Source organism: Sorex araneus, chromosome 4, assembly GCF_027595985.1.
Source record: "Sorex araneus isolate mSorAra2 chromosome 4, mSorAra2.pri, whole genome shotgun sequence".
NCBI lineage: Eukaryota > Metazoa > Chordata > Mammalia > Eulipotyphla > Soricidae > Sorex > Sorex araneus.
In genome coordinates, this window is record NC_073305.1 from 210863501 (window position 1) to 211005706 (window position 142206).

Consider the following 142206-nt stretch of genomic DNA (forward strand, 5'->3'; position numbering starts at 1 on the left):
CCAGGATTGGTGCCGAGCTGGACTATGGACAAAGCTCTTAGACGCTTCCCCTAAGGGTCAGCAGAGACCCAGGGACAGACACGGCTGTGAGTGGACCCCGGGGCGAGGAGGAGCAGAAGACTCCACAGTGCCCGACTTACATCTCCGAGATGTGGATGCTGTAAACAGACAAGATTCAGGACCGGAGCAATAGTACAGCAGTGAGGGCGTTTGCCTTGACTGCAGCCGGACCAGGTTCGATCCCCGGCGTCCCACAGGGTTCCCCCAGGCACTGCTAGGAGTAATTCCTAAATGCACAGCCAGGAGTAACCCCTGAGCAGCACTGGGTGTGTCCCCAAAACAAAACAAAACAAAAAAAAGTAAAGAAAAGAAACGAGAAATTTCTGGTTTTGTTTTATTTTGTTTTGACCTCACCCAGAGGTGCTCAGGGCTTTCTCCTGGCTCGGGACTCGGGAGTCCACAGTGCTGGGGGACTCACCATAGGAGACACCAGGGAGCAAACCTGGGTCGGCCACGTGCAAGGCAAACGCCCTCCCCACTGTAACATGGCTCCAACCCCAGCCAGGGAAAATTAAGTGTTGAAGGGAGAAGAACCCGACTCTGAATAGGAGTAGCCCCGTACCTAACCCCAGCGGCAACGAGACAGCGATTTCGCCTGCTCCCCTGTGATGTCTCCACGAGGGGCGTGTAGCTCTTGGGGAGATTCTTGCCCACGAAGGCAAAGAGTCCCTCACCTCATATCCGAGGGGGACAGCCCAAACCGAGGGGCAGCCCCTGGAAGAGAGGCTCCAGGTGAAGGGAACAGCCAGGACCAAAGCCCTGAGTTCAAGACACCGGGAGGGGACTTCCGGGGTGAAGTGAAGGACGAATGTCCAGGGCCCGGTGAAGAAGCGGATGAGGTGGGCAGGGGAGAGGAAGCCCAGTGGGCAGACTTGAGGCAATGGTGGCCCGAGAGCAGCGCTGGTTTGCGAGGGGGCACTGCCTGGAAGGACGGGGTGGGGGGAAAGAGCTGGCTTGATTTTGCTTGGTTTGCAAAGTCCAGAACAGAGGCCCAGAGTGGACACCAGGGTGTCCGGACAGGACGCCTGGCTTGAGGGTGGAGCAGAGAGGCAAGACGGCCATGACACCGAGAGAGGCAAGACGCAGACAAGGGCGGCCAAGGGACCCAAAGCAACACTGTGATTACTCACAGCCGAGAAGGCCCAAGTCTGACTCACTAAAAACACAAACTCGGCCCTGCGTCTCCCATAATAAAATTCATAGAAAACAGAGAGGCATCTTCAAGGATTTCGGAAGAAAGCAGCGTCAACGGGACAGCTCTAGGACTAATAAAGACACGATGTGACAGAAGAGCATGGGATGAGGCCAGAAGAAGAGCCACCCAAGGGTTCCACTCCCAGCCCGATCCCCTTGAGATGCAAACCAAGCAAACTCAAAACAGCTCCAAGCAAATGAAAATCAAGAGAATGAAGGGGCTGGGGAGGGAGATAAGACAGGTAGGGCGCTGGCTTCCCATGTGGCTGAGGCTGACCTGGCTTCTATCCCAGCACCCCGTCCGGTCCCCTGAGCCCTGCCAGGAGTGACCCTGAGCGCAGGAGCCAGGAGTAAGCCCTGAGCAGACCCTGAGCACAGAGCCAGGAGTAAGCCCTGAGCACAACCACGTGACCCCCAAACTCAAAACAAAATTAAGAGAATGCACCACTCGAGGAGGCTAGGAAAATAAAGACACTACAGTAATACTTTGGTTAGACAGAAAAATGGCCAGAGACAGAAACACTGACATGCAGGAAGAAAGAGGGAGAATGTGAACACCACAAAATCGAGCATGACTTCTAACAGCAAAGCCATGTCATATGCATTTGGTATCACTTTCCCTTCTGTAATTGCATATAATGTAACTCACAGATAACATTTTACTACATGGACACACATATGATGCACAGATGCATGGATGCATATATACACTGTCACTGTCATTGTCACTGTCATCCCGTTGCTCATCGATTTGCTCGAGCGGGCACCAGTAACATCTCCAATTTTGAGACTTGTTGTTACTGGTTTTGGCATATCGAATACGCCACGGGGAGCTTGCCAGGCTCTGCTGTTCGGGCGAGATACTCTTGGTAGCTTGCCAGGCTCTCCGAGAGGGGTGTACACACAGATAACATTTTATGTATGTATGTACAGGTGCATATATGGATATATATGCACACACAGATAACATTTCACTATATGTACATACATAGGTATGTACAGATGCATGTATGTATATATACATACATATACACACATACACAGAGTTCAAATGCCCCACATTAGCAAATGGGGCAAGGGGATAGAATTGAAGTTTCCTAAGGCCCAGAAAGGGTAACATTTACTCTTTTTTCCTTTAGTTCTTTGTTGTGGGTTTTGCTTTGGTGGCACCAGAAATTGAATCCAGGGCTCCACACATACAACACAAATGCTCTAGCCACTGAGCTACATCCCCAGCCCTTCCTTCCCTTCTCATACATCAAGAAGACACTCTGAAATCCCAAGGACTCTCCATTAACCCTGTCAGTGAACAAACTGCAAGGGTCTGGACTGGGGCTCCGTGAGGAAAAACAACCCAGCTAACATGCCCGGAAAGGCTGGCCTTAGTCAGTGCTTAATTGGTCGAAAAGGAAAGCCAGAAGAGGGAAAAAAAAAAAAAAGAAATAGGAAGCAGGCGGCGTCCATGTCAGAGACGCAGTCGGATGGAGAAGTCAAATGCATGCGTAATTACGCGCAATGTAAATAAACCAGCTGCCCCAATTAGGCGCCCAACTCCCCAGAGAAACGGAGAAACCGGCTCGGAGTAACCGTCTCCTAAGGAGCAGCCTGTCGGAGCCGAGCCCATACGCCCTCAGCCTGCCGCTCCCCAGTGCCCCTCTCCTCTCTGCCCCCAACACGGTCCCAGGTCAGCCCACCCTGCCCAGACAGCCCCCAGGTCCCTGCACCCGCTGTTGCTGTGGAGACCAGGTGAAGCCACAGGCTGCCCGGATGAAACATCCCCTCTGGGGTCCCAGTCACTCTAGGACAAGCCGCATGGGTCACTCACAGAGGATCTTTCTCCATGAGGCCTCTGAGGGCTCTCCCCTCCCCTCCTCTCCCCTCCCCTCCCCTCCCCTCCTCTCCACCCCTGCCTCTGCACCCCAGGAGGGTTCTAGAGAGCAGGGGCTGTCTTCCTGCCTGGGACGCGGGTTCTAGGCTCCGGTAGCCCCTGCTGTCCCCAGGCCCTGTGCATTCTCTGAGCACCAGCTCTGAGCTGGCCCCCACGTGCTGCGGTTCATGTGTTCCCCCCCAACCACCACCACCACCACCACCAACACCCTCCCCGGTCGCCCCTGAAAACTCTGCCGCGCTGCAGCTTCTAGGCAGGAAGGTGGAGCCAGGCCGGTGGCAGGTGACCCAGGTGCCGGGGCGGGGCTGCAGCAGGCAGATGCCCTGCGCTCCTCCGGTCAGCAGCCTGGGTGGAAGCCAAAGCCAGGGGGCGGGAAAGAAGTGGTGAGAGCGTGAGAGTGGACCCACACCACCCTTGGCCCGAGGGTGGGCGGGAAGGTCTCGCAGAGATGGTCTCGGAGTCAACAGGCATGGGCAGCGGCCAGAGCCACAGGACAGCGGGGAGGGCGCTCGCCTTGTAAGGAGCGGACCCTGGTGGATGCCCGGCTCCCGTCTGGTGCCCTGAGCCCGCCAGGACGGCCCCTGAGTGCAGAGCCTCGAGGAAGCCCTGAGCACGGCCAGGTGTGGCCCCCAAACAAAAACAAATTAAAAAAAAAAAAGAGGCATGGCAGGAGGGGTGCGACCACGGGGGCGTCTCAGAGCCAGACCCCCGGGAAGCCCACTGGCAGCGGGGCGCACGGGGGCCTGAGGGAAGGATGTGAGTGAAGGGTGTTGTCTGGGCAGCTCGTGGTGTGTCTACTGGCCTCATTGCGCGTGTCCGGCCACACGCCGGCATTCACACACACACACACACACACACACACACACACACACACACACGCCCATGGGCTTCAGTTCCGGGCGGGCAGGGCCTTCCCTGCCCCATGATAGGGCGTCGTCTCGGGACTGCACTGCACCGTGTTCCCGACTTCCTTTCCTCGTGCCGAGACGTCGAATCCGACACCGTCCCCACATCTCGGGAACCCGACTGGTAGCTCGTGGGCCTCTGGAATCTTCCGGAAGCCAGTGGCCGGCCACAGTACCATGGTCTCACACACACCATCTTCCGCTTCCCCAGAAAGCGGGCGGTTCTAAATCCAGCCCGTGACCGTCCCTCCTGAGTGCACCGAGGATGGCCGTGTCCGGCTGCAGGTCACCAGCGGGCCGTCTGTGTGTGGTAAACATTGGCAGGGGTGCGAGAAACACATGAAGTCCAGATAGAAGCGATACAAACCACTAGAGAATTCTTTTTATTATTTAGGGTTTTTTGGGGGGAGGAGCGATAGCACAGCGGGTAGGGCATTTGCCTTGCATGAGGCTGACTCATGTTCGATTCCTCTGTCCCTCTCGGAGAGCCCGGCAAGCTACCGGGAGTATCTCGCCCGCACGGCAGAGCCTGGCAAGCTCCTCATGATGTATTCAATGTGTCAAATACAGTAACAACAAGTCTCACAATGGAGACATTACTGGTGCCCGTTCGAGCAAATCGATGAGCAACGGGATGACAGTGCTACAGGCTTTTGGGGGATCACAGTTGGCAATGCTCAGGGGTTACCCCTGGCTCTTCTCTCAGGAAACTCTCCTGGCGGTGCTCAGGGATCAAACCCAGGTTGGTCACGGGCAAGGCAAACATCCTCCCCTCTTCTGTACTATTGCTCTGGCCCCTGCCAGGATTTTTTTTTCTTTGCTTTTTTTTGTTCACACCTAGTGATGCTCAGGAATTACTCCTGGTGGTGCTGGGGGACCATATGGGATGCTGGGGATTGAAACCAGGTCAGCCGCGTGCAAAGCCAACACCCTGCCCTCTGTGCTATCACTCTGGCCCCTCGCCAGGGAATTCTTGACGTTGCCGCAGCCCCACCCAAGGTGAAAGCCGTGTGCGGCTTCCCGAATCATAAATAACACAAAAAATGGAAAAGCTGCGCCCGGGCCTGGGAGGGGAGGCTCCATTCACCCGCCGTGTGGACCAGGGTCCCTGAGTCCTTCCTGGGTCAGAACAGGGGACTCACGCTACCTGCGCCCCGCCCAGGATGCCGGCACTGGACCAGTGTTAAAGGCTCCAAGGGGATGGGTGGAATGGCCCGTCGGTGGCTGTGGATCAGCTGTAGGAGAGACGCATTCTCCTTGGCGGCAGACACAAAGTTCTCGTCCGCTTTGGTTAGGGGGAATCCCTGAGTGCCGTCACCCGTGGCACGTGGGTCCCTCCGCCCTCGGTGAGGAAGAATCTCCGTCACCACACCTGGTGCTTTAGGTCTGCTCTGTGACAGGCAGTCACCATCTAGGGTCTCTGCTTTGCACCCACAGCCCCGGTGTTCAGTGGAGGCTGAGGGCATGCACGCCGGGAGCTGACAGTCGGTAATGTGGTCTATAGTGCCCCCCAGTGGCCGTCGTGTGATATGACACCCCCAACAGGAAGCCCTGTCCAGCACCTAGAGAAAAAGTAGCAGGATGGGTTTAAACATACTAGGAAAAAAACGATGGTGGTGGTGGTGGGGGTGTGGGGGGGTGGCCAAAAGGGAGAGGGGGCTATGAAGAATGGCTTCTTCCACAGAAGAGGGAAACGGTGCTGACTACGAGATGCACACTGGGACCAAGTCAGAATCTGAATTTTTGTTTTGGGGCCACACCGAGCGATACTCAGGGCTTACTCCAGGCTCGGCACTCAGGGGTCACTCCTGAGAAGGTGCTGGGGATCAAACCCGGGGTGGCTGCGAGTGTCCTCCTCGCTGTACTGTCTGGCCCAGACAATGAGTTCTTGGCGAGCTCACAGTCCCAGGCAAATTGCTTCTTGAAAGAGAGTCGGGCCCAATCCCTAACTGCGGAAAGTTCGCACTGCTTGACTGCAAATTAAGGATGTGATTTTATCTGTCCTGAAAAGCCACCAATCATGTGTATCTATCTTTCACTGCTTTTTTTGCGGGGTGGGGGTGGGTGGGTATGGGGGGGCTACACCAGATGATGTCCAGGGGTTACTCCCGACTCAGTACTCAGGGATCACTCCTGTAGGGCTTGGGGCTCGAACCCAGATCAGCCACAAGGAAGGCAATCAGTCTACCTGCTTTACTATAGTCCCAGCCCTTCGTAACACCATGATTTAAAGGCATTTTGTATATCACAGCACTTTATGTTACCTAATTTCCAAGGCATCTCTCTCCCTCTCTCCCTCCCTCTTTCCCTCCCTCACCCCCTCCATCTCTCTCTCTCTCTCTCTCTCTCTCTCTCTCTCTCTCTCTCTCTCTCTCTCTCACACACACACACACACACACACACACACTACAGGCCAGTAAGAGGAAGGAGAGGCATGCCTTGAAGAGGGCAGCAAGTAATAAATTTATTATATTTAGTTACATTTTTCCACTTTTCTCTTAATTCCAACTGTAGACTATAATAATCAGCTGCTGTTCCAGAAATAAAATGTTTTCAACATAAAAATATAAATTCTGCTTCTTAAAAGTGCATACACCTGGAATAATAAAACATACAAATAAATAACCAAAAAGTCTGTGACGCGCCTCATGCACTTCTTCTCTGAAACCATTTGACCCCCTTTTCCTCCCAGCCCCGGGAGACACCCAGGTCTCCCCTCACAAAGGAGAGACAATGCAAGCCCGGAGCTCGGCAGCGGGAGTGAGAGGCCCGAGCACTCGGGGGCCCATGGCGGGACGGGCGGCTTTCGAGGCGACAGACATTCCAGTGTGAAACCTCAGGTTTCCAGCAAGGAGTTGTTTTTGTCACGAGGCTCGAGTCCCCTTCCGAACCACTGGTGGGGCACCGTTGGCGAGCAAATGCCCTGGGGTCGGCCGATGGACATCCCAACCCTCCCAAGCCTCAGAAGCGCCGTGACCCCCTTCCCAAACAGGTGCCCCCGCGCACCCCCCCTCCAGCGCCCCCACAACACCCACACCAAGGATAGCACCTAGAAAGTTCATATTGCGTGTTCACGACCACAGGTGGCCCTGGCCCGGGCCGCCCCATCCAGAGCGTTTCCGACTCCGATTTTTCCAACCCCCACTCAGCTTCTCTTGTGTCTGCCCTGGGTACCTGACGCCAGCCCCGGAGCACGGCGGGCTGCTCGGTCCCCGTGCTCTGGGACGACGGGGGCCAGAGCAAGTCTCCCCAGGTGGCCAGGCTCTGCCGACAACGCTCTGGGTCTCACTGAAGTTTTTCGATGACATGATAAAATACTGTTACCCCAAACAAACAGAAACAAACAAAAACCCACAAAAAAAAAAAGTAAAAGACACAAAACCCACAACTCCCAACTGAAATGCTCCCATTCGTGCGGAAACAAAACCACCAATGGTGTCAGCGAAGAATGAGGTGGGGAGGCGGTTCTCCCCGTGGCCCGGGCGCCAGGCGTCCCTACCCGCAGGGGCGGGCTCCTCAGTGGCAGCTGGGAGACACAGTGGCCGGGAGACGACCTCCCCGCCAGCCCGCGGGGCCCTCCCTGAACGCCACTCCTCTGGCAGGCGCTGGGCCAGCCTCCACGACACGGGCCTCCCTAGAGAGAGGGACCCCGATCCCAGAGGCTGACACGGGTGTCTCTCCACAGGGAGGGGGTCGTTTCCTCCCCCGTCGCAGAGGACCGGGGTGCCCCTGAGCACCTGGGTGGCAGGGACTCTGACCGCAGTGCTCAACCAAGTGGGGGGGCGGCCCCGATTCTGACCATGCATCACAATGGCAGGGGGTGCTCCGGAAGGCCCGGCCACCCCGGGAAGTCACCCTTGCCCAGACTGGACCAGAAGCCGAGGAGTGGAGCCCAGAAGTTTCTGGCCCTTCTCCTGATGCGCCTGGAGTGCTCAGTCAGCAGAGGATGAACAGGGTTAAAAAAAAAAAAAAAAAGGTGAGGGCGAGCGGGTGTGTGAGAGCTAGAGAGTTCCCCTCAGACGGGCCTCTGGGTCCCCCCGGGCCCCCAAACTGGAAATGCCCGCCTTCAATGAACATGGGGCGGACCTACGAGCCGGCCACTGCTGCTCCCCCGTGACCCCCCAGCTGAGCCCCCCGACAGGGGCTGGAAGGCTCCCGAGACGTCCCAGACAGCGCGGTAGCTACAAAAGCATCTGAAAATCGCGAGCACTGATTAGAAGCCACATTCTCGTCTTGTGACCACGATAGAACCCTAGGAGGTATAAAAAATTAAAATCTATAGAAAATGGCAGGTTATTTTTAGAACAAAATACTTTTAAGAAAGTCTTCAGGCTAAATACAGTATATAAACCCGTGTGCCCCCACGTACTCCGTTCCACGCCTGCTCGAAAAATACCTATTGTACACGCACTCTTGCCACAAAGGGGGGGAGGGGGGAACGGACAAAGAAATATGTGCCAGGCAAAACAAGAAAGCACATTCATGTTTTTTCTACAGATGATTAAGCCACATTTAAAAAAATTACAAGTTCAAAAATAGAGCTCCGTAATCGAAGTAGCTTTTTTTTTTTTTAAGAAAAACTTGCATTTAGTGTTGTCTATCTCTTTTATTAGTTGCTTGCATAGGTAGTGAGCATGCTTTCTGGGTTAGAGAGAGGCCATGCAAAAAATTGTTTTCATAACTTGGCAGGGAGGAAAAAAAAATATCAGCCACGCTTAAAATGCAGCTGCAAAAACAAATACTTTGGGGGGTTGATCAGAAGGCAGAAGGAGACAGAGCGTTTACTGACATGAAAGTTTAGGATTTCCCCCAAAAAAAAGATGTGGCCTGGTTTGGCTACACGACACCCATGAAGAAATGAAAACCAGTCAGTGGAGGACCTGCCACATTTTTGCGTCTGCTTCTGAGGCAGGCCCAAGGCAGCCAGCAAACAGCCCTGCACGGCCCCAACACAAAGGTCAGCGCACTTCACGACTGGAACTGTGCTTAGGATTTGCATACGAGCTCAAAAATCCAACCCAGAAAGACGAGTTTTTTGTTTTTTCTTTAAACCCAGGAACAACAATCACTTACATGAAGAAGATAAAAAGAAGTTCTACTATGCAGCCAAGTGTCAGAATGGAAGGTCAGGTCAAAAATCCAGCTCCTTTGGAAAACGTTTATTTGAAATGGATGAACTCCTCTCGGAGCGCCTCTCCGCTCCGTCTCCCGTCTCCCGGAGGGCTGCCATCACAGGCTCCTTCACACACACACACGGCTCCTTCCCCCCGAGGTACTCCTCTTAGAGGGATGGCGAGCCTCCTCCCTCCCCTCCCCCAGCTCGCCACCTCCACCTCTGCGGAAAGCAGTGTTGGGATGCAGTGATCTCATCTGTTGGGATGCAGTGATCTCATCTGTTGGGATGCAGTGATCTCATCCGTTGGGATGCAGTGATCTCATCTGTTGGGATGCAGTGATCTCATCCGTTGGGATGCAGTGATCCTATCGTGGGTTCCCTCCCCGCGTGGTGGGCGAGACGGCTCTGTCTGGGAAGGTGGATGCAAGAGCGAGGCGTCTCCGAGGATGAAGAAGGGCACTTTTGGTTTCCAGGGTGGACGCACTCAGGGAGAGCCGCAGGCCTGAGCTGACCCTCCGGCGGCCGGGAGCTCGCGGGCAGGGGCGGCCTCCGGGGCCCCTCGGCGGTTCTCTCGGGGGCGCTGTGGCTGCAGCTGACTCCCAGGGCAGGCGACGGGCCTGGAGTAGCTGCCCCCAGCCAGCCTCGCAGGATGGAGGGGGGGCGGTGGCAGAGTGGTCACCCACATGGGGTGCACGACAGAGGCCAGGGCCATGGCATGACCCCCACACCCCCCCCACACACACTCCAGGGCCCGCGTCCCCGGGGCCGGCACAGCACTGCTCTGGGAGGGTGACGAGGCTGGGGGGGGGGGTGCTGAGGAACACGGTCTCCGGGAGAACAGGCGCTGACAGTTTCTTTGTGCTTCCACCGCCTCAGGGGCGAGGTGTCGGGCTGTCGTGGGGGATGGGAAGGAATGTTCCCGAGGACAGGGAGGGGTCAGGAACGAGACACACATCACCGAGGTGACACGACTGCTCCAAGGACTGCTCCGGTCAGTCCCAGAAAACCCAGGCCTCGCTCGCCTCCCCTTGGCAGGCAGACAGACGGACGGACGGACGGACAAAGGCCAGCAGGAGAGTCTCGAGAGCACACACGCCACGTTTCTGGCTCAACGGGAGGACAGACTCGGCCCAAGAAGCCACTTCGCCCTTAGGTGCTTGACACTCCACTCGCTCGCCCGGCTCAGTGCCGACACAATGCCCGGTGGCGGGGGACAGAGGAACTCCGCGCTGCGTCTTCCCGGCACAGACACGGAAGCGCCTCCAAGTCTGTGACAAGGCTCGCCGTGGGGCCTGATTTCTTCGTCCCATTTACACGTGGAACAAGGACCTTCCCTCTCCGGAGGCAGCTTTACAGACGCTGGAACTTGATGTCTAGATCCCACAGAAAATGGGCGGGATCGGTCAGAGTCAATTTTTAAAAACACCAGACACAATGGGGGAAAAAAATATTCCTGGAGGACTCGTGAATTAAAAAAGAAAAAAATTAACTGCTGCGGAAAGAAAAATCAAACTAGTTTCTCCCGATGCTGAACTGACCACAGGGCCCCTCCCCACCCCTCGAAGTAGCCCCGTGACCCTTTGTAGAGTCAAACTGCAATTCTAAGGATCGCTCCAGAGAGGAGATTTCAAAGGAGATTTACCTATCAAAGAAAGAGAAGTCCAAATGAAATGTTCCCTTCCTGATACTGATGATCCCACACCCGGTCCCACTCCCGCATGCCACCCCCCCTCCGGAAATAAAAGTGACACAGGAGAACTAGCAGTGGCTAAACACTGATGGGGCCCTCAGGAGCCACTGTGACCTCCAGGGCCAGCCCAGCTGGGGGGGGGGGGGCACTGCTTTGGGCCACCAGCGGCTGGAGAGGGGACGAGGACAGACACCCAGTGATCTGAGCACGATCCGGGGGCCAGGGGACAGCGGCTCAGGGTCCATGCGCTCCACAGAGCACTGCAGGAATGCTCGCAAGGCTGAGGACTGAAGTCTCCAATGCTGCGAGGGTCGAAAATTCCAGCTACCCTCAACATTACACGGTCTCCAGGCTTGCGAGTTACCTGCTAAGGCTCCAATTAGCAGCAAAATTATATTAAGTAACTCAAGGACTGAAAACATTTCCCCACAGGTGGGGAGGGAGAGAGATGGGAAGAAGGATGGAAGATGGGAGGGAGCAGGCAGGGACAGAGGGGAGGGGAGGCGGGGAGGGAGAGAAGGAGGGGGCAGGCAGTGCAGAACCCAGAGCAGTGCGCCCTCCCGTGACCCCCCATCCCCCAGCCGGCAACACTGCCAGGGGAGAGGACCCACGGGACTGTGCACCAAGGATTCAGGCAGGACCTGCAGAGTCTCTGGACAAGAAACGCCGCTGTTCACAGACTAACACACTTGACACGCTGCTACCTCCCGGCAGAGTGACAAATGCTATCCCAAGGCAATCAGGACTGTCCTGACATCCAAAAGAAAAGAGAGAAAAATGGAAAAGAAGAAAATGAGAAAGGAAACGAAACCCTACAACTTGTCGGGACACCTGCAACAAGCTCGGGAAACGACGGAGGTTGGCGGGGACGCCCCTGCCCTCCCCGCAGGCCCCCGCTTCTGTCCCTCGCGAGGCAGCTGCAGGGAGACACAGGCGCAGGGACCGCGGGCACCGGCGCCCGGGAGCGAGTTCGGGGTCAGAGTCGCTGCTCAGCACAGGGAAGAGACCCCCAGACTGCCGAGGAGCTGTGAGGAAGGAGGGTCGCGGCAGGGTCGGCTGGGGTCCCCCACGGCCCCCCCACCAGCCTGGGGGGGTGCTCCACGCCCTTCCTCTCTGGGTTACAAGGCGCAAGATCCCCACGGCGCTGCCCACCGGGACGGAGGCCCCGGGAGAGGCGGACGGACGCTTGGAGTCGGCTCCTGCCCGGGGGAGTCTCCCGGGGGTGCCCATCGCACCACGCCCGCCCGGCGGGTCAGGACCCACGCCTGCCCCCCCCCCCGGCGGCCTGCCCGTGAGATCTCCAACCCGCCCCCCTGGGGAAGGCGGCTCAGGGGACGCCGCGCTTCGCTGGAGAGACTCAGACCACCGGGGCCGCCAGGGGTGGCGGGAGGCGGGAGCGGCCCCTGGACCCCCGGCTCCCCGCCCCCACCCCGCCCGAGGCCAGCCGCGTAGATATACCTGAGAAACGTTAGTGTGAAAATATTGCCCTTTGCAAAGACTGGGAGAAGGGGCCAAAGTGCAGGAAGCAGAGAGTCTTTGCCTCGGTTTCTCCCCGTCGCGCGCCACGGGCAAGTCCGGGGCCCTTGGCAGGGGGGTGACGGGCCGCAGCCGGGGGGGGGGGGTGCGGGGGGTGTGGAGGGCAGAGGTGTGCAGCCCGAGTCGGTTCCCGGGTTCCCAGCCCCCCGCGGTGGGCAGAGGGCCACAGGATTCTCCGAGCCAGCTGCTCGGGGCTCCTCCGCCCTGGGGCGCGCGGTCTCCCAGTGACTCCCCTTCGCCAGGCCCCGCAGTGCTCTCGAGAGCCCAGGGCTGTTATTTTGGTTCAGAGACGGAATAAGGCGACGCTCGGACCCATCCGCGCTCAAGACTCCGCTCACACTCTCAACACGCGCGTGCGCACACAGACTCAGGCACGTGACCCCAAAAGAATACAAAAGCGGGGAGTAGGGGTGGGGAGAGGGAGGAGAGGGGGGGCAGGGAGGGGCAGGGAGGGGCTCTAAATAAATAAACCCGCGTCTCCCGCAGAGCGGATCCCGGGGCTGCGGGGGGCTCACTGAGGTTTCTGAGAGGGCCGTGCAGAGGTTGGCATGCTCTTAGAGGGCACCTTGGGGGCCGGCTTCTCGGCCGCCCCCGCCGGCCGGGCCCCGGGGGACGCGGGCGCGCCCGCCTCCAGCTGGGAAGACTTGGCCCTGCGGGTGGACAGCAGGGAGTGTCTGCCGGGCGCGGGGTCCTTGGGGGCGGGCGGCGGCGGCTGGGGCGCGGGGGGCGGGGGGCCCCGCTCGGCCCGGTCGTCCGCGCAGGCGCCCTTGCCCGCCTTCCTGGACAGCAGGGCCGTCTTGCCCAGGTCGGTGGAGCGGCGCGTCTCCTTCTGCCGCAGGGCCGACTTGAAGAAGGACAGCCCCTTGTCCTCCGACTTGCTGTCCCGCTTGAGGCCCGCGCGGGCGCCGGCCCCCGGGGAGCGCAGGCTGGCCATGGAGCTGCTGCGCACGTGCCGCCCGTCCCCGCGGCTCTCGCCGGCCCGCGCCTGGCTCACGCGGGGCGAGCCGGGCTTGGAGCCGGGCGTGAGGCTGCCCCGGTCGGAGGCCAGGCTCTGCCGCGAGCCCTCCCGGCTCAAGGTCCGCTCCGAGGTCCGGCCCTTCCCCGGGGGGAAGGGGCCCCTGGGGGCCGGGCCCGAGGCCTTCTTGGCAGCGGAGGAGGAAGGCGCGTGGGCCAGGGAAGACGCGGACTTGGGCTTCTGCGGGGACGGGGAGGACGCCGAGTCCGCGGCTCTGGCCGAGGGCTCCTTCCGGGCGTGGGCGGGGGCCGGGTGCCGACCCCCGGCCTCCTTCCTGGAGGCGGCGTCCGCTTTGCTCCGGGGGCGGGAGGGCTTCTGGGAGGCCTTCACGGGGACCGGCGAGGACGGGGAGGTGCTCGAGAGGGACGAGTCCTGGCTGGCCAGCACCGGCCGCCCCTTGCGCAGGCCTCTCTCGGGCTCCGAGGCCCGCTTGGTGCCCGGGGACCTCTTGGCGGCACTCTCGGGCTTCCTGGCGGGGGGCCCCGCGCGGCCCGGGGGGGTCGCCTCCTTGACCGGGGAGCTGTCCACCGAGTCGCTCTGGTCCACGTAGGCGATCTGGTTGTTGTTGTCGAAGGGGTCCGAGTCAGCGGGCGAGCAGCCCCCCGGGGCCGGGTGCCCGCTCGGCGCGTCCAGGGCGCCGGGGTGCCCCGGGCGGGGGCCCGTCTCGTCCTTGAACACGCCGTCCATGACCGCCAGGGGGGCCCGGGCCCCCGCCCGCGGCTCCCGCCGGCCGTGGCCCTCGCCCGCGTCCTGGAAGCTGCTGGACAGGTTCCTCAGGCTGCCGAAGCAGGAGATGGACACCTTGTCGTCCGCCGCCTCCCCGATCTTCTCCAGCGTGGAGGCCGACGTGTGCAGCGGCGAGTCCCCGGGGAAGCGGGACGGGGAGTTGGGGCGCATCTGCAGCTTGGCCGACAGCGGCCAGGATGGCCGGACGCAGCTCTCGGCGGCGGCCAGCGGGCTGGTGACCGAGGACCTGGACGACAGGCTCTGACGCTGGACGCTCCTCACGAAGGGCCGCGTGGAGAAGCCGCCTGCACGGAGCGGAGAGAACAGCGTCACGCACACGGGCCCCACGCGAGGGCCGGCGGCAGGACACGGAGGGGGCGGGAGGGAGCGAGTTACGTGCCCGCCCCCGGCGCCGCCCGTGTGCCCTCGAGAGCCCACCCTCACGTGGACGGAGCCACGGAAACCCCCCAAGCGGCAACAGTCCTCTGCCGAGCGGCCCGCAGCACCCACGGGAAAGTGCAGAAAAGCAAAACGTTTCCGGAACGTCCCAGACACGGCTGTAGGTGCAAGTGCAGAGAAGACGCCCTGCAAGGGGCGGGCACAGCAGTGGGGCCTCACCACTGTGTCTCTTCAGCCCTGCTCGGAAGGGGAAAGGCCGCAGCTGACGGGGGCGGGGAAAGCCCCTGGGCACGACCCGCCCCCTGGGGCCCCCGCGAGTACCCACCGTCGTCTTCGCTCCTCTCCCCCGTCATCTCCACGGACTCGGAGAGCGAGGCCAGGGAGGTGCGTCGGGATGAGGCCGCGGAGGTCACGCTGGCCTGCTTGCTGCCCGGGAGCCGGCTCACCCAGTGCTCGCACAGGGAGGAGCTCGTGGAGCCTGCGGAGAGGGGAGCGGCGCGGGGGTGAGGCCGATGGTGCACGCGAGCACACACACACACACACATACACACACAGCACTGCTCCTATTCCCGGTGTGGCTCTTCTCTTAGACTCTTAGACAAACACACACACACACACACACACAGTGCTGTTCCTCTCTTAGTTTCTCACACACACTCATACACACACACACAAAGCAATGCTCCTATTCCCAGGGCAGCTCTTCTTTTAGACTCTTACACACACACACACAAACACACATACACAGTGCTATTCCTCTCTTACCTCTCTTAGCTTCTTACACACACTCACATACTCACACACACACACAGAGCACTGCTCCTATTCCCAGGGTGGCTCTTCTCTTAGACTCTTAGAAACACACACACACACACACACACACACACACACACACACCCTCCCCTCCCCGCTCTCCCCGCTCCTCTTCCCTGAGGTCCGACGGCTTGAAGGGGCGGCCTGTGTGGAGGAGGCCTCACCCCGTGGGGCTCCCCGGCAGGGCTGGGTGCCAGAGGACCCTGAGGTGCCGGGGATGGAACCAGCCCCAAAGTGGGATTCCATGTGTGTGACAGGGATCAAAGGCAGGTCCTGACAGATGGGCGGCCCCCGAGAAGCTCTGTCCAGGAGGGGCCCCTCCAGGGAGCAGCGAGGCAAGGCAGGAGGGCTGGAGCACCCGCTTCCTGCTACCTGGGGGTGTGTCGGCAGAGGCCGCCCACGCCGGGCCGGGCTGCAGCTCCTGGGAGGGGCGACTCGGCGAGGAACCTCTAGATACCCCCGTGCAGACTCCATGGGGAGCAGGGGTGAATACAAGACAGCAGCCAGGGGGCCAGGCTAGACCCATACCCCACCCGGGCTCGAGCTCCGAGCAGCTCATGGTTCTCTGGGCGCTGCCGGGAGCGGCCCGGGAGACCTCCAGCACGACGGGGGCGGTTCTGGCAGGGGCATCGCTGCAGCGCTGAACCCCGGCCACGAGAACTGCTGGTGGGTCCCCGCGTTCCCGGGCGGGGGAAAGGCGCCCGAATCTGGTCCCAGGTTGTCCTGTCCCAAACCCTGGCCCCGAGAAGCACGCGCGCCCTCGTGTGGGCCGTGCGGCCGCCCCCACCGGGGATGGACGCCCGCTCTCACACTGCCCACGCTCGCGCGGCAGGCCCCGTCACCCCCCACCGCACGTCTTTACCCTCCGGGGAAGACGGCGAGGGGCCGTCCTCTCAGCGGAAGCGGAGTGCTCACTCCACCCAGGCCACACAGTGCTCCCCGGGGACACGCTCAGGTCAGCCCACCAAACGCGGCAGCCCAGTCTCCGTCCTGTGTCCACCCCCACAGCCCCCAAGCCCACTGCCTCACGGCTTACACCCCCCTGCCCCCCACCCTCCCACCACTGTCCCCCTCCCCCACTTCCCCGACGGCAATCAATTCTGGCTCTGGGAGAGAGGACAAAGGTGGGGATCGATCGATCGGATCCAACGACCCGACCCCCCCAGACCACCCCTCACGGCCGCCGGCCCCGGGGACTCCCCAGGGCCGCGAGGACCTTACCCGCCACGGAGCTGTTGGCCGACCAGGACGGGATGGCCGTGCGCCTCTGGTAGAAGAGGATGTAGGCCGTCTGCGTGCACACATCGCCCTCCGAGAGCTGCTGCACGTCGCTGTCGTCAAAGCAGTACCACAGCCCGTCCACCGAGTTCTTGCAGTAGGCTGCGGGGGGGGGGAGGGGGCGCGTGAGAGGCGGGCACTCGGCCAGCCGCCCCCACCCGCCAGGCCCCCCTGCGCAGGCTCCCGGGACCAAGCCAGGAGCTTCAGGGACATGTAGTAAATACAGAGGGGGGTTGGGGCGGGGTCCGACTTCCGTAAGACCCAGGCAAGACGTTTCAGGAAATTCCCAACCAGCCCCACGGGTGAAACGCAGGTTAACCTCAGAAAGCACAGTCAGCGCATCCACTCGGGGTCGGGGGGTGGGGGGGTCTCAACTGGGCGTGCTGTGGGCCCGCGGGCAGCTGGGCAGGAATGGAAACATTTCTGATCCTCAGCGTGATGACAGAGACCCCCGACATGCACGGGACAGCCCCCCGGCCCGGCGATCCTGCCACTTCCACACGCCATTTCCACATTAACAGTGCCGTGCGCAGAAACCCTGGCTGGAGCGTGTCCCGACGCATCTGGCAGACAGGACATCACAGGACCAGGAAACAATGTTTTCTGTGCACGTGTGTGGCCAAGCGCCGGACTGAATCCTGGGACTGCTCCGATCAGGATCCCCACTTCACAGGGGCTCACAGAGACGAAGAGACCGGCCCAGGGTGAGAGTGTTTTGAAGGGCGAGGCCTGACTCCGTTCAGGCTGTTGAGTCCCGGCATGTGGCACTGCCCCTGGGAAGCCCCCCCGGGAAGCCCCCCAGACACTGAGAACATGGCGAAGGCTGAGAGGGAAAGAGTGCCCTCGAGCACCGGAATGAACAGACAAGAATCTGGCCCAGAGCTTGGGATGAGACCAGCTGGACACAGCAGGACCCATCGTCCCTTCTAGAAACACTCCCCTACAGGGGCGCGACAACATCAGAGCCAGGGCCCTTCGCTGACTGCTGGGACAGACTCCGGATGACCACAGGGGCAGGGCACATGAGGCGAGAGACCCGGGTGTTACTCCCTCAAAACGCCACCCACCCCTGCCAGTATGGAGCCCCGAGACATAAAAGGCAGACAGAGGCACTACTGAAAAAGAACATTTCAGACTAATTTCCCTGACGTCCACTGACACAACAATCCTCAACAACATCTTAGCACACCAAAAACGAAATTCTATATTAAAAAAAAAAAATGCACCATGACCAGATGAGACACATTCCCGGGATGCCTGGGTGGTTCAACGTATACAAATCAAGTAACGTAATCTACCACATAAATACATGGAAAGACTGAAATCATATCATCGTATCAATCGGTGCAGAGGAAACTACTGACAAGAAGCAAAATCAGGAGGCTGGAGCAATAGTACATACAGCGGGGAGGGAGTTTGCCTTACTCGCAGCAGACCCGGGTTCAATCCCCGGCATCCCATATGGTCCCCTGAGCACTGCCAGGAGTAATTCCTGAGTGCATGAGCCAGGAGTAACTCCTGTGCATTGCCCGGTGTGACCCAAAAATAAAAATAATTTAAAAAAAAATGCAAAATCACTCACGATCAAAACCCTCAACAAAACACAAGTGGAAAGAATCTTCCTCAGGACAGTCAGAGCCATCCATAACAAGCCCACAGCCAGTTTCTGAAAGCACTCCCTCTGAGATTAGTCCCAGGCAAGGATGTACACCGTCTCCACGTTTATTTAGTATAATATTAGAAGTCCTTGCTACAGCAATCAGGCTAGGGAAAAAAAAATTAAAGGAATCCAAATTGGGAAAGAAGTCAAATTATCACTAACTCCAGATGTCACAAAAATATATATGGAAGAGCCTAAAGAGTCCACTAAAAGCTCCTTGGAAACAATCAATACAGCAAAGTGGCCAGCAACAAAGCCAAACACAAAATCTTTTTGTGCTCCTCTATGCAAACAATGAGTCAGAAGAGAAAGCAACCCAAGAGTCTATCCCATTCAAAACAGTGCCCACAAACATCAAGCATCTAGGAATCAACTTAACAAAAAAGAGGTGAGAGATCTACACCATGAAAATTTTAAGTCACTTTGGACAAAGAGAAGGCCTTAGGAAATGGAAACATATTCCATGTTCCTAGAATTCACAGTATCAAAGCGACCATCCTACCTAAATTATTGTACAGAGTTCAACATATCCCCATACAAATTCAGATGGCATTCTTCAAGGGCTTAGAACCGTCAGTAATTGTTTGGTACCACAAAACACCCCCCAAATTCCCAAAGCTACTTTGAGAAATAGGAAAATGAGAAGTATTGCACTACTGAACTTCAAACTATTTCGTAAAGCTATAGTATCAAAACAGCACTGGAATAAGGACAGACTCTCTGGTCAATGGGTTAGAACTGAGTATCCAAAGGCAAACAACCCCCCCCAGATCTATAGTCAACTAATTTTCAAGAAAGGAGTTGGGAGCATGAAGTGAAGACACCTCTTCATCAGATGGCGTTGGGAATACTGGGTAACCACAAGTTAAAAAAATATATAAAGCTAGGTCCATATCTCACATGTTACATAACAGTCAATTCCAAGTGGATCAAAGACTGAGATCAGACCAGAATCCATAAGATACACTGAGGAAAATATAGGCAGAATGCTTCAAGATTCAGACCTCAAAGATGTTTTCAAGGGTATGATCCCATTGGCAGAGGCAATCAAATAAAAAAATATATAAAAATGAGACTATCTTAAAGGGTTTCTACATGGCCAAAGAAACATGGGCTAGGGCTGGAGAGACAGCAGAGTGGGTTGGACATCTGCCTTGCACACAACTGACTGGGTTCAATCCCCAGCATCCCATGTGGTCCCCTGAACACCATCAAGAGTTAATGCCTGAGCACAGAGCCAGGAACTCCTGAGCAATGCCCAGTGTGGCCAAAAAAAAAAAAAAAAGGAGGAAAAAAAGAACAAGGTAAAATTCCAGGACACCCAACTTAATGGGAGAAAATATTCGCACCCAACACACCAGATACAGGGTTGATAACCAAGCTACATAAAGTACTCACAAAGTTCACAGTAATGAAAACCTATCAAAAAACGGAGAGAGAAAATGAACAGAAACTTCTCTGAAGAAGACAAAAAAAAACTAAGAGGCACATGAAGAAGTGCTCATCATCACTTACTATCAGGGAAACGCAAACCAAGACGACAATGAGACGCCATCTCACACAGAATGGCAAATATCCAAAACCCTGAGAACGATCTGTGTTGGCGGAGATGCAGGAACTCTCAACCCACCGCTGGTAGGAATGCTTCTCATTCAACCTAGCATGGAGATTTCTCAAAAAAGTAAGAACTGAGCTGCCATAGGACCTAGCAATTCAATTTCTGGGTGTCTACCCCAGGACAGAAGACGTCCATTCACACCGTTATTCACTGAAGCACGGCAGCTAAGCCAGGGAATCTGCCAAGGTGTCCAAAAATGGCAGAAGGGTGGATTTCGAAGGCACAGGGTGTACACAATGCGATACTCTGCAGCTGCAAAAATATTGAACTCATGCATTTCACTGCAATTGGTATGGAACTGAAACAGAGATTATGTATGTGAAAAAAAAGGACAAACACAGGATAACCTCACGTATCTATGGCATTGAGAATAACAAGTCCAGAGAGAGCAAGGTTATTAAAGAGGGTACACCTAGATCATCCGTGACCCCACAGTTCAGGAAGAAGGACAAGAAAGAGAAACCACGGACGGAAATAATAAGAGGTGGATGGGATGAACAAGGGCAGGGGACTGGGATGGTGTTGAGGCGTAGTACACACATGTGTCTAAAGAACAGCATCAACAACACAGACAGCAGGCCACCAACTACAACCACCAAACTTAAAATGTGCCCGTCAGGGAGGCCTGTGTGTGTGTGTGTGTGTGTGTGTGTGTGTGTGTGTGTGTGTGTGTGTGTGTGTGTGTGTGTGTGTGTGTGTGTGTGTGTGTGTGTGTGTGTGTGTTAGAGGGAACCTGACGTGGGAGGCAGGATCAGCAATATTCAACCGAACACCTAAAACTCAACTATGGATGACTTTGTAAATCACAGTAACTTATGCAAAAAAAAATTTAAATAAAAATGATGAGCTGGAGTGATAGTATAGTGGGTAGGGCGTTTGCCTTGTACGAGGCCGACCCGGGTTCGATCCCCGGCATTCCATATGGTCCCCCGAGCAATGCCAGGAGTGATTCCTGAGTGTAGAGCCAGGAGCATCTCTAAGCATCCCTGGGTGTGACCCAAAAAGCAAAAATAAAATAAAATAAAATAAAATAAAAAATAGTTACTGAAGTTAAAAAAAAATAAAGAAAAGAAAACCTAAGCTGATTGTGCTGGGGGCATGGGGATGGGGGGATGGGTCCCTGGGACACTAGTGAAGGGAAGTGGGCACTGGTGGTGGGTGTGGTGTTGGGACAATGCACACGTGAAAGCGTGGTGATCGGCACATTAATCACAGGAATTCAATAAAGGGCATCAAAGAGTCCCTAGCACCCCGGGGTCCTGCTGATGGGAGGCAGTCCGGGGATCTGCTCGGAGGAAGCCTACAGAAACCACACTGATGCCATTCACCGAAGACGGGGTAAGCAACCAACACCCAGACACCCGCTCCCAAACAGAAGTCCGGGCAAGAAGGCAAAAAATCCACGAGTCTCTCCGATATCCACAAACATTCTGAATCCTACAATTCCGCCTCGGAGACTTGCTGTCTAGTGGGGAGGAGGCAAGCGTGCAGAGAGTGACAGGCAAAGATGAAACCCGGAGGCGGAGGGCAGGAGAGACAGCAGAGCCTCTGAGTGAGGCACTTTTGCAAATGAAAAGGCAGAGTGTGCCTTTAGACAGAAAAGAAAAGCCCTTCAGTTGCTTAGTGGCCCCTTCTCCACCCCAGCTGCCTTTCCCCCAGCAGTGAGACCCAAGCCGGGATGGGAGAGGCAAGCTAAAAGTAGACTATGAACCGAACATGATGGCCGCCGCTTAGTACCTGGGTTGCAAACCACAAAACACCCAAAAGGAGAGAGAGAGGAAAGAGGAAATGTGCCTGCCACAGAGGCAGGGGTGGGGGGGGTGGGGGGGGGTGGGAAGGGGTGGGGGTGGCGGGAGGGATACCGGGATCATTGGTGGTGGAGAATGGGCACTGGTGGAGGGATGGGTACTCGATCATTGTATGACTGAAACGTAATCATTAAAGTCTGTAACTGTATCTCATGGTGATTCATTAAAAGTAAATTTTTTTTTTAAAAAAAGCCCTTTCCAGTCACACTTTGGAGGTGCACTGAAAAAGCAACAACCTCTCCCAGGGTGGGGAGCAGGCCCTGAAATGTGGGGGTGCAGGGAGAGGGCAGAGAATGTGGCACACACCAGCCCCCCACCCCCCACCCCGGTCAGACAACCCACGCGGGGACCCGAAGCAGGGAAGGGGGGCAGAATTCTCCATTCTCGGCTCTTGGCCAGAGGCGCGGGGGTGAGACCTGGCCTGGCGGCCGGCCGGGCAGAGGAAGGAAGCGCCCAGAGCCAGCAGCCTGCCCCCAGCACGGCGGTCAGCGCACACGCGGCCCCGCGCACTGCAGACCTGTGTAGTGCCCCCCTTGCATGGTGCCGTGGTGATTGCACACAGCATACAGGTCATAGACGCAGTCCTCGGGGTCCCTGCCGAGGCCGTAGGGCCGTCTCCACGGAGACCAGTGGGAGGGCAGGCTCCAGCTGCTCTGGCTCCTCTTGACCACGTGAGGGGTCATGTCCAGGCCGGTCAGGGGGAACTTGACCATGTTCTGGAGCTTCAGCCGCCGGTCCCCTTCCTGTCGCGAGAAGAAGGACAGGCGCCCGTGACGTTTTCGTGCGAGCCCAAGGCCGATCGGGGGAAGGTGGGCCCCATGGGCTGAAGTGGCCGGTGTCGCCTTAACGCAAGTCTCCAAGACACTGACTCAGGGGCGGGAACCGCCTGCAGGAAGGAACAGGCCCTCGCGTCCCTGCACCGGGACCCGGAGTCTCGCCTTCCTGGGCAGCTCACACGGACTCGCTAGCACGGCCCTGACTGAGCCCCTTCTGGCCCCCCCAGCCACCCAGCACAGCACAAGGCCTCCGTCTGGAGGGTCATGCCCAGCGATGCTCAGGGGCTACTCCTGGCTGGCCGCAGACACCCCCGCACAGCCGCCCGTGCACGCCACTGCCCCCAGAGTTGCGGGTGGCAGGGACAGCACCACCTCAGTAATCGGCTGCCGTGATTCCAGGCCCTTCCCGGCTCCGGCGCCGCTGGGGACGACGGGGGCCTCCGGGATGCCTGTCCCCGAGCGCCACCCGCCCACCCCTGATCCCCGGGTCGACACACACACACCTGCACACACCTGCACCTGGGGGCTCCCACTGGCCCACTGACCCCGGGGCTGCCGGGAAGCCGCGGCCTTTCCGGAGCACGGCCGGAAGGAGCCCGCCTCTGTGTTTACAACTCATCTACCCCCCACGACACGACAGCAGCCCAGAGAGCGCGGGCCGACACGGGGAGAGAAGGGAATGCTACCCCCCGCAAGCCCTACTTCCCTGCCCGCTTCCCGAGCATGCACGCCAACACCTGAAGGCGTCTTCCCACCCACAGCAAGCCCCGAGAACCGCATCCAGCTTCTGGGCTAAGAACTGCCGCGTGGAGAGTCCCGAAGGCCACGGGAAGCGCCTGTTTCTCTCGGGGCAGGGACAAGAGCTCTCTAAGCACTCGGGTCGGAGGTGGACGGGCCCTGCCAGCCAGCAGGGTGCCCCCCCACCCCCCCTGCGCACACCCACCGCCACGCCCTCCCCCACCACCACCACCCCGGGCGTCCTGACCTGTCGGAAGCGCTTCAGGTGGATGATGAGCACGTCAGGCAGCGTCCAGAGGCTCAGGGTGATGCTGCCCTGCTGCAGCTGCTTGCAGTGCGGGCAGCGCCAGGCGTCATCCGGGGCGAGCTGGAACACGGGCATGCCCTGCTCAGCATCACTCGGGCTGGGACTGCAGTTTCCCGGGGCCCAGGCCCCAGGGCAGCACACGACGCTGGTGCCGGGGGTCTGTCTGTCTGTCTGTCTGTCTGTCTGTCTGTCTCTCTCTCTCTCTCTCTCTCTCTCTCTCTCTCTCTCTCTCTCTCTCTCTCTCTCTCCCCTTCCTTCCTTCCTCCTAGCTCGGTGCTCAGGGACTTCTCCTGGCGGGGCTCTAAGAACCATGTAGTCCTGGGGCTCAGACCCGGGTCTGCCTCATGCAAGGCAAAGCCTTCACCCTTGCACTCTCTCTCCACCCAACCTGGAGAAATCTTAAGCCATGCAGGACTGGAACCCAGAACTTACTCATCTACTTGCTCAAGTATTTCCTAGGTCCCTGCTGCCTGCTGCCGCGTGTGAAGCACAGGGCCTGAGAGAACTTCCACAGCGGCACTATACATGCAAGACCACAAGCCACGCGCAAGGCGGTTACCCAAAACCTGCCTAATGCAACTGAGACACTGATTCTTCCTTGATTTTCGTGAAGTTCAAAGGGTTCCGAGGACCCATACCCTTAGCACCAAAGATCTGGCAATCACTGTTCTAGCTACTAAAGGAAATCATTACAATTTTCTATCTAAAAGAGTCCCGTTAAATAATTAACCATGGAGCTTGAGAGCTAGCACAGCAGGGAGGGCGCCTGCCTTGCACCCCGCTGACCCAGGTTTGGTCCCCGGCATCCCATACGGTCCCCGAGCACCATCAGGAGAAAGTTCTGAGTGCAGAGTCAGGAGCAAGCCCTGAGCATTGTCAGGAGTCGTCCAAAAACACCAAAGGAAATGAACAACCACAAGCGTTCATTTCTTACTCAATCCAGCTTTTCCAGAATTTTCAATGAATTTTTTTTTCTAATTTTTAAAAAAATCTCCACGAAGCTGCTCATTGCCGAGTGCACAGAACATAAATGAAGACGCCGAGACTCGTGGGAGCTTGCCGGCGCTCACGCTGCCTGCACTCACCTGCCCATCCCCCAACCATGCCCCGCCCCCCTCCCCGCGCCCCCAGCCACCTACCCGCTCCTCCTTGGTGTAGAGCTGGAAGCACTGGGACAAGGTGCAGGTCTGTGGCTGGTGGTGGCGCTCCTTCTGCAGCCGCACGCTCTCGGCATCGGGGATGTACTCCTCCTCGGTGCTCGCGAACAAGCTGGGGCGGGGAACGAGAGCACTGATCAGACCGAGGGGACCACGCGGACGCCAGAGTCCCCGAGACGGCCCCACGAGGCAACCGCGTGAGACGACGGTGGCTGGCCAACTTTTCCCAACCCCCGACTCTTCTCGAGACGCTCTCTACGAGGCTGCCTCAGGGAACGGGACGGAGCCGGTGTCCCGGGGGCCAGTTAACCCAGACTGCCCCTTGTTACCCACAGGCACACCTCTGACCACACGGCTTCCTGGGCTGGCCGGCGGGCTTGGGACAAAACTCAAAGCAAGCTCAGCCCCACGGCCGTCAAGCACGGCAACCAATGAATATCCTGGGGTCTCAGGGCGGCCCCCGAGTGCGCAGGAAAGAAACTGTTTAAGTGAGGGGTTAGCAGCTACACACCTAATTATTTAACTGAAAGAAGAGAGAAAAGAGCTGGATTTTTTTCTGGTTTTTTTTTGCTTTTGGGGTCACACCCGGTGATGCTCAGGGGTTACTCCTGGCTCTGCACTCAGGAATACTCAGGAATTACCCCTGGCGGTGTTCAGGGGACCCTATGGGATGCTGGGACTCGAACCCGGGTCGGCCGCGTGCAAGGCAAACGCCCTCCCCGCTGTGCTATCACTCCAGCCCCGAGAGAAGAGCTGTCTCAGCTAGCTGGGAAGATCAAAGGCACGGGGCCAGGAGAGAGAGAGAAGATGGGAGGGTGGGTACGCGACTGGAGAGAATCAGAGCCGCTGCAAACACTCATGAGTACTCACAAATCCTTGGTCTCCTTGTCCCATTCCACCACCAGCTTCACGTGCGCACTGCCACCCGGTCCGCAAGATTTCAGCGCCCTGTGAGGCGGGGAGGGAAGTCACGGATTAGTCTCTATTCCGCCTTCAAGGCCACCGTGTCCTGCCCGGAGCAGTAACCTGGTGGCCTGGAACCCGCATCACTCTGCCCTGCCCCCCCCCCCCCCCCCGACCCCGGGCGGCTTCCTCCTCCCCAGTAACTACGGAGTCACCGTGCCGTACTTAATAACCAGACTCACAGACCCGTAGCCCAAATGCCCCACACAGAGAACAAACGTCCTTGGAGGGGACAGAGCGCCCTGGAGGGCTGCCCGGTCACTCCGGCGTGCCTGAGGACAGCGGGCGATTCTGTCCAGGTTCCTGGACACGGGTGGCAGCCGGCCCGGGGCCTGAGTCTACGCCTGCACCTTGGGACCCTGGCCGTGTCTATAAAAATACATAAAAAAAATCTACGGGGTATTTTTTTTGTTACCTTTCCACGGTTGGGTGGCACAGGGGCTGCTCCTCCTGCGGCAGCAGGTACGTGATGCCCACCACGCTGACCACACGCAGGCTGAAGGGGCACACCTGCGGGGAGCGGGGAGGAGAGTCTGTCCGGAAGGGCACCCGCCTCGCACGTCCCCCACTCGGCAGAAGGTCTGCGTGGCTGCGGCGCGGCCCCGACACACTCCCTGCGAGCCTGAGCAGGCAGCTCCCGGCCTCTCCCCAGAACGGGGGGGGGGGGGGGGGGAGGCCTTAAACACGGGCCCCCTGACGCCCGGGAGCACCTTCCCCGGGCGGATCACGGGGGAAGCAAGGAGGCAGCCGAGGAGGGGGTCGAGGGAGAGCCTCGGGGTGGGGGGAGGGGGCACCCGGCTGCTCCCCCCTCCCCGGGGACCCCGAGCCGGGGCGCCCCGCACCTGGATGCACACTGTGGGCCGCAGGAAGTACTTCATCTTCTCCAGGATCTCCTTCTGCAGCAGGTCCCACGCGATGGTCTTCTCCAGGTGCAGCACGAAGGGCAGCCCGAACCTAGGGCGCAGGCACGGCGCGGTGGCAGGACGGCAGCGCCCCGACACCCAGGTCGTGGCCCCTCGCGGCACCCGGAGTGGGGGGCGGGGGGGAGGGGAGCTGGCACTCGGGATCAAACTGGGACTTCAAGGGCGCGACTCTGACAAGGGGCTGCGACGACGACGTCAGCAGAGAGGCCTGGGGTATCTGGGTGGGATTCCAAGGCCCCAGACCACCCTCCCGGAAAGCCTGGCAGCGGCACGGGGAGGCGGCCGGAGCACTGGGGAGGGGGGATCCGGGAAAGTGGCCCCCAGACCGGCGCTCGGCTCGGGTGCCGGGGGAACAGAGAGCGCGGGCGGGAGGGCAGGCGGGCGGGCGGCCACCTCCTGGCCGGACAGCCGTGGGGAAGGGGTGGCCGCAGGGGACGGCGGGCGTGAGTGCTGGGATGGCAGGAGGGGAGGGGAGGGGAGGGAGAGGTGGGAAGTCCCCTCGTCCTCAGCCCGGGCTGCCCAGCAGCGCTCGCTCCGTGGCCGGGGCACCGAGAGCTGCTTTCTCAGGGCCTTGGAGCCGAGTGGCTCTAGCGGGCAAGACCCGCAGCCCTGCCTGCCGCTGACCTGACCGGCCCCTTGGAGCTCTGCCACGCGCAGGGGGGCCCTGCTCAGAGCTGAGTCTGCGCCATCAGCACCCCCAACCCTGGAAGCCCCTCCCGTCCCCCCGTCCTTCCCCAGCGATGCACTTCCTGTTCGCTTAAAGGAGCTAAACTCGGGAGGGGGGAGGAAGGGAGGTGGAGTGGGGGGGACACAGTGACTTTTTTTCCTGAGTGGGGGGCAGGAGGCCAACCAAGGCAGGGAGCCTCCGTTCTGAGTCACGTGCTATGGGCCCACATCAAGACCCCACGGAGGGTCCTTCCCCGGGGAAGAGGCCGGGGGCTGTCCCCCCCGATGCCTCCAAACAGGTGCCCAGGTCTATGAGTCAGGCATCCCCCAGCCCCAAATATCAGACCCGCAGTGAACCACTGGGAATAAGGATCTGGCACCCCTATTTTTCAGGGCCACTTAGAAAGAGCCAATGCAAACACCTGGGCACCCGCAGCCGGGGAGGGGGTGGTGCTGGCCTTACCGCTTCCCCTGCTGCCCGCTGCAGGCTCGGTTGCACACCAGCAGGACGATCTTGCTGCTGCCCGCTCGGGACGGGGGCGCGTCTGCCTTCCCCTGCTTGGCCGTGGCCGGGCTCGCGGGAGACAGCCTCGGGGGGTCCAGGCCGTACTTCAAGTGGTTCAGGTTGTTGTTTAAGTGGATTCCTGGTGGCGGGACAGAAACCTTCTTTTTACCTCTTTAGTCAAGGTTCTTTTCAACCCATTCATTACAAAGAAACGCATTCGACAGAAACGGGGAGCGGCTGCCCTGCCACGGGCTGCCGTCGGGAGAGGCCACAGATGACGCGCTTCGAGATTTCTCCGCAGCATCTCTCTGGCAGCCGCTATTCCCTCTGCCCTGCCCACCTTAGAGACTGAAAACTGAAATTCTGCACTTGGGTGAGTACTAGACACAGGAGGGAAACCTGCAGAGGGGAGCACCAAGGAAGATGTGAAGTCGGCCCATGCACCCAGCAGCCAAACGCCTATTTTTTTTTTTAAATAAAGACTCACTATTCCTCTAGAAGTTTCTTCTCCTTGATCAAGTGTGTCAGAAACAAAGGAGAAGCAACACTCACTAGACCCAGACGATGACAGGATGTGTCCACTTCATTCCCGCCAGGGAGCCGGGAGCCACCTTCACTTAGGGGACGCAAACCCTACGTGTGACGGGACCGGCCACTGAAAAGTGGGTCCTAACGGGTCACGCAGCACAGCTGCCCGTCGGCCAGAGACACATGACAGCCCAGCAGATGCCTGAGAAATGTCGGGTCTCTCGGAATGGCGCAGAGCTAAGGGCCGAGAAAACGAGAGGACAGAAGACACCCCCCTGCCACCAAGCACGGAGAGAGAGCAAGGCCGGCGGAGGACAGAGAAGCCCGGTACCCAGAAGCATCCTGGGAATTCTGACCATAGCCCGAAACTCCTGAGGGGTGACAGACCTACAAAGGTACAGCCGTGTGACATCAGTTCAAAAGAACCGTGTGGACTCAAGCCCCAAATGAATTCCAGATGAGCTGAGTCTTGAAAAACACACAGCAACTAAAAATTAGGAACAAAATCCTTAGTGAGACAAAAAAAAAAAATTTATTGAAAAATATTTAGAGATGGGGGGGAGGGAGAGAGAGAGAGAGAGAGAGAGAGAGAGAGAGAGAACACAAATTTCTCCAGAGTAGAAAAAGCCATAATAAAGGAGTTCTTTGTTTTGGGGCCACACCCAGTTGTGCTCAGGGATCACTCCTGGTGCCAGGGTTCGAACCTGGGTCCATCACGTTGCGAGGCAAGCACCACAGCCTCTGTACTACCTCTCCACCCTCTCCTCTACCCAGAAACAAATGAGTCTTTGACAAGCTCTTAAAGGAAAAAAAACCTTTTGTGCTTAAACACCTTTAAAAAGAAAACCAAGGGGCTGGAGCGATAGCACAGCGGGTAGGGCGTTTGCCTTGCACGCGGCTGACCCCGGTTCTAATCCCAGCATCCCGTATGGTCCCCTGAGCACCGCAGGGGTAATTCCTGAGTGCAGAGCCAAGAGTAACCCCTGTGCATCGCCGGGTGTGACCCAAAAACCAAAAAAAAAAAAGAAAAAAAAGAAAACCAAAAATCACACACACTCAAAAAAAGCAAAGAACTTCATTTTTGTGACCATTTACGTTTTGGTATGACGAAACCTGAGCTGGAGACATGCACCCGTTTCCCAGGCAGACCTGCTCCCGGGCTGAGCGGGGTCCCTGAGCTGACGCGGGCGCTCTGCACACAGACCACAGGCCCAGCGTGGGGGCCGGCTGGGAGGGCGACTCCACACTGCTAAGGCTTAGCCCCTTTATTTGTAAAGGGGGGTGGGAAGTAATAACCTAGGTGGCACTGTAGCACTATCACCCCATTGCTCATCGATTTGCTCAAGCGGGCACCAGGAACGTCTCCATTGTGAGACTTGTTACTGTTTTTGGCATATCAGAGACGCCACGGGGAGCTTGCCAGGCTCTGCCGTGCAGGTGGAATAACCCATGTACAGAGCAAAACTCTTTACAGAACCGTTTAACAGAAGTCAACACCTCCACCAAGAGAGGCGCTCTCCCCTCCCCTGCCCTCCCTCCCCACGGGGTGGGAAGACGACCTCCGACCTCACCAAATGCACTTACCAGAACAAACTCGGGAGTTTGCCCTGAGCTTTAGCGAGTACGTGGAGGCGGACTGAGTGAAATGTGAACGATTTGTTAGTTGAACAGTACGAACTGGGTCCCTGCAGGGACTCTCCCGAGGAGGGGCCAGATCAGGCCAGCGCCGGGTGTCACAGAAGCTGGGTGGAACACGGAGGAGCAGGAGCCAGCGACTCAGGGAAAGTGGGCAAAGGCTTTCTAGACCAGGCCTTGCTGGGAGTTTTCTTTCTCTCTCTCTCTCTCTCTCTCTTTTTCAATGCAATTAAAGAATTTTAAATAATTTAAATTTTTTTTTTTTTAAAAAAAGTATATGTTGGGCCGGAGCGATAGCACAGCGGGTAGGGCGTTTGCCTTGCAAGCGGCCGACCCGGGTTCGATCCCCGGCATCCCATATGGTCCCCCAAGCACTGCCAGGAGTGATTCCTGAGTGCAAAAGCCAGGAGTAACCCCTGAGCATCGCTGGGTGTGACCCAAAAAGCAAAAAAAAAAAAAAAAAAAAGTATATGCCCGAAAATGCAAGTGGAAAACCAAAAGGCTCTGGGTCAAAGAAGGAGGAGAGGAGAAACAGTCTGAAAAATGATAACTGTGTAGAAAATTGATGAGAGAACTGGTTGAAAAATGCAGAACAGGGGCCAGAGCGATAGCACAGAGGGTAGAGCGTTTGCCTTGTACGCGGCTGACCTGGGTTCGATTCCCCAGCATCCTATATGGTCCCCCAAGCACTGCCAGGAGCAATTCCTGAGCATTGATGGGTGTGATGAAAAAAGCAAAAAAAAAGAAAGAAAAATGCAGAACAGTTTTAACCAGCCCAATATACAGAATAACCAAAAGGTTTAGAAATCAAAGGCACCAAGAATCCCCTGGAAAAGAGGTGCAGAAAAAAAAAAAGATTAAAATAAGGACTTTTGGGCTTGAGTGACAGCACAGCGGGGAGGTCTTTTGCCTTGCACGTGGCCAACTAGGGTTCGATTCCCAGCATCCTATAAGGTCCCCTGAGCACCCCCAGGAGTAATTCCTGAGTGCAGAGCCAGTAGTAACCCCTTCGCATTGCCGGGTGTGACCCAAAAAAAGCAAATAAATAAATAAATGGAATAAGGACTTTGGACAAAGGCACCGAGACCATTCACAGAGGAAAGAGTAGTCGGGTCCACAAAGATGCTCCTGAGCACTGAGTGGGTTGGGCACCTCCCTCAAACTCTAGGCAAACACTTACTCAAACAGTGCAAAGACCTTAGAAACGCCATCACAGGCAGAAGCACCAGGAGGTGTTAAAGACTTCACGTAAGATACCTTCAGGGAGGGAAAGGCAGCCCACAGAAGCAAGTCAAAAGCCTGGTAAGAATCTCGCACCCCAGCCCTCGAGAGAACCTCCACAACTCAAGAGAGAGAACTCAGACAATTAACGAGCAGAGAAAGAGCCCCAGGGACGCGGTGCCCGAGTGCAGGAGAGGCTGGGCTTGATTTGTGGCAACCATCCAGAAGTCAAACTAGAAACGGAGGAAGGATTGAGGTGGACATTCCTCTCTGGGGGTCTGAGAACTGACGGACATCGTTTGTCAGGAGGGAAACATATGGCCAACACAGGACGAACCACTGCACCACACCTGGGTGGCCACAGTCAAGATGGGGGGGGGGGGGCGGAAGGGGGATTGGAGAGGGGGGAAACGGGTGTTGTCAGGGATGTGCCAAAACCAAACTACTAGCTGGTGGGAACAAAAAATACAGCAGCCACTGTGGGAAAATCTGGCGTTTCCTCTCAGAGTTCAACAGCATTGTCCTACCGTCCTGCATTCCAACCCCGAGGACGATATCCCACAGACCTGCCAACGGGAATTACAAGTCACGTGTCCCAAGGCAACGCCAGGGATGGAGAACTCAGGAAAACCCTGGACAGGGTCCCTGTCGCCCTGAAAGCAGGTCAGTCCTATCTGGTCTGACGTGGGAGGACTTTATTGAGTGCACAACTATTTTTTCCAAGTAAATGAATGGCCAGAGGAAGGAACGCCAGGACTCAGAGCTATGAACTTGACTGCCCTAAGTAGCTTCTGTTGTTCCAGCTCCTCCGGCGATTCCGAGATTCCGATGTGCAGTCTCGGCCCGGAGCTGCCCTCCACAGCAGGCTCCCAGCCACCGCGGATGACTGGCCACTCGGAGATTGATTGACTAAGACGGGGCAATTAAAGAACTCCCAAATCCAATCAGCAACTTCCGAGGGCCTGGGTCCTGTCAGCCCTGCCTTCCGCCCCTGACCAACAGTCTGCAGACTGCCCTGAAGCCCTGTTCACTCGTCAGGGCCTCATCTGTTTCATGTCTGAAAATGAGACCGGGGCTGGAGCGATACAGCACAGCGGGGAGGGCATTTGCCTTGCACGCGGCTGACCCGGGTTCGATTCCCAGCATCCCATAGGGTCCCCGGAGCACTGCCAGGAGTAATTCCTGAGTGCAGGAGCCAGGAGTAACCCTCTGTGCATCACTGGGTGTGACCCGAAAAGCAAAAAAAGATTAAAAAATAAATAAATAAATAAATAAATAAATAAGACCCACCTCCCAAGTGCGGGTCTGTGGGGGGAGTCAGGCCTCACTGTCCCCATCACCGCACCCACCAGAACAGCCCCGACAATGTCACACGAAGGGGAACCCATCCGAAGTCTTCCTTTGCAGGCCTGGTTTTTAAGCAACCTTCAGACACACCCTCTGAGTACAGGGACTTACATCTTTATGTAATCTACACTTTCCAGCTCAGGATGTTCTTCGTGTCATATTAAAATATCCTTTATGTGTTCCTTTGGTCACACTGAAAGATCCTGGGGTGTATTTGGGGGGCCACGCTGGCAGTGCTCCGGGCTTTCTCCTGGCCTGGCACAAAGGAATCACCCCCCCTGGGAACCGCATGGGAACCACCTGAGGATTCGGACCCGGGTTGGCCCCATGCGAGGCTGGTGCCCTTCCTGCTGTCTCTCCAGCACACAAGTAGCTTAGACTCTAAGGCGTGGCCTCCCCTCAGGAAAACCATCGTTTTTATCTTCGTGTGCTCCGTAACTTTGGCAGCCTAAACAGCTTTTATCTATTGGACAAATTCAAGTTTTTTTGACTCCCTTAATTGTAGTTTTGTTTCTCCTTCAAAGGACTTTGCCATTTATCCCCTTCTAGTTTTCTTATCTTAAATCCGTTTTGGAATGTCGCACCCATCATGGGCACCTGGAGAGAATCTGGAAACACCAGTTCCTGCTGGAGAGGCGGACGGAGAACAACGTTCTCCAGGCAGGGATGCAAACATCAGAAGGGGCCTAAGTCTTCAGAGACGAGGGGCAACTGAGTCTCTCTCCCTCTCCCTCTCTCTCTCTCTTTCTCCCTCTCTCCCTCTCTCTACCTCTCTCTGGCTCCCTCTCTCTCCCTCTCTCTCTGGCTCCTTCTCTCTCTCCCTCTCTTTCTCTCCCTCTTCCTCTCTCTCTGGCTCCCTCTCTCTCTCCCTCTCTTTCTCTCCCTCTCCCTCTCTCTCTGGCTCCCTCTCTCTCTCTCTCCCTCTCTCCCTCCCTCTCTCTCTCTTGCTCCATCTCTCTCTCTCCCTCTCTCTTCCCCTCTCTCTCTGGCTCTCTCCCTCCCTCCCCCCTCTCTCTCTCCCTCCCTCTCTGTCTCACTCTGGCTCCCTCTATCTGGCTCTCTCTCTGTCTCTCTGGCTCCCTCTACCTCTGGCTCTCTCTCTGTCTCTTTGTCTCTCTCTCACTTGCTCTGTCTCTGTCTCTGTCTCTCTGTCTCTCTGTCTCTCTCTCTCGTGCACGCATTTGCTCTGTCTCTGTCTCTGTCTCTCTCTGTCTCTGTCTCTCTCTGTCTCTCTCTCTCTCTCTCTCTGTCTCTCTCTCTCTCTCTCTCTCTCTCTCTCACACACACACACACACACACACACACACACACACACACACACGGCCCAGGTAAAGGCGAACAGTCACACACCATGAAGGGCCTCTGTGCCACGCATGTCCGGGTGCGAGTACTGTAACGTGGGCAGTGAGGGGTCGCCATCTGGGGTTCGAGACCTCACTCTTCAGCAGTCAGGGCTAAGGAGCTCTGAGTGAAAGCAGGAAGCACAGAAGATGACAACGACCGGAGCCGACAGAGGGGATGGGAAGACAGGAATGAGGACACAGCGGAGTCCCGCCACTGTGACGCGAGGGAAGGAAAGCCCCTCGGGGGCCCGGGGATGCGGCTCAGGGGCCGGGCCTCTGTCTTGCAGGCATAAGGCCCTGCGGCCCATCCCCGGCCACACCTCACAGGCCAGATGCTCTGCTATCTGTGAGCCCTGGTGTCACAACAAAGCATGGGGTCGCCAGTGCCCCACAACCACGTGACAAGGCCACAACCAAGGGTGCCACCAGGGTCCTCAGCACGGCCACAGCTATGGGAGGGGAAAGGAAGGAACCCGCCCCAGGGCCTCTCACTTTCACTCTCTTTCCCTCTTTATCGGAGTCGGAGGCTGCTTTTCTCCCCGTAAAAGGCTTAAATTCTTCTCCCTTTATTAGTTCAATGAAAAAATATGTTTTTGGGGTGTTTGTGGGGGCAGACCTGGCGATGCTCAGGGGTCCATGTGTGATGTTGGGGCTCAAACCCGGGCCAGCTGCATGAAGCCCTGTGCTACCTCTCCAGCCCGAGATACAAATATTTACAGCGCTGCCGTCATCTCAAGCATCAGCCTGGCTGCCAGTCACCGTGAGGATTTTATTATATGCACTCTTAATTTCTCTTATCACCTAAAATAACTTTCTTGGATATTTATTTAGTCTTAGTTTTGGTTTTCTGTGTTTGTTTTTTTTTTTAAGGTTGGGCTTTTTTTTTTAAATTCTGTTTCAAGGTCACACCCAAGCATCGCACAAGGCTGACTCCTGGTTCTGCACTCAGGAATCACTCCTGGCAGGGCTCAAGGGACCATATGGCCATATGGGATGTCGGGATCAAAACCTGGGCTGGCCACAAGCCAGGCAAGCACCCTGCCACTGTACTATCACTCTGGCCCCGCTTAGAATCATTTTAAAATTTTATTTTCATTTGCCTTTATTTGGTCTTTGACCCATTTATCCTAACCTTATTCAAATATTCTTTATTAACTTACCCTAGCCACTAAAACTAGTCACTGTATTGATCTATTTTAATGGTCTCATTCATATCCTGTCTTTAATTTTAATCTAACAGGGAAACAATGGCAAATTTAAGGAAATAAGAACTACTTCCACCAGACCATTCTGTTACAATTTCTCATGTTTTGTTTTCTGAATCATGCATTTTTCTGTTATTAAGTTTAGAAATTATTTTATAACCATTATGAATATATGTCTCATAAACCCCACATCCTCCTTTGGATTCCTAGACATGACAGCAAAAACAAAGCCATGGAAAAACTAGAGAAATTAAAATTTATCCAAATTCAGTCTTTTTGTGTTCAAAAGACATTGCCAAGAAAGAGAAGACCCTGTAGCGAGCACGAAAGACATCCGATAAGGTCAGGTATGCTGCCTGCATGAAGAAATCTTACCACTCAACAGCAAAAAGACAAAAACCACAACTGCAAAATGGGCAAAGGACTTAAGACAGTTCTCCCAAAGAAGATTTACAACAGCCAACACACATATAATAAAATGATTATCATTTCATATTAGCAAATTACAAATCAAAGCCACAATGAGATATCACTCCCCGTTCTCCAGAACAGTTAAAAAAAATTTTTTTAAAGGGGGGTAATAAAAAAGGTTGGCAAGGATGAAGAGAAATCAGAACCCTTGTAAAACTACTGGCAGAGTGGACCAAGAGATATGGCACAGGGGGCTGTTTTTTTAATTTTTCTTAGTTTTAGAGGCCACACACTCCTGGCTCTGCACTCAGGCTCACCCCGGTGGGCTCGGAGGACCCTCTGAGGTGCAGGGATCCAGCCTGAGTGGGATCCAACCACGCCCCAGGCAGACACATTACCCACTGTGTTATCTCTCGGCCCCCAGCCCGGGGTGTAAGTGCTTATCTTGCATCTGGCCAGCCCTGACTCCACCCCCAGCGCCTCGTATCTCCCCTGAGCCCCTCCACAAGTGACCGGAGTGAGAGCAGCCCTGAGCACTGCTGGGCGTGAGTGCCCTAAAAAAAAAAAAAAAAAAAAAAAACCACCACAACAAAACCACTGCTGGCAGAACTAGGAAGTGGGCTGTGTAGACCCTCTGGCGGTCTGCTCGCCCGTCAGACGACTAAATACACTATCACCTGACCCAGCAGCTCCACCTGGAGGTACACACGTGTCCAGGCAGTGAAACATGCTGACACAGAACCCGACCAGGAATGTTCACGGCACGAAACACCTTGGGAGGATGCCCGGGCCCCGGGGCCTCTCGGGGCAGACTTCCTTCCGGCGCTGCCTCATTGCTCCCCGTGCCAGCATCCGCGGGGGACTCGAGAGAGACAGAAGGTGGAGCCTTAGGACTGAGAGGAATGGAAGAACTGAAGGGGGGAGCCAACTCGGGGTGAGCACGAGGAGGGACCTAACGAGACAGGCGCTCGCAAGGCGAATCCTCATCGAAGCAAACACACGGGAAATCTGAGAAAGGAAGAGGAACGAGGAATGGGGTCCGAGGAGAAGAAGCAAAGCGGGAAACTTCTAGAAAGGCACAGATTCCATCCGAGGGGCCACAGCCCCTCCTGAGGGCTTCAGGGTTCATCTCCATCACGGGGAGCCAAGGCTCAAGGCTCAAGGGGCGTGGACAGACCGTGTCAGAACGGGCCTGGCCGTGGGGAAATGGTACACGCGGAGAACAGCAAGACACCAAGGCAGGCGGCGAGAGGCGCCAGCCAAGCCCAGGGGCAGCGGTGGCAAGCGGGGAGACACGCACCGTGCCCGCGCCCTCCGTCAACGCCGAGAAGGGACCCAGAATCTGACGGGGAAGAGCCAGCCCGGGCGGGAAGACGGCTGGCAGTGCTCTCACTCCAGAGAGCACCGGGGGAGGGCAGGGTCTCGGGGGAAAGGCCGAGAGCACAAAGCCCTGGAATCAAAACAAAGCCGTGCCCCCACCCCAAGGCTCTCGCGGGGAGGGGGGCCTCCTAGGACTGGCCTTTCTAGCCAGTTCCCAGGGGCCGGGGGAATTCTGACTATGGCCGAAGAGGCCGCCTGGGACTGTGAGGTCCTCTGAAGCCAGGGGCCCTCTCGGGACGAGACCCAGTCTGCAGAGCACGACCCGGGGGTGGAGTGATGGCTTGGTCCCACGCCGTCACACGACTCAGTCCGACCGTCACATCGCCCAAGCACAAAGAGCGAATTTCAGCAGGAAATTTCCAGAAAATGACAGCGACAATCTCCGGGTCCCAAGATCAAGCGTCAGAGATAATGAGAGGAAGCAGGAAGGCAGAGCGAGGTAAGGCAGCCCGAGGGCCGCCTGCGGACGCCACACAGGCCCCGCGAGGGCGGACACGTCCACCCGCAGCCTCAGGAGGACCAAGTGTGCACTGACGCATTCAGAGGGGAGGAAAGAACCTCGGCTCCAAACCCGCCGGCTTCCGGGCCACGGGTTCCCAGCAAACACGGGCCACTGGCCCGAACGGAAAGGCCCGGTCCTACCCCTGTGCTAGGGTGGACGGCTGTCACTCCACAAACCCGGGCGGGATTCACGGGAACCGATTCCAAAGGCTCCTTTATTACCTCTTTGACTGAGAATTCCTTCGGGCCGAAATATTTCTGGCGTCTCAAAGGCAAAGATGCAGTCACTTTCGTGGACGGTCTCCAGGTCATCCGTGTCACAGAAGGAACGATGGAACCCGTCGTAGTACATTTCCGTTAAGACGATCTAAAAATAGGAAAGACGGAAGGCAGGCAGTTGGATCACCGGAGGGTCGATGCAGATCGATCTCCGGACTCGACCAGGAAGTGCTCCGGGACACAGGGCCTGTGGGGGCCGGAGGGGCGCGCAGACGCCTCTCTGAGGCCTCCTCTGCTTGTGGGGGGACTCACGGGATGCCCACTCTGGCTCCGGAAGCTTACGGCACGGAAGCCAGAGCTCCACTCGGCCCTGGCGAAGCGTCTCAGGCCATTTTAAAACCTAGACCCTTCGGTTCCACTAGGGGAAGAAACTAGGAGAGCCTCGGGGGCTCGGCCTTACACGGCTGCTGGGTCTCCCTGAGGATGAAGTCCTTATCTGGCACCACCGCGAGCCCCTATGGCACTGCCGTTTCTTCTCTCGGGGCTAACGTCGGAGAGCCACAGATACTTCCATTGCAAGAAAATTACATCAGCTCAATGTTCAACATGAAGAACTAAATTATATTATGGCCCTACTGGAATTACAAAGCTATTAACAATATATATGTACAAATATTTGCATTAACAGGAAAAAAACCTGAGTAAATGAAAGACATTATGGGTAACAAATCCCATTTTTATAAAACAATAAATGTAGAGTACGCATGGGAAAAAGTCAATTAATACACAGCCTGGTTCTAAAACTAGTACCCTTCACTACTGAGATATTCCACACAAGTCTTTGTGGGTTTTTGTATGGGGGGGGGGGTTGTTTTGTTTTGTTTTGTTTTTTGGGCCACACTGGCAGTGCTCAGGGCTTACTCCTGGCTCTGTGCTCAGGAATCACTCCTGGCAGGGAACCCTGTGGGGATGGCAGGGACGAAACCTGGGCAGGCTGTGTGCAAGCCAAGCACCCCGCCAGAAGCTATACTCCAAGTTATTTTCATTTTCCAAGTCATGTGGAAACTAGTTGAGTACTTTACAAAGAAAAACAACAAAATGTGGAGAAAAATGGGGACATTCAAAGCCGACAGGCCCCAGGCCCCACCTGCCACCAACCTGTCCTATGCCCTGAACAACCACATGGCTGTGCTGGGCCTCCTCCAGGCTGGGGGGCCGGCCCGGACCCCGGCTACGGCGAACACACAGTGAGTCTGTGAGGCCAAAGGGCACAGTGGCACGTGCATTTCCGGTACAACCTCCCCTCCCCCGCCAAGGAACGGGATGACCACACTTGCATCCTAACCTTGCGATCCGTCGATCGATCTTAGCCTCCGCTTAAACCACAGGAAAAAGAACCCCTGGGGACCAGAGAACGGCCAGGTGGCTTAGACGTGTCTGCCCGCTCTGCACGGCCAGGCCGCAAGCTCAGCCCCTGCACGCACCAGGAGCCGTGTGCTGGCACGGGGGCTGGGAACACAGCCCAGCACGGAGAGCCCGGCAAGCACCACAGCCAGGAGGCGCACGGACACCACGAGGAAGCCACTGGGACCCCCAGGCGACCCGGGTGCCAGCACCACAGCAGAAGTGCAGAGTGTCAGCAAACACCATGGCCCAGTGTGCAAGCACACCCAGATGTGCGCCCCAGGTGTGCAGGAATCCAGTCATCACAGACAGGGGAGGGAAGGGAGGAGGGACCGGGGAAGGGAAGAAGGGAGGGGGGAGGAGGGGAGGAGGAAGGGAGGGGGAGGAGAGGGGAAGAAAGGAGGGGGGGAAAGGAGAAGGGGAGGAGAGAGGGGAAGGGAAGGAGGGAGGGGGAGGAGGGAGGGGAAGGGAAGGAGGGAGGGGGAGGAGGGAGGGAGGGGGGAGGAGAGGGGAGGAGGAAGGAGGGGGAAAGGAGGAGAGGAGAGGGGGAAGGGAAGGAGGGAGGGGGGGAGGGAGGGGGGAGGAGATGGGAGGAGGAAGGAGGGGGGGAAAGGAGGGGAGGAGAGAGGGGAAGGGAAGGAGGGAAGGGAGGGGAGGGGAGGGGGGAGGCAGACCACCCCAGTATCGTGGAACACACAACCAGATGTGCCTCCTCTCCCTGCCCTCGTGTTCTTCCCCTGATCCCAGAGAGGATAAGAAGAATCCCGGCGGTCTTCCGAGTCCGAAAGAATGTGAACATTTCGTGGATGTGCCAGCACTTGGCCTGTGACAATGTGAGATGCCACGGCCGGCTTTTAGGCATCTCTGCTGGCTGCATCTGGCTTGCTCTGGCAGCGTCCCAGACGAGGCCACGTGAGGACAAAGCACAAAACACCTTATTATTCAAGTGATTACACAGCAGCTCCCAGAGTAGAAGACTATCTAGGGACAAGCTACTCAGCCACTGAATCACCCTGCCTCAAGCCTACCCTCACTAGGAAATGCTTGTCCAAACAAAACTGCCATGGTGAGTGGAATGGGAAGTATGTATGTGTACATGTGTGTGTGTGCATACACGCATATGTATATATGTACATACATACAAATACACACATGAACACACACACACTTATATATAGATAGCTCTGTAGCACTGTGGTCCCGCTGTTCATTGATTTGCTCAAGCGGGCTCCAGTAACGTATCCATGGTGAGACTTGTTACTGTTTTTGGCATATCGGATATGCCACGGGTAGCTTGCCAGGCTCTCTGAGAGGGACGGAGAAATCGAACCTGGGTCGGTCATGTGCAAGGCAAACGCCCTACCTTCTGTGCTATTGCTCCAATCCATATATATCAATCTCAGTCAGTCTCATATATACAGATACAACAATATCTATTAAGTCATAAGTAGGCTAAAAGTATTTAATATTTGGAATCAACTGAAATATAACTACTTATCAAAAATGGACTAGAGCGATAGCACAGCAGGTAGGGCATTTGCCTTGCATGCAGCCAAAATGGGTTCGATTCCTCTGTCCCTCTCAGAAAGCCCACCAAGCTACCAAGAGTATCCCGCCCACACGGCAGAGCCTGACAAGCTCCCTGTGGCATATTCGACATGCCAAAAACAGCAACAACAAGTCTCACATCTCACAATGGAGACATTACTGGTGCCCACTCGAGCAAATCGATGAACCGAGACAACAGTGCTACAGTGCAATCAAAAATGTGCCCAAAAAAGAAGGGTGGTGAGATACACACTTTCTTCTCTCATTTCAATAATGTAAGAAACTGTCCAAGGCTGGAGCGATAGCACAGCGGGGAGGGTGTTTGCCTTGCACGTGGCTGACCTGGGTTTGATCCTCAGCATCCCATATGTTCCCCCGAGCATCACCAGGAGTAATGGCTCTAAGCATCTCCTGAGCATCGCCGGCTGTGACCCAAATAGAAAAAAAAGAAAGAAAGAAACTGCCCAAATTTCATCAGAAAAAAGCCCTTTTATTTCTGGGGCAGGCGGTGGTGGTGGTGGTGGGAGTCCCCCGGTGATGTTCAGGGCTTCACTCCCGCCTCTGCACTCAAGAATTACTCCTGGCAGGACCACACGAAGTGTCAGGGATCAAACCTGGGTTGGCAGTTTGCAAGGCAAGCACCCTGCCTGCTGGACGAGTGCTCCGGGCCCGCCTTAGAAAGCAAACTTAATTGTGCATTTATTATGTGCTGTTCTAGCAAGAAGCTCGTCTTTATCACTGTAATGGGACGGGGTTTTCAAAAGCCACTGGCTGAGTTTTCTGAACTTCAAAGCCTCTCTGAACTTCAAATCCTACGGGGCTGTCTTCCTCCTCCTAACACAGGAGGCCACCGGGGTGATTTAACAGACGTAGAGTAATTATACTTCATAAACGAAGCTTACGAGAGAACACTGGTGTCAAGTCATAGCTTCCATTTTTAACTACACATACACAATGAAAGTTAAAAAACATTTTTTTTTCCCCAATGCCAGGAACCAAGACCAGGCCTCATACTCACCCCAGCCCGAGTTTCCTCTTGATACTGGAAGCAGTGGATTGTAAAGGTTTTACCCGCCCACCGTGGGCAGAGAGAGAGCCTGAAACAATTCCAGAGGAGCCCCAAGCAGCCCAGTCACGCACAGGCGTGATGGGCCCTCGCAGGCCTCTCACCTGCTCAGTGGGGATTTTTGTCTCCATGGACACTGCTTCCCGGAGCCTGGCGACGGTCCCCGACAGAGGCACGGCCACCCCGATCCTCATGCAGTGCGAGCATTTCCCTTGATACACTACGGTGACATAGAGAGGCCTGTACAGATCAAAGTCAGATCTTCTCATTAGTCCACGCGTCTCAACTAAGACACAGAAGCCAAACACACACGATCTGAGACCGAGCACAGAACCAAACACAGACCCACACCTGGACCTGGGAGCCAAACGGTAAGCTCTTTCTCTGGCCGGAACCAGAATCAGAACCACCCCCACTATATACTTAAGAGCGGTCTGGAAAGATCGCTTTAGGTCAGATCCTGCTTTAGGTCAGTGTGTTGGCGTACAACATCCCATAATCTCAGGCCTAGCTAGGCTTGGATGTTAAAATTGCTTTTCTGTTACTGTTACTTTAACTGACTATGCTTCTGGCTATGTAACTGACTTTGATACTGTTTCCACTGACTAAGTTCATTTGCATATTCTGCCTATGTGGCTGAATATCATTGGTTAGAACATCAAGCTAGTTAATAAAAGGGGGCTGAACAGGCTGCTGTCCTGCACGCCACAGCAACAACTCTGGAGACAGTTACGTGATCCTCCCAGAAAAGTACTTCTTTTGCCTGCATATGGTAATGCCTCTCTTTAACCAAACCTCACTGCAACATATGTTGCAACATCAGTGCGGCAGGGCTGACTCCCGGCTCTGCACCCAGGAATGACTCCTGGCAGTGCTCAGGGGGACCACATGGGATGCCGAGGAGCGAGCCCAGGCCAGTCACGCGCAAGGCAAACACTGTCCCTGCTGTACTCTCGCGCTGGCCCCAAGATCAGCGGATAACCAACTCTCAAACTACACCCGAACTCACTACACACCTCCCACTCGCCAACGACAGGCGCACACAGTCCCGGGAGGTACTAAGTGCCTGCGGGGCGTGACACCTCCATCACTCCGCTACCCGCCTCACTCGGAAACCCAACAGGAACACAACAGGCTCACGCGGTCGCGGCCTCATGGGCTCTGCTCTTACCTTGTGTGCGGCAGAGGAATTGGCAAGGAAATGCAGAGGAAAGGGTCAAAGGTGTTGCTCTGCTTCTGACAGTGAGGACATGTCAAAGAGGATCTTCAGAAACAAAGATGAAAGGCGCGTTAAGGTCCCCGCGAACTCGGCCGGGCAGAGGGGGGCAGAGGAAACCCGGCGGGCTCGTACCTGTACTGGGCCTGGAAAAGCTCCTGTACGAAAGTGCTACAGACAGGAAAAGACGGTCCTTCCGGCATGAGGTCAGTGTCCGACGGTGGCTAAAAAGGGAGGAAAGAGACGGGTGTGGGGGGGCGAAATATGGATCCATTTCAGATTGGAAGCACAAACTCTGGACCCGAGATAGGCCTGAAGACGCCACGGGGCGGGTGAACAGGTGCCGGGTCCAGCTGCCCACCGGCAGGTCTAGGCTCTGCGGATCCCACATGGTCCAGCTCTCTGCCGCTCAGTCTCCTGCCAGCCTCTCCTGGAAACAACCCCCAAACCTGCGGTACACGCCGACCGCCCCGGGCTCTAGGCCCCAGGGCCTGGTAGCAGCACTGCCCAGAAACACAGTGCCTGATCCTATACTTCAAGCTTCACACCTTCCCAACGATCCACCTACTCGGGGCCGAGGAGCTGCCACCTTGCAAAACAACACTGATGCGGGTGGTACGGCAGAGAGCCTGGCTCTGAGTATGTGTCGGGCTGGCAGGAGTCGCCCAAGCACACAGCCCCACAGCCTGGTGACGGCACGGAGCGCTCGGGCACAGATTGCGCCTTAACTCAGGAGAACTCAACAACTTGCCGAAACCAGACGCGTCAAAGTTAAGTCGGGGCAGAATGACCGACCCACCACGGCTTTAAAAGCGGGAAAGGAAGTGACTCTTCAGTCTGAATTCTTTCCCTGATAAAAATCCTGTTGTCTACGGGTTATTAAGGGCATCTGCAGGAAAACTGAGAATGAATCAGATTCTCAGAAGAAATATTTTCGGGGCGGGGGGGGAGGGAGAGAGAGAGAGTTCTGCAGTCAGGGTGCTTGCCTTGCACGTGGCCCACCCGGACTCCATCCAGGCACCCGAGCTCCGATCATAGAGTGATCCCTGAGCACAGAGCCAGGAGGAAACCCGGAGCCCCTGAGCTCAGTTCCTATATTCAATCTAATCCAAACAGCAGAAACATGCATAGGCTTCCTTTAAAAAAAAAAGTATCAATTTCCAGTGATCAATAATAAACTACTTGTCTCCTTGAAACAGAAAGGAAATTTCTACTTTAGGAACTGCTAGAGAACTACTGTGAACTGGGGGCTGGAGCAATAGCACAGCGGGTAGGGTGTTTGCCTTGCACGCGGCCGACCTGGGTTCGATTCCCAGCATCCCATATGGTCCTCTGAGCACCGCCAGGGGTGATTCCTGAGTGCAGATCCAGGAGTAACCCCTGTGCATTGCCAGGTGTGACCCAAAAAGCAAAATAATTAATTAATTAATTTAAAAAAAAAGAACTACTGTGAACTACTTTTATGAAAATAAAATATATATATACATATATAAAAAAAAAGCTGGAATGAAGCCACTTTGGGGGGGTGGCGGGGGATGGGGATGACTTGGGCCACCCACACCCAGCGGTGCTCAGGACTTACTCCTGGCTCTGTGCTCAAGGATCATTCCTGCTCTGTCCTGGGCGACCCTACAGGACGCCGGGGATGGAACCCAGGTTAGCCGCAAGCAAGACAAGTGCTCTACCCGCTGCACTATGGGCCCCAGAGCCACTCTGTTACAGACATCCCTGTAAAGTACGATCCCTCTTGTTAGCGAGCTCCCTGCATCCCTAGACGCTTACACTCGGCGGGGGACAAACGGCCAGTAAGCATTTAGGGAGCTGATAACACAGTCCCTCGGTCCGGGCGCTTGCCTTGCATGTGGGCACCCAAGTTCCGCTCAAGGGGTGATCCCTGAGCACAGAGCCAGGAGTAAACTCTGCGCACCTACCGAGAACGTCGATTTAGGGGTAGGAACCCACTGTGAACAGTTACATCTCCGGGGGCACGCAAGCCCCTCTCTCCCGGGCGCCCGCACTCACCTTCAGAGGCGGCTGGTCGCTCGGCTGCACTGCATGGTGAAGGTCTTCGTGAACCCGGTCCAAAAGCCACAGCAGAAACTCCTGGGCGTCGTGCTGGGAGTTTCCCCGGTACTGCAGGGCGTTCTTTGACACAATGCTCTGTACGGATAAATAAAGCGGCATTTATAGTCTTGTTCTTGACTCCAAACATGAACCATTCAGGATCTCCGGGGTGTCGAGAAGCTCCCATAAAGCCAGATGCCCAATGTTAAGAAAATAAAATAACACACCAGAAACAGGCGCCAAGAACCGGCACGCACCTGCCAGGCGGTTCTGCTCTTTGGAAAGTATCTCAAGGAAACCAGGGACCCAGCAAGCCGACACACGACCACGTGTTCAATAACAAACACGGCCCTGGCTCCGACACCAAACCGTAAGATGCAGACGTCTAAGCTCATGTAAATACACGAGGAAGTCACCTTCCCTCCAGGGAGAGGCCAGGGAACAGAATGACTGCGGGTGACTGGGGGTGACCCAGCTGAGTTAGGGAAGGAAGGTGGGAGACGCCGGCGTGGTCTGGAGTGACAGAGCAGGGGGATGCCGGCTCAGGGAGGCAGACGAGGGCCCCCTAAGGAGGTAGAGGTTTTGCCTCCAACTGGTAGGAGAAGAGAAGGAAGTGAGACCCCGGGGATCTAGACACATCCAATCACCGTGCCAGGAAGGGGACCTTGTCTGGTGGGGGTTCCTGCTGGGCATGACCAAACAGGCCACTGGACGCCCGGAACCCTGCGTCGCGGGGGCAGAGCCCCACCCGCAGCCACATCCGCAAGTGGCATTTGGCGGGAACCCCCCACCCCAACACTCCCCCACCCCAGCCGCCTCCTCCTGCCGCCCCCTGCCCTGTGGTGACGTCCTCCCATGGCTACACCCACGCCACGACTCCTTCTGCCCCGTGCCCAGATGACAACAGCCATCCTGAGAATGGTCCAGAAGGAAGAAACGCGGGACCCGAAACCCCGGGTTCCAGCCCAACTCTCCCGTAAGCTGGCAGCTACCTGTACCCCTGATTCCTGGAGTCTGGGCTGGGCCCGACATGAGACCCCCCACCCCTACTCCCGAAGTCACCCATACTCTGCCCCAGAAGCCACATGGCTTTAAGCTGGGGCCACGTCTCTGATGCAACTTTTGTTTCCCCTGAATGACTTTTTCATAATTAAATGTGACTTGAAGTCCTGAAACTGATGATTCTTTGGCTTTTTTTACAGAAGGGCTGTTGGTTTCGGGGCGGGGTTGGGGGAGGCAGAGATGGGTCGGAGTGGGTGCTAGCCATACCTGATGGTGCTGGGGGGCTACTCCTGGCTCTGTGTGAAGGAGTGACCCCTGGCAGTACCTGATAGAACGGGGCATGAGAGCGGTGTCATAGGCAAAGCGGCCACACGCAAGGTTGGTGCCTCCTGTACGACTGTCTCTCTGCCCCCCTGTAGTTTCAGAGTTTTTAAAAGGTTGATTATCATTAACAACTATGTCACTTGTAAGAAAGCAAAAACACAGCTATAAACTGAAGAATTGTTTAAATATGTCACCCCTAAGAAAAACAGAATAGAAACTCTCTTAAAACCGATCTTACATATTTATGCCTATTTTACAGAATTGGGGCTTGGTATTTGTTCAGGAGGATATTAAACTGAGTCCACTGGCTTACATCTAACGCATTTGTTATCCTATAAGAGTAACTCAAGTACAGGTGGTGTGCTTGATCCAAGTACTCACAAACTGAATTTATTAAAAAAAAAATTGATCATTATTTCAATCATCCCCTTTGAGTAAGGATGATTCTTTTTGTTCTGTTTTTGGGGCGACACCATAAGCGGTGCTCAGGACTGCCTCCTGGCTCTGCACTCAGGGATCAGACCTGGCAGGGCTCAGGGGACCATATGGGATGCCAGGGATCAAACCTAGGTCGGGCGCGTACAAGGCAAACACCATCAGTAAGGATGATTCTTAATATCCGCCACTTACCAAACATGGTAAAAGTCAAAACTCAGTTGTAGATTTCCAAATTTCAATAAAAATCCCTTTTGCCCTTCAAATTATACCTAAAGATCTGAAGCAAGCTAGGGAGAATTTTTTTTTCTCATTAAATAAAAAAAATGAATTAGAAGCCTGACCCAAAAAGCTAAAATCTACCTGGCTGGAGCTGAAAATTAGACATATGATTCCTTCTTACCACAGAAACCCAGTCAAGAATCAGCAAAATCACAGACATATGGGGCTCCAGGGACCAAAGCCAGGTCAGGCCCCTCCAAGGGTGACCCCCTGAGCACAGAGCCAAGAGCAAGCCTTAAGTACCACCAGTATGGCTTCCTAAAATAATAATAATCACTGTCACTGCCATCCCGTTTCTCATCGATTTGTTTGAGCGGGCACCAGTAACGTCTCTCATTGAGAGACTTATTGTTACTGTTTTTGGCATATCCAATACGCACGGGGAGCTTGCCAGGCTCTGCCGTGAAGGCTCCATACTCTCAGTAGCTTGCCGGGCTCTCTGAGAGGGGCGGAGGAATCGAACACAGGTCGGCCGCATGAAAGACAAACGCCCAACCGCTGTGCTATCGCTCCAGCCCAATAATAATAATAACAACAACAATAATAATAATAATCCATATAGTTGAGTCTGATGGAGAGTGAGCAAAGATTCACTAACAGACCATCAAACTATACAGATGGGGGGAAACGTACGTTGTGCTTGGACGTTGGCTAGAAAGGCTGGTTCGGAGCACCGGGTTCAAGCCCTCTGCCACCACCTCACCTTAATGTGTGTTTTCGCCAAGCCCTGGCTAGGTTTTCTGCAATACGAGGATAAGAATGCCTTTCTAAAAGAATTACTGAGCTTTAATGAGATCATAAAAGCATTTTATCAATGCTGAAACTCTATAGATGCTATTATGTGTTTGAAAAATCAAGGAAAAAAAAAAAGAACTACCTTAAGGTCCTCTATAATCCTGGAAAACACCCAAGAGGAAGAAAAGGAAAAAAAAATAAGCAGAGCAAACAGAGGCTCACGGCGCAGGCTGACCCTGAAGCTGCCGAGACAGCTCCCTCCTCGAGACGGCGGGGGCTGTGGGGTCAGAGATCACAGGGGGCTGTGGGGTCACCTCAGACCCAGCACCTGGGTTCAGTTCCCCCCGAAGCCGCTGTCAGAGGCCTTTCTGGAGGCCCCCCAGGAGGGCTCCTTGCAGGCACCCAGGCTGAGCCTCGTGTTGCACCGCCGCCAAGGGTTTTAAACCACTGGGCCACCTCCCGGGCCCCACAGCTGGGAAGATTTTTAAGAAATAAAGTCCCCACATCTGGGAGAGGCCCCAGAGGCTGGTTTCACTGGCACCAGCAGGGCTTGACCAGCGCCCGCAGCTTCCTGGGGAGGTTCTCCCTTCATGACGCCCTTTCTAACGCAGAGCCAACAGCAGACACAGACAGGGCCCCTGGCAACAGCTCTGAGATTTCAGCCCCGAGAGCACTGAACTCGGGGAATGACCAGCATATGTCCACCATCAGACTGCGCCCCAGTCACACCCCCTTCTGCAGTAATTTACCTTTTTTTCCTATGACTGAAATGTGACACAGGAACAGGTAAATGCGGCCCCTCTCGCTGGGAGGTCAGCCCTGGAGGAGTGAGGAGGAACGGGACGCCTCAGAAGACCAAGCCGTGACACGTCAAACCATCCCGCCTGCCGGGCCCAGGGCGCCCGAGAGCGCAGGACGGGCCTGTGAACTCAGAGCGGGCGCCTCTCCGGAATGTCATCAGATCGAGCGTCATCATCAGAACAAGTGTCATCATCAGACCGAGCGTCATCATCAGACTGAATGTCATTATCAGACCGAGTGTCATCATCAGACTGAATGTCATGATCAAACCGAGCGTCATCATCAGACCAAGTGTCATCATCAGGCCGAGCGTCATCATCAGACCGAGCGTCATCATCAGACTGAATGTCATTATCAGACCGAGTGTCATCATCAGACTGAATGTCATGATCAAACCGAGCGTCATCATCAGACCAAGTGTCATCATCAGGCCGAGCGTCATCATCAGACCGAGCGTCATCATCAGACTGAATGTCATTATCAGACCGAGTGTCATCATCAGACCGAGCGTCATCATCAGACCGAGTGTCATCATCAGACTGAATGTCATCATCAGACCGAGTGTCATCATCAGAGCGAGCGTCATCATCAGACCGCTATCCAGCAAGTTCTCTAAGGAACAGAGGAGGCAATTCTACCTCCCAGGAAATCAAAGAAATGCAAGTTGGGTGGGGGGAACCCAATAAAATGCCGCTCTCCACTTTCTATCAACTTAAAAACTCTTGGAGGAGGTGTTTTGTTTTTTGTTTTGTTTTGTTTTGTTTTGTTTTTTTGCAACAGTGGGTATGGCTTTTTTAAATGATTATTATTAGAGTTTGGGCTGGAGCGATAGCACAGCGGTTGGGCGTTCGCCTTTCACATGGCCGACCCCTGTTCGATTCCTCCGCCCCTCTCGGAGAGCCCGGCAAGCTACCGAGAGTATCGAGCCCGCACAGCAGAGCCTGGCAAGCTCCCCGTGGCGTATTGGATATGCCAAAAACAGTAACAATAAGTCTCACAATGAGAAACGTTATTGGTGCCCGCTCAAACAAATTGATGAGCAATGGGATGACAGTGACAGTGATTATTAGAGTTTAGGTCACACGGTTGCAACAATGTTAACTTTTGTGATTCTGACAGGCAAAGCTTCTGAGCCTTCACCACCACTATGATGCCAGGCCCAGCCCACCACAGGCACCACACTGGGGCAGAGGTGAGGAATCTGCATGGTCTAAGGCACTGGGCCCAGCGCTGCTGCCAACAGGGAACCCAGAGGACAATAATGCACCTTCAAAATGTGCCAGCCGGGGAGGCAGGCTGCGGGCGGAGGGAGCCTGTCGACACTAGTGGAGGGAAGTTGACGCTGATGGCAGGGACGGGGCTGGGACACTGTAGGGTCTCCCGGGCACTGCCAGGAGTGATTCCTAAGTACAGAGCCAGGAGTAGGCCCTGCGCAATACCCGGTGTGACCCTAAAACAAAATCAAACGAAATTAAAACACAAACATCAGTTGGCTTCAAAAAAGGAGAAATACTAAGGTTTCCTGAAGTTGCCTCCCAACTCCCAGGGCCTAAGTCCTTTTCTTTGGATAGAGCTGAATCTGTTTGCCTGGTTACTTGACCGGAGATTACAGAACACACAACAGAAGAGTGAGGAAGTAGGAGGGGTTGGCGACCAGGACAGAGCAAGAAAAGACTCAGAGCCATGAAAGGAGGGAGTGCTATCAGAAGACAGAAACAAGACTCCAAGTTCATTCAAACCTGGCAGAAACACTAGGTCCGACGTGTTCCCACCATCCTCAGGACGTCCCCTTACTGCAGGAGAGCACAGATGCCCACAGAACTCACTCTGTCTCTAGCTTTTTTCCCAGCCTTTGGCCCCTCTGACCTTGTCTCCTCCTGTGGTCCCCATCCTACAGGTTGGCCCCCTAGCTCCATGCTGTATCTCCCTCCACCCCACCTGGATGTGCTAGCTCTCCACCTCTGGCCCTCCTGCAATATTCTTGGGGACCCACCAAGGTCAGCGGATCCCCCAGAAACACTGCCCTACGTCACCCAGAAAATAAGATAGGCCTAAGACTTCTCCCTGGAAAAGTGTGTAAAATCTAGCTCTCAAGTCACTGGGGAAAAAAAAAATTTTTTTAAGTTCAAATAAATAATTAACCTGGAAGTAACTTACGTCAAAAGTCTGATCCTCTCCCAAGGCAAGATGACTCAGTTGCCGTTGTTCCGAACAGACCCTCAGACTAGCCGAGGCACAGAACGGATATATGGGAGAGACGAACCACACAGATGCCTGGGAGGGAGGAGCTGGCATCCCCAGTCTGAAATGGGAAGCCCCCTCACGCCCACCATCAAAAACCCTTCATGATGGGAGGGGGAAAGCCTCAAGCACATGAGAGCCAGTCATGTGCTGCAGGACCACAGCGACAAAGCAGTCACAGGGCCGGATCCAGAGACCACGTGTCTGTCTGTGGGACCGGGAGCCCTCGGCCCTCGCCCGCCAGGGCCCCTCCTGCCTTCATAGGGGGTGGACACCGGCCTGCTGGGTGAGCGGTCAGGCTTTCAAGGCTCGTGTCTCTCTGGCAGAGGAACCCCACTGCGGTTAAAGACGCAATGATCTACGACAAAAAAAAAAAAAAGGTGGGGGGACTGGAGTGATAGCACAGCGGGGAGGGTGTTTGCCTTGCACAGGGCCGACCCGGGTTCGATTCCCAGCATCCCATATGGTCCCCTGAGCACCGCCAGGAGTAATTCCTGAGTGCAGAGCCAGGAGTGCATCACTGGGTGTGACCCAAAAAGAAAAAAAAAGACGAGCTGATCTGCGAGGGTGACGGAATGAGGCAAGGGAAAGCAAGGGAAGGCAACTGAGGCGCCCTGACGCCGAGTAAAACGCAAAACCTGCAGGCTCACAGATTTCCCAACAGGAACGAGCAGCGCTCGCCCTCCTCCCAGCCCTGACTCCCTCCGTCTCACACCAACAGGACAGGCTGCAGAGAGAACCTGGTCCCCGCAGACTCAGCGTCAACAGCCCAGCCTGCTGCCAACCGCCGAGTGGACGGGGCTGGGGGCACCCTCTCCTGCCATGCGCTTCCTCTCCCGCCCCGGCACTGTGAAACGACACCCACCCCACCCCACCCTGCCCCTAAGACCCAGCCAAGAAGTTCTTTGCCATGAGTCTTAGCTGTCTGGTTTTTGGTGTTGTTATTTGTTTTTTAATTATTTTACCATTTTTGTTTGGGGGCCACACCCGGCAATGCTCGGCGCTTACTCCTGACGGCACTCAGGGATCCCTCCTGGCGGAACTTGGGGAACCATCTGGGGTGATCGAACCCAGGTCAGCCACATGCAAGGCAAGCCCACTGTACACTCTCCAACTGGTAAAGTTTCAGCTTTTAAAGGCGTTTCCTTTTTCTTTAGCTCTAGTATAGTTACAGTGAAATAGAGACTCTAAACTAAAGGAGACATACCGGTGTGTCACGGCATGGTCTTAAAAAGGACTCCTGGTATAAAAGCCTAGTTGGAGTGAAGGTACTGGTGTCGTTATAATCACTAGGAGTGACTCTGGTCGGGAAAAACGTCCTCGCTCTTACTCTTCTGCAGCTCGAGAGCACTACAGACCTCAAATCAAGGTTTAAATTTCTCTTTTCTGCATTCATTAGTGCTGGAAGTAAAGCGAGTGCAGAAGCTAGAGGCCAGCTCAGACGGCCACTCAGGACATGCTCACGCAGGACAGGAATAGTTAGTAACACGGAGGATCAATGCCTTTTCTTTGGCTGTAAAATGAATAAATGCATCTGCCTTACACTGTTATAAGCAATAAATGAAACAATCCATCACACAGTGCATATGGCAAGCACTCGAGGTTAGCTGCAGGGTTTGGGAAAGACGGGAAAGTTACACACTGTGCCATCTATCTAAGAAAAAGGGTGATCTGAACACTCACACACGTATTTGCTTATATTCAAAGGACAAAGAAGAGTTCCAACACTCAGGATGAAAGGGAACTGGGTACAGAGATCTGAGACAGAAACTCGACTTCTTTGAATAGAACTGATTCTCTCTATTTGACTTCATGCTGCTTATTTCACTTTTACATAATCTAGCAACAAAGTTCAATTTTAAGAGGAAACAAATTAGGGGCTGGAGTGATAGCACAGCGGGTAGGGCATTTGCCTTGCACGCGGCCGGCCCGGGTTCAAATCCCAGCATCCCATATGGTCCCCTGAGCACCGCCAGGGGTGATTCCTGAGTGCATGAGCCAGGAGTGACCCCTGTGCATTGCTGGGTGTGACCCAAAAAGCAAAAAAAAAAAAAAGAGGAAACAAATTAAATATATATCCAGTAGGTAACAAAGCCACACTGGAACTATTCCAAGTAACCTCGAAGCATTGTAATTAGACTTTCCTATACTTCAAGCAAGAAAATTAGCACCGCCCCCAACACACACACACACACACACACACACACACACACACACAAATCTTCTCCAAATACTGTTGTTGGGAGTAACTTGTGATTCCCTGCCCCCCTTCCTGCACTGCCGCTGATGTTGCTGTACTGTGAGTGAGCCGTCTGGGGCCTGCACACTTGTGCCCAGATTCAAACAGCAAAGCTGCCAGGCTCACGCTCGCCAGGGGTCAAACCCGCAGCACTGCTCTGGCAAGGCAGGTGCCCAAAGCCGCTGAGCTGCCGGCCCGGCGCTGGATTACCATCGCGACACATGAGTGCACTGTGGGATAATGCCAGTGAGAATTCACAGGGGTATTCTGTGCCGTATATTCTCACTCCCTGGCATCACACACGGGGCGTGCGGCAGGGAAGGAAGGAAAAGACTGTGGTGGCTAAGAGACCGAGGGTTAAACTCGACCTCAGGGTCAGAAGCCCCGAGGCACCGGACTGGCAGGTCAAGGATCCACATCCGACCGGTTCCCCCACCGCTGGGGGGCAGGGAACAGCTCCCGGGGGTTGTACGTAGGGGTGCTAGTCTTGGAACTGGGGAAGCACATGGGGTCCCGGCCTGATCTGCCGTCTCGTCTGCTGTTCTGTCTCCAAACTCTTCACTCTGGCACTGAAAAGGCAATGGCTGTAAGTTCAAACCCCGGCGCCGTTCCCCTGCTGAGGTGACCGCTTCTGTCTGTGAGCCCGGGGAGCAGGGCCCGGAGGAGGGCTTGGCAGTGTCCAGAGCTTTCCCTGCACGCACACTTCCGGTGCTCTGTTACGGGGAGGGACAGACGGACAGATGGACAGACGGATGGGGCCACCTGCTAGTCCAGGGCTCCAGCCGGGGAGTGGCCCCACTGGCCTGCAAGGGCTGCGGGGACGCCCCCCGCACGCAAGGCTGCAAGAACAAACTCTGCTGCCACCTGCAAGGCCCGAGGCAATGTGGGGACCCCAGTGGGGAGGGACCTGCCATTAGGGACCCTGGTGGGGAAGGGTCATCGGGGACCCCGGCGGGAAAGGGCCTGCCATCTCCGCCAAAGTAAAAGATAAAGACAAATCAAAATGAAATGCTGAATTGGGATTATCAATCTGAACCCATACGCATGCCTTTAAAGAAACCACACGTTCCCTGTCTGCCAGCTCAGAGGACGCCAACCTCGCCGCCCCGCTGATGGGCACCAACATGGCCCTCCCTGCTGATGGGCACCAACATGGCCCTCCCTGCTGACGGACACCAACGTCACGCCGCCTTCCCTGGTGCCCAGCCTGTGGCCTGTCATCGGCCACCCCAAGGAACCAAAATTCTTGAAAGAAACAACTGCTTTCAACACGCACAAGGCGAGAACCCAACTTTCTCCCATGCAGGTTTGACTTCAAAGACCACAAGGGTCATGTCCAAAGCACTCGGGAACAAATGGGACGGAACCCTGCGGCAATGTGAGCAGGGGCCTAACGGTGAGTGGCCGCAGCTGCCACGGAAGCCTCGCCCAGCACACCTGAGGGCGAGTGTTCTTAGCAGAGAGGGCAGAGGAGGGGACAAAGCCTTCCTCTTGTCTTCCTTTCCCAAATTTAGGAAGCTAGGTAGTGAACACGACCAAGCATCGCTGTAGAAATGTCCTGCTAACAAGGGAGAAAAAGACCGGTATAGTTTTAACATTAGCTTTATTTTTTCTCTTAAAAAAAACCGACAAACCAAGGAATGACCACTAATGACCATCAACGTTCCAGGAGACACGCCCACGCCTTACAGGTTTCTTGACGGAAGAATGCAGCAGCAGCCACAAAAATTCAAAACAAAGAACTTCATCTTAAATTCCATGTAATCTCCAGCTAGGATTCTACAGAAAACAAAGGGAACGCTTCAGTGCAACTGTGGGACAATAAGCAAAATCCACAGCGGAGTCCTTCCAGGTACAATTCACGGACAGGGGCCCAAGAGGGAAGATTCTTCCGCAACAGTTCTGTAAAGAAATGAACCAATACTGAGACCAAACCAGCAGTAATTTTATGCCTAAGACTCTAATAAGTTTTAACGGGACGGGTTTATACATCAGGGGGTGACGGGTGTTGGTTTTCTTTTATTTCGATTTTGGGGTGCTCAGGGGCCATTCCCAGATCATGTGCCATTCCCAGACCATGTGTGGTGCCAGGGATTAAACCCAGGCCTCCCACATGTCACACATGAACTCCAACCCACTGAGTTCTCTCTCTCCCTCTGGCCTCAGACTGTACTTTGTAAAGGATCTGGCTCCACACAAACCAATGGTGTTTCCATTAATTGTTTCTTAACTCTCCTGAGAGTCAGATGGCTCTGATCTGCTTTGGAGATAAGACCAAATTATAGGCAAAAAAAAAAAATGTTGTTGTTGTTTCTACTAAGCTGGGGATGAAGTCCCCCAAAGGTTCTCCCCAGTCAGCATCGAGACCAACAAAGGCATTTCCTGAGCCGTCCATGAAATCTTTGGGAGCACACAGTGCCTGCTTGCCACCATCCAAATTCCACCGGAGCAGGGCGACGGCAGCAGATGCCCGGGGACTGTCCAGTTCCTCGGGGACTGCCCCCGTCTGCCACATGCAACAGTGACTTCTGAGCGCAGAAAGATCACAACCCAATGGAAGACACGATGCGGATGTGCTCCACTGCAACGAGTGTTTGTGTCCAGCATAAAAGGTCATTTGAGAGACGGCCAACGGCCGCTTGATTAGCACAAACAAGAATACTTTTGCAGGAAGAAGCAGCAGAGGACAGAACTCCAAATTGGTCTGTTTTGAATGATGTCTTTTCTGCTATTCTATATGAAAGGGGGTTTTTTAGGGTGGAAACTATGAGGTCATTGTTTTCCCTCGTCCTTACTATAGGAAACAGCTGTGGGGGCTACGCAAACAGAGAACACTGGCCTATTTAGTAGCCCCTTGCTGGGACAGTGGGTAGATGGTGGACAGGAAAAATCCATCAAGCCACCCACTGAAAACAAGTGGCAGAGCGAATCCCGAACCTGAGCCTGCGCAGCAGAGAGCGGACACCGAGAGAGGGGCTTCAGCTCAAGAGATGCCCATGCGGAGACCAGCCCGACCCCTTCCGACACAGGCCACCCAGACTGGAAGGGCTCCCCACGCACGTGGCTGCACCAGGGCCCGCTAGAACCCTCCGCAGACACGACTCCCGCCCGGCTGTCCTCTGCGTGCTTGCGGGCTGGAGGAGGGCAGCTACCCCTCCTCCTCACGCACCCAGGGCTGCCTCACCCCGCCAGCTCTGCTTCAAAGGTGGGGAGAGAGAGAAAAAGAGAGAGAGAGAGGGAGAGAGGGGGGAGAGGGGGGGGAGAGAGAGGGAGAGAGAGAGAGGGAGGGGGAAGAGAGAGAGGGAGGGAGAGGAGGGAAGAGAGAGAGAGGGAGAGAGAGACAGAGAGAGAGACAAAGAAAGAGAGGAAGAGAGAGAAGGGGAGGGAGAGAGAGGGAGAGAGGAAGAGATAGAATGTGTGAGAGTGTGTGTGTGTGCGTGTGTGTGTGTGCGTGTGCGTGTGCGTGTGCGTGTGCGTGTGTGTGTGTGTGTGTGTGTGTGTGTGTGTGTGTGTGTAAAACACCAAAGGCCAGGAAGGAAAAAGGTGCCAAGAAATAACTGAACTTGGCCACGCCCAACAGGGGGTAGGTACAGAACTGTCTCATATCACCCCCACAATCTGCTTAAACTCATCCACGTAAGAAAAACAAGACAAACAAACAAAAAAACCACTTTGTCATGAAGGCAACTTACTCCGTTTTTGGAAAACTCGCTCCAAAAACTTTCTCCAAACCGAGCTGGTGAGAGAGCTCAGAGGGTACAGGCTGGGGCCTGTGTTTTGCCTACGGGAGGCCGGGGGGGGGGGGTGGGGGGTTGGGGGGGGGGACGAGGGTGCGATCGCCGGCACCACGTGGTCCCCGGCACGGAGACACCCGAGCACCAAGCACGCAGCGGCCCCTGGGCACGTCCGGGTGCAGCCCCAAACCAAAACGGACTCTCTATCCCGAGGTCCACCAACCCCGTTTCGACCTCTCTTCTCCCTCAAATCCCCTCGGCGAGGGGCGCTGGCAGGGCAGGGTCCCCGGACACGCGCCCCCCCACAGAACAGGGCTGCCTCACGTGGCTGGGACCACGGAGAGTGGGGAAGAGATCTGAATCGCCTCAGGAAACCGAATCCTCTTGCCCTAAATGTTTTCTCTGCTTTTAGCAGCCATACAACATGGGGACTATCTGATCCTTGCGAGAATGTCTGCGTCAACCACCCAACCCCACCCCCTCGGGGGGCAGAGGGAATTCTTCACCAGCTCTCGTGCCTTGCCCTGCCGGCAGCCGCCTCGGGCTTTCTGGCTGTAGCATTCGAGGGTTAACTTTTTTAAAGTTATTAGCTTTATCAGGGATAGGCACTCAGTAAAGATGACTATCTGTCCCAAATTAATGTAACTGGGGCGGGGTGGGGAGGAGAAAGAAAAATATTAAACCTACGGTCCATCAAGGGAAGGCATATTTTTTTTTCCATGAGTCGCTTCCCCATGCTCTAATGTAGGTATTTCACCTGAAATTCAGGGATTTGGGGCCGGAGCAACAGTACAGAAGGTAGGGTTCACGGGTTGCCTTGCATGGGTTCAATCCCCAGCACCCCGTATGGCCCCCTGAACCCTGCCAGGAGTGGTCCCTGGGCACTGCCAGGTATAGCAGAAAACAAAACAAACAAACAAACAAAAACCCTCAAGTTCAGTTTCAGTAAACAGAAATTTTGTTGATTTTTTTTTTAATCAGACAAAATTACTGTAAAAATGGGAACTTCTGCACTACAGTTCATTCCAATCCAACATACTTGTACTTTTCTGGCACGTTTTACTCAGACTGCAAAACGTGTTTCACAGTGGGAAGGAAATAAGCGACAATAATGCCATGAGGTGCCAGTAACTGACAGAACAGAATCTGAAAGCCAGAAGTGGCTAGTCAGACCCAAGCGGATGAGAAGTCCTTTACAAACACACAGGGACAAGGTGAGGAACTGCCCCGTGCGAAGGCCAGGCCAGGCTCTGCTCCGTGCCAGCCTCTGCTCCCTGTTTCTCTTCTTTGTTTATAGACAATCAAGAGAGATCACTTTTCTCTTAGTCCCACCTTACAGGTGAAGAAAGTAAATGCAAAGAATTAAGAGGCCCAGGCCCCCAGTGGTGGCCAACAGGAGCCACCCAGTCTTGGCCCACGGCCAGGGCAGGCTCTCAGCCACCCTCAGGGACTCTCGCGCACGTGCCTTAAAATGAATCCCCCCTTCACATACAAATCATGCTGAGAAAAATTAAAAACAAGCCATTTAATGGGGTGGAAGACCTAACGAGCAACTGCTGGGAGAATCCTAACAGCATTTTCCAACAGAGAAGCCCATCCTACCATCACATGGACTCTCAAGCGACTCCATAGCCAAGAAGCATTTTTTTTTCAAATGCCCTGATCTCTTAACTACAAAGCTACAGTATTCACAAGAGAGTGGAGCTGACATGAAGGCAAACATGCAAATCAATAGAACAGAGTTCAAAGGTAAATACATATAGTCAACTGATTTTTGACAAAGGCACTAGGCTCAATGAGGAAACATTAGACTTTTAAACAATGACTGGGAATAACTCGCATGTACAGAATTAAACTGCACCCCCAACTTCCCAATATATCAAAGATCTAAAGTTTTCTTAGTAGAAAACACGAGGGGGTAACTATGACTGGATTTGGCACTGCCTGATTGGTTCTGACACCAAAGACAGCAAGAGAAAAAGCTCCTATTCAATTAAACTTAACCAAAAAAAGTTAATCAAAAATAAGCTCTTTGCATCAAAGTCGAGCATCAACAGAGAGGAACAACCCACAGAATGAGAGAAAAGATTTGTTAATCAAGTAAATAATTAAAAAATCTAAATATATATATAAAGTACTACAACTCAGGGCTCTCCGAGCAATGGTACAGCGGGGAGGGTGTTTGCCTTGCATGTGGCCGACCCGGGTTCAATCCCTGGCATCCCACATGGTTCCCCGAGCATGGCCAGGGGAAATTAATGAGTGCAGAACCAGGAATAGCTCCTGAGCATTGCCAGTGTTATCCAAAAAGCAATATATATATATAATATATATATATTATATATATGTACACACATATATATATGCATATATATACACACATATATGTAAACTACTACAACTCAACATCAACAACTAAGTCATAAATGATTTATAATAGAGAAATACAAATCAAAACCACAATAAGGTAGCCCTAGGATGACTTTTATTTTAAAAATGAAAATATTGTTAAGTCTTGACCAGGATATGGAGAAACGAATTTTCACACACGACTGGTTGGAATGTAAAATGGTGTAGTCACTATGAGAAAATCCGACCAGCACTGCAAAGGTTAAACACAGAATTACCATATGATGCAAACCAGAAAACAAAACATGGACCTATATGCCTGTGTTCATAGCATCATCTGCACCATAGTCAAAGCCAGCAACAACCCAGTCCATCACAAGGTGGATAAGCCAATGTGGCATACACACCTAAGAATTATTACACACAGAAATCAATTCTTCTACATGCTCCAGCATGGGTGAATCTTGAAAGTATCATGCTAAGTAAAATGAGCCCGACACACAGAATGTTGTGTATTAAATAGGACAATTCCACTTTTAAAGGGTACCCTGAGTAGAAAAATTCAGAGAGGCAAAGTGGAAACAGAGGTTCACTGAGGACTAGGGGAGTATTACTGCTCAATGCATAGAATTTTTTATAAATTCTGAAAATGCTAATGGGGAGTTCATGCAGGAGAGAAAGCACATGTCTTGCACGAGGCGACATCAGCCAGCCCTGGTCTGCATGGGGAGCCCCACAGAGGATCCCCGGCACTGCCAGGGACCACTTCTGACTGAGCACAGAGCCAGGAACAGGCCACACACTCCGTGGGGGAGGCCCAAACACCCACTGGAAATAAAAAGATCTGAAGATGGTTAGTGGTAATCCAGCCATTAGCGGCCATTCACCCAACACCAACATCGCTGACACTGGTTTGTTCCTTAAAGAGTTAAAACGGTCAGCTATACGGTCTTACACAATTAAGCAGAGAGAGACAGACAGGCATATAAAAATAACTCAAGTGTCCAACAACAGGTGAGAGGATCAAGAAGATACACATGAACAGTACTCAACTCTGAGAAATAACGAAATCCTGCCACTTTCAACCACGTGGAGGGAACGGGAGGCATCGAGTACTGGACGACCTCCCTCAACTAAGCTGGTGCGAGGGGACAGACAAAACCAAAGGAAACCCCCTAGATTCTAGCCACCACAGAGGTCACGAGAGGGGAGAGGGGACCAGGGGTGCACTGGAGTGAGGTGGAGGGACATTGGTGTCTTGGTGCTGAGCAAGGTGTAATAACATGCACCGGAGGAGGTGTGAAATCATAACCCCCAAATATAGCCTCGGGCTGGAGCGACAACACAGTGGCTAGAGCGCTTACCCTGCACAAAGGCAACCTGGGCTGGATCCCGGTACCCCATAGTCCCCAGAGCCCCCCCCCCCCCCAGGAACAACCCTGGGGGCAGAGCCAGGAGTAAAGCCCAAACCCTGCAGGGCATGGCTCCTAAAAATAATGAAATAAGGATGTTGAATGTAAATATACAGCCTATACGCCAGAGTTACTGCAAAACAATTAAAATTACAATAACGGGATTCAAACTGAACTGGAAAGGGGAGAAGTAGATGGGCAGAGCTTCAGGGGCTCAGAAGAGGGGCTACCCCCGACAAGCAACAGAACAAAGCAAAAAGCGACACCCATGACCCATGTTTACTATCTGCAAAAGGAAACGAGTTTGCGGGGAAGGGCGCGGGTGCCCCATAAAAGAGGGCTGCCTGAGTAAACCGTCACCTTGCCACCCCGAGATGCCATATAAACCGTCAGTGCAGTGTGTGAGCACTATTTAGATAGTGTTTTATAAGTTGCATGAAAAAAAACCACAACCCGGTCAGACAGCAACTATGCAAAACCCGCACACATGCAAACAAGAACCCAGTGCAAACACAGGGCAGGTCGGAACAAGGCTCCGGGTGCGAGAGCACGGACGTCGCCGCGCCGCCCTGCACTCCGATTCAGTGCCTGTCTGCGCTGCCAGCTGGAAAGGATCTTTCGAAGCCTCGGAACTGGGGCTTTTGTGGCAAGGACAAATCTCTGGGCAGGGTCAGAACATAGTCCAGCAGTGAAGGCCCAGGCCTGGCGTGTCCCTGAGCGGGGTGCGATTCCCAGCACCATAGGGTCCCCGGTATCAGAGACAGCCCTGGGGTCCTCAGCACCTCAGGCGGCCGGGGAGTCTCGGACCACAGGGAGGAGGGCAGGTGGCCGAGAATCGCCAACGGGGCCCCAGAACTTCCTGGCCACACGGCAGGAGGGCCCCTGCCAAAGAAATCTCTGTCCTGGAGTCCTATTTCTCTCCAGAGATGCCTCAAATACAATGAGCACCTGGAAGGTTCTGGCTGCCTCGGCTTCCCCAAACTGGCCAGTCTCAAAGCGGCAAAGGTCTATTCTCCTCTTTCCTGAGCGAGCACAGGAGAGTCTAACCCAGTCTCCCCGCACCCGGATGGACCGTTCCCCTGCTGGAGATCAGGCCAGGGCTCTGCGGGAAGCCTCTGGGGACAAGACCAGCGCCTCTCAGCCTCCTCGAACCCCGATCTCCAAAGTCTCTAAGAGGGCCGGCCAAAGGTTCGAATCACTCTGAATAATGTGGCCCAATCTCATGATTGTCTCTGGGACACTTTTCCTTTTCCTTAAATAGACAGTCTATTTAAGGAATATGTGATTTTAGCTCATCATTTTAAATTTCATAGACACGGTGTTGGTATCCGCCTCCCCAATGACCACAAAAGCTCCATGAGAGAAGGGACCATGTGACCTGGTGCCATCGCGGGGGTGCGAGTGATCTATAATTATGTACTTAATGACTGGCACCATGACTGGCACCACGTGTGGCATGGAGTCAGGAGCTAAACTGCTGACAATGAACAAATGAAGCATCTTAACACTTCAGCTCATAATGACCTGACCCTTCTCTGAACTTCCCCGGTCAACACGGTTTAAAATCGCTTCCCCAGAAGCAGGGAAGATCTGAGGACAGACCTGGGTCCTGTAATCTCCGCACGCAATCCTTTATTCCCACCCCACCCCTAAACGAAGTCTCTTTCTACAAAACAATTGTCCAGCAACTGTGGTTCCAAAGTTTGGCAAAGATGGAATTCCGTAATGGTCCCGTGTTTTGGAAAATAAACAAAAAAAAAAAACAGTCCTTTGGAAAAATCCTAAAACGTTTAGGTTCTCCCTTTCCCACCTGGTGAAAAACTGCTGCACCAGCTCAGCCCTTCCTGGAGGAAGATCTGTATTTAAAAAGAATGCAGCTGGGCCTGGATTAGGCTCAGTGCCAGAGCATTTGCCTCACGTGCGTGAGGCCCTGGGTTCAATTCCCAGCACAGCGATATTTTTAAAAAATAATAAATTTAAGGGGCTGGATGGATAGCACAGCGGGGAGGGCGTTTGCCTTGCATGCGGCCGACCCGGGTTCAATTCCCAGCATCCCATATGGTCTCCCGAGCACCGCCAGGAGTAATTCCTGAGTGCAGAGCCAGGAGTCAGCCCTGAGCATCGCCCAAAAAGAAAGAAAATAATAATAATAATAAAAAATTTAAGTTTGTTTTCATTTTAAATAGAAAGTGTAGAGGAGGCATTCTGAAATGAAAACAATTTTAGGTTTGAATGATGGTTAAGAGGAAGCTCGTGCCAGGTACCAGGCCCAGGACCACAGGCGGTCGTCCGTGGCAGACAATCTTGTGCCACGAAGCCTTCCGCTGGGGCAAGCTGGCGAGGTGACGCATTTGAAACACACAATCCCACTGATGGACTACTGAGACTTCGAAAACTCATTTAGAAAACTCAAAGGAGGCTTGACTGGCTCTGGTCATCCAAAACTTGAAACAGCAGGGGCGGCAGAGACAGAACAGCGGGGGGAGAGAGGACAGTGGGCAGAGACGGGACAGGGGGCAGGGCGCTTCCCTGGCACACAACCAACGAGGCCCCACCAGGAGTGAGCCCCTCAGAACAGCGCCAAGAGTCAGCCCCAAGCACCGGCACCGGGTGTGGCCCCCAAACAAGCAAACCAAAAAAAACTTTAAACAACAAATATGCCCTCAGTGAACTTCTTTCTAGAGAACTGTTTTAAAAAAAAAAAAAAAAGAATGAGGTGGTCATGGGTACGTCTATGAAACACAGACGAACCAGAGCAGGCATCTGAAAGGGGAGTGCCAGGTCTAATCCCCAGAACTGCATGGTAGCCCACGGCCCCCCAAACACCACCTGAGCACCTCAGGATGTGCCCCTCCCCCAAAATGAGAATGTTTTGTGTGTCAAAAGGTCCAAAGAGTACTTCCATAATATATGTAAAAGTCCAAAGTAAAGGCTGGGGAAAGAAAATGTAAGAAAAGCGTGCCACAGAACTCGATGTAAGGGCCCAACAGTGGACAAGACACCGTATGTTTCTACAAGCATTTACATGGTCTCCAGGGATCGTTTTTGAAGGAAAACTCCCCAAGGTGTGGACATCTGAGCGCAGGAAGCTGGCCACTGCTGACCTTACTTCCACTGCAACTCGGCACCCCCGCCCCAGAGCGGAGAAATGCTGCACGTTCCAGCACGTCCGCCCAGCCTGGCTGCTTCTGAAACCGGTGACTTCAGAGGCGGCAGCACTGATAAGGCACCCACAGCCGCAGAGCGAGAGAGAGAGAGAGAAGAGAGAGAGAGAGAGAGAGAGAGAGAGAGAGAGAGAGAGAGAGAACACAGGCTGAGGACCTGGCTGCTTCTGAGACCTGTGATTTCAGAGGCTGCTCTGTGTATGTGTGTGTGTGTGTGTGTGTGTGTGTGTGTTTCTGAGACCTGAGATTTCAGAGGCTGAGTGTGTGTGTGTGTGTGTGTGTGTGTGTGTGTGCAGGCCGAGCAAGAATGGAAGTCAGAACCCAGCTGTGTGTGTGTGCGTGTGTGTGTGTGTGTGTGTGTGTGCAGGCCGAGCAAGAATGGAAGTCAGAACCCAGCTGGTGTGTGTGTGTGTGTGTGTGTGTGTGTGTGTGTGTGCAGGCCGAGCAAGAATGGAAGTCAGAACCCAGCTGGTGTGTGTGTGTGTGTGTGTGTGTGTGTGCGTGTGTGTGTGTGCAGGCCGAGCAAGAATGGAAGTCAGAACCCAGCTGTGTGTGTGTGTGTGTGTGTGTGTGCAGGCCGAGCAAGAATGGAAGTCAGAACCCAGCTGGTGTGTGTGTGTGTGTGTGTGTGCGTGTGTGTGTGTGTGTGTGTGTGTGTGTGCAGGCCGAGCAAGAATGGAAGTCAGAACCCAGCTGTGTGTGTGTGTGTGTGTGCAGGCCGAGCAAGAATGGAAGTCAGAACCCAGCTGGTGTGTGTGTGTGTGTGTGTGTGTGTGCAGGCCGAGCAAGAATGGAAGTCAGAACCCAGCTGGTGTGTGTGTGTGTGTGTGTGTGTGTGTGCAGGCCGAGCAAGAATGGAAGTCAGAACCCAGCTCTGTGTGTGTGTGTGTGTGTGTGTGTGTGCAGGCCGAGCAAGAATGGAAGTCAGAACCCAGCTGGGGTGTGTGTGTGTGTGTGTGTGTGAGTGTGTGTGTGTGTGTGTGTGTGTGTGTGTGTGTGCAGGCCGAGCAAGAATGGAAGTCAGAACCCTGGCCCTGCTCCTCCCTGTTCCCCGGCCCAGAAAGGCCGGGGGCCACACAGCTCACGCCCAGGTCTCCTCCATCTAAGATTTCATGGTCCCCTCAACCCCATACCCACCCCGAGACCTGGGAACTTTACTCACGTGACAGCATTTGGCAGACCAGGCCACTAAGCAGAGAAACTGCACTTTCCTGCTTGGGGGTGGGGGGGGACACACAGGGTTGCTCAGGACGACCTCTGGCTGGCTCGGGGACTGTATGGGATACCAGAGATGGAACTCGGGGCCGCCGTGTCCGAGCGAGCACCCTGCCCGCTGCACTCGTGCTCTGGCCCCACGCTGCACGTTTTCACGCCGTCCTTAATCTAAACGTGACCCGTACAACTTCTTTCTTTCCTGCTCTGCAATGAACTCAAGCGATGCCCTGAAGCCCAAAGCATTTGTGGGGGGCCACTAGCGCTGACCACGCTTCCTGGAAGGGAGCTGACCTCCGGGGTCCGCGGGGGTCCCCAGCAAGGGTCTCTGGAAAAGGAAGGTGTGAGGCGGAGCCCTTCAGCCCCTAACTGCCGCTCCCGGGTGGGCCTGGCTTGCTCATACATGTATGTTCCCTTTGTAACCTGAGAACTCACACGACAAGGCACCGCAGCACCGGCGGAGAAAAGGCACCGGCAAGGGAATCCGCGCTGCCGCGGCTTTTCTGCCCCACTGCAAACCTGGGAGAAGCCCACAGCTGTGCTTTGTCGTTTCTGCTTTAATCAGTGGCTCACTCTGTGCTGGTTCTCTGAGAGCACGATTTGAAAACTGCTGTAAGGAAGCTTATCTTGGGTACTTGAAAGATGACTATCAGCCTCTTACTGCAAGGAGACGCCGAGTGTTGTCATCGCGGAGCATCTGCGAGAAGCCGGCGCCTGCGAGCGGCCCTGGAGAGCCGGGAGAGCCGGGAGAGCCGGGGCCGGCTTCCTCTCACACCGGCACACAGTCTCTGGGGACCCTCCTACCAACGCCATCGCAGTGGCCTGCCAGGAGAGCCCCAGGTGGACTCGAGGAGCCCACTCCCAGGGCGGGCGTGGGGAAACACCCACAACGGTTTCTCCACCTCAGCACCACCCGGGAACTCCCGCCGCAGCCACAAGAACCGCCCCCTCCCCAGCTGCCACAACCAAGTATGTCTCCAGACACTGCCAACATCCCCGGGAAGGAGGCTGGGGCTTAGGGGGCGGCGGGGGGGGGGGGGGCGTATGCATAACCAACACGCTAACAGGAGGAATACTGCTTTGTAGAGAGAGGAGAAGGGGCGACTGGAGGGGTTCCCGCGGTGGACCAAGGTTGGGAAGTCAGCTCCTCACGCACTGCAAGAACAAACCCCAACAGTAACGGCGCCCTGGCGCTTCCAATACCCCGAATCCATTTACCTGCCAAGCTCCTAAAAGCCTAAACCAATGTGGGGAGAAAAAAAAAGTTCTATTGGGAAAACAACAACAAAAAAATCCTTACAGAGAAAACCATTAGTAACTTAAAGAATTTTAAGAGAATAAAAGCGCAAAGATGCACTAAGTGATTTTGGAGACCTCCAGGCAAAGCATCTCAAATTGGTTTTGTCTCTTCTGCCAACTCCAGTGGGACTGGAGCGATAGCGCAGCGGTTGGGCGTTTGCCTTGCACGCGGCCAACCCGGGTTCGATTCCTCCGTCCCTCTCGGAGAGCCCAGAAAGCTACCGAGAGTATCTCCCCCGCACGGCAGAGCCTGGCAAGCTCCCCGTGGCGTATTTGATATGCCAAAAACAGTCACAAGAAGCATCACAATGGAGACGTTACTGGTGCCCGCTCGAGCAAATCGATGAACAACAGGATGACAGTGCCAACTCCAGCGAGGTGGCAGTAGCCACCTGGAGCCCAGACGCTGGCAGGATGCCAGGGTCGCACGTGAGTGCTGGGAGAACAGCTGCATCCAAACAAGCGTTGGCCGCCACCAGCAAGGCGGTGTGGGGACAGGTAATCCAACATGGCCATCATTAAACATTTACATGGGAGGGTGGGGGGAAGAAGCAAGTAATTCCCCCCCCCCCCCGCCACCAGCCTTACTAAAGGCGGAGGGGAGCGGCAGAAAGAGCAAGTCTGATCCCAGTCTCCACCCTCTTGGAAATCTGGCCCCAGCATCTCAACTTCCAGGGGGTCCAGTCCAACCACAGGGGCCTACCAAGCCCTTCCGGGTCGGGTCACGGCACACCTTGCTTCAGCTTCTCCAAGGCATAATCAGCCACCCAACCACTATTTGTTTCTGTGCAGCTCCCCCCGATCCACCCCCCGGCCACAGCCCCCAAACCACTGGCCCTTTCAAGCCACTCCACATCTCTCTGCCCAGCAATTTCCTCTGGCCTTCAGAACACATCTCTGGGGAGTTTTCCTCTTGCCTGGAGCCTGTTATCCCAAACGCAGATCCATGCCCCTGATGTCATCTGGGTGCTTTTCAGAAATGCAGGGTCCGGGGCCTCCCCACAGCTCTGTGGATTCCTAATCTGCTGTGGAAGCAGCCGCCAGGGTGAGCTCCACGCACGTTCCAGGGTGAGAGGTGCTGACCAGGGCCCCGAGGCCAGTGTTGGGCCTCCGCAAACCCACGTGCATGGCACAGGGAGGCTGAGCAGGTCGGAAAGAGGCAACCTTCCCGCCCTTACCTCCTGTCCCCCCGGGAAACCCCGGGTACCCAGCCACTCTCCAGCCCAAGGCTGACCGAGGGGCACCCAGAGGAGCGCCAACTTGAGAAAGAGAGCGAGAACGAGAGAAAGAGAGAAGAGAGAGAGAGAGAGAGAGAGAGAGAGAGAGAGAGAGAGAGAGAGAGAGAGAGAGAGAGACTACCATAAAGTCAGCCTCCCTGGTGCGGTGGAGGGAGGGAAACTGAGGACATTGGTGGTAGGTGCACTGGTGGAGAGATGGGTGCTGGAACATTGTATGCCTGAAACCCAATCCTGAAGGGCTTTGTAACTGTGTATCGCACTGTGATTCAATTAGGAAAAAAAAAAAGAAAAGAAAAAGAAATCCTGCCACCACTGGACAGAAGACTGCCAGGCAAGGAACCCGAGGACAGGATTCCAGGGAAGTTACAGACTTGGGGGGTGGGGAGGCAGACAGGGCTCCACGTGGGCGAATACCCCCTCTCCGATAAAGACAGCGGAGGCGCCATCCTTAGAACACTTTCTCCGTGGCATGCATTCCTAAGGTTAGGGAGCAAAGGGTGAGAAGCAGAGTGAAATTTACAAGAGCTCAGAAGTTACATTTTTACCAATTAAGACCTACCAGTAGCAGCTGCACAGCTTCTGCACAGCCCAGCTCTCAGGGCACCTGCCCACCTGGAACCCTGACACCCCTGATCCTTGGAGCCCGCCAGGAGGGATCCGGGAGTTGGCAGCGCCAGGAAGGAGTAGCCCTGAGCACCAGTGGGCGTGGCCCCAGAACAAAAACAAACAAAAAAGGACCTCTAAGAATCTGTCCAAGTTTGCCAAAATGTGCCCATACAATCAGCCTCTGCATTTCTAGAACTATTGACCCATTTCCTCTCACAGCTTAATGTATACAATGGAAGCGTCCATACAGGAAGATGCTGCAAAAATTAAACTGTCCACATTTTGGAAGAGAAAACCAAATTTAAAACACGGGGCTCTAACCTTGAAAAAAGTTTGCGTCTGCTGCAGCTAGCACGGGAGAGAGAAGAGTCAGCTGACTGCCATTCGCTGTCACTTCCTGAGGTCTCCGACACAAAACCCAGTCGAGTATTTCCATTCAAAGTTCCAAGAGAAAACGGTGACCATTTTGTCTTTTTTGACAAAAACAACTCAAGAGCACCAGAAACACATACAAATAAAATGTAAGCAAAATGCACAAGAGGGCAGAGGCCCAGCCCGCGGGGTCCAGGGAAGCAAGGTGCGACTGGAGACCATCATCACTTTATATTTTACTCAAACCATGGGCTTTCGCTTAAATATGTCTTAGAAACTTCGCAGCACCAATCAAAAGCCAGTACCACTTTGCCATAAATAGAATATAAATATAAACGCACACCCAAGGGAAACATAACCTTATTAAATCCCAGCTACCGCTTCCTGCAAAAGCCTCTGAACCAGACACTTGTTCTCTTTTTGTTTAAAATATTAAAAAAAAAAAAAGTGGGGGCGTGAGCAAGAGGTGTTAGAGCTTACCACCAGCTGAGACTTTCTCCCGAGCACTGGGCGTAATCAGGACAGAAAGAGAACAGAGAAGGAATTAACTTTCTCCCTGTGTGACTTCATTCTCTTTTAACACCTCCCCAAGTCCAGCCCGAGAGGATCTCCCACACGATCCCAAACCGGCTCCCCCTCTGCGGAGTTGGACAGTCGAAGAGTAGTATCCCTTACAGCCTACATGGTCCAGCACCTCAGACCCCAGCCAAGGACCCTTCCGGCCAGCCCAGCAGGGAGCAGTGATAGACCTGAGTCGTAAGCCCACTCTCAACAGCAGATAGGATTCTTCGCATTTTGAACTCCGATGAAGCCAAACACGTGCCCTCCACAGAGTCCTATTCTCGGTAGAACTGTCCAGCAGGGGCCAGGGAGAGGGCACAGCCTTTGCCTTGCATGAGGCCCACCTGAGTTTGATCCATGGCACTGCATATGGTCCCCGGAGCCCCTCCAGGAGTGATCACTGACACAGAGCAAGGAGTAACGCCTGAGCACTCCCAGGAAGAGCCAAAACCAAAATTGAGATCTGTCCTGCAAAACTCTCGTTGAGTTCTATTTGGGTAACATTTGTTTCTCGGGGGTTGGTAAACACCTAAGTAGGGACCAGCCTTGATCTTGCACCCTGCTGACACAGACAGAGACGGACTCCCAGCACCCTCCCCAGCGAGCCGGCCCAGAGACACCCTGTTTCTCAAGAGCACCAAGTTCCTCCCTATCTCGCCCCGCATCCCTTCAAGGGGGCGCCTTTCCCCTGCCAGGGTGACTCAAGACTCGGCCCCTATCTGCTCTTCCCAGAGGGGTGACCCTCAACTGCCCTGGCACCCAGTGAAGGGATCCAACCTCGATTTCTGGTTTACAGCCACACCCTACCATGCTGACTGGTTCCTTCTGGCTCTACGCTCAGGAATCACACCAGGTGGTGCTCAGGGGACCATCTGGGCATACGGGGGTGCCAGGGATCTCCCCTGGGTGGAGGGCACGCGCCCCCACACCGCCGTGGCAGTTCTCCCCGCCCGGTGTTCCAACAACGCTTGGACAGAAACCACCACAACCCTGTCAAGTCCTCCGCGCCAAAAACTCTAAACAACAGCTGCAGAAACACCAGGTAGCCGTGCCCACGCTGACCACGCCACTGCGCTGAAACCCTCTCCAAGTACCCGTTGAATCCACAACCCCAAAGGGGGTCGCCTCCTCCACACCTTTGTTGGCACGTTAAGAGAGAGATCACCCGGCAAGGAAACCAAACCCGGGCGGGGGCGTGGGGGGACCCCCAGAGGTGGAGTCAGTAGCCCCGAATCACACTGCAAGCAGCGCACGGCAGGAGTGCTCCGGCTCAAGCTCCAAAGTGCAGGAAGTTTCGGGTGGCTGCGCCAGGGTGCCATCCCCCTTCCCAGGACCCATCAGGGGGCGGGGGGGGGGGGCTGGCACCCTGCGAGCTCGGTACATCACGGGGTGAACGAACAGATGAACGCACCGGAGGATGGAAGGAGAGAGAGCGAGCGAGCGAGGGGGTGGCTCATTCTCCCCTTCTCCATCAGTGGCATCCGCCCCAAGCCTCGTCGCACCCCACCGACGACCCCGGCGGCGTGCGCCCCCTCCCTCCCCCGAGCGGGGGTGCGGGGCGGGGGCGGAGGTGGGGGGGAGGCTCACCTTGAAGTCGCGGCTGTGCTGCGGCGTGTACTCCAGGGTCCAGAGCGCGCGCACCAGGTGCGCCAGCTGCTCGGTGACCTCGCCGTGGCCCGGCGCGGGCGGCTCGGGCTCGGGCTCGGGCTCGGGCCGGCCCGCCCGGTACTGGCCGAGCGCCAGGTACTCGGCGAAGAGCTCGGTGTTGCTGAGGCACTGCAGCGTGGCGTTCATGAAGCACGTGTTGCCGTGGTTGCGGAGCCCCGCCACGCCGGGCACCGGCTCGGCGTGCGCGCAGGCGGGCGGCGCGGGCGAGGCGGGCGGCGGCGGGCAGGCGGGGGGCGGCGTGGGCGCGGCGGGCGGCCCCGGCGGGAAGCAGCTGCGCAGGCCGCCGCGCTCGGGCCCGGCGCCCTCGGAGCTCAGGTGCGAGAGCGTGGACAGCGTCTTGAGGACGCGGCTCATGAAGCTGCCCACCGAGCGCGCCGACGACGCCGGCGAGGAGGGCGCGGCCGGCCCGGGGCCCCCCGCGCCCCCGCCGCCCGCGCGGCCGCTCCGGAACAGCCGCTTGCTGAAGGAGCGCTTCTCCTTCCCGCCCGCCGCCGCCGCCGCCGGCGGCCCGGGCCCGGGCGCCGTGACCCTGGACATGGCGGCGGCCGCCGACGCTCATCCCCGCGCCCGCCGGCCCGGCCCGCGGCCCCTCCACGGCCGCCGCCGCATGCCGCCGCGCCGCGCCTCACCGGGCCGGGGGGAGGGGGGGGCGCCCGACGCCCCGGACGAGCTCAGAGCGCCACCGAGCCGGGCGGAGAGCGAGCGGCAGCCGGCGGGCGGGCGGGCGGGCGCGCGGACCGCCCAGCTGGACCGCTCACGTGACCCGCCGCGGGCGCCGCCCGCCCCGCGCCGAAGCCGCCCGGCGCCATGTTGAGTCCGGGCAGGCGCCCCGACGCGCGGCTCCGGGCGCGGTCCCCGCGGCGTGAAGCCCGAGCGAGGCCATGTCTAGTGTGGGCACGGTCCAGGCGCAGAGGACAGCGCCGGGTGGTGGATCGCCGCCCCCACCACCGCCACCCACGGCATCCACCAAGCCACTCGGATGTTGGTCTGCGCTGCTCGGTCGGCGGAGGCCTGGGGGAGATGCGGGGGTGAAGAGGCGCCTGTTACGAGCCCGCGGACGAAGTGATGGGTGGACTTGACTCCCACCGCCCAGCACCACCTGGCTCCGAGGGATCCCGACCGCCCGCGGGCGCGTCCCTAGGCCATCACCCAGCCTCGGCGGGTCGCGCCAGGCTCGTCTTCCAGGAGGAACCCTGGAGTCACAGTGAAACAAGATACCGGATCGCCTGCCTTCTCAGAGCAGCCTTTAAAGCCCCACTGAGCTTTACTATCATTCATGCATTCAGCTCTGCGTGCCACAGCTACCGTGCCAGCTCCCGGAGTCAGGCAAAGTATGAAACTACCTCGGCTTCTACCTGAGCCTCCGTCACTTCCAGTCGGGGCTGGAAACAGCTGCTATGCTTGGGAAAGCGTTTTGCTAACCTTGCAATTACCTCCTTTGGTCTTCAGTGCCTTTGAGATGAAATTTACTAGTTAAACGCAAGTTTGTTTCAAAGCCCCTTGATGGACGCTCCAAATGAAAGGCTCACAGATGCCACAGATCAGAGAGGTCCCATTCGTGCAGAATCCAGTATTTCGATCGTCATGTTTATTCTATATTAAAATGACTTGGCGCTCGGTGCTGGGGGAGAACTGTGAAAAATGGTAGGACTATAGAGGCGGCAAATCACCATCTTTCTGAAGACTGTGACAGCTGCTCAACTCCAACCAATTGTTCCCAGGCAGAAATGAGGGCTGAGTGTTGCCAGATCATCTGATTTTTAAAGAGAAGGTGGAAATCCTATTTTTAAGTGTTGGTCCAATTTTAAAAGAAGGAAAAAATAGTGCCGGGGTGGTGAGGAGTACTTGGGGCTGTCCTCAGCCTGCAAATCTCAGCTTTGGAACTTCTTTGTTTATTTTCCTCTTGCCAACCCTAAGCCTGGGAGAAAGAAAAAGAAAGAAAGAAAGAAAGAAAGAAAGAAAGAAAGAAAGAAAGAAAGAAAGAAAGAAAGAAAGAAAGAAAGAAAGAAAGAAAGAAAGAAAGAAAGAAGAGAGAGAGAAAAGAGAAAGAAAAAGAAGGAAAGAGAGAAGTAAAGAGAAAGAAAGAGAGAAAGAAAAAGAGGGAAAGAAAGAAAGAAAGAAAGAAAGAAAGAAAGAAAGAAAGAAAGAAAGAAAGAAAGAAAGAAAGAAAGAAAGAAAGAAAGGAGAAGGAAGGAAGGAAAAAAAGGAAGGGAGGGACAGAGGAGGGAAAGAACGAGAGAGAAAAAGAAGGAAGGAAGGAAGGAAGGAAGGAAGGAAGGAAGGAAGGAAGGAAGGAAGGAAGGAAGGAAGGAAGGAAGGAAGGAAGGAAAAAAAGGAAGGGAGGGACAGAGGAGGGAAAGAATGAGAGAGAGAAAAAGAGAAGGAAGGGAGGAAGGGAGGGAGGGAGGGAAGGAAGGAGAGAGAGAGGGAGGGAAGGAGGGAGGGAAGGTGAAACTAGGGAAGGGAGATCCCTAACTCTTTTAAAAATAGAAAGTCTGCCTTCCACTAGGTGTCAAAGTTGCTGGCTCTTGCCTCTGGCTTCTCACTCCATAATAAGCCTGACCTCACAGCTGAGCACCTCCCACACTGACTCCTGGGCTCTGCTAACCTTTCCTACCTGCTCCTAGTCCTAGTCACAGCTGGGCAGGCTTTTTGGTTTTTAGGTGGGTGGGGGTTTGTTGGTGATTCTGTTTGTTCGCTGGGGGATGGGTGAGGAGGCAGGAGCTGTTGCGGTCACAGCGGGTGGTGCTCAGGGGCTACTCCTGGCTCTGTTTATAGGCCAACATGGAACTGAGGTTGGCTGCATGCAAAGCAAGCCCCTTAACCCCCCTACTATCTCTCCGGCCCCTCACGGCACCTTGAACTCATCCGGACATCAGCAAGAATGCATATTGATAACGTGGTGGCTCTCAGTCTTCATAAAAAAATTTTTTAAAAGTTTGCATTTTTTCAACTATGAGAAACCAGGAAGGAGGAATGTGACTAAAGAGAGGAATGGCTTTGAGTGGGCTTTCAACGTTTTAGTGAAATGTTAGCATCAGGCCCCGCCATAATGTGGGAGGTATTTTGAGGAAGTGGGAGGGGTCTCTTGGGGTCCCCTCAATTGTCTCTAACTTGAAAGTTATCTCCCAACGTTCGTTTTCCTAAGCAACTTTTCTTTTTCCTTTGCTTTTCTTTTGCCACTTCTTCATTTCTCACTTGGAAGTTCATAACTAACCACTTGAATTTGCTCAAAATCCACAAAAGACTGTTAGGGTTGATTTGGGTTTTTATTTTGGTTGTTTTGGGCTTTTGCTGGAGGGGAGGTATGACACACCCAGCGGTGCCCAGGGCTTACAACTGACTCTGCTCAGGGATCATTCCTGATGGTGCCTGAGGCACCCTGTACACTGCTGGGGTTCAAATCCACATCTGCAGCATCCAGGGCAAACACCTTAACCCCTGTACTATCCCTCTGTCCCCTAGATTGTCAGCTTTCTCTCCGCATTGGGTGCATAGGGGTTACTCCTGGCTCATGCACTCAGGAATTACTCCTGGCAGTGCTCAGGGGACCATATGGGATGCTGGGAATTGAACCTGGGTCGGCCGCATGCAAGGCAAACGCCCTACCCGCTGTATAATTGCTCCAGCCCTGACTGTCAGCTTTTAAAGCAGAGACTCAATCTGTTTTTGCTATCCACAGATGCCCAGCACCGACCATGAATCTGATATGTGTCATGTAGATGAAAAAATCTGTCTTAGAAAATTGAGCATAGAAAACGCTTTTCATCCCCCATTATGTGTTTTGAGCTCATCTTAAATTGCAAGCACAACCATGAGCCAATGCATGTGATAACACCCCGACAAACACTCATCAGATTGTTGATCTCTTTGCTTTTCTGACTCCAAAGTCAGGGAATTCACTAGCGGGAGTGAATGAACAGCTACAGTTACTCCTCACCCCCTCCCCCCATCCAAGACTACCCTCAACCAGCACAACCACCGGCTCCCAACCTTCAGACGGATAACTGAGGTACATCTGGCAGGGTTCTTCAGAGTCCCGAGTGGGAATGAGTGCTAGGGAGTGATAACCAGTGAGTTCCAATTCATCAATTCAATAATGTACCCTTTTCTACATGTTCTACATGGGCTATTTCCTGGGTTTCTCTGCCTATGTCCTCACTCTTGCTAAGGGCCTCTCAAACTCCAGTCCCCATGGCAGACTCTATTTTATTTTCATTAAACACATTTATTTTATTTTATTTGCTTTTTGGGTCACAACCGGCGATGCACAGGGGTTACTCCTGGCTCTGCACTCAGCAATTACTCCTGGCAGGGCTCGGGGGACCATATGGGATGCTGGGAATCGAACCCCAGTCGGTCACGTGCAAGGCAAACATCCTACCCTCTGTACTATCGCTCCAACCTCCAGACTATGGTTTAACAGAAACCCAAACTAGACTAGCAAAAAGCCCAAGTAGACCTGCAATTGGTCAGGAGCTGATTTCTCCCCTCACAGCTGCAAACAGTCCTTAGCCTCACAGAGCTTCTCCATTTCCAAATTCTAGCAGGCCGTCTGGAACCCCACTGCTGTTGAGAGCTTCAAAGAAACCAGGGCTAATCTCTGCTGACTTGGACTCCCTTCAGCACCCCTCGGAGACCAGCTTGGGTTCACCACCCCGCCTCGAATATCACCCTCTTCTCCTTGCCTAGTTCACCCCGGCTGCTACTTGCAGCTTCGCAGCTGAAATGCAAAATGTAATTTGCATGGTGTCGCAGTAACTTAGAGGATCGTTTCTCAGCCAGCAGTGTTCAGTAAAATGCAATCCTCTGTGGTCTTCCGTCAGTTTTCAGTGAAATGTAATCCTCTGTGGTCTTCCTCACTGTCTGTATAAGCCAGAATTACAGAATACTTTACCACGAGCCAGGGAGACCCACGCTAGAAGCAACAGTGGAACAAAGAGCATCAGCTAAATAAAACAGTCCCAACCCTGCAACTGTTCTTAGGCTGACACCGTGCATGAAAGAATAGAGACATTTTAGGGGCTAGAGGGATAGCACAGCGGGTAGGGCGTTTGCCTTGCATGCAGCCGACCTGGGTTCAATTCCCAGCATCCCATATGGTCCCCCGAGCACCGCCAGGAATAACTCCTGAGTGCATGAGCCAGGAGTAACCCCTGAGCATCGCCGGGTGTGACCCAAAAAGGAAAAAAAAATGAATAGGGACATTTTAGGATTTGACACCTGATGTCCAGCAGATCTCGGGAAGATTTTACGGTGAATGCACTGGCGTGGAGGTTTTGTGCATCTCCCAATCCCTGGAGAGTGCTGAGAGTGTCATCTTTTCCACAATGACAAAAGCAATGGCTGGAGTGGCTTATTCGTGGGCGTGCGTGAGAGAAGTGGAATAACACGTGCTGGTGCCCCAGCTATCCGGCAGGGACAGGCTTCCCATTGGGAGGGGATCCAGATCGGGCTGGACAACTCCAGTTCCCCTTATGGAAACTGACATCCCCGCCACCCTTGGAAGCAAAGATGAGGGGAGATAACCTAAGGACGTATCTCTGGGCTTCTGGTACACACACGGTGGGCTGACACCACCGCAGCGAGCGACAGAAGCAGGGCACCGTTGTCTGTAGTGTGACAGTGGGGGTCCTCGGGGGTGACCATACTCACAAATCCAGCTGGTACCTCAAGAAACAAGTTCTGACTGGTGTCTGCCTCCCTGGGCTTCTGCTCAAGCCTGTTCCTCCTGCTCTGTTTATTCTAAGAACTAATCTGCTAGGCTTCCCATAAATCCCTTTATTGCTGAAACTAACCCATGTCAGTTTCTGTTGCTTGCAATTAAGAAAAAAAAGTGGCTAGTAATGCCTTTTTATTAGCAATTTGTATTTTTTTTACTGGCTTGATTTACCCGTGTGCATCATCTCTTCATTTTTCTTCTGACACGTTTCTTTTATAAACGGCCACTCATAAAAGTACTTTGTATCTGAATTGTATTCTTCTTTGATCTACTTAATTCCATTTGGCTATTAACCTTTTACCATAGTTACAGTGTGTTCATATCAGAGAACACAAGACTCAATTATTTTATAGTCAGATTGATCTCTCTGGGTTGTTTATTTTTTGTGTAAAGATTTATAATTTCTCCTTTGATCTGCTTAGGTGAACTGTTTCCCAACTTCAAGATCATAAGAATTCTCATCTATGTTTTTCATTTAGGATGGTAATGACTTCTATTTTTTCTCCTTTGTTCTTATATTAATGTTGGCTCCATCTGGAATTTATTTTTGTGTAAGAAATGAGGTGGACAGGGAGCAGCAGTTTAGCAGGTAGGGTGTTTGCCTTGCACATGGCCCATCCAGGTTTGATCCCTGACTTCCCATAGGGTCCCCTGAGCACCACCAGGAGTAATTCCTGAGTGCAGAGCCTGGAGTAACCCTGGGGCATCACTGGGTGTGTTCCCCACAAAAGAGAGAAAGAAAGGAAAGAAAGAAAGAAAGAAAGAAAGAAAGAAAGAAAGAAAGAAAGAAAGAAAGAAAGAAAGAAAGAAAGAAAGAAAGAAAGAAAGAAAGAAAGAAGGAAGGAAGGAAGGAAGGAAGGAAGGAAAGAAAGAAAGAAAGAAAGAAAGAAAGAAAGAAAGAAAGAAAGAAAGAAAGAAAGAAAGAAAGGAAAAAAGAAATGAGATGGGGAGCTTGCCTTTTCCCCACCCTACATTGCTAGTCAGTTGTATCAGTAGCACTGTACTGTCACCCTGTTGTTCACAGATTTGCTCCAGCAGGCACCAGTAACGTCTCCATTGTGAGACTTATTGTTACTGTTTTTGGCATATCGAATATGCCACGGGGAGCTTGCCAGGCTCTGCCGTTCGGGTGGGATACTCTCGGTATCTTGCTGGGCTCTCCGAGAGGGATTGAACTCAGGTCAGCCGCGTGCAAAGCAAGCGCCCTACCCGCTGTGTTGTTGTGTCAGTATCAGTAGAAAAAAAAGCTAATAGTCTGTTCACAGCACTTTAAAATGCTGCTTTGGGGGGCCAGAGTGATAGTACAGTGGGCAGGGCATTTATCTCGCATGCCGCTGACCTAGGTTCAATCCCTGGCACCACACATGGTCCCCCCAAGCCCTCCAGCAGTGATTCCTGAGTGCAAAGCCAGGAGTAACCTCTGAGCATCTCCAGTTATTGCCCCCAAACCAAAAACCTCAAACAAAAAAATAAATAAAATTCTGCTTTGGGAGGACAGAGAGAGAGTACAGGGATGATGTTCTTTCCTAACATGCAACCCACCCCTGTTTAATCAGTGCAGAATTCCCGAGCACCCTAGAAGTGACTCCAGAGCACGGAGTCAGGAGTAACCCAGGAACACCATCAGGGCTGAAGGTCTTATGTTGTGCCAGGGATCGATCCAGGTTGGCTGCGTGCACAGCAAGCACCTTATCCATTATACTTTCTCTCTAGCCCCTAAAGTGTGTGTTTTAAAAAATTATACAAAGGTATTTACTGTTCCTCAGAGTACCAGAGCCTTGTACCACAGGATATGGGTAACATTGATGAGCATTTTCTATTTCATTGCTGTCATGAATGGGTTTGGATGGGGTTGGGTATTACAAAGTTGTATTCAGGGGCTATTATTACTGGCTCTGCGCTAATGTGTCAACCCTGGCAGTGCTCGGGGACCTAATGGGATTGAACTGAGGTTGGCTGCATACAAGGTAAGCACCTTAGTCCCCAGACAATCTCTTGAACCTTGGATGGGATATTTTATGCCATTATGTTTGCTGCTGCTTATCTCTTAGACAAAAAAAACCCATATTGTTATTATTATTAAATTGATTGTTGGCATAACCTCTTTATTTTTTGTCATTACTTTCTCCTCTTCCCTTTGTTGTTATGTTATTGCAATGATTGGGGATCAGACCTTGGTTGTGGGGCTCAAACACGTCAGTGGTGCTGCTTGCTGGATGGTCACACATTACAGGGCTGGTGCTGAAGCACATTTTGGTGTACTGGGTTGTATACTTGTTTGGTTTTTTGTTTACACTCGTTTGCGTAGTTGGATGTATACTTTGTGTACTTGGTTGTATATTTGGTTGTGTAACTGGTTGTATACTTTGGTATACTTGGTTGTATGTTTGACTGTGCACTTATTTGTATACTTGGTGTACTTGTTTGATTTCTTGGTTGTATACTTGGTGTCTCTGTTTGTGTCCTTGGACGTATAGTTTGTCTACTTGGTTGTATACTTGATGTACTTGTTTGTGTATTTGGTTGTACTTGATTGTGGCACTCATTGGTGGCCACACGCCTTCCAGTGGCCCCAGGATCACACGTGGCACATGGAGAGTTACCAAGGATCAAACTCACAGCCTCATGCCTGCAAGACAGATACCCCACCACCACCAAATTATTTGTAACCAGCCATCTTGCTGTGTTTTTATTCTTTCTCACAATTTCCGGTTGATCCTCTTGGTTTTTCAGGAATTTGAATCAATCCATGAGGTAATAACCTGGCCTCTTCTCTATTGTAGCTCTCCCTCATCTCTCCTTTTCTTCTCGTCAAATCACCCTTCCAGAAATCTGTTAAGTAATAGTCATGAGGAGAAGAAAGCCTGCAGTGCTCCTGCCGCTAATAGCCCTGCCTCTAGAGCCTCCCCATTAGGCAGGATGTTCGCTGCTGGTTTGGGATATATATTATTTATTGCATTAAAGTGGCAGCTGCTTATTCCCTACATCAGAAAGCATCATTATCTGAAATGGAGCTTGGGTTTCATCTGATTCCTTCAGAGCATCAACGGAGACAAGCCTGTGACTCTCCCCAGCCCCTACACTCAGCCTTTTGACCTATGTGCCCATCGTGGGTTTCTGTTACCAAACAACACGAACTACTTTTAGCTCAGCCACGATGGTGAAGATGGAGTCGGTGAGGCCATTGGGAGGTAAGAGCAAACACTCATGTAGAAAGTGTTTCCCATGTGGCTGGTGACATGGCCCCAAGATTGCGCTCCTGTCTTGCATGCATGAGGACCTGGGTTTGATCCCTGGGACCGAGGGAAGGCGGGAACACTCCTGCAATGTTCAGGGAATCCTGTGCAAAAGCCTCTAGGGAATCACGTGCAAAAAGTATAAACTCCAGGGGCTGGAGTGATAGCACAGTGGGTAGGGCATTTGCCTTTCACGCAGTCAACCCGGGTTCGATTCCCAGCATCCCATATGGTCCCCCAAGCACCGCCAGGAGTAATTCCTGAGTGCAGAGCCAGGAGGAACCCCTGTGCAATGCTGGGTGTGACCCAAAAAGAAAAGAGAAAAAAAAAGTATAAATTCCAGTTCTTCGAGTTACCTCTCTCTGTCTCTCTTTTGGGAATTTTGGGAATGAATGGGGCTTGGCCAGGTGGGAGCGACAGCATGAGGAGGCGTTCTGGAGTAGTAAAGCGGGCAACACTTATCATTACAAAGTCAACATGTACTAAGTGAATTCAGTTCTGGGCTTACTAGTCTTGGCTCTGCTCTCAGAGATTACTCCTGGCTGGCTCATACCGGGGATCGAATCTGGGTCAGCAGCATGCAAGGCAAGTGCCCTGCCCACAGTCCAATCTCTTCAGTCTGCCCCTGTACTAAGTGAACTTGGGAGGCTAAACTGGTTTCAGAAAGATCCTAATGCAACCGATTCATGAGGATAGAATAAACAAAGGGTTGCTCCTGTCTTAGAGAACGGAGCTGGGTTTGGAAGAGAAATAAGGAGGTTCAGAAGGGGGGCAGGGGGGACCTCAGAAGGGAAAGCCACATCCATAAAGGCACCAGGTAGGGAATGGCATGATGAGTCCAGGAGTTCAAGGCGGTGGCACTGATTCCAAAGCACAAATACATAAGCCTCATGTTCTCATCATTCTTTGTCCTTGAAAGTGGCACCTCTCCACCACTTGCTAAGAACTTTCTTGCTCTCCCGGGGCTGGAGTGATAGTACTGCAGGCAGGTGCTTGCCTTGTATGCAGCCAACCTGGGTTCTATCTCCTGCGCCCCCTAGGGTCCCCCAAGTCTGCCAGAGGTAAGTCCTGAGCACTGCTGGCTGTGGCCCAAAAACCAAAAAAAGAAAGCAAAAAAACAAACAAACAGGAAAAAACGTTTCTTGCTCTCGTTTATTTATTTGTGGGTTTTAGAGGGCATGGCTGGCAGTGCTCAGGGATTACTCCGGGCTCTGTGCTCAGGAATCACTCCTGATGGTGCTCAGGGACCATAATAAAACAAACACGCATTCAGGTCTCCCCATAGTCATTCCTGCATTGTTGACAGTAGCTAAGACTATAGAAAAACCTGGAGAAGGTGGTTTCATCTGTTATTTGGTTGTTTCTTTATTCTTTTCTTAGTTTCGCTTGAGGGTGGGACCACGCCCAGCTGTGCTCAGAGCTTTTTCCTGGCAGTTCTATGCTCAGGAATCATTCCTTGGCAGGCTCGGGGGATTACATGGGGTGCCAAGGATTAAACCTGGATCGGCTACATGGAAGGCACCTTAACCATTGTACTCTCTCTCTCTCTCTCTCTCTCTCTCTCTATCTCTATCTCTCTCTCTCTCTCTCTCCCTCTCTTTCTCTCTCTCTCTCTTATCTTTTTGGGTCACAGCCGGCGATGCACAGGGGTTACTCCTGGCTCATGCACTCAGGAATTACTCCTGGCTGTGCTCAGGGAACAACATAGGATGCTGGGAATTGAACCTGGGTCAGCCGAGTGCAAGGCAAATGCCCTACCCACTGTGCTATCACTCCAGCCCCTGTACTATCTCTTTAGCCGCTAATTTCATTTTTTTTTTCAGTGTCAGAGTTAGAATCCACGTGTAGAGAAGACAGAGGGAAGAGGTAGGGCAAAAATCCTGAGCTTGGGATAGATTTGCATGGTCCAAAAGGCTCTGCATGGCTGTCAGATTGAGCCAAGGAGACACTGGTTGGAGATGCAGTGAAAAAGGGCAAGGAGTCAGATTAATATAGGGCCTGTGGCTACGGCAAGCATATTGAAGATTGTAGTTGGCATGAAAATGCAGAAGATGCTATCTGTTGTAATTCGATATGAAGCATTGAGTAATGTAGCAATCATTATCCAAATAATTCAGAATTTTTTAAAGGTGAGGATAGACGTATTTCTAGAAAAACATGCAGCTTAAGTGCAGGGAATTTTATTTCCTCTATTCCATCCCAAACACAGCTAAGGGAGTAGAAGAATCATGTTTTAAAAAGGACACAAATCCACAAAAGAGAGAAGAACAAAAAAGGTAAATAACTGTGATGAGATGATGTATAAGCCAGGGTACTGTCAGGAAAAAGAAAGGCTGTTCTGAGTATTTTGATCAGAAGAGAAAAATGGAAGCTTATCTCACGAGTGGACAGCTTCTTCGGTGCCAGAGGTCTCGGTGGAACCTCCAAATGTTAAGTGGCCACAAGCCTGAGCTCAGCCACTGACTGAGACATATAGAGACGGGACAAATACTTCAAAGTTTTATTCACCCACCAAAAGACACGCATACAAGGGACTCAGCGCTGAGGGTTCATAAGCGTAAGAGACTCGGAATCTCGTTTGCCTTCCGGAAGAGGTTTTTAAGCCCTCTGCCCTCCTGCCTACATGCCTGCAGGGACATTCTTACAGCCTTGAGCAAGCAAGTGGAGGGGACAGAGGGGAAACAGAGCAGTTAACACAGCTTCTTACATTGCCTTGAATCGTCCTTGTTATCCATGGTCAGATGTCTGGGCATCTGTGCCCAGGCCTTTGGGGTCGGGTGTGTTTTTCTTGTAAACGCATGACCACATTTGGCACAAAATAGAATTTGGCTTTCCAAAACGAGGTTGCAGTGGTTCTTCCAAACTCAGGAGGAAAAGGTAGGTGAGCCACTGTTTCCGTGTCATCCTGGAGCTTCAACACCAGTGAAATCAGTGAATCAGTGAATCACGGAAGTGACCCCAGAAGTTCTGTGCATCCGAGGGGAGATCCAGGATGGATCTGGTGAGGCTACTGTTGGGACATGAACTTGAAGAGTCACAATTCAGTCATGTATTAGTCAAGGTTCCCCAGGCAGAACCACACAGAGAGAGGGGGGGGGGAGGGAGAAAGAGAGAGGGAGAGAGAGGGGGAGAGAGAGAGTGAGGGAGAGAGAGGCAGAGAGAGGAGGAAAGAGAGAGAGTGAGGGAGAGAGAGGCAGAGAGAGAGGGAGAGAGAGAGACAGAGAGAGGGAGAGAGAGATTAAAATGGGTCCATGCAGTTATAGAGAAGTCCTATAATCTACTGCCTGAAGCTGGAGACCTAGGCAAGTTGATAATTCAGTCCAAGCCTGAAGGTCCAAGACTCACAGGACTAGGGTAAAACTCCCAGTTAGCCCAAAGACCAGAGAACCAGAAACACCAATTCTCGAGGACAGGAGAAGAGATGTTCGTGCTGGAGCAAAAATAACTGAATGTAGCCCTTTCTGCCTTTTTGTTCTCTCCAGGTCCTCAAGAAACTGGATGATGTTTGCCATATTGGCAAACTCCGTGTTTCTTTATTCGGTCCATTAGCATACATGGTCATCTCCTCCAAAAACAAACACCCAGAAATATTTTACCTACTAACTTGATCGCTTCCCTTCTTTATGTTTGCATGTAAAGTTGACCACAACAGTTCACTTATATCACAAAGTAAAAACTATTTCAGGGCTGGAGAGAGAGCATGATGGTTAAAGAACTTGCCTTGGGTACAACCAACCCTAGGTCCATCCCTAGCACCACATATGGTTTCCCCAGCACTGCCAGAGGTCACTCCTGGGCACAGAGCCAGGAATGGTCGCTGGGCACCACCAGGTGTTACCCAAAACTTCACATTCCAAAAAAAGAGAATATTTTGTTTGTTGTTGTTGTTGTTGTTATTTTGGTTTATGGACCACACCCAGTGGCACTCAGAGATCACTCTTGATGGCACCCAGGGAACCATCTGGGATGCCAGGGATTAAAACTGGGTCAGCTGTATTTAAGGCAAACACCCTACTGGCTGTACTAGCTCCCCAGACCTGCAAAAAAGCAACATTTTAATGTAAAAGATTAATGCCCAAAATGCATGATAAATAAGATGTCAAGGACTGAAGCGAAAACATAATCTGACAGGGTACTTGCAAATCCCCTCTTTCTCACCCTCCAATCCGAGCCCCCTGTCCTCAGAACTAGTGACCTAGCTAAAATGAAGATTCTCAGGAACATGCCAGGATGCTAATGAGAACCTCAGACCCGCTGGCCGCCCACACAGCAGCAGACAATAACAACTTCTCTGGTATCTTCCAAAGTCTTTGTTCCCATTAGCAAGCTCTAAGAAAGCGAGTCTTGAAAATGGAATTCTGGGCCTCTTTCCTGGGAAGCAGAGGAAAGGATAGAACGGGGAAGTCTGTCAAGTTCATAACAGATTATCTAGCAGGGAGATGTCAAGAAACTTCAAAAGCTGTCAATCAGGCCAATCGGAACTGAGAAATATGAATATCGAAGAGTTGCCAAGAGTAGAAAACAAGAAAACCAATGTGGAGAGTACCCAAAGTTCAGTGTGAAGGTTTAAACTGTGTTGCCACCCCTCGCCCATCTTCAAATGCAAATATATTGAATTTGCTAATTTGTGGAAGTGTTAATTCTCAGTACCTTGCACGAGGCCGACCCAGATTCAATTCCTCAGCCCCTCTCGGAGTGCACGGCAAGCTACCGGGAGTATCCCGCCTTCATGGCAGAACCTGGCAAGCTCCCCATGGCGTATTCAATATGCCAAAAACAGTAACAACAAGTCTCACAATGGAGACGTTACTGGTGCCCCCTCAAGCAAATTGATGAGCAACGGGATGACAGTGACAGTGACAGTGATGTGTACATGGGTGGCTTGGAAGCCACACACGCTTGTGCATAGGGCTAGTTCCAACTCTGTATTCAGAGCTAATCCCTCCTAGCCCCAGGCTTTCTACATGTGAAGCATGCAGTCAGTCTACTGAGTTATCTCCCTGGTCCTGAATACATATTAAAAATGGAACTTAATATGCTCAAAGATATTTAAAAACACACATCATTCAAAATAAGAGGCCAGAGAGATAGTGCAGTCAGTAGTGCACTTACCTCACACATGGCTGACCAGAGTTCTATTCCTGGCATCCCAGATAGTCTCCGGAGCACCACCATGAGCAATTTCTGAGTGCAGAGCCAGAAGTAAGCCCAGAGCACCACTGGGTATGGCCCCAAAACCAAAAATAATAAGAAGAATATCAATTGATTTTGGAAATTATATAATAAAATTAATTTCACATTAAACAAATTACAGTGTTGAATGACAGAGTTGTAGGAATCTAGAAAATAGAGGCCAGGGAGATAGTACAGGGATTAAAGCAATTATTGTCTTGCATGCAGCCTACCCTGGTTCAATCCCAGCACTGAATACTGTTCCCCTGAGCATCACCAGGAATGATCTTTGTGCATAGAGCTGGAGTAAGACCTCAGTTCCACCAGTTGTGACCCCAAACTTTTAAAAAAAGTAAAGAAATATTTTTTTTAATTTAATGAGAGAGAGGCTGGAGTGATAGCACAGCGGGTAGGGTGTTTGCCTTGCACTCGGCCGACCCAGGTTTGATTTCCAGCATCCCATATGGCCCCTGGAGCTCGGCCAGGAGTAATTCCAGAGTGTATGAACCAGGAGTAACCCCTGTGCATCGCCAGGTGTGACCCAAAAATAAAACAAAACAAATTAATGAGAGAAAGATGGAAAGAAAAGATAATGAAATTAGGGAAGTAATTCATTGAGGCTCAATGATCAATTGGTAGGAGACCTACAAATTGAACACTTATTTATTCAGGAAATAAATTAAGGAATTGCCCAGAATTGAGGAACTTAAGCATTTTGACTGAATGTTCCCAGCACAGTATATTTGACAAAGATTCCCCACCAAGGCATGTGACTGGGAAATTTTATAACACCAAGAGCAAAAATATCCTCCAAACTTTTGTAGTGAAAATCAAGCTACAGAATCACCAAAAAAGAAAGAAGGAAGAAAGATACAGTGAAAATCAGAATCTCATCAGATCTTCAAAAGCAAAACAAGAAGCAATGCTTTCAAAAGAATGGGGCAATGTGATTTTCTACCAAAATCCCTATTTCTAGATAGTCCAGAGAGATAGTACAGTCAGTTGGGTGCTTGCCTTTCGCATGAACGACCCGAGTTAAATTCCTGGCACCTCATATAGTCCCCGAGTCCACCAGGAATGACCTGACTGGGTGTGGCAAAAAAATAAAATAAAATAAAAATCCTACTCCCAGACAAACTATAGTAATTATGTCTAAGAATGAACCACTCTCATATGTGGGATATAAAGAAGCACCGTAAGTAAATTAAAAATAGCTCAAAGCAAGAGTCCGTGAACCCGGGGGCTGGAGTGATAGGACAGCGGGTAGGGCCCTTACTTTCCTTGCACTTGGCCATTGCAGGTTCAATTCCCAGCTTCCCTTTTGGTCCCCCCGAACACTGCTAGGAGTGATTCCTGAGTGCAGAGCCAGGAGTGAGCCCTGAGCATTACCGGGTGTGACCCAAAAAGACAAAAATAAATAGAGTCTGTGAACCCATCTACCAAACTGAGCTTACTGTGATGGGGCCAGGAGAGAGAGTGTTTGAGGCGGAGATGCTGAGAAACGGTGAGGAAAATGGACATTCTGACTGTGTATTTTTTTAATGGAATAAAGGCATTTCATGCAATGCCTCAACAATTTTATTTCTTATGGCTTCTTTGCCAGGAGGCTATTAAAAAATATAAGCAGCCAAAATGAGGGAATCAAATTATAGAGACAAATCAGACTGCCTGGATGCAGAAAACCCAGCACAGGAAGAAGCTAAAGAAAACCCCTAAATACTCAGAGAACCACTAGTTCATACTGGGTAAGACAACAAAGGACTCCAGGAAAGATGTGTTCAACAGAGAGGGAAAAAATGGAAACTTTATGTGTCTAACCACATAGGGGGAAAAGTCTTTTTTTAACTGGAATTTTGCAATTTTGCTAGAGAAAGAATTGGAGACAATGATAAACACAGCTACTCAAACAAAAGCAGGAAGCCGTAACTCCTAGGAAAATGCAAATGTAGGCCAAGAGGGAAAAAATGTAATCATAATTCATGGCACAAAGCAGTATGTTATTGCATTGACGTAGTCCAAGGGCATAACATACTAAATTCAGTACAAACTGTGCCTTCCCCAGATTGAGAGGATGTAGGACCACACAATGCTCGAAAAATGCTGACTCCTAGGGAAGGGAACAGTGTGACAATAATAGTTAGAAATGATCACTTCGGACAGGAACTGAGTGTGGAAAGTAGGTAAAAGGATATCCCTGATAATCTTTCAGTACCTGTATTGCAAACTATAGTGCCCAAAAGGAGAGAGGGAGGGAGGGAGGGAGAGAGAAAGAGAGAGAGAGAGAGAGAGAGAGAGAGAGAGAGAGAGAGAGACTGCCATAAAAGATGACAGTGGGGAGTGGGGTGGATGGTGCCAGAGGAAATCTGGGGACATTGGTGCTGGGAAATATAGACTGGTGCAGGGATGGGTATTGGAATATTATATGACTGAAACCCAATCCTGAACAACTCGGTAACTGTGTTTCTCACCGTGATTCTATTGAAAAATAAAAATAATGAAAAAACGGTTATAGCTTGAGATAGGAATAAGGAGAGGGGGAAAAAAGAAAATGCTGAATCCTTGTCTATATTGTAGCTGTTTATTACTACTTCCCCTCCTGATATCTATTCTCTATTTTCCAATAACTCTTTAAAGGGATAGGCTGGAGTGATAGCACAGCGGGTAGGGCGTTTGCCTTGCACACGGCTGACCAGGGTTCGATTCCTCCGCCCCTCTCAGAGAGCCCGGCAAGCTACCAAGAGTATCCCGCCTACACGGCAGAGCCTGGCAAGCTACCTGTGATGTATTTGATATGCCAAAAATAGTAACAACAAGTCTCACAATGGAGACATTACTGATACCCGCTCGAGCAAATCAATGAACAACGGATGACAGTGATTGAATGGGGCAACAATGCAACCAGCTGAAAAATTCTGTCTTCAGGCCAAAGAAATAGGTCTCTGGGTCAAGTACATTCTTCACCTGAGAGAGGCTCAGGTTGGACCCCCAGTACTGTAGGGACCCCCAAGCACCACTAGGAGCCATTTCTAAGTCAGGAGAAACTCTTCGTGGAGCAGCTAATGTAGCTCTCATGGCGTAAATGGGAGAGAAATCCAGAGAGGTCTCTGGGAAGGTTTTCCCTGCAGATCTGCATGCTGTCCTCTCTTACCTGCTTTTCACTTGCTTCTTCTTCACCCCAGGAAAGAGTATTTAAGACCTAGAGATACTGTCAATATCCTGGGATGCTGAGATGCTCAGAATGGTGAAAGCGAAGCGAACAGGAACCTGGTCCTTCATCAGATCCTGAGAAGTTGCGCTAAATGTTAACTACAAATGGGGTTGGAGCCATATACAGCAGGTAAGGTACTGGCCTTGCATCCAGCAGATCCGGGTCTATATTGTAGCTATTATGGTCCCCCGAACCCCACCAGAAGTGATCCCTGAGTGCAGAGTCCGGAGTAAGTCTGAGCACTGTTGGGTATGTTTGTGGGCTCAGGGGACCATATAGGATGCTGCAAATCAAACTCAGATCCACTGCATGCAAGGCAAGTGCTCTGTCCACCGTCCTATAGCTCCGGCCTTAGTAAATGAAATGTAAAATTTATAACACTACCTGTATCCAATATCTGGAAATAAATATGACATGAAAATGCCATCTATAAAAAATTGCTGAAAGACATTAAGAGAATATAAGTAAGTGAATGTAGATACCATATAGCGGTGATAAAAGCTCAATATTATATAGATAATATTGTCGTGCTAGTTCTCAGAAAATTACTTCATAGATTTGTCAGAATCATAGTCAGTTTTTGGAATTTAACAAGCTAATTTTAGTCTCTCTTCATGTACGCATAAGACCTAGAATAACCAAAGTAATATGAAAGTCATGAAAAGTTACAACATCAGAGAAGACTGTATCATCCTTAAATAAGTATATTTCCAATGAATACAGGATCCCCAAAGAAACTTTTTATACAGACCATAAAACAATTTTTTCTACATGTTATTTTAAAAATAGTTATGATTATTATAGATTACATGATCTGAAATCATAAGGAAAATGGTGCTTTAGTGTCCTATTAGTCCAAACACAAGAAAGTGTTAAGTACCCATGGAACAATTTACTGGCAATGTGTTCTTTCTAGGGAAGAAGGACATAGTGATATGGATCACACAACACATCACTGTTATACTTCTTATGTATACAAATAGGTATATGATATAACAAAGATGAAAAAAAACTTTCAACTTATCTACTCTTTCTTTAGTGTCTGCTCTTTTCTTCTTCTGAATTCTTCTTTCTGGCTTTAATTTGTTGTAATTGTTCTCACATTTTGTTCTGTTTTGTTTTTGTTTGGGGGCCATGCCCAGAGATGCTCAGGGGTTTCTTCTGGCTCTGCACTTAGGAATCACTCCTGGAGGTGCTTGGGGGACCATATGGGATGCTGGGGATCAAACCCAGGTTGGCCATGGACAAGACAAATGCCCTCCCCACTGTACTAGCTCTCTGCCCCTTTTCTAGCCTTTTGTTTTAAAATAAATCTTAAAACTCTTGTAAGGGGTTGCAAAACCAGGGCATAGAACTCCTTGGACCCCTCACCAGGCTATTCCCTATGATGATATCTTATACAATGAAGTACAGGGCTGGAAACATTCAGAGGTTAAGGTACTTGCCTTACACACGGCTGACTCTGGTTCTATCCCTGGTACTGCACATGGTTCCCTGAGTAACATCAAAGGTCACTCCAGGACAACCAGGAACAGGCCCCAGCAACTTGGATATGGTCCCTACTTCCCCCACATCCCCCTCCACCAACGTGCAATATTAGAACTAGAAAGCTGACTTCAATGCGGCATTATAAAACAGACCAGATTTGGGGCTGGAGCGATAGCACAGCAGGTAGGGCGTTTTCCTTGCTTGCGGCCGACCCGGGTTCGATTCCCAGCATCCCATATGGTCCCTTGAGCACCTCCAGGAGTAACCCCTGTGCATCGCCGGGTGTGACCAAAAAGAAAAATAAATAAATAAATGAATAAAACAGGCCGGATTTAACTTTTTTTTTTGTTACTGGGGTACCCACCTGTCAAGTCTCATGGGTTACTCCTAGCTCTGCACTCACAAATCACTCCTGAAGGTACTTGGGGGAACATAGGGGGTGCCGGGGGAACATAGGGGGTTCCGGGGATTGAACTCAGGTCAGCTACATGCCAGGAAAGCACCCTACACACTGTACTATCACTCCGGCCCCAGACTGGTTTTGGTTTTCATCAGTTTAACACGCAGTCCTTAGTGGGCGAGATGGGGGGCTTCTGTACTGTCGGTCTCAAGCGTGCTTTCAAGTCAGCACAAGATAACTGAGACTGAGCAGACCCATGGGCACACCCCCTGCCCCCCTCCTCACACTCCCACCCACCTTCTCTTACCATTCCTGTCCCTTAGCAACCTCCAGCCTGTTCTCCACTCTATAGTTTCTCACTTTGACAATGTTTTATAAATAGACTAGAGTCATGTTTAAAACAGCTTTCATAAAGTAGTAACTTAAATAATAGCTTTTCGGGGCTGGTGCGATAGCACAGCGGGTAGGGCATTTGCCTTGCACGCGGTCAACCCGGGTTTGATTCCCAGCACCCCATATGGTCCCCTGAGCACTGCCAGGAGCAATTCCTGAGTGCAGAGCCAGAAGTAACCCCTGTGCATCGCTGGGTGTGACCCAAAAAAGAAAAATAAATAAATAATAGCTTTTCTCCCCCCTCCCCCAAATAATGCCCTTGAGAGCCATACAAACTGTCACATTTATCAATATTCTTTCCTTCTTGCTGCTGAATGGTGCTCCATCCCATGAATGAATCCGTTTATTGAACGATTCAACTGCTGAAAAATATTTGGACGCATCCTAGTTTGGGGCTATTACAAATAAAGTTTATCTGGAAGTTTATACACAAGTATTTTTATCAACTGTTTTTATTTGTCTGAGAGTTGGGGGAAGCCCAAGAATGTGGTTATTGAGCTTCTTAGAAAGTGTATGTTTGGTTATAAAAGAGGACTGGAGCGATAGCACATCAGGTAGGGTGTTTGTCTTGCACGCGGCCGACCCCGGTTTGATTCCCAGCATCCCATATGGTCCCCTGAGCACCACCAGGAGTGACTCCTAAGTGCATGAGCCAGGAGTCAGGAGTGAACCCTGTGCAATGCTGGGTGTGACCCAAAAAGAAAAAGAAAGAAAGAAAGAAAGAAAGAAAGAAAGAAAGAAAGAAAGAAAGAAAGAAAGAAAGAAAGAAAGAAAGAAAGAAAGAAAGAAAGAAAGAAAGAAAGAAAGAAAGGAAGGAAGGAAGGAAGGAAGGAAGGAAGGAAGAAAGAAAGAAAGAAAGAAAGAAAGAAAGAAAGAAAGAAAGAAAGAAAGAAAGAAAGAAAGAAAGAAAGAAAGAAAGAAAGAAAGAAAGAAAGAAAGAAAGAAAGAAAGAAAGAAAGAAAAAGAAACTTCCAGGGGCAGGGAGCTAGCTGTGTGGGTGGAGAGTATTCCTGCATGCAGACTTGAATTTCATTGTGGTACACGTTGTCCCCTGAGCACTGCTGGGACAGCCCTGGTGGTCCCCCAAACAGTCCCTAGGTTCCCCCAGATCCATTAAGCTGAGAAGCATCAATCCCATGCACCAGTCATCAACCCGATCCACTGGCTCCAATCTGAGCACTGTGCTACCACTTTCTAGAAGTTCCCCAATTTACATTTCTGCCAGCAATGTATGAAACAGCCCGTTCCTCTCCTTGTTTGCCAGGAAGATAATCTCTTTATTGTTTTTGTTTGTTTGGTTTGCGTTTGGGGGCCACACTGGGCGATGCTCAGTGGCGATTCCTGGTTCTGTGCTCAGGAGTGACCCGCCAGAGTGCTCAAGGGACCATGGCCCTGGGGATTCGAACCTGGATTCTGGTGGTTGTGTCTGCCTCCAAGGCAAGAGCCTTCCTTCCTTCCTTCACTCTGCCCTGGCATCAATGCACTTAACATTCATGCAGCGAAGGTATCATTTGCCTCCTGAGCTCTGCTTGATTTGTATCTCCAAGAGTCTGTTGATTAAGCTGCCTCGCATCAGATCTGATCAGAGTATCAGACACAGCAGAAGGAAATCTTACCCGTGCACTGCTCCACAGCATGGCTTATGGTCCTGTGAAACATTTGGAAGTTTCTTTTCAAAAACATTCCAAAGGGGGGCCGGAGCGATAACACAGTGGATAGGGTGTTTGCCTTGCATGCCACTGACCTGAGTTCAATTCCCAGAATCCCATATAGTCCCCAGAGCACCGCCGGGAGTAATTCCTGAGTGCATGAGCCAGGAGTAACCCCTGTGCATCTCCGGGTGTGACCCAAAAAGAAAAAAAAAAAAACCCAAACATTCCAAAGCTTCTATTAGGTAGTTTGGATTTGGTTAAGAGAAAGAAACCAGGTCATCTGGAAAAAATCTGCAATACTTTAAAATATATTTTTACAATCACTCAGGAATTACTCCTGGCAGTGCTCAGGGGACCATATGGAATCCTGAGTAAAGATACTCAGGTCGGCCACATGTAAGGCAAATACTGTATTCACTGTACTATTGCTCCATCCCCCAGAGGTGATTTTTGAGCAAAGATCTAAAGACAATGAGACAAGCAACTGGATGAATATTAGAATAAAGAAGATTCCAGGCAGAAGCAAAGAAAAGCAAAACCTTTGAGTTAGGACCAGGCCTGAGTATCTTTAAGAAATAACAGAAAGACCAGGATGGGAATACGAGAATGAGAAGTGAGATGACTATTAGGTTAGAGAGGAAAGAAGCTTCGTTCTACTGAACTAATGTAGTAATCTAGTGTGGACCAACTGATGTACCATAAAGCAAGTCTCAATACACTGAAAAGAACTGAAATTGCAGGATCAGGGATGTGGCTGAAAGGAAAGTTACCTGGCACGCATGAAACTTGAGTTCCCTCTCCAGCACCACATAATAAAAGAAATGGTATATTTTAAAAAACTATAATGGAATGAAATTGTTCACAGAAAGAAATATCTGGAAGCTAAAGAATAAAATGCTTCATGTAATCAATGGCCAAAGCAGGAGCCACAAGACAAATGAAAATACTTTTGAGGTGAGTGGAAATGAAGTCACATTATGTCAAAACTTATGGGATAGAGTTCAAGCAGTTAATCAATAGATGAAAATGCAGGCCTATAGACATCTATATTGACAAAGAAGAAAGGCCTCAAAGGCTTGAGGCCCAATCTTCCAACCTACGACACAAGATAAGGGGATTTGGATTTTATAGCCTTTATCTTTTGTCCTGAGATCAGTCATAATGGTTGATTTTGTGGCTCAACTTGACTGAATTTTGTGACATTCTGTAGGAGACCTTTTATTTTTATCTTTATTGGATTTTCGAGTCAACAAGGCAACTCTCTATGATTATTCCTGGTTCTACACTCAGTAATTACTCCTAGCAGTGCTCAGGGGACCATATGGGATTCTGGGGGCCAAACCTGGGTCGGACACATGCAAGGCAAATGCCTTATCCACTATACTATCTGGCCTTTTTTTGTGTGTGTAATGCACTTGTTTCTATTAAATTCACTGTTTTATATGGATCTGGATAACAGCACACTAAAGAATCACAAAATGACATCAAAGATCATAAATTACTAATTGTAGATATAATAATGGAAACATTTGAAACATCATGAGAATTAACAAATTATGACCTAGAAATACAAAGTGAGTACATGATGTGGGAAAATAGCACTAGTATGTTTACTTGATGCAGGCTTATTACAAAAGTTGAATTTGTGAAAACCACTATTCTTTGGGAGAATAAAAAAGATGAGGCACAATAAACTGAGTTAGGTTTGTATAATATTACTAGATACAGTATTTTAACTGCCATCTGAAATATAATATAGGTCTATTAAAATACACATGAGATAGACTGTTTATATTTTTATGTATGTAGCATTGTCATTCTGATCCGTAGTCAGACGCATTATTCATTGTGCCACTGGCCCCAGACTGGAGCGATAACACAGCGGGGAGGACGTTTGCCTTGCACTCGGCTGACACGGGTTCAATCCCTCCGTCCCTCTCGGAGAGCCTAGCAAGCTACTGAGAATATCCCACCCACACGGCAGAGCCTGGCAAGCTCCCTGTGGCATATTCCATATGCCAAAAACAGTAACAAGCCTCACAATGGAGATGTTACTGGTGCCCGCTCGAGCAAATCGATGAGCAAGGGGATGACAGTGCTACAGTAGTACAGCATTGTTATTGTATATAATTAATTATTTGGAGTAACTACTTTATTTAGTAACAAATAGTTTGTGTTAATTTTACCCTTTCCTTAGGAACTCTGTTAGGGACCTCCTTTGAGAACCCACCACCTCTTCAACAGTTGCTGTCCACGGTGCTGACACCTTAAAGTTATCTTCCTGCAAGAAATATCAGAAAGTGAACTTTCCAGTATCAATATTGCAAACCACAATGCCCAAAAGGGGAGAGAGAGAGATAGAGAGAGAAAAAAAGTGCCTGCCAAAGAGATAGGCAAGGGGTCGGGGGTGGGGGGTGATGGGAGGGAACCTAGGGACACTGGTGCTGGGAAATGTACACTGGTGGAGGGATGGGTGTTGGAATACTGTATGACTGAAATCCAATCATGAATGGCTTTGTAATGCTCAAAAAATTAAAATCAAAAAATTTTAAAGGTTAAAAAAAGAGATCAGAAATTTCTTTGTGAAATTCATACATGTGAATGTAAGGGTCCTGACCCCCTATATTCCACTGATGAGATGAGAAAACTTCCAAAAAGATTGGGCTAATGAGCTTGTATGAAGAGAGAGTCTCGGTCCCGTTCTGATGGGGCAAGAAACATCTGTAAGCACCGAGTCATCCTTTCAGATCTGTGAGTCCACAAAAGATCCAAACTTGGGAGCAAACTTAAAGAATAGCCCCGGGGTTCTCACAATTAGTCCCAATATCATTCTGCCAAGCCTTCTAAAATACTCTATGCATTTTAAATTAAAATTATATTGATTAGCCTTTGGTTTATGATACTATATAAGTACGAGGAGCACAGTTTCATACATCCATGTATGTTAAGACTCACCACCAAAATTCTAGTGTTATTCCAGTTACCAGATGACCCCCTTTACTCTTTCCTTCATTCTCTTCTCTTCCCCATCTTGAAAGCAAATCCTGTTCCCTCTCCAGAATCTAAGAGTTATTTTTGTTATGACTTTTTTTCTGTTTTAGGTTGGTTTGGGGTTTTTTTGCCACATCTGGAGATGTTCAGAGACTGTTCCTGGCTCTGTGCTCAGAACTGATCCCTGGTGATGCCTAGGGGACAAAATGCATTGCTGGGAATCCAACAGAGAATGGCCATGGGCAAGGGACACACCTTACTTACCCTGTACTATCCCTCCAGCCCTTAAATAACTGTTTGTTTATACCCACATAAGAGAGGAGGCATTTTGTAACTGCCTTTTATTTTCTGACTTATTTTACATAGCACAACCACCACCAGCGCCATGTATACTGTTGCCAAAGGCACAATTCCATTTTTTTAAAATAGGAGTACTTTAAAATAAATACGACTGCTGAGTAGTTTTTCATTGAGTATATATGCCTCAACTTCTTTATCCAGTCATCCATGAATGGATGTTTAAGTTGTTTTTATGCTGTAGCTATTGTAAAGACTATTACTATGACTGTAGGGGTGCACAGATCTTTTTTCAGTTGGTATTTTCCTATTCTTTGGGTAAATACCCAGGGGTGGAGTTTCTGGATCCTGTGGATGTGTGTGTGCTTGTTGGTTTGGGGCTACACCTCATGGGGCCCAGGGACTACTTCCAGCTCAGTGCTCAGGCACCTGTGCAGTACCAACAATTAGAACAGGGGCCTTCTGCATGCAGCACATGTGTTATAGCCCTTTATGCTAGCTCCCTGGTTCTGGGTTTGTTTTTTTTTTTTTGCTTTTTGGGTCACACCCAGCGATGCTCAGGGGTTACTCCTGGCTTTGCACTCAGGAATTACTCCTGGCAGTGCTTGGGGGACCATATGGGATGCCGGGGATCGAACCTGGGTCGGCCGCGTGCAAGGCAAAAGCCCTACCCGCTGTGCTATCGCTCCAGCCCTGGTTCTGTTTTTTTAAATTTCCTTTTTTATAGTTTTGAAGAAATATTCATATTTTCCATGAGATTGCACCAGTTTATCTTCCCACGAGGGGTGTACAAGAATTCTTTTAAAAGTTCTTTATTAAGGGGCTGAAGTAATAGCATAGTGGGTAGGGCGTTTGCCTTGCACGAGGCCTACCCGGGTTCAAATCCCAGCATCCCATATGGTCCCCTGAGCACCGCCAGGAGTAATTCCTGAGTGCATGAGCCAGGAGTAATCCCTGTGCATCGCCGGGTGTGATCCCAAAACCAAAAAAAAAAACAAAACACTTTCTTAATAAGGCATCATGACTTACAAAGCTGTCAACATTAGAATTTCAGGCATTCGGTGTGCCAGTGTTACTTTTCACCCCTGTTAATTTATTTTCAGTCGTTTTGGTGTTTGTCATTATTATAGGTATGGGTGATGCCTCATTGTGATTTTAATTTGTGTTTTCCTTTTAATAAGTAAAGCTGAGCATTTTTTGTTTTGTTTGGGGGCCACATCTGGTGGTGCTAGAGCTTACTCATGGCTCTGCGTTCAGGGGTCACTCCTGGTGGACTCTGGGGACCATACAGGATGCCAGTGTTCGAACCCGGGTTTGCCTCACACAAGGCAAGTTCACTACCTGTTGTTTTATCTCTCCAGTTCCAACGCTGAGAATTTGTATGTGGCTTTTGACTACGTAGATGTCTTCTGTGGAAAAGAATCTATTCATAACTTCAACAAAAAGAATTGGAAGGTTTTGTACTCTTGTTATACTCATAAGCAAGAGGTTACATTAATCATGCTATATAAAAAACAGTAACAATAAGTCTCACAATGGAGACGTTACTGGTGCCCACTCAAGCAAATCGATGAACAACTTGACGACAGTGCAATAATGCTACATAATTACACCTTCGTGATTCACAAAGTTGTCCATGATTTAGTTGTTTCAGGCCTACAATGTTCCAACACCACTTCCACCACAGTGTGACCTTCCCTTCACCAATGTCCCCAGGTTCCCTTACACCTCTCTGCCTGCCCCCTTACCAGGCACATAACAAATTTATTTTAAAGTGCTTGCCCCAAAGAAATTTAAAAGAATGGCAAATGGGATTATCAGAAAATAAATCAATGAATGTCCATTTGTGGTGATTGATCGCCGTCTGATTTTGACCTGTGTAAGTAAAGACATTCCAATCACTGGATAATGTCTATTCTCATTTACATAAGTGTTTTTCAACTCTGGCCTCGAAAACACATTGCATTACATTTTATTTCGCACTTGGGTCTCATTGTGGTCGTAATCTTATCATCCCTTGTCATTAATAAAATTTAAAAACAATTATTTAATAATACAACTGCCACCACGCTCCAGGCCACTTTCCACATGCTCCGGCCGAGGCTCACACATGAATGAACATATCCTGGACCGCGTGGCCGCACATCATCATAGAGGGAAATAAATATATATGCCTCTTGGAAAGCCTGGCAAGTTAGAGAATATCCCACCCACACGGCAGAGCCTGGCAAGCTACTCATGCTGTATCTGATATGCCAAAAACAGTAACAATAACAGGTCTCATTCCCCTGACCCTGAAAGAAGCCTCCAATCATTGGGAAAGATGAGTAAGATGCTGCTAAAATCTCAGGACTGGGACAAATGGAGACGTTACTGACACCTGCTGGAGTAAATGGATGAACAACGGGATGACAGTGATACAGTGATATGGTGATGTTTTGGAGTTTACATGGAACAGATAAAGCCTACACATGCAAAATCTAGTACCAATGAAGAGAATTAAGAAAATTCAAAGGGCAAAATTTGCACAGGTCTAGAAAAGTACAGTTTTAGCCTAAGAAAGGAACTATTAGTTTTTATCCTAGAAAACCTGGCCTGCTTCCTAAATACTCCAAGGGAGCAAGTCAGGTGCGTTTGTACAGTTGATAACCCCTAGGAGTGACGTTCTAAGCTCATTCCTGTGTATGGGTCCTGTAAAGGGAGGCGCTGAAAAAAAAGTAAAAACAAAAGAACACCCAAGGGGCCAGAGAGACAGTACAGCGGGGGAGGTGTTTGCCTTGCCCGCAGCCGACCTGGGCTGGATCCCAGCATCCCATTTGGTCCTCCAAGACCCCGCCACTAAGGACTGATCCCTGAGCGCAGAGTCAGGAGTTAGCCCCGAGCACTGCCAGGTGAGGCCCAGAAACCAATAAATATTTTAAAACTCACCCAAAATGTACAGGACGAACGGCAACCTCTGCGACCTACAGCTGGACGCGCGTGGGCCCTGAAGCGGCCTCACGCTGGGGGTGAGGGGTGGTGGCGACCGGGCAGTTGCAGGCAAGAGGCTAGCAGAATTGGGTGCCAGCAGGACCGGACTGGGAGGCGCCGGGCAGAAAGCGGGCGGCAGGAGGCGCTGCGCGGTGCCAGATCCCGCCGGGTGCAGGGCGCGGGGTGGCCTCGGGGCGGCAGCAGGCACCCGCGCGGGGGTGCGGGGCCCCCAGGAGCGCACCTGGGCAGGGCGCGGCGGGGCGCAGCGCGGCCTCGAGGCGGCAGGGGCCGCTGCGGAGTCGCGGCTGGTTCGGGGCGGCCGCACATCCCCGGGGAGACACCTGGGCAGGTGGGGGCGGGCCGAGGGGCGGGGTGCCGGGGGCGGGGCCAGCGCGGGGCTCAAGAGCCGGTGGCCCGGGCAGCTGGGGGATGCTCGCGCTCTCCCCAGAGCAGCACAGGGCGCGTCGGGATCGGGCGCACGCGAGTCCCGCACCCGTCGGCACCAAGCGAGGTGAGCCCCGCCGGGACCGGCCGCCCCGATCGGCCCTGCCAGGCCCCCGACACCCGTCCCGGGGCTGGCCCGTCCAGTCCGCCCGCGCGGGCCGGGGCCGTGCGGGTTCCGGCCCTGGCATTGCCCGGCGCCGGCCGGGATGCTGGTACGCCGAGCGAGCGGCACTTGCTCGGGGACGCAGCCCCGAGGGACCGAGGTGGTGCGAGGTCCCCGCTGGGTCCTGCTTGGCCCCCTTGGCGGGCCCTGGCGAGACGCGTGGACGGAGCCGCGAGCGTCTAGAATGTTTCCTCCCGGGGTGACTGTGATTGCGGAACGGAGCAAACACTTGAAGCGCGTTGGTTGGATTCCCCAGATGGCCACGGGGCCGCTCCGGCCTCTGCGCGGTGGCAGGGGCTGCCGCGGGGAAGGAGAGGAACCGAGGCCACTTGTTGTCAGGGCTGGGGGGCCAGGACCCAGAAGGAGGTCTGTGTGGGGAGGGTGGGGGGACGCACTGCAGGAGCGTCTCTGTCCTAAGCCGGGCCCCTGGTATTGGAGAAAATGCGCTGAATTCTTCCTAGCTGCGTTAACCTTTCCGCAACTTTCCTAACCCTACTGCACCTCAGTTTCCCCCTCTGTGAAAGGAGAGGCAGGGCAGAAACTACGTATAATTACAGTGAGCATGAAATACGGTAATGCAAGTAAATATGGTAACGCGATTGAATAAGATAAGGCATACAAAAGGCTGGACCAGGAATTGACAAATGGGAGAAAAGACTGCAGTGAGAGGGGTTATTGTCTCCCGTCTTGGTTGATGCTATTGTGGTTGTTATTTTGTTGTCTTTATTCCTTGAGGAGCATCGATAAAGGTATGGACCACTCGGTCCAAATCCCACACTTTCTAGCGTGGCCTTGGATACTTATGTAAACTCTTAGCACCAAGGTTTCTTTTGTGCCATGAGGGCATTAGGGTCCCTGCCCTGGAAGATGAGGGTGGGAATTCAGCAGTGCGTGTGTGTTCAGGAGAGTGAGCTCCTTGCCAGCTTCTCCATCTCATGAAAAGGGAAGCAATGAATGAAGCAGCACCCGGCTTCGTGTCGGTGCCACGTGTTGGCTTGTTTGTTTATTTGGGGGCCACATCAGCAGTGCTCAGGGGACCCACATGCCGCGCAGGGGTGGATCCCTGGGTCACCCACATACAAGGCAGGTGCCTCAACCCCTGTGCTATCTCTCTGGCCCAGGTTTCTGTTGAGGATGAATGTGATAGGTCCCTTCTCTCCCTAGTGGCTGTTCCACCACTTGTCATTGCCTATTAGGGGACAGGCCGAAAGGCCACCAGGATCCCAGAAATTTGTCTCCAGTGAAAAGCCCGTCGGGGACGGAATGTGCAGTCTCAAAGTTTTGTTGAACATTTGCAGAGGAGAAACCCTCCCCCCTACCTGCCCCAAGTTTTCTACTAGCCAAGACACAGAACCTAGACATACGTTTGAAGAACAACAGCAGCAAACTAAATAAAAAACAAACCACAAAACTAACATTTGGGTTTGGCGATTGTGGTGAGAGAGAGAAGGGAGAGGGGGGGGTGATGAAATCAATCGCCTGCAGATAGTCAGGAAGCAGATCCATAACCCCCAAGGTCAGGGGTGGTGCGTTTTTTCCCCAGCCAAGGTCAAGGTGAGCTTTGTGGTGCAGTGTTTGCAGGTGTGGCAGCCTCTGTGTGTTTTACTCTACCATCGCCCCAAACACCTCTCATTTCCTTGGTCTCATAGACCAGAACCCCACTCACAGCAGAGACCTAAGGCTTCCAGCTGTGCCTGGCTCCCACTTTGGGGTCATTTCTCTCAGGAACAGGGTGGGGAAAAAGTAACGGCTCCAGTCCAGATCCCACCTGAAGAATTTGGAGGATGGGGGCTGGAGTGATAGTACAGTAGGGAGGGCGTTTGCCTGGCGTGTGGCTGACCTGGGTTCAATTCCCATATGGTCCCCTGAGCACCGGCGGGAGTAATTCCTGAGTTCAGGGCTAGGAGTAACCTCTGAGTGTCGCTGGGTGTGTGTGACCCAAAAAGCCAAAAAAAAAAAAAGAAGAATTTGAAGGAACCCACTGAAGTCCTTGTCTCAGATACAGACCCTGTGGGACCTGGGGACCACCCTGGTACCTCTGATCATGTAGTAAATTGGCTTGTATCACCTGTGATAAGCATAAGAGCCAGGTTTCATCTTGCCTTCCCCCAATTTCCTCACAGTTGCTTGGTGGTGGTCACAAAGCCAGAATTTAGAAACACCAGCTCCCAGGGTCATCTTCTGCTAGCCTCAGGGAGTGTTAATTATGGGCCTTAGGGTGGGAGATACACCCAGCACAAAACCAGGTGCCTCAGAGGCATCTACTATGGTGGCCCAGGCTTTAAGCAAGGCTCTCACCCAGTCCCTATTTTATGTAGCTGTGTGATCTTGCACAAGTTATTCAACCTCTCTGAGCCCATTTTTCTCCTCTGCCAACGTGTAGATACTAAGTGTGTGCCTTTCCTCCTGGGATTGAAGCATAAAATTAAATCTATAGAGATAATGTGTGAGTGAAAGAGAAAGTGTGTGTGCTTATGAGACCAAGGAGACTCTAGATTACAAGCATGGGATGAACCCATATATATATGTATATATGTACATATATGTATATATAATTCTACCTATGCCCACCTAGTACTATGTTACTGTGTTAGTTCATCTCTCAAAAGAATGTGTTCACCCACCCCATTTCCTGCAGTGGAGATGTGCCTCATATTCTGGTCACTTGCTTTCCAACGCTCAACAGAGCTGTCACCAAAGTCAGCAGATCCCTTGAGTCACTGGGATCTTAGAATCAAGGAAATCTGGCACAGTGCCTGGAAGATATTAAGTGGCCCATATTCAGAGGCTCCCTTGTATCCGATGGTAGAAACAGTAAGGGCTTGACTGGAAAGAGAAAAGGAAGGAGAGAGAAACTTTCCACTTGCAGGAAAGCACCAGGAAAAAAAAATAAAAAGACTGGGAAATCGGGCGAAGGAACTGGGCCCCAGCGGGAGGTGGCTCTGGGGAAGTGCTCCTGGCGGATTGGATTGGCCGCCCCCGGAAGTGATCTCTGGGCTGGAGAGACAGTTCAGGGTTGGGGGAAGGTGCTGGCTTTGCAGACAGCCGATTGCAGTAATATCTCCAGCGCCCAGTTTGGTCCCCCGGGGCCTTGCCAAGTGTGATCCTCGAGCGCAGAGCCGGGAGTGAGCCGTGAGAACAACCAAAAAGAAGTCCGTGGGTCACTTGCTGTAAATGACACCCGCTCTGCTCTGACACCAGAGGGCAGGACCACACGGAGATGAAGGTGTCTGTGCTCCAGGCAGAGAGAAGACAGGTGGGGGATGGGCGGTGTGAAGTGCTTGATGCTTCTCGTGGGTGTCTGGGAAAGCTCCTTCCCACCTGACCAGCGATTCACAGGTTCAGGGTCACCCCGATGCCCCTCCCAAACAAACTTGGCCCCCCGGGGCCGTCCGGGGAGACCACTGCTGTAGTGAAGCCCTAGTCAAACATCCTGCTGTCCAGTGTGCGGGCAGGCAGGAAGAGGGAGGAGGGGGCGCTCTGCGGGCACCGGGCAGCCCCAAGCGCGCTCACCTCCCCCGCCCCCGCCCCCGACTCTACCCCTGCAGCCCACCCGGACCCACCCTGGCCATGGCTCCCGGGGAGAAGATCAAGGCGAAGATCAAGAAGAACCTGCCGGTGACGGGCCCGCAGGCGCCCACCATCAAGGAGCTCATGCGGTGGTACTGCCTGAACACCAACACGCACGGCTGCCGCCGCATCGTGGTGTCGCGCGGCCGCCTCCGCCGCCTGCTCTGGATCGCCTTCACGCTCACCGCCGTGGCGCTCATCTTCTGGCAGTGCGCGCTGCTCGTCTTCTCCTTCTACACCGTCTCCGTCTCCATCAAGGTCCACTTCCAGAAGCTGGACTTCCCGGCGGTCACCATCTGCAACATCAACCCCTACAAGTAAGAGGGCAGAGGGGCGGATGGGGGGAGGAGTGGCGCAGAGACTGCCCACTGCTGCCAGCCCCGGTCTGTGGTGCTTTACCACCCTTGAAATCTGTGTCAAGTTGGGGCTGGAGCGATAGCACAGTGGGTAGGGCGTTTGCCTTGCACGTGGCCAACTCGGGTTCGGTTCCCAGCATCCCATAGGGTCTCCTGAGTGCAGAGCCAGGAGTAACCCCTGTGCATCACCAGGTGTGACCCAAAAAGCAAAAAAAAAAAAAAGAGAGAGAGAGAGAGAAAGAAATCTGTGCCAAGTTGGGGCTGAAGCAATAGCACAGCGGTAGGCAGTTTGCCGTGCTCATGGCAGACCCAAGTTCGATTCCCAGCATCCCACAGGGTCCTCTGAGCACCGCCAGGAGTAATTCCTGAGTGCATGAGCCAGGAGTAACCCCTGTGCATGGCCGGGTGTGAGACAAAAAGAAGAAAAGAAAAAAAAAAAGAAAAAAAGGAAAGAAATCTGTGCCATGTTTCCAAATGCTTCTCGGGAAGACAGGATTAGAAGGTGGAGCCAGGAATGAGCTCTCAGACACTCACAAACACAATTCTATACACACACACACACACACACACACACACACACACACACACCACTCCATTCATGCCCTCAGCTCTCCAGATTCACACCCTCACATTGAGTTTGAACATGATTCAGAGTGACACCCAGGTGACTTACAGAAGTGCCACATCTGTCCCCTCCCCCGAGCCAGCCCAGCCCCACTAATTGAGATCCTGGGCTGGCTCACCCCACGGTGCTCCCTGCTGACTCCCTGCTCTGATGGGGGAAAGCGGATGTGCAGGGCTGACTGGGCGGGCACCGGGGTTGGAGCCGGGGTGGGGTGGGGAGGAGGGGGAGGGCCAGGGAGACAGAGGCGCAAAGGGCACTGAGAGTCATACTCAGAGGCGAGTCTCTCCCTCCCCTCGAGTCTCCTTCCGCCTGCCCTCCCCGCCTCCCTCCTTCCTCCCGCCTATCACTGGCTCCGCACATTGGCACATGGCGTCCTAGGGTCGCAGACCCAAACAGCCCTGAGCCCCACTGAGTCCCGGCGAGGGCGTGAGCTTTTCATACATCTGGATACTGCTTCTATGCCCATACCCACAGAAATGACAGAGCGAACGAGCTGGCTGGAGTCAGAATAATACACGGTTTCTTTTTCCCCAATCGCCTCTTCTTACAGAGGTGGAGACGGAGATCCCCAAAAAGGTCAAATGAGTTATCCCAGGTCACCTATCCTAGAACCAGCGGGGCACAGGGAGCACAGGTCTGGGGGCGGGGGTCTCTGCGCCCCTGGCTGAGAAGGGAGCCCAGGACTGATGGGGAAAATGAAAATGCACAGCGGCACCTTAGGCTTGCGCCTTGCCCTGCACCTGTCCTACCCATAGTCCTTTGCGGGGCTGGGGGCTGGGGGGATGCAAGCTGCCTCTCCCCACCCAGCTCCCGAATTGGGGGAGCATGGAGGGGCAAGGCCCCGGGTGCAGGGTGGAGGCAGAGCCTGCCCCCTGGGAGCCTGGGGGGAAGGGGGAGCTGTTATTTACTCATGCGCACCAGGCTGGTTTATGGGAGGCACCTGATAGTCACCACTCCAGAAATGCTGGTTGGGGCGACCTCATCCACACACCCTGAGAGCAAGCAGGCATCGGTGGCGGCCGCGAGTCACCCCGGGGTCACCCAGGAGCCCGCATCCAGGACACAGCACCCCCTCCTCCCACCCCTTGTTTCCCGGCGCAGAGGAGGAGGGGTGGGGGGGGAGAGGTGAGGTGCAGTGGCGGCACGCTGCCAGCGGGGGGCGCTCTCTCTGACCCCCGCCCCAACCTCCTGGCAGGTACAGCGCCGTGCGGGACCTGCTGGCTGACCTGGAGCAGGAGACCAGAAGCACCTTGAAGACCCTGTACGGCTTCTCGGAGATGAAGTCTCGCCGGCGCCGAGAGGCGGAGGCCCCGGGTCCGGCCTGGGAGGGCCCGCAGCCCAAGTTCCTCAACCTGGTCCCGCTGCTGCTCTTCAAGCAGGGCGAGACGCACACGGCCCGGGACTTCCTGACGGGCCGCAAGCGGAGGGTGGGCGACCACGTGGTCCACAAGGCGGCCGACGTGGTGCAGGTCCACGAGTCCAAGCAGGTGGTGGGCTTCCAGCTGGTGAGATATCCCCCTCCCCCACCACGTGGGCCCTGGGAGCAGGGTGGAAGGAAGGGGGGGGGGGTTCGCGCCGCAGGGAACCCCTGCAAGGACTCTCCCTGGCCCCTGAGCCCGGTTCTGGTCCCATCCCCATGGACTAGCTGCAAGCAATGAGACAAGGGTAGGGGCACCTAAGGGAGTCTTAGCAACCAGGCGCCCTGGGGTCCTCTCCAAGGACAGGAAGAAGGGAAGGTCCCTTGTTGGTGGCAAGGAGAGGGGAGGGGAGGGGAGCTCCTCTTTCAGACACAGTGAGATGACAGACGGCCACTCCCATTCTTTTCCATCGATTCCTCCTGAAAGTTGGGTTCGACTTCCATCTGGAGGTCATCTGGTCGGCTGGCTTTGAGTCCAGGGCTGGCTCATGGAGGAGGAAGGCCCTCTTTTTTTTTTTTTTTTTTGAAGTAAACAGATTTTATTTAGAGGCTTTTGAGGATAGGAGGAAGGGATAAGAAAGGGAGAGAGAGTAAGAGTAACGCGTTCAAGAGAGAACGCGGGCTTCTCCAAGGGTGGAGGAAGCCCCTACACATAACCGAGATTTAGACACAAAAGTATGAAAGCATGAAAGTACACATCTCAAGAGGGGAGATGCGGGCGACACATGTGCTTGGGCGACACATGTGCTCGGCCATGTGGGCGCAAGCAGCACATGGGCTCAGGCAGCATATGCGCCTGAAGGCCCTCTTTTTCTTTATTCCCTGCAGGATATATATATATATACATATATATACACATATATATGTACATATATATATATGCACACACACATACATCTCAGAGAACCTGGCAAGCTACCGAGAGTATCCCGCCCGCACGGGCAGAGCCTGGCAAGCTCCCCATGATGTATTCGATATGCTAAAAACAGTAATGATAGGTCTCATTCCCCTGACCCTGAAAGAGTCTCCAATCGTTGGGAAAGACGAGTAAGGAGAAGCTGCTAAAATCTCAGGGCTGGGAGGAATAGAGACATTACTGGTGCCTGTGCGAGTAAATCGACGAACAACAGGATGACAGTGATGCAGTGATACAGTGATTCCATGCAGGTGAGGGGGCTCCCAAATGTAGCTCAGGCGACCTGAGGGGGTCACTTTGGATGATCCGTAGCCCAGATGCGTGGAGCCTGCAGTTCAGTGCTCGGGCCTGGCGGTGCTTGGGAGACACCAGGGTCCCACGCAGCAGTTCTTGGTGCGGAGGGGGCTGTGGGGTGCCCCAGGGCATGCCAGGCATGCACACCAGCCCGGCGAGCTCCTCCCGGCCCAGGGTCTCTGTGAACAGTGCCATCACCCCACTGTCGCCAAAGCGGGAGGGAAACTCCGGCCAAACGGGCGTGCAGACACCGATGTGTCCCTCTGTGCTTCCCTTCACGGGCAGCCAGGGTCCAGGTCGTCTTTCCCTCCCCGTCGGTGGGGAGGGCCCGGAAGTAGCTGCCATTCTCCAGAGGTGACGTCCACGACCTACGTGGGCACCCACCCTGGCTTGCCCCCCTCCGCCCGCCCTCTCCGGGTCAGAGCTGCTCTAGCACACAGAGCCCTGTCAGTGGGCGGTGACGGGCCCAGCGTCAGCTCCTGGGAAATCGACCTTTTCTCTTTCTCTTCTTCACGGAGACTCCCCCAGTCCCCCCTGAACCCGTGTCTGAGGGTCCCCGAGCAGCTCCAGCCCTGTGATGTGTGTCCTTAGGAGCGTTTCTGAGCCCCCTGGGGATGAGAACTTCTGAGGGGCCACAGTTTCTCTCTAACGCTCTTAGGGGCCGAGACTTTTATTTTCTTTTGCTTCTGGGGCTGCTCCCTGACAGTGCTCAGGGGGCTACTCCCAAGCTCTGTGCTCTGGGGGCGTTTCCAGCAGTGTTTAAGGGAATCATACGGTGTCGGGATTCGAACCCAGGCCTCTTACATGCCCTGCATATGCCCCAGCCCATTGAGCTCTCCCTGGCCCTAATTATCCTAGATTTGAATGGTCAGTCCAGGCCCCCCCCCTCTACCAGCCACCGAATAAAATTGAGAAGAAAGATATGGGGGCAGAGAGCTAGGGCCACATCCAGTGATGCTTGGGGGGGGGCGCTACTCCTGACTCTGTGCTCAGGGGACCATGGGGTATGAGGGATTGAACAAGGGTCTGCTTCATGCAAAGTTGGTGCCTTGTCCCATACTCACGGGCCCAGGAATGAGGGCACCCGCCCCGTTTTGTAGTGAAACCATGGAGACAGGATATCTTGTCTCGACTCCTGCAGAGACTCAGTGTCACATCCCGGCTAGAACTCTAGCGTCTGGTCCACTGGAAAACGGTGTGGGCAGGGGTGGGGGGTGGGAGGAACACGCACTCCGTGGCGATCACCCACTCCAAAGTGGTGATCTGGGGGCCCTGATAAGCCAGATTTCGAGCCAGTCACGGGCACGGAGCAGAGAAGGCATCACGTCCTTCCTTGCCCAGCCCCTCGGTGGTCCTCAAGGCTGGGGGAGGCCGTGATGCCCGTGGCCGTGCCCTGGCCGAGCCTCCCGATGACACTCCCGTCCTCCCTCACCGGGCCGCCGACCTGCGGGAGGAGCGAGGACCTCACCGCCGTCTCCTCCTCCCCACAGTGCTCCAACGACACCGCCAACTGCACCATCTACGCCTTCAGCTCGGGGGTCAACGCCATCCAGGAGTGGTACAAGCTGCACTACATGAACATCATGGCGCAGGTGCCCCTCGAGAAGAAGATCAACATGAGCTACTCGGCCGAGGAGTTGCTGGTCACCTGCTTCTTTGACGGGGTGTCCTGTGACGCCAGGTGAGAGTTCCTTCTTCACCTGGGACAGGCGGCTGCCGGGGCGGGGGTGGGGGCGTCCGAGGGCCGGGTACAGGCCATGCACACGCACCGCAGCTCGGCTCCAGGGTCCTTGGCACGAAGCCCCCAAGCCGGGCAGGACAGGGTGGAGGGCAGAGTGGCGGCACAGCCTCTACCGTGTTAGCATCACTCGGAGAAAACGGTCCCTCGCCGTGTGTCTCAAACCCTGTTGCTCTCTGCGACTTGCTCCAAGGACTGGGGAGCACTGATGGAGCACAGAGGAAGGCGACGGGCCCTGTGCCCTGTGCCCTGTGCCCTGGGCCAGCCTCAGACCCTCTTTGAGACAAAGTTCCCGTGTCGGAGGGTGAGCCGGCGCTCAGGGCCCTTTCTGCCTCTGAAGGGCAGGCCTCATCCTTTCCCCGCCTGAGTGCTCCTGACCTTCCCCTGGGGGAGCCAGGACCCCGGTTCTCGGGCCTGGAGAGCGAGAGCGCGGAGGGAAGGCACTTCCCACGCATGCAGCCACCCCGGGTTCGATCCCTGAGCCCCGCCAGGACTGAGCGCCGAGCACAGGGTTGTGTGGGTGAGCATGCAGGGCTTCTCCCCCCAGAAACCAAAGCTAATGGAGAAGAAGGAAGGTGTTGGGGGCAGGGCCACACCCCGGGATGCTTGGGGGGCTATCTACCCCGCCCCCCAAGAAAAACAAAACCAGAAAACTAAACCAGTCCCCATGGAAACAGCAGCTAGAATCAAGTCCCTTAGGCGCTTAGCTTCCGAGGGAAGGGGGGTAGTCCCCAGACAACGAGGGTCCGACTCCTGGGCTCTCTCCCAGGACTGGCTGCGGGGGCGGGGAGTGTGTCCTGCACGGGCTGAGAGACTCGGGGGCAGAGAAGGGAGGGGCGGGGGGCTCTGTCAGCCTCAGGGATCCCGAGACTGAGTGGGGGGAGGGGATGCCCCCGCAGGAGAGACGCACAGGCTCCAGTCACAGGACATCTCTGCGCGGGGAGGCACGCGGGGGACTCCTGTCTGCGCCCACCGTCCAGGGAAGGGCTCGGGCCTCTCGAGTAGGGGCTGAGTTCGGTCCCTCCTCACCACTTTCTCCTTCCCCAGGAACTTTACTCTGTTCCACCACCCGATGTACGGGAATTGCTACACATTCAACAACAAGGAGAATGAGACGACACTCAGCACGTCCATGGGGGGCAGTGAGTACGGTAGGTGCAGGGCGCCGGGGAGGCTGGGGGCCTCCAGTCCCACATTACCTTGGCTCCACCTGAGCGCCAGCTCAGTACCAGCTGAGCACCACCTTGGTACCATCCGAGCACTAGCTCAACACCACCTAAGCCTACCTGAGCACCACCTCAGTACCACCTCAGCACCCCCTGAGCACCACCTCAGTACCACCTGAGCATCACCTAGTACCACCTGAGCACCACCTGAGCACCACCTCAGTACCACCTCAGCACCACTCAAGCACTACTTTAGTACCATCTGAGCACTACCTGAGCACCACCTGAGCACTAGCTCAGCACCACCTCAGTACCACCCGAGCACTACCTTAGTACCATCTGAGCACTAGCTCAGTACCACCTGAGCACCACCTGAGCACCACCTCAGTACCACCTCAGCACTATCTCAGCACCACCTCAACACCATTTTAGTCCCACCTGAGCACTACCTCAGCACCACTTCAGCACCACCCAGGTACCACCTCAGTATCACCTGAGTACCACCTGAGTACCATCTGAGCACTAGCTCAGTTCCACCTGAGCACCACCTCAGTACCACCTGAGCACCACTTAAGCATGACCCACGCACCACCTCAGTACCACCTCAGCACCACCTCAGTATCACCTCAGTACCACTTGAACATCACCTTAGTACCATCTGAGCACCACCTCAGAACCACCTAAGCACCACCTTAGTACCACCTGAGTATACCTCAGTACCACCTGAGCACCACCTCAGTACCACCTGAGCATGAGCTCAGTACCACCTGAGTAGCACCTCAACACCACCTGAGCACCAAGGTTGATTTCCCAGGAGCAGGGCTGATGCCTGGGGGGGTCTCTGGCAGGTCAGCTGGAGACGCTGGGCGGCGCCCCCTCCGCAGGCCCAGGGCTCCAGCTCCCCTGTCTAGGGGCCCGTGGACCTCCGTGCGAGTCTCTCCTCCTTCTCAGCGTCTCTTTACTCCTCAGGGGCCGGGGACAGCGCGGTGGCCCTGCTGCTGGGAGCCAGTGTGGGAATGAGTAATCGGCAGGTGGCCCAGCGGGAGCCCCAGATAAGCCGCCCGGAGATTAGGGAGACAAACACGCCTTTATCTGGGCTCCGTGGCAGCTCAGGAGCTGCCTCGGCTTCTCGGAGCGAGCCCGGCTCTCCGGCCACCAGGCTCCCGGGAGGACTGGACACCCACTGTGCAGGGTCCCCGGAGAGCCGGCAAAGTGCAGCGCGGGGCGCGCGGGGCGTGCCGGGGCCGCCAACGGTGGTTTCAGCCCGTCAGGGTGTGGCACGCGAGGCCTCTGCGGGCTGCCCGTCAGCCACCTACTCACGGCGTCCTCACTTGCCCTTTTCTCTGCACCTGGGAGACAGACTCAGCCCCCAGAGACAGAGACAGACAGAGACAGAGAGAGACGGAGACTCGGGCACAGGCAACAGAGGCGGGCAGAGTGTGAGCTCCGGAGGCTGTGTGGGCAGGGCCTGCCCTCGGGAGCTCGTTTCGCCAAAATACGCGCCTGGACCTGGCTGCAAATATTGTCCCATGGGGATGAAGCTTTTGCCAAAGTGACGGGAACACCAGCCTAGGCATCAGGGCTATTTATCAGCATTTTCACCATTCCCACACGACCTTAGTGCCATCCCCGCAGCCCCTCAGTACCAGTCTCCTACCAGCTCAGTATCATTCCTATTTCATCTCAGCACCACCCGAGCACACCTCAGTACCACCTGAATACCACCTCGGCACCACCTCAGTACCACCTCAGCACTACCTCAGCACCGCCTAGCACCACCTTAGCGCCATCTCAGCACACCTGAGCACCACCTCAGTATCAACTGAGCACCACCTTAGTACCACCTGAACACCACCTTAGCACCATCTGAGCGCCAGCTCAGTACCACCTGAGCACCACCTCAGTACTACCTCAGTACCACCAGAGCACCACCTCAGTACTACCTCAGTACCACCTGAGCACCACTTCAGCACCTAAGCACCACCTCAGTAGCACCTGAGCACCATCTCAGCACCTAAGCACCACCTCCATAGCACCTGAGCACCACCTCAGCACCACCTCAGCACCATCTCAGCACCACTTGAGCACCACCTCAATATCATCTGAGCACCACATCTTCCAGTGCCACCACTGCAATGGCTCTTCCAAGCACCTTCCCCCCTCCACCCCGCCCCACCACCTTCTTCCTTCCCGAGCACTGCCCTGCTTTGTAGGAAGGCAGGGACTCGACATTGGTCTGGCTGTCCCATGAGAGAATCCTCAGGCCGTCCCGAGCCAATTGAGCAGACACATTCCCAGACCAGCCCCGGCCATGTCTGCCGCAGAGCATGCTGGGACTCAGTGGCAGTGTGGTCCATCTTCCTCCCAACACTGCAAGAAACTAGAGGTGCTCATCCTTCAGCGGAGCACGTCATCTGGGGACCGAGTCTCACTCTGCTCTCCACGGGCTGTGTGGCCTTGAGGAAATCACTCCCACTCTCTGGGCTGGCTGCCACGTGACACAAACTCTCAGAGCACTGTGTCCTTTGCCTCCACTTGACACTGTGGCTCGCTCCAAACGTGGACTCTCTGCGGGGTAGCCAGGCCAGGCGGGGAAAGAGTCAGGCAAGCACAGCCTGTCCTGGGGGCCCCTGTGGGAGGGGACAGTCCTGTCTAGGACTTTTCACTTGATGGAAACACCTGGGGCTTAGTCCTGAGGCTCCAGAGCACAGCCCGCTGGGTGAGCGAACCCCAGCCTTTGACCTCAACCCGCTTGCTTTCTGCTCCCAGGCCTGCAGGTCATCCTGTACATCGACGAAGAGGAGTATAACCCCTTCCTGGTGTCCTCCACGGGGGCGAAGGTGATTGTCCACCGGCAGGACGAGTACCCCTTCATCGAGGATGTGGGGACGGAGATCGAGACGGCCATGGCCACCTCCATCGGGATGCACCTGGTGAGAGAGACTTCCAGGGTCCGAGGGTGGGGGTGGGCAAGGACGGTCTTTTATTTTATGTTTTTTTTTTCAAGATGGATTGAAGAGGGGTAGCGTAGAGCAAGGGGTGCTGGTTTCAAAGGGGAGCGGGGCCCTGTGTCTGCCCAATGGTGACCCCAGTGGCTTATTCTATTTGCTGGACTGAAGTCTGTCTGTCTAGCTCTGGCGTGATCGGGAAGGATTGGGTGGAAACTTCCTCGTTGCAAAGACAGAGACTGGCTGTGCGAGCTGGTGTGTGTGCGGGGAGCAAGGCAGCAGGGACCACCCGCCTGTCGGGAAGAGAGGACGGGCAAACGCTTTCTCTCTGGGACACATGGAGGTCTGGAGTGGGGGAGGGGAGGGCCAAGGAACCCACTGCTGAAAGCTGGTGGGGCGTCACCTGGCCTCAAAGCTCTGCCTACGCCCTCACTTCCATAGTTTCACCTCGTTCACCAACAGCCCCCTTCTCCCCCAAGTCTACTTCTGTTGACCTGGGGGTTGCTGCCGACACTCAGGCCTCTTGAGAATCCTGTTGCTGCCTCTAACCACTGAGATACCAGGCGCAGCAGGAACGGAAGTGGGAGGCAAGGGGTGTGTTCTGATGCCCCGAGTCACACTGTGACTTTTTAAACTTGGTTTTCTGGTTTGTAAGTCTGATGTCTGACTCTCTCTCTCTCTCCCCTCTCTTTCCTCTCTCTCTCTCTCCCCTCTCTCTCTCTTTCTCCCCTTTCTCTGTCTCTGTCTCTGTCTCTCTCTCATATACATGCTCTCACTCTTATAGAATCACTCAGAAGAACTTATGTAGAGGGCCAGAGAGGTAGTCCCAGGGTTAAGGCACTTGCCCCGGCTGGATCTCTGGCATTGCATATGGTTCACTCTAAGCACAGAGCTAGGTATGGCTGCTGGCTCTGCACCCCCCAATACCGTACCCTCAGGTATACTATGCGCATGCATCTCCCTTCTACCCCATCTTTCTCTCCGCGGCACCATCTCGACACACACACACACTTCTGTGTCTCAGGATATTGGTCTTCTCCAAGGATGCAAGTGTAGCAACAAGCATCTCTCCTCCTACCTAAGTACTAGATACTGCTCTGCGCATATCCCGCTGGACACCGTAGCTTGGACAGGCTCCCTACATGGTGCCTAGAGCAGCCTTGATCCTCTCAGAGACCCACAGCACTCCATCACGGGGCAGGTATCTGAAGATGGTCCCTGCATGCCGGAAGGCCATGGTGGTTGGGAGAGGGGTTGCGCCTCAGTGGGACCAGTAAACGGCCCTTCCAGGAGGGATTGGAGCAATGCACAGCTTCAACAGGAAGAAAGAGGAGCTGTCCTTCCATGGGGGCAGGGGGCGGTTAGCCTGCCTGTAGCCTTCCAGAGAAAAATGCTCTGGATTCTCATCCGGGGCAGAGCAATAGTACAGCAGGTAGGGCGCTTGCCTTGCATGCGGCTGACCTGGGTTTAATCCTCCATCGGGTCCCCTGAGCTCAGTGATCCCTGAAGTGGCCCCTGAACTCAGAGCCAGGAATAAGCCTTAAGCACTGCTGGCTGTGGTCCAAATTTTTTTTTTGAAAATTAAGAAAAGAGACTCCTCAAGAACAACAGAAGATTGGGGCTGGAGTGATAGCACAGCGGGTAGGGTGTTTGCCTTGCACACAGCTGATCTGTGTTCAATTCCCAGCATCCCATAGGATCCCCCAACCACCGCCAGGAGTAATTCCTGAGTTCATGAGCCAGGAGTAACCCCTGAGCATCGCCGGGTGTGACCCAAAAAGAAAAACAAACAAAAAAACCAAAACAAAACCAACAGAAGATAAGGATCTGGTCTAAGGAGCCAGAGTGATAGTACAGTGGGAGGGACTTGCACACAAATGACCGAGGTTCGATCCTTGGGAATCCCATATGGTCCCCTGAGCCCTGCCAGGAGTTATCACTGAACACAGAGCCAGGAGGAAGCTCTGAACACAGCCAAGTGTAGCCCCAAAACAAAACAAAGCAAAACAACACACACACACACACACACACACAAAAAATAATTTCAATTGGGTGGTCTTTCTTCAGACTGGAGCGATAGCACAGCAAGCAGGTAGGGCATTTGCCTTGCACGCAGCCAACCTGAGTTCAAATCCTCCATCCCTCTTGGAGAGCCCAGCAAACTACCGAGAGTATCCCGTCCACACAGCAGAGCCTGGCAAGCTACCCATGGCATATTTGACATGCCAAAAACAGTAACAACAAGTCTTACAATGGAGACGTTACTGGTGCCCGCTCGAGCAAATCGATGAACAGCGGGACGACAGTGCTGTAGTGCTACAGCGGTCTTTCTTCATGTCATTTCCTGAGTATGTGGGGAGAAATTCTGTGGATTATCTACCCCCCACCACCGTCATGTCCTACAGAGCTGCCAAACCTCACTCGTTTGCCCTGGCGGGCACTGATACCTGGGTGATCAGTCTCAGACCCCCCTCCCCCCCAGTCAAAGCCTCTGAAAGACGAGCCAGTGCATCTATGCTCTGAGTGAACTCCAGCGTTCTCAGGAGCCTCGGCTTGAGACGGGAGTTACTCGGAACGAGCAGAGACGCAGTCTGTCTTTTCAAGTGAAAGTCACACGAGAAGGAAATGACAAGTGGGGCACAGCCAGGAATGATGACTTCATAGTGCATGACTGTGAAATAGTGCCTCCCGCAGCCGGGGCTGGGGGCTGGGCATACACAGGTGGCGAACATTCTCCCGAGTCCCCCCCTTTAAGTCAGACACTAGGACAACATCTGTGGAAGATGAAGATTCTGCCCCTGGTCCTGTTGGAGCACAAGAGTCCAACAGTAGGTCTGGGACAAGCCGGACATCGCCCAAAGGCCCAGTGATAGTGGCACCAAGAAATCCATCTGTGTGGGAGCAGCTTAGGGGTTCCCCAAGCCAGAGTTCTTAAATCTCAGTTCTTGGAACGATGTGTGTAATTCTGGGAACTGCTTCTCCGAGGAAGTGATAATTGATTGGAGACAGCAGAAATGAACTGGAGTAAGTGTTCCAGGAGGAATGGATGGCTTTGGAAGCTCCTGTTGCCCATCAGAGTCAACCTAGTGAGAGGGGAATCCACCAGCCCAGGGGTCTGGGGACCAGGTGTCCTCTGGAGGGCTTCTTGTGCAGGGGCTTCATCCCTGTGTCAGAAGCTTGCTTCAAAATGCCAAAGGCCACGTCCCAGCATGAACTCGGTGAGCACTGATTACCCCAAAAAGAAAAAAAAAAATCCTAAGCCCCAACCTGCCCAGACTGTGGTTAGAAATGATTTGGGGCTGGAGCCGGAGCAAGAGTAGCGTGGGAAAGGCGTTTGCCTTGCACGCAGCTGACCCGGGTTCGATCCCCAGCATTCCATAGGGTCCCCAAAGCACTGCCGGGAGTAATTTCTGAGTGCAGAGCTTGGAGCAGCCCCTGCGCATCGCGGGGTGTGACCCAAAAAAGAAAAAGAAATTAAAAAGAAAAAAAAAAGAAAAGATTTGGGGATTACCACTCCAGGATCCGATTGATTTTTCTGCTGCCCGGCAAATCCCGTCCTCAGTTCAGATCCGTAACATCCCGATCTCACATTTCCCAAGTGGTCGGGACGGAAAGGAACTCCCTGAGAATTGTAACGCATCCTTCCCACCCGTTCTTTCGCCCCTCCTGCCCTCCTGCTTCTCACAGTGAGCCTGCACACTAGAATGGCGTATAAGAGTTCGGAAAAATACAAGAACTAAAGGAATTCTGGCCCCTGGCTTCCTTCGGGGAGCTTAGACATACCCAGCTCATTATGAAGCTAATGTTTTCTTTGCCGATGGTGGGTCAACAAAGGCCTGGGTGGGTTTCCCGCTACACCTAATTTGAGATATACAAAAATCAAAGCCACAAAGCAGGACCAGTCAGCGTTAGTCCTGATTTATGAGCATTTAGAACAACAACAAAAACGGGGATTACTGCGAGGTCATCAGGGGGTCACTAAGAATAAGTCCAAACAAACTAGACTTCTTTATTTATTTATTTATTTATTTATTTATTTATTTATTTATTTATTTATTGATAGGCATGTCAAGCTGGTAGATTTCATTGGCAAACCGTGGTCCGTAGATTTAATTTTCATTTATCGAGGGACTGTGTGTCCCGAGTACTCTCCATGCAGAGTTGGATGAAGCTCAGCAGCTCCTGTCAGAGGTTCCAACTTTGAGAGCACACGCTTTGCAGTATGTTTCCCCATAAGCCGGAAGACGCTTCCAGCTTCTTCACAGGCTCAGTTCTTACCATGATGTAGCACTGCAGCACTGTCGTCCCATTGTTCATTAATCTTGCACGAGCAGGCACCCAGTAACGTCTCCATGGTGAGACTTGTTGTTACTGTTTTTGGCATATCGAATAGACCATGGTTAGCTTGCCAGGCTCTGCTGCACGGGCGGGATACTCTCGGTAGCTTGCCAGGCTCTCCGAGAGGGACGGAGGAATCGAACCTGGGTCGGCTGTGTGCAAGGCAAACACCCTACCCTCTGTGCTATCGCTCTTAGAATGATAGTAAGTAAAAATTGTTGAATGGATGCATGGATATGTGGGTAGGTGAAGGGATGGATGAATGAGTGGGTGAAGGAAGGGAAAGAATGGTTGGCTGAGGCATGGATCAGAGGATGGATGGATGGATGGATGGGTGAGTGAATGAATGAGTAAGTAGATAGATGAATAGGTGGATGGATGGATGAGTGGGTGGATGCATGGATAGATGCATAGAAAGAAACTGTGGAGCAGATTTTCTAACTGATAGAGTTTTGAAGGACAAGTGCCAGATGGATTGTATCAGGCAAGACTAGTCCATAGAATATATAGTACTCGTAATAGGGTCACAGAAGGGATTGAAACCATGTAATAGGACCTTTCGAGAAATCGCCTTGGTGGAGTTACAGTCAACATATTGGAAGCTAGAAGGACATGCTGCAGAGGCCCTCCATTGTGACGTGGGGGTGGGGATGAGCACAAGTATGTCAACAGGAGCCTGACAATGAAGTCTTGAGAAAAAGCCTGGGGGAGATGGACTCATGTGTAAATTCTGGCATGAGCAGCCAAGTGGATGGAGGCACGAGGCAATTCTAGTCCCCCAGAATCGGGGGACTAGAGAAGAACAGGTCAGTGAGGGGGGAGGACAACCACATTAGCTGGGTTGTGGTTGCTAAGATACCCAAGTTGTGCTTTTAGGAAGTGCAGGGAAAACGTCCAGCAAGCAGATGTTATGACTCCGGCACTCAGAAATAAAGTTGGTGGTGGAGAGAGGGACCATGAAGCATAAAACTTCTAGACATAAATCCCATCCCCCGAGATCTGAGACAAGAAGATGCCCTAGGGCTGAGTAGAAAGACAGTGGAGAGACATCCCTCTCCAATCACGGTCCTTTAAAAGTGGGAATGAATCAGACATGGAGAAAACATTTGGAAATTAATCTCCCCCGTAGTGTTTTTCTCAGTCAAAAACAAAGAGAAAAATCCAAACTGCAAATAAAATGTGGTTTTGTTTGTATGATTAAAAAAAAAAAAGGCCTTCCAAACTATGAGTTTAAAATTCTTCATGAGTGAAAGCAATGTTAATAATCCGAGATGCCCTATCGGTCCACCCACCTGGCATCTGTTTCTTTCATTTGTAATACCTTAATGTTGGGGTAATGGTGAAAAATGGAGTTGAAACAATAGAGAAATGTTTGTGGTAATTATGGGCCAGTCATTGATGCATAGGCCGTTTTTAGTCCAAAATCTACCTTGACACAATTGAGTTCTTTACTCCTCAAGTTATTTTAAAATTTCTGTCTAAAAAATATTTGCATGAAGAAGAACAAGACAAAAGAGAGATAGGGACAGTAGTGTGAGAGAGAGAGAGAGAGAGAGAGAGAGAGAGAGAGAGTTAGTATGACTCTATGCTAGATCAGGGAAAGGAATTTCAAGCAAGGTACCAAATGCAGTTGAGAGGTCAAGAAAGATAAAGGGTGAAAGGTGTTCCCCTGGGCTTGGCCGCCAAGAGGTCGCTGGCATGGTGCTCATCGTGGGCAGTTTTAGTTGGAAGAGGTGGAGCAGAAACCACAGTATAATAGGTTGGATCATGAATGGAAGACAAGGAAGTGATCAAGGGTGGACAACTCAGACAGCGGGGGTGAGGGGGTGGAACCAAGACCTGGAGCAGGGCAGGGGGAGACAGGTTTGTCGTGGCCACACCCGCTGTACGCTTTTCCAAAGCACACATACAATCTTCTCTCGCTACACGCTCGGACCATAGGAATTAAGACTCTTAAAGGCCCAACCACCAGGATTCAAAGCCCAGCTCGGTACTTTGCTTGTCTGATCTCTCCACTGTAAAGTGACCTCAGCTGTAAAGTGGGGGTGACAAGAGCAACGTTGCTTCAGAGGCTGATGAGGATTGGATGACTCGATTGGATGCCAGGGGTAGGGTTCAGGGGTCCAAAGCACTCCCCTTACAGGTGAGAGGCCCTGGGTTGGATTCCTGGCACCACCAAAACAGCAAACAAACAACACCCAGAAAATCCACTGAGTTCATGGGTGGAATCACTTAGGCCAGTGGTAAGTGTGCCGATGTTATTTTATACTTACATGCTTTTTTGAGAAAAGAGATGTCCAGAGAAGGAAAACTAAAACTAAACATGAAAAAGAATTAAAAGGGTAACTAGGGAAGGATTTTCTTGCCCTTTGCCACATCCCTGTCCTTTGGAAGTCCAGCTCTGGTCTCTTCCTTCTAACTGCATAACTAAACCAATTTCTATAGATGTTGTGCACACTTTTCCTAGTTCGTACTTTCTCTTTCATCTTCCTTATGTTACCCTTTTTGCATGCAAAACCACCACATATTTACATAGTGAAAATCTGTTTTCCTTTATCGTCATTGTATTTGGTGAGGATTTCCCCCCTCACCCCCCAGAGATCAAATAGGGTGCTGAGTTTTCTTCTAGTTATTTATTTCATTTAACGCTTGAACACACTAGAATTTCTTCCTGCAGGATGTGAGGTAGAGGTAGAATTCACTTCCTCCAAGTGGTGAATCGCCTTAAGTTCATCCATTTGGTCATTCTTCTTACAACCTTATATATAGACTTTGTCATACACAAAGTAGTTTCTATAATTTACTACAGTACTTTTTTTTTTTTTAAGAATAGGGCTGGAGAGACAGCACAGGGCTTAAGCCAGTTGTCTTGCATGGGCCAACCCAGGAATTGACCCCTGAGCATGGAGCCAGAAGTGAGCCCTGAGCACTGTTGGGCATGAGCCAAGCCCTCACCCTCAGGGAGAACAGAACAAGCTATGAACCCCCATCATCTACCTGGGTTGGGAGGGAGCTCAGACAGTCACCTGGGTTTGAGAGTGGATTGGTGGGTGGTGGGGGGCTGTAGGGGGCAGCCACACCTTCCAGGGGATGAGCCATGGTCTTCTCTCCTCCCCCGTTCTCAGAAGGCAGCAAGTAGGATCTATGTTGATGGAAACAGGTCCTGCTGTCCACACAGACACCCGTATGCTACATACTCGGCCACACACTTTTAATCGCACTTGTGCATACCCACCCAGATGCGTGTGACATCACCACACAGTTACATACATGCTCTGTGTGTGGACAGACAGGTGTGAACAGATGTAACACACACACACACACACATACTGTATCTCTAGGATCAGCAAGGCAATAAAAAATGTTCAGAGAGAGAGAGAGAGAGAGAGAGAGAGAGAGAAGTACACCCATCACTGTGGCTTTGAGAAGCTAAAAAAACACCTTTATCCTATTAACTGCTGCAAAAAATGTGCATTTGCTCCACCTGCTTCCGGTGCCCTCACGCCCGGGACTCAGAGTTCCTGCAAGCATCATTAGTGTCCCCGCTCACTGGGTACTCAAAAGCATCAAAACCAAATCCATTTCTCGCCATCACTTCCCTGGGTCTCGCGCAGAAAGAGCCTGGCCCGACAGGTGTTCCCATCTGGAGGGTTCCGGCTGCTGTCGGGGCTCCAGACTCTGGGGGACTTGAGCAGCTTTTGCCCAGGAAGTCTACCCCTTTCTGGGGGGGTCCCTAAATTGGGGAGCCCTGGAGGGAAGCTCTGCTTGGCACCTGTGCGCCCGCATGCCCAGCCCCACCCTGGCATGGACTCTGAATCTGTGTGGTACGGGCTACGTGAGGCAGGAGTGGGTGTGTGGGTATCTACGCACCTGCCCTCGGACGAGGCGGGCTGTCCCAGGGCGTCACACGCTGGGACCTGGCAGGGTGGGTGCTGTCAGAATCGTGGGGACCCCAGGGGCCGCTTTCCCCTTTGTTTGCACCCAGAGTTTCAGTGCCCTGCAAGGAGTCCTGTCAACTGCCCTTGAGGTGCCTGCAGTTAATTGAGGGAGGCTGATGGGCAGATGAATTACAATGCAAACAGAAAGAGATTACTGCCACTTGAGCTGTTGACACTTTCTACCTGCATGGGAATGCTTGATTCCTTTTTTTTTTTTTTCCCCTCCCGCTCTCTCTTCCTCTCTATTTTGGTAGTTGTTTTCTGGGGTCTGAGTTGGTTGGTTTGTGTATTTGATGAGGGTGGGGGGCTCCCCCACAGTCTCTTTTGCACTGGTTTGTGCTATCAGGAATTGAACCCGAGGCCTTGGACATGCCAGGCATAATCTTTCCGTTCTTTTTCCTTTTACAGTTTATATTCTTATTCTCCCTTGGACTTTGTGGGGTTTTTTCCCCCTTCCTTTCTTTTTCATTTACTGGGTTTGTTTGGATTGGTCATTGGCAGTAACAAATCAGCCAGAGCTGAACGCAGCAGAATCTAAGTTAATAAGGTTTCAAACTCTCTGAGTCCCCGTGCTGCTTCTCCTTCTACCTGCTGGGTCTTCTGTGTCCTCTTTCTTTCTCTCTCTTAGAAAACTCGGGTTTTCCAAGTCGATATCTAGAGCCAGGAGACAGAAATCTTCTGAGTAGGAAGGGTTGCGGGTGGGGGCGGGGTCATTTGACAAGTGCCGGTCACTGCCCTGCATTTGGAGCCTCCGTTATCCCACCAGGCACGGTGCTGGAAAGCAGATGCAGATCTCTCAGTTCAGCTCGGGGGACGGTCTGATGGGGCCCTGGGCAACTGTGTCACTCTCCAGCAACTCACTCCCCTCTGCCCCGGCCCTGCCGCCCAGCCCTCTCCTGCCTCCAGGCTCCGGGGCTCCTAGGGCCGCCCAGTTCTCTCCCCCCCCCCCCCCCCGTTCTTGACAAGGCCGGCTCCTCCACGATGCCGTCCTTGATCACTCTCTCTGCAAGACTGCTCTCTCCTTGCAGCCCTCCAGTCTGCTGTCTATCCCATTAGCATGTAGTGTGTGTGTGTGTGTGTGTGTGTGTGTGAGAGAGAGAGAGAGAGAGAGAGAGACAGAGAGACAGAGAGACAGAGACAGAGAGAGAGGGAGAGAGAGACAGAGACAGAGAGAAAGAGAGAGAGAGTTAGGGCCACACCAAGGGTTGGTGGTCAGGGCTTACTCCTGGCTTTGTGCTCAGGGATCACTCCCAGTGGACACAGGAGACCCTTTGGGGTGCCAGAGAGTGAACCAGGGTCGGGTGCATGCAAAGCACGTGCCCTAGCTGCAGGACTATGGCTCTGGCTGCTAGAATGTCACTTGCATGAGCACAGGACCCTGGTCCATTGTCACAGCTGCTCCCACAGTCTCTCCAGGAGCACCAGAGACCAAGTAGGAACCTGCTAAATCTGTGTTCAGCAGCCGGGGCAGTGGCCCATCAGCAAACCCTTGCATGCAAGTGCCCTGGATTCAGTCCCTGACCCCTAAAATAAAGGGGGCGGGGGCGGAGGGGATGGGGAGAGCCCACCCTGGCGCTCGGCTCTCCGGAGCTTCCCCCGGGGTGGGAAGCATCTCTTCTGGAGCACTGTGCCCTGTGCTTGCAGACGGAGTCCTTCAAGCTGAGCGAACCCTACAGCCAGTGCACGGAGGACGGGAGCGACGTGCCCATCAAGAACATCTACAACGCTGCCTACTCCCTCCAGGTAGGGCGGGCTTGCGGCTGGGACCCAGGACACGGAGTTCTGTCTCGGCCCGGGTGTGTCCGGGAGCAGGAACTCCTCCCTGGGGCTCATCCAGAGGCCTCGGGGACAGCTCCGCCGGCTGGTTCCAGTCCCGGTCGGTCGGTCTGTAACCAGAGCTTCTCGGAGCCTGTGAGGTTGTCTGGGGCTCACAATTGAGCCGTCCCGCCCGTGTCCCCTGACCCCCATGCCCCACGCCATGGGCTGTGGGTAAGTGGTCTCGGCTCTGCACCCCCTACCCCTGTCCATGGGGGGCAAAGGAGGGTGGAACAGCGGCCTTCGGGGAGGCATCCTAAGCTTTTCTGGCCTAGATGATGTCAAAAGTCAGGAAATGACACCAGAAATCCCAGGTGCCCAGGCTCTCTGGGAGAAACAAGGTCTGTCTGTGTCAGGAGCGTCTCTGTGGGATCAGGGACAGGGCTTGGGGGACACTCAGCATCTTAGTGCTCACTAGCCCCATTGCTTCCTCGGGGCCACTTCCGGGGCCCTGCCACTCACCTCCTCCTAGCTCCCCAGTGGACTCAAAGGACCAGGTCGCCCCCTGCATGAACCCTCAGACTTAACGTCTGAGCCTCGCCGAGGCAGGTCGGGGTGTGAACACCAAGGGACGAGGAACTGCTAGTCCGAGAATATCTGCGGGAGAGAAAGAGAAAGAAGCCAAACTGGCTTCAAGACGGGGGGGCCAGAGAGAGGCGGCGGGGTGGGGGGGGTGGAGGCGCTTCCTTTGCATGTGCCTCATTGGGGTGCCCCAAGCACCCCCAGGAGTGAGCCCTGAGTGTTGCTGGGTGTAGGCCAAAATAAAATACGCCCCCACTCCAAATATTAACTCTTTGGAGGGAGGGCTGTGGTGAGGGGTGACTGGAGGTGGCCGGGGTGGTCCCTAGCAACACCCCCTCCACTACAAGGCAGTTCTCGGACCCCTTCCTGCAGATCTGCCTGCACTCCTGCTTCCAGACCAAGATGGTGGAGAAATGTGGGTGTGCCCAGTACAGCCAGCCCCTGCCCCCCGCAGCCAGCTACTGCAACTACCAGCAGCACCCCAACTGGAGTAAGTGGCAGCCCCAGCCCGGCCCCTCTTGCCTTTAGCCTGTGGGGGGCTCTGGGGGAGAGAGGTTCCCTCGAGTTTTGTCTTTATGATTGAGCTGGGCTTGTGCCGTTTCCCCAAACCAAATGCTCACCCCCCACCCCCTGGGCTAAAACCTTGACACGCCCCACCCGGACCCCCCCCCTCGTCAGCTTTAGGAGGTGGGAACAACGGCTAGGAACCTTCTCCCAGAAAATATATAGGTATCAGAATGGGTAAACAACGTGCCCCAGGTCACACAGCCAGGAAGTCACGGAACTAACTAGACACAAAGCAAGGTCTAGACTCAAGCCGACCTGCTATGCCCCGGCCACCGGCTCCCACAGAACTGGTGTTTGGAGAAAGTAGACCGAGCAATCATCTAAAGGAGGTGTGGGGTGGTGGTGGGGGGGCCCCATTGGAGACCCCTCCAGGAAGGTCCCTGTGGCCCCCCACGCCCATGCTGCCCCTCTGCCTTGCCCCTCAGTGTTCTGCTACTACCAGCTGCACCAGGCTTTCGTCCGGGAGGAGCTGGGCTGCCAATCAGTGTGCCGGGAAGCCTGCAGGTGAGTGCCCGGGGGAGGTGACAGGCAGGGCGGGGCCCGCCCAGGCCCCCCTCCACCCCCCTCACGCACCCCTGTCTCCCCTTAGCTTTAAAGAGTGGACGCTGACCACCAGCCTGGCCCAGTGGCCCTCGTTGGTTTCTGAGGTAAGTTCTCCCCCTCCCCATGCTCCCTCCCCGCAAGGCTGGAACCTCACCATCTCCTCTGGCCTTGGGGACCAGCCACCTCTGCGGGAGGGTCCACGGGCCAGCCCCCATCACTCCAGGCTTCCCCACGGCCCTGCTCCTGTTTCTCCATCACAGAAATGGTTGCTGTCTGTTCTCACTTGGGACCAAGGCCAACAGATCAAGAAAAAGCTCAACAAGTGAGTAACTTTCCTCCCTCCCACGGCCCCGATGCCCCCTGAGGTCTCGGGGCCAAACCCTTGCCTGGCTTCACTCTTCCTTTTCCTCCGCAAAGATTGATTTATTGATCTCATGAGTCAGGCCTGGGGCAACATCTGGGGCCACAGTATGGACGTACCTTCTCTTTGCTGGCTCAATGAGTGTACAACAGTCGGGACAGTGGGGCAGAGGGGCGCCTCCGTTAGGCTGGAAGCTCTCAGACTGGTTGGCACCCGGGCTCCCTGGCATAGCCGCATTCCCCAGGGGCCTCTCCTCGGTCACTCATTCCCACCCAGGCTGTCTCCTGGGTCCCCGGCAAGGAGGTGTGTGTGTGTGTGTGTGTGTGGCGGTGGGGGGCTTTGTCATCCCCTGGGATGCCAGCTGAGCTTTCGAGCAACCATCCTGTTTTTGAAGGTTCCACGCACAGCCCTGTACATTTCTTCCGGACTTCCTCAAGGATCTTGACGCCTCTGAGTCTCAGTCTCTTCTAATGCCATTTGAATTTTCCACCTACCTCCCAATTTGTTGCCAAGGGAATTTGTGTGTGTGTGTGTGTGTGTGTGCTTTTTGGGTCACACCCGACGATACTCAGGGGTTACTCCTGGCTCTGCACTCAGGAATTACTCCTGGCAGTGCTTGGTGGGACCACATGGGATGCTGGGGATCAGACCCGGGTCGGCCGAGTGCAAGGCAAATGCCCTCCCTGCTGTGCTATTGCTCCAGCCCTGCCAAGGTATTCTAAGTCAAAAAACTCAGCCAAGTCGGAGTTCAGGACCTCAGTGAGATGGAAAGAAAGGGGGAAGAGAGTGGAGTGACCTCAGGAACTCACACCTCTCTGGCCAGGCCCTCCCCACCATGCCTGGTGCAGGTCTGTCTCCCCCCCTTCCCCCCGTCCCCCCCCTCACTGACAACTCACCAAGCGTTATGGCAAGTGCTGGGCTGGGGAGCCGGGTCTTAGGGAGAGACGTGGGCCCTGTCACCACAGAGCTTACAATCCAGCGGTAAACTGTGGCTCAGTAAAAGCAAACTCTTTTTTTTTTTTTTTTTTTGCTTTTTGGGTCACACCCGGCAATGCACCGGGGTCATTCCTAACTCTGCACTCAGGAATTACCCCTGGCAGTGTTCAGGGGACCATATGGGATGCTGGGAATCGAACCCAGGTTGGCCGTGTGCAAGGCAAACGCCCTACCCGCTGTGCTATCATTCTAGCCCCAGTAAAAGCAAACTCTTAAGCTGAGTTTTGCCCATGGGTGACCCCTCGGTCCAACCTAAATTCTACCAGGGCTTGGACTATCAAATGCCTGCAACAAATGCCTCATGAACAACTTTGTAAGCCATGGTGTTTAAATAAAGTAGAAAGCAAAAAAAAAAAAAAACTGAATTCCACGAAAGTCGGGATGTGATGACCAAGTGTTTACAAGACCCAAAGTCAGGGCAATGGGGGCTAGAGCAATCGTATAATGGGCAGGCACTGGCTTTGGAGGCAGCCAACCCAGATTTGATCACTGGCACCCCAGATGGCCCCCAAGTACAGCCAGGAGTAATTTCTCAGCTCAGAGCCAGGAGTAAGCCCTGAGCACTGCAGGGTGTGCACCCCTTCCCCTTATAATAATGAAATAAACCAGTTCTGACTTTTAAAAAAATAGAAAGGAAGGAAGGAAGGAAGGAAGGAAGGAAGGAAGGAAGGAAGGAAGGAAGGAAGGAAGGAAGGAAGGAAGGAAGGAAGGAAGGAAGGAAAGAAGGAAAGAAAAAAAAGAAAATTAGGGCAACAGCAAAGCTGAAGACCAATTATCCTTTTGGTGTAAGTGTGGGCTCCCGAAAGCTGTTTGAGCAGTGCCAGGCAGGGATTTTGTAGCTGGGCTCCAGAATGTTCAAAATGACTCTGCCAATTATGAACTGAGTAGTCTTGGGCAAATGTCTCCATCAATTTGTGATGCAATTTCCACATCTGTTCCCTGGGGAGGATTAAGACATAATCCTTGTGGGATGGGGGAGGGGTGTGTGTGTGGAGGGGTGGGAGAAACAAGTGAGTGAATTTCCAGAAGGTTCTTGGAGCAGTGACTGGCAACAGGAAGTATCCAATAAAGACGAGTTGCTATTATGGTTATTATTGTGATTACATTATGCCCAGCACTACCTCGCTCGTTTACCTGGCCTGCCCGTCTCCTGTGTGTGTTTGAGATTGTAATCAAACCATCACAAATGTCAAGGTTGAGTGAAGAGCACGGGAGGAGAGGTGGGCGGATTCACGAGAGCTCGAGGCAGGAAAATGGATCTTGAAAGAATAGCCTGAGCAACCAGGCCTGGAGTGTTCCCCCCCCAACACACACACACACACACACACACACACACACACACACACACACACACACACACACTCCAGAGCTCAAGCGTGGGGTGCCCAGGAGGCTGGGGCGAAACCGCCATGCACAGGGGCTGGCCCGTCCGACCCACCTGGGCCCTGCCTCTTGTCTGCAGGACCGACTTGGCCAAACTCTTGATATTCTACAAAGACCTGAACCAGCGCTCCATCGTGGAGAGCCCTGCCAATAGCGTGAGTGGCTCTTAGGGGTGGGGGTCTGCGGGGGGTGGGGGGGAACCTGATATAAAATGACCGTCTGCCGGGCGGGGTAGGGGTACGGCATCTGCTTGTGGCAGTCCAGCCTGAGTTAGGAGGGCGGCCGTTGGCCAGAGACGGCAGTGTCTGGGGGGGGGGGGGGGGCAGGGGGGTTGAGAAGTCTGCCCATCCCTCCCGCTAGAATGTTCCCGGCCAAGGCTAGCCGGCTGCTCCCCGGAAGTTGGGCAGGGGAAGGTCCCTTTCTGACGCTGTTGGCTCGTCCTGCCTGGCAGATTGAAATGCTCCTGTCCAACTTCGGCGGCCAGCTGGGCCTGTGGATGAGCTGCTCAGTCGTGTGCGTCATCGAGATCATCGAGGTCTTCTTCATCGACTCCTTCTCCATCATCGCCCGCCGCCAGTGGCAGAAGATAAAGGAGTGGTGGGCCCGGAGACAGACGCCCCACTGCCCCGAGGCTCCCCCCGTGGTGCCCGGCGGCCGGGACAACCCAGGCCTGGATATGGACGATGACCTGCCCACCTTCACCTCTGCCCTGCGCTTGCCGCCAGCCCCGGGGGCCCAGGTGCCCGGCACCCCGCCCCCCCGGTACAACACCTTGCGCTTGGAGAAGGCTTTCTCTCACCCGCTCCCCGACACCCAGGTATCGGCGGAGTCCTGAGGTGGGGCCAGGACCCCCACAGCCATGGTCTGAGAATGTAAGACTTGACTCCTGGATGCCCCAGGGGACCCGGCACGCCCCGTCGGGGCTTTTCAGAGACATGGACCAGAAGTCTGCTTCGGGGACGCACCGGTACCCGGGCCCAGGTGGTGACCCAGCAGCACCTGCAGTCACCCTTCCCGCTGCCCTCGAGCGGAGAATCTCCGACGGCTCAGACACCCAGAGCCCCGCCGGGGAGAGAGACGGAGGCTGAGAGATGGTGGCCGCCCGGACGGAGGCCGGAAGAGAAGGACCTTGGAGCTCTTGGCTAGATGCTGAGAAAGCAAGACTGTGAGCCCCTCCCCCGCCCCCAGGGGTCCTCACTCCGCACCCCCAGCCCTGTGAGTGATGTGATTCAGGCGCCCGAGGCCAGACAGCCCCTGCCAGGCACCTGAGACGGAATGTGAAGCCTGGGGCGGTGGGGGGGGGGGGTTGAAGAAGCCGCCCCTCGGGTCTGTGTTGGAACCGGCAGGAAGTTCAACCAAGGTCTTTGTAGAATGTGAAGGGGGGGGGGCAAGGGAGCCTGTGAGGGGAGCCCAGGACAAGCGGGACTCACCCCAGAGTGTGCGTGGCGGGAGGAGAGGTGAGGAACCGGGTCCTGGGTGGGGTACCTAAGCAGAAGGCAGCAAGCGAAGGGCATTCATTGCTGCCTGGGCACCTTGGCACAGGAGAAAGCATGGTCTCTGGGTAAGCCGCCCCGGCCGCACTTCCTCCCGGGCAGACACCCCGGAGCCTGCCCCTACCCCCCACCCAACCTTCCTATGCCACCAGCACAAGAAGCGTCCATGTGTCGCCAGGACATGCGGGCAGCCCCCAGCCTCAGGGCACAGATGCTCACAGCGGTGCCCCGTCTGGGCGCTGGGCACTGAGGGACACCCGAGTAGCCCCCGCACTCCCAGCCAAAGCCCAGTTTTGAGCCCTGCCGCGCCCCCCCCCACCTCCACACCACCCCAAAACGGGTCAGCTGGTTGAGTTCACTTTTAAGTGGTTAAAAAAAAAAAAAAGGTCCAAGAGACTTGTCTGTAACTCATGAAAATGATGGGAGATTCAAATGTCAGCATCCATCAATAAAGCTTCGTGGAAACTCAGCCTGACCTGGGTCCTTCCCCACCGTCTATACCCCAGCTGGCCAGGCCCCCAAGGGCCCCCCCCCGCCCCCCGGACTGCACACCCTGCCACATTTAACTCTCCGACTGTGCACGGGGAATCGTGAGCACATTAAAAGCTCTTAATTGTCCCGTGTGATGGGGAGGTAAGAAAGGGCCCGGGCGGAGCCCGACCGCTCCCTCCTCTGGCCTCCAACCAGAGCCTGGGGGGTAAGGTGGGGACGGGGAGGGGGGAGGACTAGGAGGGAAGAGGGAAAGGAGTGACCGGTGGGGGGGGTGAGGGGGGAAAGGGGGCAGGTGGAGGTTCTTCCCGCGCGAGGGTCCGGCGGGATGCGGGTGCATCCTGGTGGGGGGCTGTCCAGCCGGCCCGGCCGCGTTTTGGGGTGCTGACGGGTGCAGGGAAGTGAGGAGGTCACTGTGACCCCGGGCTGCGGGTCCCCCAGGCCCGGCCGCTGCAGCTGAGCATCGGGTTACGGAGCGCGCGCGCCGGCCGCTCCCCGCGCTGGCCCCGGGTGGCTGCAGCCAGCGGCGACAGGGAACTGGCAGCGGCCGCCAGCCCGGCGGGGCGCGGACCGTCGCTTCCTCCTCCTCCCCCGGCCCGAGGGGTGGGGCGGGCGGCCCCAGATTCGGGGAACCCCGCGGCCCAGGGGTGCCAGTGGGGCGGGACCGCGCCAGGGCGCCCGGGGCGCCCGCAGCCAATCGCGGCCCGGGACGCCGCCCCCGGCCCGACCCCCGCACCTGCGCGCGCGCCCTGCGCTCCCCTCCGCCCCCCAAAAAAACACCCCACCCCCGGCTCCCCGCCTCCCTGGCACCCTGATTCCTGGGCTTGCGTGTCTGCAATGCCAAGAGCAGCCGTTTATTATTCTCCTCCCCCGGTCCTCTCTTCTCCCTCCTCCCTCCTCTCATCCGTCCAGCTCTGGTACCAAGGCCACCTCCTGTGGGGAGGCTTCCCTGATTCTTCCCTGGCCGCACAAGGTCAGGACTTCATGAGAGATAGAAGCCCTCAGCCCTGCGCGAATTCTATTTCCCCCTCCCATTGTTTTCTGGGCCATACTCTGAGATGCTCCCCTGTGCTCAGGAATCACTCCTGGCGGTGCGCGGCGGGGGGGGGGGGGGGGGATCCTATGGGATGCTCAACTGTGTGCAAGGCGAGCGCCCTCCCGCTGTACCATCTCCCTGGCCCCTGGAATGCTTCGTTTTTATGGGAAGCCCCTCAAGTAGTGGCCAGGAGGCCCAGGCACCCCAACATTCTAGAAGCAACTGTGCTGACAGTTCAGTGCAAGGACCCGAGGGGACTGTCCTTGGGATACCCAGCCGACTGGGCTGTGCTGGGGTGGGGACCGAACCCAGGGCACGCTGGGCCTGCGCCCTAACTGCAGTGCTATCTCCCGGCGTCCTGGTTGAGTTCTTTATCCCCCCCACACACACCCTCATGAAACGGTTCCTCTTTGGTCCAGAGAGGTAGCCCAGTGGGCTGATACCCAGGTTTGATCCCGAGCACTCATTCCTGAGGGAATGACTTCCAGGGCACAGAGCCAGGAGTAGCTCCCTAGTACTGCTGGGTGTGGCCCGAAAACTGAAACGAAGGTATAGACATTATATATGTATATATACATATATATATGTATATATATAATGTAGATAAATAAAATTTTATACATTATATATAATGTAGATAAATAAAAAATAAAGGGAATTCTTTGGAAATAGCAATTGTGCCTTGCCTTCATGTTTAGATTGGGAAGGGCTAAAGTGGAACTTCTCAACAGCAGAAAGTCAAGCCCAGCAAACCGATCCATTAAGTGGAAATTATCTTAAGGCAAATATCCCCTTTGACAAATATCCCCTAAGTCAAATACACCAGACCTGAGCGCCACACTGCGTGGTCCCGCCCACTGCAGCAAAGCCCCGCCCACCCAGGGCGTAGCCCCACCCACCCTCCCGGGACTCAAAGCTCTGCCAGGCAAAACCATCTAACAAGATGTTTGTCCAGGGGGATAGTACAACGGGTAGGGCATTTGCCTTGCACGCACGCACCCAGCATCCCATATGGTCCCCCGAGCACCGCCAGGAGTAATTCCTGAGTGCAGAACCAGAAGGAACCCCTGTGCATCGCCGGGTGTGACCCAAAAAGCAAAAAAAAAGAAAAAGAAAAGCTTGTGACTATCCATCAGCTGCCTGGTGCTCTGAGACCACACACGTCAAGGCGCCTCCGTGCTCAAGTCCCAAACCCAATATGTCTCTGCCTAACAAGTGTCACGGCCACACCGCCGGAATTCGGGGGAGAGGGTGACACGGCTCCATTCTTCCGGGAGGCTCAGTGCGGCCTGCAGACCCAATCCCATGCCCCCGGCTGGCAGTTTTTGCACACTCATTGTTTGCCAGGGATCCTGCTAAGCCCTTCACACACACACACACACACACACACACACACACACACACACACACACACGGCTCTTGTCCTTCTCCAGCTCAAGTGCTCTTGCAAATAAGGAAAGGGAAGCACAGCAAGTTCTCCTCGGGGCCCCACCTTGAGTAACTGGGGAACCGGGATCTGAACCCGGCACCTGTGCGCTGGCCCCTGGCCCCGGTGCATGCTGCCTAGCAGGGGGAAACAGTCCCCAGAGGTGGGCCACCGGCCCTGAGCAAGTCGCCTCCAGGCCCCTGCGGCTGCAGTTGCAGCCTGCTCAGCCCGGGGCAGAGTCAAGAGCCGGGCGGAAGTTCTCCCAGGAGCACCCCGGGGAGAAACTCTCCAGATGGGAGCTAGGACGGCGGGGCCTGATTCCAACAGTGGGTCCCCACTTCCCGATCCTCTGGCTTCCCTCTGGACTCCAAGGGCCAGTCCCCCAGCTGTCCCACTGTCCCCCAGAGCATCACCTGACTGCCTACTCTCCCTGCATGCAGAGAGCAGAGAAAGAGTCCAGCCTTACCCGGGTCAGACCCTGGGTCAGGCTCCAGGTATGACTCCAGGCACAACCCGAGTGCCGCCAGCTCCAGCCCTGTCAAGTGTATCCATCTCCCCAATTTTCACACACACCCCCACTTTCCCGCCTCCCATCCTAGTGGAAGGGACGCCAGCAGGCCGTCTTCCAAGGGGCAGTGGCTGGCCATCACCCCGACTTCATTGATCAAGTTGCAGGACTCACTCAACAAGTCACCGCAGGTGCCTCCTCCATTTTTTGCTGGTTTGTTTATGTTGCTGGCTACGCACAGCAAATCTCGGGGCTGATTCCTGGCTCTGCACTCAGGGATCACTCCTGAGGGTGCTCAGGGGACCCCATGGGGTGCTGGGAATCAAACCATATGGGTCAGCTGTATGCCAGACAGGCGCCCTACCCCTGGACTAGCTCTCTGGTCTCCCAATGGCAATGACCTCCAAACAGGCCAGGCCGCCGCCACCTCTGCACCTCTCCATCAAGGCCACCCCCAGATGTTTCCATGTCTGTAAAGCCTAAACCCCACCCTGGCCCCAGAAAGTTGGAACGAAACCGTCCATCTGCATCCTGCAAAAATGCCCAGGTGTCCGCCGCTGGCATCTGCGCCTTGACCACATATGTTGTCTTTCCTGGGCTGGGCTGTGACTCAGTGGCAGAGTGTATATTTGTGTGCCCAAGAGCTGTGTGCCGTCCCTCGCACCGCACACCAAGGTGGCGCTTTCCCATGAGCCTCTGCTCCCATGCTATTAGCCCACACTGAGTTTCCCTGGGGTGCGGGGTGGGGGGAGGAGAACCAGGGCCTCCTCCCTGTGAAACATGTGTTCCCACCCGCCTAGCTGTCTCCCTGGTTCCTACTGTCTGCTTCTTTTTTTTTTGGGGGGGGTCACACCCGGCTATGCACAGGGGTTACTCCTGGCTCATGCACTCAGGAATCACCCCTGGCGGTGCTCAGGGGACCATATGGGATGCTAGGATTCGAACCCCGGGTCGGCCACGTGCAAGGCAAATGCCCTACCCGCTGTGTTATCACTCCAGCCCCCCTACTGTCTGCTTCTTACAACAACTTTGGGGTCTCCTTTCAACATCGGGCTGCAGCCGGCACTTATTTACTCAACAAACATTTCTGAGCACTGTACCCATTTCCCATGGCTGCTGAGACAAATGGTCACGCTCTTGGTAGCTCTCATTCAGAAATGTGTTTGCTAAGTCTTCTGGAAGCCAGAAGGATATGGTAGCGCTAAAGTCAAGGGGTGAGGGCGCCTCTGGAAGCACCAACGGAGAATCCAGATCCCGGCCTTTTCTGGCCTCTAGCACAGCTGCCCTAGCTCCTGGCTCTTGCTCTATGGTCAGAGCCGGCCAGCAGGCTACCATCCTGCCTCCCAGCTCACCTTGACCTTCAGGTGCAGCCAGAACCCGCTGCTTCTGTTCCATAGAAGGACCTCCATTGGGGCTGGAGTGATAGCACAGCAGGTAGGGGCGTTTGCCTTGCACGCGGCCGACCCGGGTTCGATTCCCAGCATCCCATAGGGTCCCCTGAGCACTGCCAGGGGTGATTCCTGAGTGCAGAGTAAGGAGTAACCCCTGTGCATCACCAGGTGTGGAAGAAGAAGAAGAAGAAGAAGAAGAAGAAGAAGAAGAAGAAGAAGAAGAAGAAGAAGAAGAAGAAGAAGAAGAAGAAGAAGAAGAAGAAGAAGAAGAAGAAGAAGAAGAAGAAGAAGAAGAAGAAGAAGAAGAAGAAGAAGAAGAAGAAGAAGAAGAAGAAGAAGAAGAAGAAGAAGAAGAAGAAGAAGAAGAAGAAGAAGAAGAAGAAGAAGAAGAAGAAGAAGAAGAAGAAGAAGAAGAAGAAGAAGAAGAAGAAGAAGAAGAGGAAGAGGAAGAGGAAGAAGAAGAGGAAGAAGAAGAAGAAGAAGGACCTCCATGGCAGTAAAAGCACCTTCCTCCTCCCCTCGTCATCTCTAAGTTCACGCCACCTCCAGGTTTGCCAGCATATCAGATCCAGACATGAGGAGGTGGGTGAGGAGTGGGGTGAGAGATTCAGACTCCCACCCGTGCTCACTCTCTGTTGAATGCACTCTATTCGCTGGGATGTGCCTGTGAGCTGAGGGGACAGGACTGCTCACCATGACAGGGAGAGAGACAGACACGAAACACTCCCGAGAAGTGAGACAGGCTTGGAGAAGTGCTGCAGAGAAGAGAGAATGGGCAGGGGATGGCTGGACAGTGGGACAGGCCAAGAGGCGGGCACCCGGGGAACTGGTGAGGGCAGGCGAGAGCCTCTTGCTAGGTTGCTATGGAAACAGCCTGGGGCAGTTCGTGCAGGTCCCTCTGGGAGGAGAATGTTCCAGATGGAGGGAAAAGCCCTCAGGAGAATAATTGTCTCCTTTTAAAATAAATGCATTGGCCGGAGAGATAGCACCAGGGCTACGGTGCTTGCCTTGCATGTGGCTGACCCTGGTTTCACCCCCACCCTGCACATGCTCCCCCACGTGCTGCCAGGAGGGACCCCACACATAGAGCCAGGAACAGTTCCTGATGTGCCAGAGACATGGCACAGTGGGTAAGGCACTGGCCCGGCATGCAGCTGATCTCAATTTGATCTTTGGCACCACCTAGGGTCCTCCAACTCCCACTAGGAGTCATCTCTGAGCACAGAGCCAGGAGTCACCCCTGAGCGCTGGCAGGTTTAGCCCCAAACTACCACTCCCTCTCAAAAGAAATCAGATAAAGAAACTAAATACATTTACCAGGAATATTATTCAGGCATTTTTGAAAAAAGAACAGAGGATTGATACCTGCTAAGGCAAGGGTGACACTGGTGAAGGGATGGGGGTTTGAGCATAGTATGACTGAGACTCGATCCTAAAAGCCCTGTAACTGTTCTCACAGTGACTCAATTAAAAAATAATAAAAATAAATAAATACATAAAAAAAATTTTAAAAAGCAAGGATGAGGCTTGGAGCCATGCCACCAGGTGGAAGGGACCAGACACGAGAGGAAGGATGCATTCTGTACGGTTCCCGCTATATTCCGAGGCAGGCAGCCCCTTGGGACAAAGTGGGTGGGTTGGGGCTGGGGTGGGGGTAGGAATAACGAGTAACTGCTTCAAGGTAATGGACTGAAAATAAATAATTAAACAGAGCTAGATGTTCAAAAAGGATAGATAGAAGCACCTAATTTGGCGTTGGAACCCCAGTTTTTTTTTTTTGGCTTACACATGTATTTTCTCTCACAGTCTCAAGGGAACCCCAGGTTTGATCTGGCACTGAATGGCCCCCTAAGCTCTGGTTTGAGGGAGAACCTCAGCCCTCCCTCATCCCCCAGCATAAGCAATGCTGGGTGTGGCCCCCAAACAAAATAAACAACAAATCACTATGTGAAAGGACTGAGTTGGGGTCAAAGAAATAAAACAGAGGACCAGGAGCTTGCTTGGCAGGCAGTTGACCCGAGTTTAATCCTGGGCACCTTATAGGGTCCCCTAAGCACTGCCAGGAGTGACCCCTGAGTGCAGAGCCAGGAGTAAGCCCTGAACATAGCTGGTGTTCAAAAAAAAAGAGAGAGAGAGAGAAAGAAAGAAAGAAAGAAAGAAAGAAAGAAAGAAAGAAAGAGAGAGAGAGAGAAAGAAAGAAAGAAAGAAAGAAAGAAAGAAGGAAGGAAGGAAGGAAGGAAGGAAGGAAGGAAGGAAGGAAGGAAGGAAGGAAGGAAGGAAGGAAGGAAGGAAGGAAGGAAGGAAGGAAATAAAGAGAAAGGGGGAGGGAGAGAAGGAGGGAAGAGAGGAAAGGAAGGAAGGAAGGAAGGAAGGAAGGAAGGAAGGAAGGAAGGAAGGAAGGAAGGAAGGGAGGGAGGGAGGGAGGGAGGGAAGTAGGGAGGGAGGGAAGAATGAGGGGAGGAAGGCAGGGAGGGAGGAAGGGAGGGAGGGAGGGAAGGAGGGAGGGAGGAAGGGAGGGAGGGAGGGAGGAAGGGAGGAAGGAAGGGAGACAAGAAAAAAGAGCTAATTCAAAGAAAGTTTCTATCATCAGGATAGAAACTTCCAGAGGCCCAAGTGTGGACAATCAGAGATGGCTGGAGCTGTGCATTACCCCAGGGTGATGATCTCTTTCACGCCTTCAGTGGGGGTTCAGACAGTGGTGTGGGATTCCTTGGCTTTTCAAAGCATACCTAGGTGCCTTGTGAATTTCCAGGGCAGGCATGATCTTGCCCCAAATCTGAAAGAGCACAAAAGAAAGACAGGATGATGGGCCGGAGCAATAGTACAGCGGGTAGGGTACCTGCCTGCCTTGCACGTGGCTGACCCGGGTTTGATCCCTGGTACCACATATGGTCCCCTGAGCCCCTCCAGGAATGATCCCTGAGTCCAGAGCCAGGAGTCAGCCCTGAACGTAACTGGCTGTGACTCAAAAACCCAAAGCAAAAGGAAGTGTGATGGGGGGGCTGGAGCAATAGCACAGCGGGTAGGGAGCTTGCCTTGCACGCGGCCGACCCAGGTTCGATTCCCAGCATCCCATATGGTTCCCCTGAGCACCGCCAATGGTAATTCCTGAGTGCAGAGCCAGGGTAACTCCTGTGCATCGCCAGGTGTGACCCAAAAAGAAAAAAAAAAAAGGGAGTGTGATGGGCAGCTGAGAAGAGCGTCCAGCATCCTGAGGGCAACTCTCTCTGCTCTGTGCCCTCAGCAGGGAGCCCCTGGCCCGCCCTCCGCAGCTCCCACAAGGCTTAGCCAGCAGAGGAAACTTCCAGCTCCTTCTCCCCCGAGGCTGGGGCAGGCGGAGGAGCGCCTGGGTGAGCAGGATGCCTGAGACGTGTGCCTAATTACAGGCTCCCCTGAGGGGACCGCACCGTGCTGGGCTGGACGCTGGCAGGAGCGCCTGCCAGAGAAGCCCAAGTGTTTGTGGAAGGTTCCCCAGGCCGGTGTTTCTGGAAGGTTTCCCTGGCCTGGGATTCTGGAAGGTTCCCTTGGCTTCCACCAGTCTTGCTCCTGCTGGAGCATCCCTGCCCAGTGATTCACAGACACAGCGGCGGGTGTTGGTCAGACAATTCATGTCTGACCACTGTCTTTTACTGGAGCCATAGCACAGCAGTAGGGCGTTCACCTTTCACACGGCTGACCCGAGTTTGATTCCTCCGCCCCTCTTGGAGAGCTTGGCAAGCTACCGAGAGTATCAAGCCCTCACGGCAGAGCCTGGCAAGCTACCTGTGGCGTATTGGATATGCCAAAAACAGTAACAATAAGTCTCTCAATGAGAGACATTACTGGTGCCCGCTCAAACAAATCGATGAGCAACGGGATGACAGTGACAGTGACAGTGACTCTCTCTCTCTACTTTGGTTACATTCGATATTTCTTTTTCTTTTTCTTTTTTTTTTTTTTTGCTTTTTTTTGGGTCACACCTGGCGATGCACAGGGGTCACTCCTGGCTCATGCACTCAGGAATCCCCCCTGGCGGTGCTCAGGTGACCATATGGGATGCTGGGATTTGAACCCGGGTCGGCCGTGTGCAAGGCAAACACCCTACCCAATGTGCTATCGCTCCAGCCCCCCACATTCAATATTTCAACCCCAGTCTCCACCATCACTCAAACCTGCTGAAAAGGCAATGCATGACGCTTTTTAAAGACCATTACTAAAACACACGCTCAGGCACTTCGCCTTAGACTTGACGGCATCCCCACTTGGGACGAGTAATTGAGGAATTCCTTTCTCACATGTTGTCAAGTTTTCATCTCTCTCTGTCCCTGTCTCTCTGTCTCTCTCCCCCCTTTTCTCTCTCTCCCTCCCTGTCTCTCCCCCCCACCCCGCCTCCTCTCTCCCTAATTCTAAAATCAAACTTTTATTTGAATAAAAGCACATTTTCCTTTGTAGCCATTCAAAAGTAACAGGGCAGGGGCTGCGGTGATAGCACAGCGGGGAGGGTGTTTGCCTTGCACACAGCTGACCCGGGTTCAATTCCCAGCATCCCATATGGTCCCCCGAGCACTGCCAGGAGTAAGTCTTGAGTGCATGAGCCAGGAGGAACCCCTGTGCAGTACCAGGTGTGTGACTCAAAAAGAAAAAAAAAAAGTTACAGGGCAGGGCTCAAGAGATAGTACAGAAGTGAAGACACGCCCTTTGAACACGGCCCACTGCAGTCTGACCCTTGACACCACATACGGTTCCTTGAGCACAGCCAGGAGTGATTCTTCAGCTCAAAGCCAGAAGTAATTCCTGAATAATGCCAGGTATGGCCCAAACTCACCCCCAATCCTCTTTCCCCACTCAATATATATATATATATATATATATATATATATATATATATATACATACATGCATATATAATAAGGCATGTGTCAGAAATTCTGTATGCAAGTGTCAAAAACTGAACTCTTTGGATTCAAGTGAAAGAAGGCCATTATTGGGGCCCTGCCACTGGAGCTGTATCTCTAGCTTCAGACCTGCTGGGCCCCTGAGATTTTAGAAAAAAGAACAGAGCTTCGATTTGCTGCCTCTGGCCTGTATGGGCCTTGAGACACAGCCCCTTTCTCCACACCTCCCACAGAAAGAGAGCATGTCTCTTACAACTACCCCAAGAAATAAGTTAATCCATTGGGCCTGCCTTGGATAGGCTCCTGTGCCCTGTCTCTCCAGAAGCGAACACTGTGGTCCAGGAGATGAGACACGATTGGCCAGACAGGATCCTGTGCTCATGTTAGCAGCTGGTGGGGACCACAGAGGGGGTCCTCTGTAAAATCACATGGAAAGAGAGGCAGGTAGGAGCTTGGCAGGAACCCCTGGTTGCTTGTCTCTCTGTCTCTCCAAAACGTCTTTTACTTTTCCTCTCTTTCTTGTGCCCTTCCTGGACTCATTACCTGTTCCTATGCTGGGTCATCCATTCATCCATTCATTCGTCCACTCATCCAGCCATCCACTAACCCACCCACCCATCCATCTATCCACTCATCCACTCATCTACTCATCCATCCATCAATACATTCATCCACTCATTCATCCATCCACCCATCCACCCATCTATCCATGCACTCATCCATCCATCCATTCATGCACTCATCCATTCATACATATATACATTCATCCAGTCATCCATTCATACATATATACATTCATCCAGTCATCCATTCATCTACTCATCCATGCATCCATCCATCCATCCACCCATCCAGCCAGCTATCCACTCATCCACCCACTCATCCATCCATCCATCCATCCATCCATCCATCCATCCATCCATCCATCCATCCATCCACACACTTATCCAATGACTACATTGGCTCTATAGCAAGACTCCCTACTCCTGGAAGCTGATTCAGATTCCAACACTTATCAGCTAAGCACTGTTTGGCAAGTTCTTTAACCAATCTGGGCTTTATTTTCTCATCAGAAGAGGTTTTTGCTGCAGGCTATCATTTTTTTGTTGCAGACAGACATTGTTGTTTGAGGGTGCCTCCCCCTTGGGACTGCCAGTCTCCAGGGCTGCATCTGGTAGTGCTAAAGGGGACCATGTGGTACCAGGACTGGAACCTGGGGGCATACGCCATCTCTCTGCTATCTCCCCAGTCCCTCATGGAATTCTCTGAAGGATGACAATGAGATAAGATACGTTTTAAGAGCTTGTCTGAGCTCTTAAAAGATTCATGAAAGATGCTCAGACGAGTTTTCTAGTGTTGTATCACACAAAGCATTGAGTTAAAGATACAGCAGGACTTTGTTTATCAGTAAATCTCATAGAAAAGTTTCTGAAAGGCCTAATAGTTCTCTGTAGCCAGAGTCTAACTCTACCATCCTCGTCACACTAGGGCTTCACTGCAGTCGCTAGCCAGGCCTAGACCAAATGGCCAGATGGGGCCAGGCTGGCCAGCTAGTTTGTCTGTCTGTGCAGTCTGGGAGGCAGATTGTGGTGACAGGGAACTGTTAGGCCTTCCAGAAATGGGTTTGATCTGATTTACTGATGAACAAAGTCCTGCTGTATCTTTAACTCTAAAAATAAAGGCATCTCTGACTTCATAATTCCTAAAAGTCTTCCATGAACTTGAGAAATCCTCAAACTGAAGTGTTAGGGAGGGCCCTCATTTTTCTGCAGATGTGGGAGAAGGCACAATGATTCTGACCTGCCCTTCATATCCTTGATGGACCAACGCTGGAGCATTACCAGCTCCAAGAGGTCTTTTATTTATTTGTTTGTGGACCACAACAGAATGATGCTCAGGATTGCTCCTGGCCCTGCACTCAGAAATGACTCTTGACTGTGCTGGGAGGGGCAGGAGAAATTAACCATAGGGGATGCTGGGATGCTGGGGATCAAACCCAGGTGGGCTGCGAGCAAGGCAAGCACCCTCCCCACTGTACCCTCACTCCAGTTCCTCCTCACCACTGCTTCCCCTGGGGCAGAGATATTTCGAAAGAGGAGGACCCAGGTGGCCCCTCCTTGGCTCTCCAGGTGGAAAACGGGGTTTGGATTCCTGGGTGGCGGCCGCCGATCTCGGAATTGGGTTCCAGGCCCTTGAAGGAGGCCGCAGCAGCGCCTGGCACTGGGAAAACATCCTTGTCCAGCACCCACCTGCCAGCTCCAGGGGCCTCCCAGTGTGTTCTGGAGTGAGAGAGAAGGACAGGAGATGCACTGGGCAGAGGGCCTGAGTTCAAGGGTCAAGCCATGGCCAGAGGCGGGGCCCCACCCATGCTCAGGGTCAGGGGTCAGCCTGCGGTTCGGATCAGCGCCAGGTGCAGGCAGTGGCCAGGTGGCCCATTCAGATGGCCCCACTGTGCTATCAGGTTTGGGGTGGAGGCCACTTCCTTGCCCACAGGCATTCCTCGAGGTGGACCCGGCCCCCTCCTGGGCCTCTCGGAGTGTCTGTGCCTCTCCGTCAGCCCTTCCCTTCACTCCTGCCCCCCGCCCCTTCATGCCTTCATGTTCATATTTTCAAGAACGCCTGCTGCTGGGGGTGCCGTGGCAGTGAGGGTCTCCGCTCCCCCCAACTCTGGCAGAGGAGTGGATGGGGTGGAGATCCCAGTTAGCAGACACACAACGGACAGACACGTGCCGCTGCAGGCGGGGCCACCTGGCCGGGGAGGGAGCCCCAGAGCCGGCACCCCCCTTCCTGCCCCCGTCCTGACCGCCCTTCTTTACTCTCCCGTCAGTGCAAAGAGGGTCTCTGACTGCCACCCCAGTGCTCCAAATGGCGAGATCTGATCCATGGTCCATGCCCAAGCGAGAGAGAGCGATTCCCAGGCGCCCGTGCGGGGAGTCACTGTGTCACTGTGGTCAGAGGGTGAAGGACTCCAGCTGGCCAAGTCGGGGTCACATTCCCATCTGTGATAAGGGCTGGTCCCACCCAAATCACCTGGATCCCCGAAGAATAGGGACTGAGCAAACAAGCCCAGATCCTCTCCCTGAGTCAACTAAACTTGAACTGTGATTGACCCGCATGGCCAGGCCAGCTGGTCCTTCCCCAAGTTCTTCCCCTTCTGTCTCTGCTCCGACAGCCCGAGCACCCAGCGACATGCCACCACCCCTCTCCATCCCGCGCTCTGCTCCCTCCACCCCTGCAGCCTGGCCCAGTGCAACTCTCCAGGCCCCTTCCACCTTCCCTCCCCACCCCTCCCCCCTTCCCCCCCCCCCCCCGCCTTGTTCAAAATACCCTTCTTCCCGCCTCAGGACCCTGGTCTGTCCAAATGAGAACTGATTCCACCCGCTAGCGGGCTCACATGCCATGCTAAGGGGCAGAGGTGCAGAGGGGGGCTGAGGGGGAGGGTCCTATCAAGGAACCAACTGTCTAGAGTGATGACAAAGGTAGCCACAGGGCGTCATGCTTCCTTCGGAAACGTGGCTGTGCGTCTGATGCCGGCCGGGGTGATTTTGAACAGATAAGTGCTGGTTTCTTAGCCCTTCTGCAGGGAGCACTCGGTTCTAATCACCTCCAGGGCAGACCACTATGATGGCATCGGTGCTCAGCGCGCCCTTTTGGAGGTTTTGCAATCCTCCACCTGGTTGCCACCTTCCCTCCAGGGAAAAACAGCCTGGGGCACCTGTTGAGGACCAAGATTACCGGGTGCTGGAATTTCTGATGCAGAGGGTCTGGGCTGGAGTCCAGGGCTGGAGGGGGGCTTTCATAGCCCAGGTAGTCCTTATCTGCGGGGGTGACAGTTCTGCAGCCTCCTAATCATTTCATTGAGTGATGCATGTCGCCAACCATTCCCCATCATCCGCCAAATCCCTGCTGTCCACTCTCGCCCATTGCCTTTAGCACAGGAGCGGCCAGAGAGGACCCAGCTAGGTTGGCAGAGTCGCTACGATCAGTGGGCCTGAGTTCTTTTCCCTCTTGCTTTGGTTCTTCTCCCTCCACTCTGGAAAAAAGAGTGAGCGATGCCTCCTGCTTCCAGCCCATCCCACGGCCTTCCTTAGTCACCTCTGCCCTCTGCAGCTGTCAACTGTGCAATTCCTCCACTTCCCTCCTGGCCCCTTCTGCTCCCAAACTCTTGCCCGAACATCCCTCTCTGCTCACACCTGGATCTTCTTCCTCTTTTCCCAACACCTTTTTTCTTAAAAAAAAAAAAAATCACACTGAACTATGTCCGTAAGGCTATATTTATTTATTTATTCTGCTTTTTGGGTCACACCCAGTGATGCTCAGGGGTTACTCCTGGCTCTGCACTCAGGAATCACTCCTGGAGGTGCTCAGGGGGACCCTATGGGATGGTGGGAATCAAACCCGGGTTGGCCGCGTGCAAGGCAAACCCCCTACCTGCTTTGCTATCGCCCCGGCCCGCTATAATTTTTTTAAGTGATATTTTTCTGTTCCTAAATGGAGTCTTTAATTTATAAAAATAATCTTTAAATTAAAATCATTTTAGACATACAGATGAATTACAAAACTAGTGCAGAGGGGGGCCAGGTAGATAGTGAGATAGGGTAAGGGGCTTGCCTAGCACGTGGCTGACGGGACTTAATTTCCTGGCACCACGGATGGTTCCCGGAGCAAGACAGGAGTGATCTCTGAGTATGAGCCAGGAGTATGCCCTGAGCACTGCCAGGTGTGGCCCCAAAGAAAAAAGGAAAAAAGGAAAAAAAACAAGGATAAAAGAAAGAAAGAAAAAAGAAATTTAGAAAGCACAAATAACTTTTAAAAGACTCATCAGTAACTTGCATCAGACACAATCACCTTTTGTTG

The 142206-nt window shown here is 53.4% G+C and overlaps 2 protein-coding genes across 2 annotated transcripts; one reads left to right on the top strand and one right to left on the bottom strand.

The window, feature by feature from the left end:
- Positions 1-6486: 6486 nt before the first annotated feature.
- Positions 6487-71139, bottom strand: USP31 (ubiquitin specific peptidase 31). Its single transcript, XM_055134413.1, has 16 exons — positions 70423-71139; positions 44788-44925; positions 42901-42989; positions 42721-42813; positions 41654-41789; positions 37535-37679; positions 27700-27880; positions 26490-26601; positions 26063-26157; positions 25555-25632; positions 24667-24796; positions 23468-23587; positions 22224-22449; positions 16564-16722; positions 14855-15007; positions 6487-14435 (listed from the first exon to the last, which is right to left on the bottom strand). The coding sequence occupies exons 1-16, from the start codon at positions 71038-71040 to the stop codon at positions 12901-12903; spliced, it is 4008 nt and encodes a 1335-aa protein (XP_054990388.1). The 5' UTR covers positions 71041-71139; the 3' UTR covers positions 6487-12900.
- A 31070-nt stretch (positions 71140-102209) lies between these two features.
- On the top strand, positions 102210-127381 carry SCNN1G (sodium channel epithelial 1 subunit gamma). The gene is made up of 12 exons (XM_004604288.2): positions 102210-102526; positions 104386-104695; positions 107308-107498; positions 108603-108706; positions 111491-111654; positions 121590-121688; positions 122655-122772; positions 123275-123353; positions 123439-123496; positions 123653-123714; positions 126212-126287; positions 126584-127381. Exons 1-12 carry the CDS (start codon positions 102210-102212, stop codon positions 126965-126967), a joined length of 1962 nt encoding a protein of 653 aa, XP_004604345.2. The 3' UTR covers positions 126968-127381.
- The last annotated feature ends 14825 nt before the right edge of the window (positions 127382-142206 follow it).

Bases quoted from the DNA above. Each gene is read 5' to 3' on its own strand.
- SCNN1G (XM_004604288.2), top strand. From the start codon at position 102,210: ATGGCTCCCGGGGAGAAGATCAAGGCGAAGATCAAGAAGAACCTGCCG. The intron at 104,696-107,307 runs GTGAGATATCCC...TCCTCCCCACAG, and splicing joins AGGTGGTGGGCTTCCAGCTG to TGCTCCAACGACACCGCCAA. The intron at 123,497-123,652 runs GTAAGTTCTCCC...TCTCCATCACAG, and splicing joins GGCCCTCGTTGGTTTCTGAG to AAATGGTTGCTGTCTGTTCT.
- USP31 (XM_055134413.1), bottom strand. From the start codon at position 71,040: ATGTCCAGGGTCACGGCGCCCGGGCCCGGGCCGCCGGCGGCGGCGGCG. The intron at 41,790-42,720 runs GTAAGAGCAGAG...TGATCTGTACAG, and splicing joins ATTCCTCTGCCGCACACAAG to GCCTCTCTATGTCACCGTAG. The intron at 25,633-26,062 runs GTAACAAAAAAA...CCCGCCTCACAG, and splicing joins TGCCACCCAACCGTGGAAAG to GGCGCTGAAATCTTGCGGAC.